This window comes from Sipha flava, unplaced genomic scaffold (genome assembly GCF_003268045.1).
Source record: "Sipha flava isolate LNK unplaced genomic scaffold, YSA_version1 89_pilon_pilon, whole genome shotgun sequence".
NCBI classification, from domain to species: domain Eukaryota; kingdom Metazoa; phylum Arthropoda; class Insecta; order Hemiptera; family Aphididae; genus Sipha; species Sipha flava.
In genome coordinates, this window is record NW_020273631.1 from 1,099,065 (window position 1) to 1,214,014 (window position 114,950).

At 29.1% G+C, this 114,950-nt stretch overlaps 3 protein-coding genes and 1 long non-coding RNA gene across 7 annotated transcripts; 2 read left to right on the plus strand and 2 right to left on the minus strand.

The window, feature by feature from the left end:
- Positions 1-28,108: 28,108 nt before the first annotated feature.
- On the plus strand, positions 28,109-32,518 carry LOC112693680. Of its 2 annotated transcripts, none has more exons than XM_025568863.1 (2): positions 28,109-28,473; positions 30,723-32,518. In XM_025568863.1, the coding sequence occupies exon 2, from the start codon at positions 30,788-30,790 to the stop codon at positions 32,237-32,239; it is 1,452 nt and encodes a 483-aa protein (XP_025424648.1). In that variant the 5' UTR covers positions 28,109-28,473; positions 30,723-30,787; the 3' UTR covers positions 32,240-32,518. The 2 variants fall into 2 exon arrangements, with proteins under 2 accessions (XP_025424648.1, XP_025424649.1); XM_025568864.1 differs by lacking the exon at positions 28,109-28,473 and adding an exon at positions 30,161-30,355.
- A 124-nt stretch (positions 32,519-32,642) lies between these two features.
- On the minus strand, positions 32,643-97,628 carry LOC112693679. Of its 2 annotated transcripts, XM_025568862.1 has the most exons (7): positions 97,541-97,628; positions 78,038-78,170; positions 68,097-68,170; positions 58,783-58,958; positions 37,721-37,847; positions 37,166-37,181; positions 32,643-35,413 (listed from the first exon to the last, which is right to left on the minus strand). In XM_025568862.1, exons 5-7 carry the CDS (start codon positions 37,830-37,832, stop codon positions 32,908-32,910), a joined length of 2,634 nt encoding a protein of 877 aa, XP_025424647.1. In that variant the 5' UTR covers positions 37,833-37,847; positions 58,783-58,958; positions 68,097-68,170; positions 78,038-78,170; positions 97,541-97,628; the 3' UTR covers positions 32,643-32,907. The 2 variants fall into 2 exon arrangements, with proteins under 2 accessions (XP_025424647.1, XP_025424646.1); XM_025568861.1 differs by lacking the exons at positions 58,783-58,958; positions 68,097-68,170; positions 78,038-78,170; positions 97,541-97,628 and adding an exon at positions 53,013-53,271.
- Positions 96,456-97,644, plus strand: LOC112693681. Its single transcript, XR_003149505.1, has 3 exons — positions 96,456-96,962; positions 97,085-97,501; positions 97,556-97,644. It is a non-coding gene; the product is annotated as an uncharacterized LOC112693681 (long non-coding RNA).
- Positions 97,645-103,063: 5,419 nt separating this feature from the next.
- LOC112693651 lies at positions 103,064-108,271 on the minus strand. 2 transcript variants are annotated; one of them, XM_025568820.1, is made up of 5 exons: positions 108,032-108,271; positions 107,745-107,957; positions 107,481-107,618; positions 104,168-104,472; positions 103,064-103,358 (listed from the first exon to the last, which is right to left on the minus strand). In XM_025568820.1, the coding sequence occupies exons 2-5, from the start codon at positions 107,949-107,951 to the stop codon at positions 103,214-103,216; spliced, it is 795 nt and encodes a 264-aa protein (XP_025424605.1). In that variant the 5' UTR covers positions 107,952-107,957; positions 108,032-108,271; the 3' UTR covers positions 103,064-103,213. The 2 variants fall into 2 exon arrangements, with proteins under 2 accessions (XP_025424605.1, XP_025424606.1); XM_025568821.1 differs by lacking the exon at positions 107,481-107,618 and having other exon boundaries at positions 108,032-108,262.
- Positions 108,272-114,950: the final 6,679 nt, after the last annotated feature.

The following is a 114,950-nucleotide window of genomic DNA, read 5'->3' on the forward strand; positions in this document are numbered from 1 at the left end:
TTCATATTTTTTTTATTCTTTGAAACATTATTAATACATTTTTTGAAATTGTTATACCTAATTTACTTATTTATAATTAATAATATTTAGTTAATTTGTAAAAGAAAAATGTATTAATATGTAACCTAAGTACCTATATGGCTTTAGAAACGGAAAAATTATAATTATTATTTATTAGGTAGGAACTACTTGTATTTAGAATACAGACCATTTCAATTAGTTGATCATTCTTTTTTTGTGTTTCTTGGTTTTTCATGTTTGAAATCATTTCAATTTTGCATTTCCAGTATTCGATTTCAAAGTATTGTTTTTTTAAAGAATTTTTGTAAGCATTTTCTTGTTCCAAATAAATTTTATTTTGTATATTTTCTAAGCTGGATCGTTGGTTAGTCATTTTGTTTATTTAAATAATTTTTCTATAAGTTTTAGGAAGTACATAAAGTATTAAAAATGAATTGTAAATACCTACAAAAAAAAATAGTTTTGATTTCTAATAAAATACATTAAATTGATATAAGTATAACCACGGTAGATAAAATAATGAGGTAACCATACGCCCTATAATTTGATCAATCATATACCTATTATGGACACGAATAAAATCAAGTTTAACTGTATACTAAATTTAATTAAACTTTTAAATTTTAATAAATGTTCGTGACTCATAATGTAATAATAATACAATATTTTCATATTTATTATTTTCATATTCATAAACTTGTTTTATGTATGCTATAAAATCGTTAAAATGTACAACCGTAACCAGTAACCATATCAAGAAGGTGAGTCCCCTCTTATTGAAAATTATAAATATGACATTGTGCATTAACGCATGAAGTGCAAATAACCGTTTCGAGTATAATCAAATGAAAAGTGTAATTTAACAGAATCGAAAAAAAATTTTAAATTTGAAGAATTTAATAAGAACGCTATTGGGAGGAAAGGACATTCGTTTTGATTCAGCAATATTCTGCCAAAAATGTTGGAGGTATAAGGCAACTACTATTAATGATAAGGACATGTAAAATACCCAGGAAGCCTATTTAAGGGGAGTTGTAAAAAGTTTAAATTTTTATATAATTTAAATTTATATATTTATTTTTACATCGTGAACAATGATATATCTTCTGTTTATGTTTTATTAAAATTCAAAAGTTTTTTTTATGACAAATCTTGAACTATAATCTAGTTAGGAACGTACCTAGAGTTTTATTTTAGGGATGGTTTTAAATTTTTAATGTTAGCTTAATGTTAATTAATTTCTTTGTGATTTAGGAAACGGTCAGTCAGATGAGTCAATATACAAGTATAATTAAAACGTTGTATAATATTATTATTATTATGAATATTTTAGATATTTTATATTCTAAAGTGGAAGTTGATAGTATGTTATTCAGATTATTTTTTTATTTATTTTATTTTATGGTTGCGTGGTATTTTAATATCACCTCCTAGCTCGTCAAGTATTGTTCGATTATCTTCAAATATAAGTTTAAATTCATCATTTAAATTTATACACATTTCATTTAAAACAAATATAATGTAACATGTAGTTAATTACACAGAGGAAGCGTGAATAAAAATATTTTTTCTAATAAGGTGAAATAAATGAAAAATTTTCGATATAGTTATATAATTCGTAAAAGCTTATGAGCTGTAGTTTATATTTCTTTATTCGCTGAATTTTCTAAGTTTTCTAATGCATTAAAAATTGCAATAAATATTTCTTCAAACCGTTTAAACACAGTTATGTTTTAAAAACCATCTAATTTCACATATAGCAATAAGTGTCACTTCAATATTGGACGAAAAAGTATTTTATGTTCGTATACATTTTTTAAAAATTCTAATTCGCTGATCTGAGCTCCGAAAAAGTGTAAATACTTCAAATACTTTCAACGCAATTTCTTACGGCAGTAATTTTACATGCATCACTAATGGTCAAATATAATGAGTGCGCAGTACAATGCACTATTAGGTTCTTAGAAACATATGACATTAACTGAACCCCAATTCAATTTTAAATGCAACTGCACCACCTTCATATACTTGTCCGACCATTTTTTCCAAACCAGTGAAACGCTTTTTTAAATTTTCTAAAATTACTGTTACCAAAACAGAGCCATTTAAATCTTAGACAATTATAAAATTTAAAAAACCATCCGGAATTATAGAAACTTTGATTTCAGGATTGATACATCGAATACTTAACGAGATTTGTTTTCATTTCGTATTATAGGTCCATTACAAAGAAAAACTCGTATAGTTTATTTTATTTATTATTTATTTAGTAATTACTTGATCACAACTTAACACTTGTTTGGTTGTATTTGACGATACTTAACGCTAAAATGTCATCAGGGGCGTATTTATACTTACTTCTAGGGGGGGGGGGGACTCATATTTTTTCTTCAATTCTGACTAAACATTTACAAGTAAAATTATTGGTAATATTTAAATCAGGCGAATCCTTAATAATTGTGGTTTTTTTTTTTTTATAACCTAATGCCGGATCCACTTGCAATCAACTTTTTTGTAGTCCTTTAACACCTGCCCGTGAGTTTTGAAAGTTACGCTTGTGTTTTATTTGATTTTACACTGAGTATGGACCCGACAAAAAGCCCAATTTATTACATTCAACATTGACCGCGATGTTACCGCTTATTATTGGTACTAATACTGATAAAAAAAAAATAATATATACATCATCATACACGTCCGTTCGCCTTCAATTATTATATTTTTCTGTAATTTTTCTTATCACTCGTTCGCAGTGGCGTAGGAAGACTCGCTAGCACTCCTAGCAAACTGTACAACAAAATACGCTTTTTAACCAATTAAAATTTAATGATACGATATATTTTTTTAACCTTTAATTTTACTAATTTTATAAGTTATTATTGCAGTGTTAATTTTAAACTTTGAAAATTTGCTTTTCTCGATTTATGATTAGCAAATTCATCGATAATTTCTTCATATAAGATTTTTTATTTAAATTCCCTTGTGCTATTTTCATAATTTAATCATTAAATTCACACGAAGTGTGTACAAATAAAAAACATCTACATATTTCAAAAAGTATAATGGAAAATTTTCGATTTGATTGTAGGATAAAAATACGAATTTTGCACAATTTTGCGCCCGTTTACAATTTGCGCCCCTGGCGTAGGTACAGTTTACCATACCCTTGTTACACCACTGCTCATTCGTATTTTATGACAACAATTTTTATAGAAAATCAAAATTTTTAACTAATTTGATTTAGTTAAAAAATGATACACATTAAAAAAGATTTGAAATTTGCTTCTCACATATAATCGATTTCTTAAATACAGATTCAGAGGGGGAATCGCCCTCTTCGCCCCCTAAAATACGCCCCTGAATGTCATTTAATAATTCATCCGTTCATCAAATAACATGGTGTTATTTTTACCATTATAAGATTTTTTTAAGTTCTAATTTACTATAAAAACGTTTCATGTTCACTGTTAAGTGTTAACGTTGTACAACGTACTGAAAATAATTTAAACACAATATAACTAACGAATTATTGTATTATTATAGTATGTCACTTCCAAATTTGTGGGTATTTCTAATATGAGCGATTAATATTGATGGAGCCCCGTACTGCAGTAATTATCAAAAAGGCTAAGTGGTCGTAAGAATATATTGAGATTACTAATATTATATAATTTGTTTGGCAATATAAGTCATTTTATAAAACGCCTAGGTATAATATTATAATGCCTGTATTATAGATACTGCTAGTAATATATAGACTTTTGTATCATATTTTTTTATTATTATTTAAAGTGTGTACAGTATCTATTGCACGTACTGAAGTAATGGACTTTATTTTTATGTTTATGGTAACTAATCAAAATTAAATTGAAAACAATTTACAATCTTTGAAGTAAATACATTCGATGCGATGGATTTTAAATATAAACGCTTGGTGTGTTATAAATTGTAGTGATATATAAATTGTTTCGTGTGTATGACGTACACAAAAGTAGGAGCCGCATATTAGGGGGCGCGGTGGAGGCAGTTATTAAGCCTGCGCGATTCGTTATTACGATGATAATATCGAAATCAATGACTACGCTAATTTTCGTTCGCATTACTCAGCGTTAAAAAGTATACTAGTTCATAGGCGTGACTAGACTTCATCCAAGCTTATGACCGTCATATTCTTCATCAATTTTTACTCAAGGACATATTTTTTTAAGTGAGGGATGTTGTCCCTCCGATGAAATATTTATATTATTTAGAAAAAAATTCTAATATGAACAATATTTTACTTTACCTAGGTACTTTTAAATTTAACTCAAGAAATATTGTTCATCTATTGCCCTTAGTTTATTTTTCTCAAGTTTATACCACTTAACTAATTTAATTTACCATTATAATAAATTGCGATCTTATTTACCAGTAGGCACCTCTTTTTTTTAAAAAGAAAACATTACTTTTCATGCTCTCAAAATCTCAAATAAAGAAACAAAGGAATAACACGAGTACTTATTACCAGAATAAGCATTCAATATTCTTTTTTATAAATCATAACATTTAATATATGTACAAACACTGACGTATTATCATATTCTCGACTTAAAATTGTTTTTAAATGGAAGTTTAAGCGAGGGTAAATGCAAACTATTGAATCTACAATAAGTCTTAGGATTTCATCAGTTAGTTAATTATTATTATTATTATTATTTTTTTTTTTTATGATATTAGAATGATTTATTAGTTGAAAATTATTTATTTATTATTTGTTTTAAGTTAAATGTATTACAATTATTTTTTATGAAAGTGTATTAAAAGTGTAATTATATTTTATTAACATTGTAACAGAATGAAAGCTGTATAATACAATATGGAATTTCTCAGGGCAAAATTATATAAATTACTATACACAGGAAACCAAAATATACCTACTAGATTAGACACTTCTTGGAAATGAGTTATTTTTGTCTGATACATATTGGTTTTGCTCTGTTCCAACATGCTTATAATATAATTCTTTATTGGCTTTGCTCCAGTTGGACTTTGAATTACTATCATTGTATTTAGTCAAATAATTAATAAATTAATAATAATTAAATAAATAATCAAATAATTACCTCGTTTTTTTCATATGTAAACGCATGGATATCAAGTAAATTGTAGTGTCGTATTTTTTGTACATATTTATTCGATGTCCCTATTTATATTTATACTAGACTAGTATACAGAACACTCACCGAATATCCAATCCTAGGCAGGGCCGTATTTAGGAATTTGACACCAGGGGGCAACAATAAAAAACGCTTCATTATACCAAATACAAATTTCTGCGGTTGAAAAAGATCTTTCTGAAGAACAATTCGTTGCTAGTGTACACAAAAACATTCTAAGTGCAATGTCATCATAAGGATAGATTGTTTGTAAATCTTTGGATCTATTGACAGTACTCGATCGTTACCGAGTATGTGTGAGTGTGTGTGAGTGTGTCGTGATGCCGTGATTAGCGATATATATTTTTTTTGAGATACACTTTTTATTTTGTAAAGAAGTTTCACTTCAAAAATATTAGTTCATTAAATATTGAAAATATAAAAAATTAGCCGCTCGAGGCAACAGCACCCTGTAGCTTCCCCCTAAATACGGCCCTGACCGTAGGTTTAATGGGGATGTTGTCAATGTCCAGTATTATAGAGTCTTCGACTTCATATATTTAAATGTATATTTTTTCTCCTGTATATTTAAATAAATTGTAATTGAATAATATAAGCATTTAAATTTTATTATCATGTTTTTTTTTTTTTTTGGGAACATACCGCGCTGGTAGCACTGTTGACGGTAAATAATCTATGTCCTGATGATTTTATTATATTATGTATAGTTATAATTATATTAATCAAATATTTTAATTTTACCGAATTACATTTCTAACAACTTTAGTTCATAATATACGTATATGTACTAAAAATTAAAAATTAGAATTCTATTTTATGTCTCTAATTCTTATAAAATACTAGAATATTGAAACAGTATTTTTGATATCTTTATATTTTATAGCATAAGTACCCATTTAAGAGTAAACGACTGAGATCGAAAAGTCCATCCAGATTAAAGCAAACCACGGCTGACAAATACGTACTTATTTACATTAACGAATACAGGTACATACTTTTTTTTTTTTTTAATAAAAACTTTTAGTTCAATAAAATCAATTAAATGTATATTTCTCAACTTCTACTTTTTAATAATTTTAATATCAAATTTTTTACTCTAGCAATAATTAAGTATTCTCAGAGATGTAAATATTATTTTGAAATAACTTATTAATTAATATTTGTGTTATTTTATTTAAATTTTTCTATCATAATAACGAAAAATTTTTATTAAAATAAGTATATAATTTTTTAGTTTTCACCAAAATCAAATCGCCTGTTAAGTCAAAAAAAAAAAAAACTCTACTAATTTTTTTCAATATTTAAAAGTTACAATTTTGAAATTTGATTGATATTTTTATACTAATAACAATATCAACCAAATTTAGGTTACTTTAACTTTTCATACATCTATTTCTTAAATAATTTATTTTTAACGTTTGCGAGTATGTGCTAAGCATGTTAGGTTAGCATTATTAAAGTGGATAGGATATGGTTGTAGATAATAGATGTGAAAAGAAAAGAAATTTCAATCGGTTCATATATTATCTTTTTTTTCAAAGTTGAAATATATCCTAAGAAAAAAAAATAGCAGTATTAAAATAAATACTAATAATATTCATTCTTTACCATAAGCTTGTTTAGCTATCAATAATCACAATGATCGTCAAGATGATTTTTAGGAAAATGATGATAGTAGCTTGTTATACGTAGTAGACGAAATAAATGACCATCACATATCTGTGTGGGATGGTAGCAAAACGAAAAGGATTAGAATAACAATAGTTAAATTATTTATTGACCTATGCATTATTATTTTATATTGCATATTATATGTCTGGACTATAAGATATAGTAGATAATGAAATATGATCACTGTAACCTGAAGAATCAATAATTTACTGATTTAAACTAGTATTCCCTGTATTAAATTAAAAAAATGAAATGTCGTCACTGAGTATTGCGTATACGTAATGTACATAAATAGTACCCACGTAATGTGTGTATACTGGACACGGTATTCCTAATTAATTTTTGAATTAAATTTATCAGCGGTTGAAAAACTCAAAGGATCACTTTCTAATCTATCATAAGCAGTACTCGACTTGGCAAAGTTATACAAGGGGATTCTGTTTATTTTAAAAAAAGAGCGTACCCAAATCTTGTTAAGCGTTATAATTATGATTTAATAATAATAGGGGCACGTTAATATTTCTGAAAATTAGTTGGAATACTCCGTCTTTCTGCGTTTCCTCTCAAGTCAAGCACTTATGATTCATGAGCCGTGGTAAACCATAAATTCATTCGAATGACTCAACGGTTATTATTCATACTGATTAATTTTACAATTTTCATGAATACATCAATTGATTCATAAGTTTAATCGTAAATATTTTGATAAACTAGGAAGTTAAAGAACACTCGGATCATACATATTATGAATTACTAATTAGACGGCTTAAGAGGACACCACACCCGCACGTGTTTTCTCCATCTGACATATATACAACATAGCGAATTTGTATACAGTAGGTAGTTCAAATGTAGTGATCTTAGCTTTAATATTAGAGTAAACTTTTTTTTAATAATAATATTACACATATGCAAAACTCGCTTAAAAATTAAAGTATCAGCAAATCAACAAACAAATCACAGATAATGTTCTTCCCTTAAAGTATTATTATAGGTTAGTTTATTCTATTGTTAAAGCTAATATTACTTAATTTGAACTACTGAACACAAATTTTTTTGTTGTACATTTATTAGACGGAGACAACACATGTTTGTGTCACGTCCTCTTAAGATTGTATCTTGCATCCACGAAGCCACTTTCTTATAAAACAATGTGATATAAAACGAAATCTATCTGTGTTGTACCTTACAATACAATAAAACCAATTTCATAAATATTTTGAATTTTGATTACTTACAAATATGCTAAATAAAATAATTGTAGATATCTATGTATCTGAACTCATCAGTGCCGACATAACATTTAACAGAGTAATGACGGCTTATTGCTTTATTGTGTTTTGTTCAGAGCCCATGGGCAATTGCCTTTCTTCATTCTTATACGTCTATTATATAACTAAGTAGGTATGTTTTTTTAAAAATTATCTTTACTTCCTCTACATACTTCGTCTAAATGTTTCGGTATAATATATTATAACCAGTGGCGTACTCACGGGGGGGGGGGTTAATGGGGTTTAAACCCCCCATTGGTCATATTTTTTTAAAAATTATTTCAATAGTTTAATAATAATTGATTATTGATTTTATTGATTATAATTTAGTGGTTTATACGTCATTAGTTACCAGTATCACGGTTATTAAGTTGGATTGGAGTACGACCATAGAACATGTTCTATGACACCACCGCGCTATCAATTTAACAATTTGGAGACAATTTGTGATAATGTGGTTTTTTATAACAGTACGAAAATTGTAATTATTATGATTATGGAGGGTGGGGGGCAGAGCACCCCCCCATTGAAAATTCCTGAGAATGCCACTGATTATAACCATAATGTAAATTAAAAAGATTTTTATTTTCTTCTCAAAAATAATATTCCTATTACCTATGCGTTAGTGATGGGTCGAATTTTTCGAATCTCGAACTGAATCGAACTGAACCCTTGATATTCAGTTCGGTTCGAAATTCGAACTCTGCATAAAAAAAAAATCGAACCGAACTACCAAGCATATTTTACTGTTTGAAAAACGAACTTGAAAATATTTGTCGAACCAGACTTACTGGCCACGATAGTTCGAAAACCAAATATTTGTACAATTCTCCAAAAGTTATTTTCGAAAAATAAAAATTGATAACGATTATTTAAAAATAATTAGACTATTAGTGAAAGAAAGTTATATATAGATATTCTGTAGCGGGCACGTTATGCATTATTTATAATATTATTGTTATTTTTCAAGTCGCCTGTTACATATCTACCCTCCGCTGATCAACACATTCATAAGTTGTTTATTGCGAATAGAGTTAGTGTATCTACATTCATAATATTGCTATTTTTGTTTTTATCATATTTATTGTAGAGGTTAAAATCTATTTTGGGTAAATCCATGGTAATATTTCGATACGCAACTGATCTGTTAATAAAAACATATTTACAACTTACGTCTTACATTATAAATTGTGCTAATCATTTTATATTTGCGAATTATAGTTATTATTACTATTTTTTATTATTAAAATGTACTGATTGTAATGTCATATTATACTCAATACTCAATTAATATTTTATAAGCTACAATACAACATGAGAGATCACAATACTGGTTTTGAAAAATAATAATAATAATAATAATAAAAATAAATTATCTAAAATTTAAATGTATTGTAAATAATACAATTACTTAGACTTAAAAGTTAAAATGTAGAATAGGTAATACGAAAACTTAAAATACAATAGTAATTAATAATTACGGTTGATTTAATATTTAGGTAAGTACAATCATTGATTAAATATATATAGATAGCCCACGCAATGTTATAAAGTCTGTGGTACAATGTACATGATAAAAAGTATTGAGTTCGAGTTTGATTTAAAATCATAATAGATTCGGTTCGGTTCGGTTCGGTAGAAAATATGAAGGTTCGGTTCAGTTCGAGTTCGAAAAAATAATTTAAAGTTCAGTTCAAGTTCGGTTCGATTCAAAAAATCAAAGTTCGACCCATTATTACTACTATGCATATATAATTCATCTTATGAATAGGGTTCGGGACTTATAGTTGCTTGTAAAATAAACGTTAAAATACTTCATTATAAGCATTTAAAAAAAAAAACTTAATTCATTAATTTATTAATACATAAATCTATAAAAACAATTTTTTTATGATATCGTTTATTTTTAACTTTTTGAAATTAAAAAAATTTATTTTTAAACTGTAAAAAACTAGTTTTTGAGAAAATTCGAACTTCTTTATTATACTTGTTATAAATTTTCTGAAAAATAATCGAATTATAAATAGTTTTTTTATAATACAATATATTACAGCTTTAATTATTTTAATCGTACAAAGACCTACCGCAAAGACCAATATGATAGGTGGATAAGCGAACGAACACAAGTTTCTGTGTTTATTAATAAGCAATATGATATAAAGGAGAAATATTATTTTAAGTGATTAATGCTCGGTTACACCAAATATTTACACGAAGATAAACTCGTTTAGCTACAGTTAAAATAAAATCTATTTCACAGACCATGTTTAAAATTATATCTGATATTAAAAATGTACTTTGTCATCAGTTAAATTAGAGACTGATTTAATGTCGAGTAAAATTTTATGTGTAGTTCAATTTTGTTATCATTGTTAAGTGGGCACGATTAAATTATTATGATGATAATATCAACTTATGTTGCTGGTACCATTTATTTAATAACTAGTATATTGGTAATAACCTAAATATAAAACAATGACTGTGCAACATTCACAAGTAAATTTAACTGACGTTAATTTATCATTTATCAAGTTTACCTAAATTTAAAAATATTTACCGATAGATAATGACAAGTTTAGTGTACCGGGTACAAGTGAATTTATATATTTATTTATATTACAAAAATTCGTTGTATATCTCACATGAAATTAAAAATGAATTAATTCAAACTTGTGCTTATGTACTTCGACAAAACATTGTTGAATAAGTGAATCGTTCATAAGTTTTTTCGGTCTCAGCTGATGAGACCACCGATATAAATGTCACCGAACAATTATCAATTGATGTTCGATATCTGTTTTACGACGTTAAGTTTCAAATACTTGAAGAATTTCTTGGTTACTCGCCTCTTTCAAAATTAGATTCTAAATCTATTTAAAAAAAATACTATTTCATAGTATTTTTAGAAAGTTATAATTTAGATCTGAATCAACTTGTGGGCCAAGAATATGATGGGTGCGCTACAATGGCTAAACATTTAAGTGGCGTTCAAAAATTAATTAATGAGGCTTATCCTATGGTACTATGCAATTGTGCCAGTCACGTATTGAATCTTATATTTAATGATTTGAATAATGTCAGTGAAGTATACCCAATATTCCTCTACTCTGTGAAACACGTTGGTCAGCGAAATATAAGAGTATTAGAATTTTAGCTGACAATTTTCTTGAGATTGTCAAAACTTTGGAAAAACTATCAAAAAGTTCAGCAAATTCAAATACCAAAATCAAACCCTATCAACTCTTTACGGCTGCTACTACACCAGATTTTATTGTTACACTGCAAGTAATAACTGTTTATTCCGCTAAATTTGAACCAGTATGTAATCAACTTAAACAGGTTAATATAAATTTAAAAACGGTGAACAATCACATAACTAAACTAGGTAGTTGATATTCTGCAGTTGCATAGAAACAATTCATCGACTGAATTTACCGTAATATTTACAAAAACTAAAGAAATCACCGAAAAATTTGATGTTGAAATACACTCCCCTCGAGTAGCTGCACGAGAGATTCAATGATCGAATCATCCATCTACAAACCATGAAGAGTTTTTCAGAATATCAAAATTTGTTCCTTATCTAGATTCAGTCAATTCTTCATTAAAAGATCGTTTTTCTAAAATTCACAATCAATCATTTTCTCTAATGGATCTTCATCCCTATGCTATGAAAAACATGAGCAAAGAACAATTTATTTGCATATCAAATGACATTGTAAAACTATATGGAAACATTTTTCCATCAACTTTTATAACTGAAGCCACAACATGGTATAAAATGTGGAAAAATGATACAAAGCCATTCGATTCTACTGAATATTAAGATTTGATCGAAATGTCAAAATATTTTTATCTAGCTGTGGCCGCCTCAATCAAGGTCGGAGCAACTCTTCCTACAACAACTTGCAGTATTGAACGTTCATTTAGTATTTTGAGACGTGTTAAGACCTGGAACAGAACCAATATGGGTAAAGACCGATTGTCCGGACTAGGTATGATGAGTCTACATAGAAAAAGATTAGAAGAGGATACCAATTTCATTGAAAATTCAATTGAAGAATTTGAAAAAATCCTAGGCGGTTACAGTTATTATTTAAAAAATAAATATTATAATTTATAATAGATAAACAATAATTATTATGTAAAATAAGTATTATAATTTTTAATAGATAATTATGTAAAATAAATATTATAATAGATAATTATCTAACCTATGCAAGATAAAATATTTTCAATAGGTACCAATAATATTTTTATTTTTTTTTTTTAAGGAGCCAGGGGGGTGCAATTGCACCTCCTTGCACCCCTTCGCGGCGCTCTTGTTTACATATAAAAGATAAATAGAATATAATTTAAAATTGGCTTCTAAATCAAAAATGAGGACTTTGTTATTATTAGATATAATATCACTGTATTCATTACAGCTATTCAAATCGCTTCATTTTTAGTAGCATTATATCTATAGATAGATATATCTATAGATATTTTAATTAGTGAACCAACTATCTTTAAAACGCTTAGTTTTTCTTATAACATAATCGATGGCTGAATAATATCAAGTTCATTCAAATTTTTAAGGCCACCATTATGTTTATTTTCATTTGTTAAATATATGTATTTGACCACCTAGTTTATTTAATTACTGTTTTATCAATGGTGTAGCACTTATATGTTACTTTGACTAGAACAAAATACTAGATTTTGTATGATCTGTCGCACAAAAAACAATTTTCTAAAAATTTTTATTATAAAATCATTTGTAATAACTTCCGAATGACCATGTAATCGTCATCGGACAGATAAAAACATTTTCGGTTAGTACACTTTTTTGGTCACCAATTTAAACTTTTAAAATATAAAAAAGTAAGTATCATATTATTTTTATAATCGTTATTAATCTAAATCATTGATTAAATGTATATTTTAATATTATATTACTAATATAATAATGTGTATTAATCAATGTCTAAATTATAATTTTTATTTTTGTTAAATTATACAAATTGAACAATAAATATTTTAAAATTATACTTGGTTATGGACAAGTGAAAAACGGACATATGGTTAATAGTAATAATTCCTACGGAAAGTATTTCTCCAAAATTTTTAAAGGTTTTTAAAGAAAAGAAAACCGTGTGACCCGAAAAAAATAGCGATAAAGACGATAATATGATATTTTGATTATTACAATGATATCGTCACGGATGGTGATAAAATTTATTATATTCTAAATTTTCAGATCGGCACCTTGGCGATGGCAGTGACGGTATTAGATGAGGTCGAAACTTGTATAAACAGTGACAAACGTGTTTCCGGTTTTTTTTTCGTTTGTCGTGTTTTATAGTTACAATAAAAAAAAATAAAAAAAAATAATTTTTAAGTCAACCGGACGGCGAACAAAGTTTTATAGCTTTGTAGATTATCTTGTTGCATCCACAGTGGGTTTTTGGACGAATGAAGAATGAAAGTACTACCATCTAAACTACTACTTGCAAATAAAATATTGTTGTACATGAATACTTTTTCGAGTAATTTGTTATGCGAACAGTGTGGAAGGGTATTTATTTCCATCGACAGCCAGAGGCGCTGTATACAATAATGATAATAATGTGTTTATGGCGGTCTTGGAAACATTAGTAAATTAGATAGACGGGAGCGAAAGTGACATTTTAATAGGGGAAATGACGTTTCGGTTGAAAGATTATTAATGTTTCTAAATTAGCCGCGAGTATACAGGCCTCGAGAGACCGAAAACGTAATTTTATTATTCCAACTGAATTATTGCAGTTATATTAAATTACTACATTATAAATGCGTTAGTAATGCCAAAATGGTTTTAATTATATCAGTGAATATTTGTTTGATCTCTAATTATCTTCAACAGTATAATATAATATGTGGTTGCGGCTCAACATTTTTCGGTTTCCTCGATGCAACACAAAAATGCGAGATTACAATAAAATTACAATATGTCGTTTAGAAATGTCACTAAATGTTTTATTATTTTTTTTATTAAAAAAAAAAAAAAACGGTTTTTAAAATTAATTTACTTAGTATTATATACTACCTTGGTTATCCTACGTTGGTACTTTGTTTAATATTTACAATTGCATTGTTAATGTACGGATTAAATGTATGTATATAAATTACGATAAAATGTAATTACAACTTTTCAAAACAGAATAAACTCTATAAGTATCTAAAACATGGGCTCAGTAGTTTCTGGCAAAATAAAAAAGGTTCGATTTTCATGTTTACCTAGTTTATTTCTATCACATCTCTAAATTATAGTATGAGAATCATTTAAAGTTACCCAGGGAACACCATGAGCAGGTAGGCTCTCATTAACCCCCAAAATATTGTTTGACTTAATTTTCGGATTAAAGTTTAAAAATTTGAATTTGAATTAAATTGATTATAACTAAATTAATATATTATATATAATTAAATATTTCGAACAGTTCTATAAATTATTTATTACTTAAATAATTTTTGCATAAAAAAGTCATTCTTTAAATAGTTTTATTTTTGTATTCATCTATTGTATTTGTTGTATTAATTAATTTAAATGAAATCGGACCATATTATTGGAGAAACATACTAGTTTTGGAGATATAATCGTCAACTAAGGGTCAGCATATTATAAATATGCTGACCCTTCTGGTATTATACTTATAGACATAAAATCTTGAATAAAAGATTTTGAAACTTCTTGAAGATCTGAAAATGTTAATCCAAATGTAAACCTCGATAGTATTTCACATAAACTAGGAGTTCTCAAATTTCATCTTAATCATATAGGTAGAAACAGATTTGGCGAAAACGAAAATCGAACTCTTTTTATTTTGGTGGAAACAAAAATCAATTTTTTTTGGCGGAAACGATGACCGTCCGAAAACACAAGATTTAAAAGGAACTATTATAAAATCATTGAAATTATAATATTATATTTTATATATGGCACTTAATTATTAAGCTAATCTTTTACATATTAAATGTAATATTAATTTTTTTTGTAAGATATTATAAAATTTAATTTGTTATGAACTAAAATTTAATTTCTAAAAAAACATCGATTTAGATTTCAGACAAAATGTGAAAGTTGTACCAATAAATTTTAATTAATTAAATGTATCAATATTTAAAACATGTAAAACAATACACGTCGAGGTGTTATTAAATGTTAAAAGTAAGTAGAAAGTAAGAAAAATTATCTATATTTTAATACCTAGTACGTTTAAAAGCAAATATTCTTCTCGCATGGACAATGACATTGTTTTGGATATAAATGTGTTGAAAATTGATTATACCTTTAACTAAATATATTTATTTTATTTTTTTTTGAAAGCGACTAACATTATATCTAAAAATGATTCAATCAGTTATTTTCATAGGGTTTTGAATACTTGTTTGAACAAATGAGTCGTGTTAAAGAGACTGAGTTATAATAATTGAATGATTATAAATACTTATTTTAATAAAATGAGTAAGTTAAATGTTGATTTTGTGCATATTTCTTGTATTCGTTAAAAATATTACACACAAAATATTGAAAACCTTTGTTATCAATTCCAAATGAATATTTTTCAAAAACAAAACATACGCAATTGTAAAACTTAGGATTTTTAGTATAAATCTGTTTTTATCAATTGTATAAATTCAAATATATTTACACATAAGTATTATATTATATTATTAGTACGATATAAATTTAAACAATATTTAACAAAAAATATGTTCAAAGTTAACAATTGAAAAAATAGTGCACCAGATCTGTTAGTATTTCATATTTTTATTATTCTAGAATCTATTATAATGAAATGTGAAGAAAATAAGACGTTAATTAAAACATTGATAATACTTTTAAATTTTAATAATTAACAAAACTTATTAAAATTTAAACAAAACTATAATTTGCGTTTTTAATATTTGTTAGTAAACATTGTTTAATACATTCATTAATTTGTTTGCATAATAACGTATTTGTAGTTATTTTCATCCTCACGCGTAAAATGTAAAGAATCGAATACAGTACACAGGTGTATCGGTTTGTGTACGGATATACGAGTAGTATGTGGGCAGGAAATGTATTGAAAGGAATGGCGACACATTACATAAACGTAACTAACGGAAGTGTATACGAAGAATAATAACACGAGGTAGGCATTATAGGTACTCTCCCTTTCTGCATGGAATCATGACGTACGGCGGGTCGGTATTATCACTTTGATATTAGTTAGCATGATTCGGACAAATTTGAATGCCAAGAAGAAACGGAGCAATGTATCCTAAATCAATATGTGCGTTGTTGATCCGTTCGTGTGGATGATAAAAACAACTGCGATTTATGAGCACACAGTGGTTTGCTACGGATGTGTAATCTTATTAATACGCCATGGTTAGCAGGTTTATAAGTCATCAGTATGATCTTATAATATGTGGCGTGAGTTCGTTTAGTTAAAATAAATTCGTGGTACGTTGCACACAACGCAAATATGGAATCGACGAACTATTATAATTGGTGATCCGAACAATTTTTTTGTTCGTTTTTCCTTACTTTCCTATGTCGAAATAGAGTGCATAAAAAAATGTAAAAAAATACAATTCCTTGTGTACATATACGTACCTATGGACAGGTGCTATATGATAGTTTTTTGTCTGACGTACAAGTTATTCTACGTTGAGCAGTGGCGTATACACGGGGGATGAGGGAGTCAGATCCTCAACCAAGCCTTTTTTTAAATGTTATAAAATAATGTTCTTAGAATGAGAGCGTTAGAAACGTAAAAAAAAAAAAATAATGTTTGCAACATATAACTCGTATAAAATACAAAAATTATGTATACGCCACTAACGTTGAGTACACGTTAGTTAAACAGTTAGGTAATTATGATTTGTATGTTTTTGAAAAATATCGGTGGTAAGTACGATTATAAAATAATTTTACTAAAATTATAAATCGTCAGCTTTTTTTTAAAAAATTAATATATAATAATATACATGTAGTATAGTAATAAAATAAAATATATATTTAAAAATTAATTTGAAACTAACTCAGAAGATTACTATTAAATATGAAATAAATCAACATTTATTGATATATTGATATACGTTAAAAACGTATGTGTAATTATTTGGTAAAATCCATAAGGGTACCTATAAGTATATTGAGGTAACAAAGATATAATTATATTAACTATGAAAAATCACTTAAATAAAAATAAATACTTGTAAAATATATAATTTTTGAACGAAAGTACTAAACTGTTTTATCCAGAACTCATATGTGCCTGTTTTATAAAAAAAAATATTATCAAAATAACGTTTAAATAAAAATCAAAATGTTTATAAAATGTAGTATAAATATCAATCGATAAATGCGGTATGGATACAGAAATTTGAAAAAAAAATAGAAGAGTATAAATACAATATAAAAATTATTTAACGAATTTGCGAAAGTAAAATTACTTTTAAAAATGTTTAGATATAAATCTTTTGGACAGTTGGTTATGGTTTGTTAATTATACCAAATTATAATAATTTTTTTTTTTTTAAAAGTGAAACACAGTATAGTGATTAATCAAAATAAACAGACGAAATGTACAGCGAATCGTAACTATGTCTTAGAAACTATTAAATGTACATCAATAACTTATTTTTATGAAAATAAAAGGTATAAAAAACAAATCAATAGTAATTTATGGTTAATGTGACTCCGCAGGGAAATTCGTGGACTTGCTACGGCTGAAAAACGAAGATGATTTTTTCGAATAGAAAATCGTTGTTGCAGTGCTGATATTTTATGATGGCCGGTTAGGCCTGGTAATATTCAGCCGCAATCGCTTTCAAATTGATTTATCTTCCAATGATTATTACTTGAGTTTTCGTCTACTACACCACGAATTCACAGAACCCGGCTGAAAACTCACTGACCTACTATTTATTACTACATGTATTTTATAACTAAAAGGAAAATGCGGTTTCGAGATAGTTTATAACGAATGATTTAACTCGTAGAGGACATATTTCAAAAATACGAGAACAACCATAAATAATAATCGCTGCTTAATGTTGACGGAAATTAAATAAAAGTATAAAGATATACTACATGTATAATAATATATGTATATCACGTAATATTACGTAGTAATTGATTACAAGTTATGTTCAAAAATGTTATTTCTGATTGATTAAAAAAATTATTCCCTTTGTATGCGCGGCGTAATACAAATTATAACCGAAACCACTCGAATCCACCAAATGATGCGACTAACAAATGGGAACCTCTACGGCTTTTAATACATTTTATATATGTGTAGTATTATTGGTATGTCGATTATAATGTAGTAATATCTACATATTTCAATACTGTACCTGGGGCAGTAGACTGTAATGTATCTAAAATAAAATAAAATTAACTGTATTACATCAATTATAATTTTAAATTTTTAAATTTTATTACGAATTATTTGATTTAAATTAGATTTCTCGACCGTATTTTTTATAGTTATATCATACGACAGAATAAATAAGCAGTCAATAAGCAGTAAAATATATGATTATGGTAATCAAACGTAGTTATTTTGTAAACATAGTATATTTTTGTCGAGAACAAATTCTATTGTATTAAAGATCATCCAAGACTTGAGCAATCAGAATGATACACGGCAACAGAGGGCTTTCATTTCCAAATATGTTATTGCTATTATTAAGAAGAAAGTGTGATTCGCACCACAGTGTTTCAAAATAATATTATTTAACTGCAATTATAATACAAAAATGACAATGAAATGACAATGAGGATTCCTAATATAAACGTGTATATATTCGTACATTTGCTTTCGTTGTAAACCAAACACGATTGGAGAAATATTTAAAATAGAGTATTATGTGAAAAAAGGTACTTTGGACGTGGGAAAATAGGAATTCAAAATACATAAAGTTTGCGGATTACAAAAACTGACTAAATGAAAACGTTCGAGATGAACACTTGCAGATATCGGATGGAAAACAAGAAAAAAATTATAATGATACTTTAGTTCTTAGTAACATAATTATAATATATGAATTGTGTGTATAAAACAATTATAATAGCATTACGTTTTACGTGAACCTGACCGCTGTCGATATCGAGAGTATTTATACACGAATAGAAAATGTGCGTGGACGTGAGAATAATAACTAAAAAACGTGCGCACAAATACACAACCGCGTGGAGTTCACACATGCGTACTCGAGATAAATGCAGAACCTAGAAATTATCTAGTGGGTATATAATATTATACAGAGCGATAGGAGGCATGGTGTTAAAGTCGTGTGAATAAATATGGGCCATCATCATCACCCGAATGAAGAAAAGTCTCATGAGATGATGCGTTGTTGACTACTACGAAGAGAAACGCGTAAAGTTCATTGTGCTGTGATGATAATAATTTGGAAACACATATTTTGTTTATCTCACGGGATACACGAGAGATGATGACTCGGGCGCAATAATAATAATAATAATAATAGTTGTCGTGAAAATAAAAAGGGAAAACGACGTAAGCATCTACTTTTACGATGAATGCATTCGATGTATATAGCTCAGCGGTTCTCAACATTTTTTTAATTCAAGTCTTCCTAAAAAAAAATATTACCTCTCTAACGAACTAACTTTATAAATCATCAAACAAGGGTTACAATTTTATACTATGTCGACTATTTATTGTTTAAATGTTCAAATATTTTTAATCTTATGTTTATATGTTCTAAAAATTAATGTATATAATAAATAGTAAGCACCCGGTGTACTCGCACTATGCTTATCATAAGCGTGCACATGAGGTGCTGAGTGTGCTCAAGCATCAACCAAAATGTTGATAATGGGGCCCTATAATTTAAGCCTTAGAGCAAGGGCCCGTATTTTAACTGATGTTGCTCAAATTAAATATAATTTATACAAAATATTTGATTAAAAATATAACTAAATTTTCTAAATTTTCGTGCAAAAATTTATTATGATAATATAATAGATACAACTGATTACAAGTATAAAAATAATAAACGATCAAAGCTGTCCGAAAAAAATATACGAAATTCAAGGAAAACATATTTGTTATGACTAATATACCACAATATTAAATAAAAATATTAAAGTTATTTTTATTTAACTATTTACACGTTATATTTAATAAACATTAGTACACGTTTTGTCAAGACAGGGCTCAAAAGTATTGTAGACACCCCTGAATTACAAGGTTGCGCACGCCTATGATGCTTTTATGTTTATTGGTTGGCGAAATGGTTCATGTGTCTGCGCGGTATGTGCTTTGGTTAGCAGGTCCAATGCTCTAGCTAGCGAACGACTCCCTTGACTTGGCAGTCCGGATAAACGGACTCCGGTGAAAATAGAAACCAGGTGTGTATATTTCTACTTATTTTATTTCCTTGAATACACTTAATAAACCGTGTTCTGTGGGTTTCAACCAACCGTTTTGTTAATTAAATATTATGATTTTTTCAAACTGAAAAACAGTGTTCCCACACAACACGTGTAATTTTTTTTTTGTGCCATCTCTGTTAAATCCCTTATAGTTTAGGAACCATTGTCGTATAGCTATTATATAGCTGGTTGTGACCGTTTTAAGTTCACCATCGTTGTTCGCACACCACGCGATCGCATTTATAATAATATTATTATTGTATTATTATGCAGGCGCATGCTTCACCTGACAACAACGCTTATACGATTTTATTATTTATTTTATTATTTATTATTTAAAAGTTGCAAGAACTTTTACACATATTAAGTACGGCAACATTAAAATAATTAATCTTTTAATATAAATAAGTACCTACATATTATGTAAGCTACAAAAAAAATTAAAAAAATTAATAAATGTGACCATTAAAGTGTAATATATAAAAAAGAAAAAAAATAATATTCTTACAACATGTAGCATAAAAGTTTTTAAAGGTTTATTAAAACTATCTATATTTTTTACAGAACAGCCCATATTAATTAAAATATTTGATGGTGAATTAAAGATATTAACATTTATTTTAGTATATGTTTTATGTAAAAATAGATTCACAATTCGACTGTTCATTGAATTTCTTTTAAAACTTACGTTTTACATTATTTCAAAAAAATCAATTTTAAATTTTTATTGATAAATTAGTGTCTTATACATACATTTTGATTTAAGTTGTATAAATTATACTATGATGTATAACTTAACCGCTGTTGAATTAAGTGTTGAGGTTGGATATCCAGATAGTGTTGATCAAGAAAACAGAAGTCGTCGTTTCGATGAAAATCAATTGCTGATTGTTGAATTATATTTATTTATATATATAATTAATTATTATAATTTATACTACAGTGTAGAATTGTAATTCGCTATAAATATCATAGTTGGTCCTTACACGTGTAAGTAAATCATCCGATTAAAAAATAACACAAAATATTGAGTAAAATCTTAAATATTAAAATATTTTCTAAATTTGAAAAATAATAATAATAATAATCTAAATATCAAAATGATTGTTATATTTTACAGAGAAAAAATATTATCGAGTGTAATATAATAAATTATTACCTTGTAACTTTTACCGTCAACTTACAAAATATCAAATCATTTGGTTGCAACTTTATACTCGTGTTAGTACATATACATTTGCAACAATTCATCAGTATAATATTATAATTTCAACATATAATAATTTTTTTTTCTTATATTTGGTTTTAATTTTATCATTTCAACATTATACATAAATAATAATATAACAGTATATTTAATTAAGATTTGTTTAGTTTGTATTTCAATAATTTTTTAAAATATATTGTATAAGAGAACATTCAGAAAAACGAAAATTTTGTTGTCAATAATAAAGATATTATTGAAGCATTTTTTTTTTTTTTATAGAAATTGTTAAGTTAAATTTTAGTATGAGATGCTACAGCCAACATTGGACAAGCGTAAGTTAAAAAGTAATTTGATAATACAGCGAGTGTTACTAAAATTTTTTAGATAACTTGATCGGAAGTTTTACTGAGTGGTGCATACTAGTTTACTAAATATTTAGTGTGTATTTCGAGGTTAGTTTTTTGTCAAAGAACTAGTCCTTTTTGGATTAGATATTTGAATCGATTGCATTTTACATTTTCTCAAATTTTGTTTTTTAACTTAGTATCTTTTAACATTTGGTTTTTTTTTTTTTAAATAATTTTTGATTTTCAAAATCTGTTTACTTTAAGTTATTTCACTCCCAAAATTAAATGCTCGTGGTAAGTTTATCAGATTATTTCATTGTGTTCCTTCAGATTTCGATTACGCTCATCAGACACATCAGTGGGGTGGCAATAAAGTTTTTATTATGCTTAGGCGTTATGGTTCCAACTTTATACCATTTATTTTACTGATATACCAATTACTTATATTTTTAGGTAATATTTATTGTTTTAAAATCTACTAAAATAAGCATAATTATATTCTTGGCGTCCCAAACTGTAAAAATACAATCGACAAGCTTTTGGCTGCGTTTTATGTACGAATGACGAAGCGCTTATTAATATAATAATAATAATAATAATAATAAAAACAACAATAACAATAATACACGTGGTTTTTTTTTTTTTTTATAAATCTCCAACAACGCCAAACACCGTTATAAAATAGATATAATTTACGAGCGCGACCATCTGATGCATGCCTCCGTAATAGCGCAATAATTGACACGTGCGAAAAATGTTATATTATAATAAATATACATATAAACAAGTGTAAGTATATATGTATTTATAAATACCGTTTGACTTTCGCCGTCCATCAAGTTTTTTTTGTTTTGATTATTATTTTTATTTTATTTTTTTTAATCTTTTTGTTCAATGTTACAGCTCATACATTATAATTATTATCATTATTGAAAAAAAAAACATTAGTAAAAAAAGAATCACTCTCTCTTTCTAATTGTAGGACGTAATGATCAAGTTAGTGCGACCACGCGGCGGTGGCGACAGCGGTGTGCAGTTAGCAGTGGTGGCGCGTTCGTAGAGAAACGGTTGTCGACGAAAAAAAAGGTTATCGAATCGATCATCACCACAACGCTTTATGTGAATCAGAGAAATTGCTGTTTTTATTTCATTATACGTATATATATTTATATATGTGCGTATATACATATATTTTTTTTCATTATCGTCATTGTTGTTGCTAGTCGTCGTCAAAGTGCACAAAGGGCTCCTGCCGCCGTATATTTGTTTCCCATTACTTATTGTCATCGTAATTGGATGATTTCTATAATATTATCGTTTTGTAAGCGAACACTATTATTATTGTAACAATTACTATTAATATTATTAGTATTATTATTGTTATTGTAATTAATATTATTATCATCATCATTATACGCGCAGTATTGTATACTTGCCTTCGCGATTCAAAATGCATGTTACATATTTTGCGCCTACGTGACGCATTAGATTTTCGACTAAACCCGTGTGATTTGAATAATTGCGATCATATGACCTTTTTTTTTATTTTTTAGACAAGTAAATATTGAATTTAAAATTATTTTGTGTATTGATTAAAAATCATTCTAATTATAATAGATGGTCGATGATATGAATCATAATAATAATAATAATTTTTATTGAAAATCTTTTAAAAATATTGATTCTTTTAAAATTTGATCATTCCGTAATATTGGCTACTGATTATTTGATTGTACAATTATTTCTGATTTATATTTTATAAATGTTTGTACAAAATTATATGATGTAATTATTATTTATTTTCATACAAATTCGACTAAGTGTGATATTGAGCAACAATACGTTGCAAAATATTTTTATTTAAGTACACAAAAATTAAACTTGTTTTTGGATGTTACAACCGGGAACAAAAAAAATTAATCAATTTTATAAATTATATCATTTAATTATGTAATCCTCTTATTGTTTAAATAAAATTGGTAACAAATTTATTAAAACTATTGAAATTTATAAAACCAAAAATTATATGAAACTTTAAAATTTGAGTTTTGAGTTTTAATATATTTATTAATTTTTCTAAGATATCATACATTCATGAATTAATTAATTATATTCTTTTACATTAATTCTATCTGTGTAAAAATATTTTAAACACATAAGAATATGAAAAAATAATGTATTTTAATATGATTTTTCATAATTTTATCGTTAATCTTTTAACTGTAGACATGCATAATATTAAAGGTATATTATTAATTAATTATTATATCTTTATTGTAACGGTTTAAATTTAAAAGTGGTGATCGGTTTTAAGATCAAGTTTGTGGCTAAGTTCAAATACAATATATTATTTATATTAGTTGTAAGTACTAAAAGAAATCTATATTCTTTCTGGAATTAAAAAAAAACAATAGTGAAAATCGATTGATCATGCATTTTACAATGTTGATAATTTTTATTTTATTTTATTTTATTTGTTATTTTAAACTAGAGTGTAAAGTTTTATATACCAATATGGTTAACTGAAGAGTCCGTCAATTTTAATGGATAATACGTGCCGTAACATAGTTATCATTTTGATATTGAAATATTCTAGTGTCCGGTTAATAATTTTAGGTTATAAATAATAACAGAAGATGTATACATTAAATTATGATCAATTGAGTACGGATGTGAATTATAAATATAAACTTTACCTATATTTGTATTGTAGTTATTGTAATTGGTTTATTAAAATGTATACATTTACACAAAATTTCCTTTGATGTTTTGATACAGAAAATAATATAATAATACAAAATTATGAATTTTGTCACATTATAATAAATAATATATTTTGAAATAATCCTTGTTTATTTATTGTCACTATATACATGTTTTTTATCATTTCAATTTTTGTATATAAAAGGTCACGTTCTGATTATTACAAGTGTACAACAATACTACAACCGCAAATAGTAATTATGCACGGATAATTTTTATGAAGGGAATACTCACATTCCTTCATTTTATTTTTTAGTATTCAAATGAAAACAGCTTAATTGAGCAAAAAAAATTCACTATGCAGGAGAATGAATAATTTTGTCACAATATAATGCAATATCGCAATATCTGATGATAAGATGAAAATTATAAAAACCTTTTGAATGTGTCATAATTAAAGATAAAATTAAAAAAGCTAATAGAATTTGGTAATACTGATAGCATTTATGGATTATATATAGTTGTACATGCTTTATACATACTTTATGTAATGAAAGTGCTATGTATAATATGTAAGCCTAGTGCGGTGTACGACACACATATGTATCTATATTATTTATTATCCAAATGTTATTAAGCATATACGTTACCTTCATTATTTTTTTTTTTTTTTGTGCGTAACGTATCAATCGTATAGAAAAACTTTATTAAATATCTTGCTTTTTTTGTTTGCTTGTTAAAATAAGGAGAGCTCATATATCATATTTATAAATTATAGTATAAAAATTATTAAGTTAAGATTTATTTTCATAAATTCACAGTAAGTACATATAATAACATTTAAAAAACCATAACATAAATCACGGAAATTAGAAAAGTATTCTTCATACAATGCTGTTTGATAGTTGGTAATTTACTTTGCGTTGGAGATTTTAGTGAGTTGCGTTTCAAAGTTTTAGGTGGCAGATTGAGAGAGAAGAGGAATTTTATGGGCGGATTTAGGTAGTCTTTGAACTGAGAACAAAAGTAAAAGTAGTATAATCTGGCCAGATGATATACTGATGGAATTATAAGGTCTTTATAGTCATTGTAGAAGTTGTGTTGTTGGTATAGGCTAGATAGCCTAAATAATTTGACGAACCCAGATTAATTCGAAAGTCTTGGTAGTGCTTAAAATTACGGTCCGGTGTTTTCCAAAATCTAACTGTCTGTGTTTAAAATATTTTTGAAAATGAATACGTGTTATGTTTGAAATGAATGAATTTTGATTGGATAAATTTATGAATATCTGATTATATTGAAAATATCTAAATTACAGTTTTTTGTATTTAAACAACAGTCATGTTTAAATTAAAATAGTAAAATTAATATTAATTATTAATTTCAGTAAGAACGACGTTTTAAAAATAATATATCAAGTAATTATCTGAAAAACTTTACTATCGTTTTTAAATAATAGATAACATTTACTTAATGTTCAACAGGATAAAAAGTAATAACCATTATAAATGTAATAATTAACTGTATAAATTAAACATTATGACTATGTTGAATTATTGTATATTTTATCAACATCGATAACATCTAATATAAAATAATTTTCGTTCTAAGATTACGAAAAAAAATACAATCGTTTAGAAATTTCTTTTGATACATTGTTATCTTTGATAATAATAAGATTGGTAGAACCATTTTATGTATTGTTGTTGTGCAGTAACAACAGCTAATTATTGACAGAATTGTTCAGGAAATTATTTAATTTATATTTAATTAATTTAATTTAGTAGAAAACATTGTCATTGTTATTGAATTTTAATCACGTCGAAGCTCATCCGAGTCGTATTAAACAAGTAGGAATAGAATACGGTAAAGAACCACGCGGTAATCTTTACGATTATGAAAGGTTTTACTGTAGCGAATATAATACCTATATTTCCGATTAATACATTTTATCGGATGACAGAAATACTCTAGGGATCTGATGATGACTATGGTCGGTTGGGAAAGAGTTCGTATGCGAAAAAGTTGTTACTTTCGATTTGGTAGAACTAAACAGCAATCTCCATTCGTAGCGGATAAATGATTATTAAATTACTACGCATACACTTTCATCGTTTAAAGCCTATTTTAAAAAGTTCGGCCGGATTATCGCCGATTTCAATCGCAGCAACGTTGTAGCAGTAGTAGTAATTAGTTATCCGATGTTACTGCGATTATCTCCAGATTGTGAACGGCGTGATTAACCGGTCCGTTTTTCACCGATCATTGTGTACCATTAACGATGGCTGGACGGTGACGGCGATGATGTATATAGGTACGCACAGGAAATCACGTATAATAACATGACGTCTAGCAATTTCTAATCGTGTTACGGTAACACGCGAAATCCGACGAAATTACACATGGGCTCTCCTGGTGCTACAGCAGTTAGATAATAATGTATTACTAGCGTAAAGCAAACGTAAATAATAATGCGCCAACAGATGTTTTTGTATCGTACAATAAATATGTAAGTACGATAATAGCATGGAAGACGTGTCTGTGTAAATTTATATTGTGAGGGACTTGATGGATAACTAAAACGATGGTTATCGTTTTGGCGATCGCGCTGAAATTGAAAATCAGCAGACGGTCGAAAAAAAAAAAAAGAGTAAAAAACCAAGTGAAAAGCGTATCGGTGAGGGAGAGGAGAATCGAAAAAGTGCGAGTGTCGGACACGGAAGACTAGACACTACGGGACGCGCAGGACGATGGGTAAAAGACGAAGCGATAAAGACGTCGTGCGGTGACGGTAGAAAGCGGCTCGGCCGGAGACCACAGAGTCGCGACGGAGACGGAAATCAAGCGCGTGACAAAGACACAGAGAAAGAGAGAGAGAGAGAGAGAGAGAGAGAGAGCGGCGTCGTAGGCGAAGAACACAAGATCAAAAATATGTGCACAAACATTCATGTATACATAGATATTAAATATACGTGCACGGATCGCGTACAATCGTCATCATCGACGGCACAGACAATCCGAACACGAGTGAAAACTGTCAACAAAATAAGAAAAAAAATAAAAAATTATAATAATAATCGTAATAATAATTACCAGTCGGTTTGGTAGGAGGAAAAGGAGAGAACGGAAAATTAGAATAAAATAATAAGAACCGACGCAAAGAGGTGGCGGACGAAACTTTCCTGCGGTTCTGGTCCGGTGCGGCCGCCGTCATGCTGCAGCCACCGACGTGCGCCGGGGTGGGGGAGATCACCGCCGTCGAGGGGGCCGCTATTCTCGTTCGACTCTGGCCGGGCGGTTCTCTCCCGCGAGTCGCGATCCCGACACCCGTTCAGTGACGAATAAAACGTCGGACGTGCGTTATTGAACGGCTACTAAGTGATCCGCCGCCGTGGCACTACGCACGCGCGCACAACCACGTCTTGTCACGCACGTCGTCGTATCCATCCAAGTACGCGTGCACACACACGTCGCCGACCGCTGCACTGCTCTCACTTGGGTCTCGTGCAGGTCTCGTCGTCGTCGTTGTCACCGTCGGGGCCCGAAGCGCCGAAACGGACTTGCGTGTGCCTTCCGTGTGTCCCATCGGTTGTCCCACGCGTCACTCCGAGATCCCGGCCACTATTGTGCTGCAGCAGTAGCCGAGAGTAGGTTGTTCGGCCGCAAAAAGGTAAACCAACATCACTCCTATTGGATACCGTAATAACCGTGTAGGTTACCTTACGTTCGAACGCGTGTTTTTGTGATGATATTAACTGAGGGGGGGGGTAGGTTTTTGTTTTCTCGTTCAATATCTTTTGAACGATCTAATAAGTAACGTCTTTTACTTGATGTATTGTTTGAACGCCTGGAATAAATTCAAATATTCGAATCTGAGATTGTAGATAACTATACAATTGATTATGACGATGAACGTACAGTTCTTTTGTTGTACTTGTGTAAATATCTACTTCAAAGAAAATTTCTAAATTTTTCTTTCGTGTCCTTCAGTAAACATATCATTATTGTTAATTTTTTTTTTTTTTAATGTTAATATCGGCAAACTTACTATTTGTATAATTCAAACGCATCGAGTACATACAAATATATGATGTACATAAAATATCTAGAAAAACTATAGACAACTTGATAAGAGAAGTTGTCTAGCTACAGAAACCTTCAGATCTAATAATTTGGTTGTTTTTTTTTAAATTAATATTGTTACAAGGTTTCGACACAGACGTCTTTCAAAACGACAAGGGTGATTATCGGATATAGCTTATATATTAACAAAAACCTATTAATAAACCTTAAAAACATGTACAAAGATAAATATATCTAAATGTAGTATATAGGGTAACCAAGATTTGAGGAAATTATGTTGTAATTATACGCTCCAAGTTCTAATAAATGCTCATGACGTTTTGGCGTTTATAATATAAATGAAAACTATGATTTTTGTTTTCTTAATTGTAATAATATAATGTCATGGGTTAATTGCGCGATTTTAAGATACTATTAATGAAGTTCAGGTTTATCCATGATATTGACTATTGCTATTTATTTCGATACGCATTTTTCACTTATGCAACAAACTAATGGAGTAGTTTTCAATATGTTTGTATCATTAAAACCAAAATAATTAAAGACTGATGTATTATACATGTAAAAACTAGCTAAATTTATCAGCACTTCGTCATAGAATTAAATAGGAATAAATATAATAATAATAACACACCGTATTGATTATATGAAAACATTTTGTTCTAATAATTTTAAATTTATAGTTCTATATTACTGAATGTTTTTATTCATTTTATCCTACATTTTTTTGCTTAAATTAAAATGAATTAGACTTAAACACTTAACGGCACGGTGTGTATACTATGAAATGTAAAATATCCGTTGCATAGACATTATTTTGAGTTAGGTGTTCAAATAAACATATAGAAAAATTTCAGTTGGATTTTTGTTTTTATATGCGTATAATAGTATGACCGTCAACTTCTTGTAGGGTTGGACGTTCATTTGTGAAATCCCGAAACCTATTGTCATGAAGATTCTCTGTAGATACATGACAGTTAATACTCGCGTTTGATTTTCACCTGTATTGTCCGGCGTCAAATCTAAAATCGGAAATGTATGTGCACGAAACAAATTAAATCAAACACACAAACGAACCCCTCTAATTGGCGTAACCTGGAAATTTCCAAAGTCAACGAGATCGAGAATTCTTTTTCTTTTTTTTTTTCTTGAGAATAAATACGTTACAGTTACAGAAATAGAAAGTACTTTCACCGTTTCCGCGCTTCAATAACCGCGTGAACCCACCAACGAATTTTCATTGCACTGTATCCTTTCTCGAGCTGTCTGAATGTTGTCTCGCGCAGTGACACGTGGTTCGTGAACAGTACCGGAGTTTTATTGGTGTTGTTTTCTGGAAAAAGTTTCTAGCACATTTCATATTGTTTTAAACACTAACATAATACGTAACGAAGTTACGATTCATTCTAAGCTCAAATTATCTACAACAAGTACATTTTTGGTTAGTTATTTTAGACAAACATAATAAGGTAATCAAACATTTTAAATGAAACTGTAAAAATATTCATTAAATATTATAAGACTAAAATAACTTTATAAAATTAAAGTTATTAAACGGTATGCATATAGTCATTTTAACGTATCGTAAATATTTTGAATGAATATATTAAAATTGTACCCGTTAATTTTTTTTTTTTTTAATTTGAATGTTTTTACATATACTACATTTATAATTTTATGTTTAATATTATTTTCAATATTAACAAAAAAAGGGACTGTGAACTGTTAAAAACATTGAAATATTATACTCTGTATTATTATATTTATAGGCACTTTAAAAACTGATAAATTAATTTATATTTATTTAAATGTTAATATATTTGTTTATTTTTGCAGATTATACAAGGACTGCTTTCAAAGGATGTCAACAATTTTTCATCACACTCTGGCGTAATAAAACAATGTTTAAAATGTTCATCTGGGCTGCCACCGTTTTACAGGTGATATTAGTGTCAGCTAATACAGAACCACGAGCTTACCATTCAGCACCAAACACACAAACTAATTACATAATCACATCGAAGCCATTCACCGTCAGAGATGATGCGAACGCGGGAACAATAAAATGGAGACGGGACACTATAACCGGAGCATCATTGATTGGAGCATCGGATCCGGCCAAAATGAAGTATTCTATTGAGTGTACAGATAACAATGAGTGCGCAGGTATCGAATTAGGAGGATCTGACGCTACCTTTAAACCGTACACCCAGGATGAATTGAATAGAATACTTAAGCGTTATGGTGAAGCGGACAGCGAGTCCGAATCGTCAGACAAAATATTATCTTATGACGATAGTGGTAATCAAGATAAATCTAAGGCATCGTGGAACTTGGTAGATCCACAACAACAGAGTCCAAAAAATCCATACGACGATCGACGAGGGTGGGTCACGTTAGAACCAATGGCATGGTCGTCATCACACATTCAGAAATGGGAACCTAACAATCGCCCAACGTGGCCACCTCCACCCCAAGATCACGCTCAACCTGGGTACTCTCCTTGGGCTAGTAATAGGCCTATACAACGTCCCAGTAATAACTATAATCAACCACAGCAGCAGCCATCTGATTGGACCACTGAGCGCCCTTGGATTCGACCTACTTACGATTATTCGCCAAAACCACAGCACACTTCTAACTATCAAAAACCATCAGCCCCTCACAACTCGCAAAGTTATTACGGATGGAACAACGCAGATCAGGATATAATTACAGACGGAAAACCTGGACAATTTCCTGCCGATACGTATCATAAACCGTGGAATGGTGACTATGGACAAACGTCCTATAGTGGTGGACCTAGGCCCACCGAAACCGAAGGAGATGGTCAATGGGTACTTTTGTCTAGCACTAAAGGTTATTCAATCCCACATAGGCCGAATCGTAGCCTACAGGCGAGATCCATATCCATCGACACAGTCAACAGACCAGTAGAAACCTTAAGCAGAACTGATACAATGACAGATGGGTCAACAGATTCGGTAAGCAGGCCAATGTCATCTAAGAGAACTGTGCGATTAATGGTATTGCCACCAGAAAAAGGTTCACAGAACACAACAACATCGCATAACGGTATGATCGAAGTGGACGTGTCGAGAAAGTCTGTGGATCAAGAGCAAAGAGAGTTTGCAGCTAGAGCACTCAAGGATAGCGAAAACAACGTTCAAGCATTTTCCGATAGGTCAGCGAAAGCCAACGAAGATCGCAGAGCAGTATTGGCCGCAGTGGGTGCAGGCATGTTACCAGCAGCTACTATGGCAATGTTCCTACCTATGATGGTGGGCAGAAAACGCAGGGACCTTATGAATAGACCCGAAGTAGTTTTGCATCATCACGTATATCCTAGATAAATCTTAACATTAAATAACCTGTATTGCTTTTCTTCAATGTCACGTTTATGCGTTCCGCTCAATGTTTTATTTGATGTTGTTGCCAATATCCTAAGTACTTTCTGAGCACTGTTATGTACCTACACAATAATTAATTATTTATTTATTTTATGAAATAATTTTATTCCAGTCGTATTTAATTTATTTATTAAGTACTTGTATACTGATCGTTGTAATTTAATAAGTAGTATCACATTTATTGTTAGAATTAAGTGAATATTTTGGGTAAAAGTGAAATAAAATTAACACAACATTTATTTATTCGATAAATAAAACACTGTATATTGTTACGTATAAAAAATAAAAAAATAAAATTAATATATACATAATCGAATACATAGATACACTTTCCATTATTAGCTACGTATCGCATACTTAAGCTTACAATATATAATTAAATATTTAATACAAAAAAACATGTTATTTTTCTCTCAAAAACATATTACAAATCAATTTAATTTACAATATGCTTGTAGATCCCAAAACTTGAGCCTAAAAATAAATTCATAAAAAAATTGTATGGAACATTTTTAGGTTAAGTTTTTAGTCTTTAAATTATTGTAAGAGAAATTCCCCAATTCATTGTACATACCCATCACTTCACCAAACTTATTTTAACTCTAAAGTGTCTAATTTGAATAAAGCCTATATCTTATTGATCTCCGTTGCCGTGTCTCATCGGCTACAGTGGAGTCTGGATTTGTATTTTGTTCCTCCTTGTTTTCAAACTGTTGCCTGTCATTGGATTTTTGTAAATTTCTAACCATGTGTGTCATTCTTCTCTGTATGGCGTTCATATATTGAGTGAAGCTTGCCGCTGTGTTTCTTAAAATCTCTATTCCCATTTTTAATTTGGCCTCAGCAACTCTTTTTATGAAGTCTACCAGTGAGAAATGGTTATTGTTAGCTGCAGGAAATTCTGACGAAGTGGGTATTTTGTTCGATGCTGTCGTTGCATCTGTTGTTGTAGTTGATCCAGTGTTATCATCTGTTTGATTTTCAACCGTTTTAGTGGAGTTATCTTCAATAGGTTTAATTGTGGTCTCTTCTGGTAATTGAGCGTCGATTTCATTATTTTCATCCACTTGACGCCTTATTCTTAAGCTTCGAGGCCCGTGTTCCATTTTCATGGTTTGATGAACGTTTACAGATATCTGTTCAGAATTTAAACTTGAATCGTAAAACTTGGGTACGCCTTGCAACGCAGAAAATGTAGGATCAGACGATGCAGCCGTTGAAGTTTCTTTTTCGTCAGTTCGGTGGTTATCGAAATTATAGTTAACAGCTACAGCTTCTTCTTTCGGTACATCTTGAACATATCCAGGGTACTTGGGTACTTCAAAAGAAGATTGATCTTCTTGATAAGTTCCTTTAACCTGTGAAGTACTTTGATACTTTGGCTGATCGTAAGCGTTAGATGAATCAAATTTGAGTTGTTCGTAGTGTTGATTCTGGTAACTCTGATCTTGGCTATCTTGAGTTGGTTCAAATGCTGGTTCTTGAGACGTATCTAAAGAAGGATACGATACTTTTTCTTGAGGGGCACTTATATCGATTGTCGAATACTTTGATGTATCCGGAGCGGAATATTTGCTGGTGTCCGGACCGGAATATTTAGTACTTTCCACTACAGCGTATTTGGTTCCATCGAGAGTTGAATATTTAGTAGTGTCCGGTGCTGTATATTTAGTTGCATCATGAGCAGAGTATTTAGTAGTATCATGGGCATTATATTTAGGCACATCGTGAACAGCAGGATAATCAGTTGGTTGATATGATGGTTTGTATTTGGGAACTACGTCGGGACGTTCTCTGCCATATGGATTATGACCGTAAGACATTCCGGACAAAACTTGGCCAAATACTTGTTCTTCTGGTTGAGAATTATCAGTCTCAGGTGGCACGTATCCGGGCCCATGTCCATGACTATGGCCGTGCATGTGAGGATCATTACGCCTTAATGGTACCAATGGTATAGCAGCTCCACCTAACGGTGAGTATAATAGTAAGCCTGCTAAACCAGCTGTCAACATCAAACCTACTAAACCTACTCCAACGTTTGGCATAACTTCACGAGCTAGATAATTATAAATGCGAGTTGACAATGGTCGACCTGGTGTTACTTTAGTGCTTTGTTCGTCGATTTTGCTTTGTGCAACATCATTTGAAGTTTTAATTACAGGTCTGCGTTTATTCTTGTTCTTCTTCTTCTTCTTTTTCTTCAACGAAGTATTATTAACAGTAGAGCTATTTGACTCTGTGGTATTTCGTGTGATTTCAGTAGAATTTTGAATCATAACTGTAGTCGAAGAAGTTGAGGTGGAAACCGTAGGTGCAACAGTAGAAGAAACTTGCATTGTGTTATTTAAAGGCTTAGAAATAACTACGGCGGTAGAAGTAATTTTAGTCGTCATTGGTTTTTCTGGTTTTTTAGTATTATTTGCGGACGGCCTTTGTCTAGGTGGTACATGGGGGAATGTGACAACAGGAGTGCCAAATCTCGTATTGTTATCAAGTGGAGGTAGTTCAGGAAGAGCTGTGGTCGGTTCTTCAATTTTATCTTTTAATGTAGTTGTAGTAGGTATTTTCCCAACAATGATTGGTGTCTTATTTTTAAACTTGGAGTCTTGCAATTTTATCGAGGACTCCGTAACTGGAGAATGTGTGGTGCTCATTCTTTCAGTAGTTGGTTTTCTTTTCCTCATAGGAGTAGTAGTTTCGAACGACTGCACAAACGAAGAGGCAGTAGTATCGGCTGGTTTAGGTACTTTCTTAATTGTAGCCATATTCAATGGAGCCGGAGAAGATTCACCACCCAACAAAATCCAAGTAGATAAGTCTCCTGTTGGTCTTGTTGAGCCATCAGACGATATCTTATAACTATACGGGCCAACGGCGTGTACATCATCATCGGTGAGCACTGGTACTGCTTCTCCTTTTAAAGGCGATTCGTTCTTCGAGACCGTTCTGATTTCCGTTGACACGATGACATTGCTAGACGTAGACGTTTGCAAAAGTTGATCGCTAACAGACTTCATGGAATCACCCATTAACGGTGCTTTAGTAGTATGGGCACGGGCATCACCTGTATTGGCGGACGTTTCCGCGAACACAACGATTGGCGTATCATCTTTCCTATAAAAATAAATCAACGTAAATCAGTGTATTCTAAATAAATATGATCGATAATATTTTGGGTTTTAATGAAAATAGTCAAGTTGCGATGTGATAATGTTTTATTTTGTGTAGTGTCCACGTATAACAATTATACGTATAAATTATGACTATCTTATATCGTAATATTTAATTCTACTAATTTGTACAATAATATCGCAATAACGACGTCACAGCCTGAAATATAAAACTAACATTAAACAATAGGCAAATCAAAATATTAATTATAGTTAATATAAGAATTAATGTGAATTCAGTTATTAAGACGCACACCCGTGATCACCAAACCCAATATAGTAGAAAATGAAAGTAATTATAGTACATAGTACAACGTTGTTTCAAACATTTTACTCAGAAATACTTTAATAGTCTTATTAGTAATAATATGGCTGATGGTAATAACTGTTTGTATTTTCTACACGTTGGTCGAAATGGTTTATGTTAAAAGAATGTGTAAGTTGACGACCGAACCACAGCCTGGGCAATATCCAAGGAAATAAGAAAGATATAACACCTAGACCGCTAGTCAAAATTATAGACATTGGTGGAAATAACATTGACCAAAAAGTTATCATCAAAGGCCCGATAAAATTAATAGAACTCAATAAGGAAGTTATGCTATCCAAAAACGATATTGAATCGGAACTATCTGGTGATGATGAAGTTGTTATTAACTCAGAACAAACTTTTGAAGCACCACCACCGGCACGGCATTGGGCTATGTCTGCAGGCGTTAAAGTTCCGCCAGCATCACCCCCAGTTATCGAAGCGGCTACACCTCCAGCGATCCCAGCTATGCCGGCTCCTGCTCCTACTACTGATGTGATTCCAGCTGCAGCTGCAGCTGCAGTCGCAGCTGCACCTCCACCCGCTCCTGTACCAGCCGCTCCTGCACCACCCCCTCCCGCACCCACCGGATCCTGTTCTACAATGGGGTCACTTTGTGGAGGCTCTACCACCGTGTCGATGTCTTCTAATATAACTATGGTCGGTGGGGGGTTGCCGTCTGGCGAAGGGGTTTGGGTGACGGATATTGGTGTGACAAACGTTGGACCTTGATATTCTATGGGTGTGACAAAAGTTGGTGCCTGCAATTGAACGGGTGTAACAAATGTTGGTGATTGGTTATTGACTAGAGCGGGAATATTATATTCGGGTTGATAATGATTGGATGAGAAAGGTGGACGAGTAGTAGATGGCTTTTTATTACTATCGGGGAAGATCAAAGGTGTTTCCTGCCAATTTTTGTACGGATCAGAGGTGGACGTTGGATATATTGAGCCAGAAATAGAACTAGATGAGGCCAAATCGTACTTTGCTGGTTTGGTTTTTGGAATTTTCATAAAAATCGGCACTGGCATGTATTGAGTGTCGGATTCTTGTTCATATGATGAGTGTTGTACACCATTGTTATGCAAAAGTACTACTGAGTCGAACGAATCGGCATGGACTGGATTTTGTAGGCTATTAATCGAATAGTTAATAAAATCTTCTACTATCCGACTGTCGGGCGAACTCATTAAATTTCGTTTTTTTCTTTTTTTGGAATTCAAAAGGAATTGGAAAAAAGGTCTAAGCGATGGATCGGGTTCGGCGTAACGGGTGTCTTCTTTTTTGTTTATGACACTCGATGCGTATTGATTTTTAGACGTGCTCAAGTAGCTTTTCGTAGATTCCAAAGATCTCGGTGTGGCCGTAGCAAAAGCTGTATACCTGTTAACATGATCATCTGTAACAAAAAATAAAACATTATTAGAATTAAATATTTATAATAATTTGTCACTTAATATAGCTTATTGTGGATTAGTTGCGAGCAGTTTTTATGCTTTTGTCATCTGAATATTATAGATAGAAATGAAAAAGTTCTTTGCCTCTCGAAAATTTGTAATAATCATTGATCAATAAATTCAATTTTAAACCATAGTGTTGTTTTGAAATAATAGTATATACGAATTTTATGTTACTGAATATGTCGGCGCTATGGATAGGCAAATACTTAGTCATCCACTTGTGTACGCCCATTTTCAGGCGTTGTTTTACAACATTAGAAAATAATTTAATATAATTTTGATTACCACTCAAAATGTTTAATTGTATTTTTCCAATAAACGATTGAAAAAACGTTGAACTTAGCACGTATAAATTGTACATTTTATTTTGTATATTGAGACTGGTTTTTTTTTTTTTTTTAAACTTTTCGGTCGTAAAACTCCACACGCGTTTGTTATTCAAAGATTTTTTTTAATTTTTTTTTTTTCTGACAATTACCTTTCAATTGGCTGCTAGCTGTATTTTGCTCTTGAGGTCGCCCGAAAACACTTACTACGTCACACACAAGTATGATAAGTAACAAAACCAACCGACGGTTGATTCTTCTCATTGTAATACCACCGATCTGAAAAAAAATAATAGCGTCAATGCATTGTTGGTAAAATTGAGTTGTACTATTTTATTACAATTTTTTATTAAATTTTTTTCTCCTAAATATTTGGATATTTTATTTACTAGGTTGAAATATACATAATAATATTATAATTTAAAATTGACTCGTATAAATATTGTTATTATTAGCGTATTAATATTGATATAATTTGTATAATAAATAAATAGCTGAGAAATAATTAAAAAATAAATAAATACTAAGAGTTCCTTTCGATGCGAATATTTCATTTGAATAAGAAATTGAAACTATATATCCTGATCATTATAAATTAATCGATGTGTTAAAGGCTTTAAAAAAAAAAAAAAAAACGTAATGCAATAAAATCCAAACAATCATATTATGTCTTGATCAAATCAGGTATACAATTCTCGACAATTTTTATGTTTTAAACATACACTGAAAACTAATTACTCTATAATTATTTTATATAAATATAATAAGCTATTTTTCAAGAAGTAAATTATAGAATTTAATCAAAAAATTAGAATTAACTATTTACAAATTCCTAAATTGTATTAGAACATCTTGTCTTATATAGCTAACATCAGTTTCATTCAAGTGATTGATAATCTTGTTACAAAATGCATTCGTCAACATTAATACATTTTTAAAAATTTTCATTTCAAATGTTCAAACAACGTATATATTTAAATTAATAGATGCCACTCAAGCATGAAAAAAACTTGTAAGATTTAATAGAAAAAACCGATTAATTAATACAATAAGCACAACAGATAAATACAAAAATAAAACTATTTTAAGAATGGCATTTTTAAAAAAGGTATGTAAAAATTATTTAAAATATTAAATAATTTATAGAAATATCAGAAATATTTGATTGTATATAAAATATATTAATTTAATTCAAATTCAATTTTTTAAACTTTAATTCAAAAATTAAGTTAAATAAACTTATTAAAGTTATTAAGTTAGTTAAGTTTTAATAAAGTTATTAAGTTAGTTCTCAAGCTATAATTTAGACAGGTGGTGGAAACGAAAATCGAATGTTTTTCATTTTGGCGAAAACAATACTCGGCGGAAAAAAATTCAAGTTTTTTTGCGGAAACGACTGATGCCCACACGTGTTAGATCAATTAAAAAAAAAAAAAAAAATAGATTTTATTTGAATGGTTTTTAATTTAAAAATTTATAAATAATAATATAAGATTATCACGTTTGTTATTAATAGCACCGTTTAATAATATTCCAGCATAGTTAGACATACTAATTTCATTTAACTTTACAATACTTTAATATGTTTACCGTAAAATCAGGTTATTGGGACGGATGAAATATCAAATTACTAATTTTTCACGGACATTATAGTATGTTATCTATTAAATATTTTGGTCTGAATTGTGTTTTGATTAATTTTATCAAATTTTTATTTGTCTAATTATAATTCTAATAATGAAATTCTTATATTTCTTATAATTCTTTATTTTTAACTAAACATTTTAAATTATTTTAAAAAGTGTTTCATAATAATTTTATGTTATTAACCGTATAGTATTTTTTATCAAGAAATATTTTATTATTCTACTTCATTGCGTTGGATTAATTGTAATTTAATAATACACTAAATAATTTCGACGATCGTATTAAACTATATATACTGGATAGTACGGATATAGGTAACAGGTTTTTGTTTTTAACCATATTTATTTTTTGTATTTTAAAAACCACTGCATCCACTGATTGAATCATTGTTTAAATATTTTTTTTTTTTTTGAGAAGTACACAATTTATGGAAGAAGTAAAGTATGATTAATGATTTTCATTCAAGATCGAATAATAATATATTTCTAGAAAATCAAATCCAGTAATTTTTGGTGAACTATATAAAATGTTATGTAATTAACATAAAAATTGGACTACAGTTATAAAGTAGAAAATTAAACCTTCATTTACCTATGCAATTAAGAATATAAATCTGAACAATATTTTTTTTCTTCGCACGTCTTGTGTGTACACCTATCAGAGACTTTAATGGTCGTGCGAATAACTAGAAAAAAATACCGTTATTCGTTATTTAATCAAAAACAGTTTAACAGTTAAATTTGTGTTATTATACCGTAGTCATTTAAATCTATCCATAACTAAAATGAAATTATTATATGAATAGTGATTTGTTAATAAGATTATTATTAGGTTTTTCATTAATCAACACAATATTTTATTAACTTTTCACAACGATACACGAGTTAATACCATCATAGCATGCCAGTTCGATAGATATTATTAATTATTATTATCTATTATCGCTAAAAATATTACGACGAGGCGATTAAATTTTTTATTAGTATCAAGTATCTAAATCATTGTAATTTTACAATGTCATATGTTTGACGGAAACCGAGTACATTATTATGATTCATTTGTCTGAGCAGGGTGATTGGCATGCCACGCATATTACGTTTGAGACGTTAAACTATTATTATTATTTTTTTTTCAAAAATAAATTTTCGTTAACAATGTATAGGTGGTGTACGAGTACAACTAGAGGACGTGTGAGTCGAGGAATATTGACAAATTGGTCAATTTGTTTGTTATAACGCTAAGTACCGTGTCGCGTGATTTACGCGAGTAAATTGTACAAGTCGTGCAACAAAGTATTCGACGTGCGGCCGGCACGATAATAGCACAGCAGCCGATATCGTGATTGAGCTCATTAGTTGTTAACGAGTGGGTTTCTGGGAGAGGCCGTTACGAAGGTACGGGCATGTGTGTTATAATATATAGTAGTTTACGCAGCCGCGCGTCTCATCTGCGGTGTAACGTTTTCGCGCGGTTCGGAAAAATGAACAGTTACCTACAGGCTACGGTGAGCTACCGTTCGATCTACGACCGAAATATTAATAACAATAATAATAAAGATGATCTATAAATAATGTAAATAATAACGTTGTTGGCACGGAGCTGCGACGAACAGAGAACGAACCGTTATGTATCACAGCGTTTGCCCGTACTTATATACTGCAACGACGCGATCGACTCCCCGGGGTAGTTATGTAACATACTTTACACCTACGGCCGATATGGTATGAATTGGTCTTGGACCACGTTCAATAGGCAAGATCAATGGCGTAATAATATAAAAGTTACGTTCCGTTACTCATCGTTTCAAGACCCGGCAAGCAATACATCAGCGATTAATCTTTGGCTCGTCAAATCAACCCACAGACGTCATTGAAATATATTATAATATTAAATGTGTGCAAATAAATATTGAAGTTGTACCGTTTCAGGTCGAAATATTTCTGGATACTATAGTTCTTTGGATAAATTTGTGTGTATCTAGACATAATATTGGGCATAGAATTATTTCAATTATTCTAGTTTAATGAAAATAGCTTTTTAATTTTTCTTAATAGATCAATATATTCAGAGTCGGATTTAGGGTTATGGGAGCCTCAGGGCCCACATAAGATTGAAATATAAGAATTTTTACTTGATCTACATGCTTTCAACAGGCACGTAAACAGAAAATATTCACTAGGTGGGCCAATGTTACCTCCTTCCCGACTTTTTTATATTATAAAAAGGTAGTTATCAGCGTATCATTATTACAAATATATAAGTATATAACCTAATAATACCATATTTTATCATTTTGCTTTTCTCTTTGTAATTTCCGTTTTCTTTTGGCACATCCACTGAGAGGTGTCATTTTAAAATTAATTTAAATATTAAATATATAAAATAAAATGTATAAATACTATAAATTGTACAAATATTAATGTAGATGACGTTAGCATAAGTGCGGCGTGCGCTGAATGTGAATGTAAGTGTCCAACCGGTGACCATAATATAATTCTATATTTCTATATGAATCAACATAATGACAATACCCTCGCTCAAAGTATTTTAATAATAGACATACAAGTATACAGTAGTCACTGTCTAGATAAGATAAGAACAACGTGACATTGTAGTATAGCACCGGTATTTAGCTATAAAGAGCAATTATTTCTTAATCGATCGTTTAAGTTTAGTTACAAGTACATTATTTATATTAGGTTATAATTAAAACCCAATGTATTTGGTTTTATTTGCGTCATATTTAGGCAATATTAAAAATTTGGTAAAAATTAAAAGCCATCATATAATAATGGGCCCTCTGAATACTTTAGGTGTGCCGGCCTAAGGTCGGACACATAAGGGTAGGCCAGATACACCCTGACCCTCCCTTAGCTAAGTACCTAGCTTTCAAACTTAAACTTTAAAATTATATTACTGATGGGTTATTTCCTCATCATGATATTAATTTCAAATCACATCAATTTTTCTTATGGGACATAATTAATAAAGATTTACAAAACGTTATTACAATCAATACGTAAATATAAGTAACTTTTAAAGTCATCTCTTTTTATTAATATAACACGCACAAAATAATCCTATTTTTATAATTAAAATAACTATTATGGTTAACGACCCATCACTCGACACTGAAGTTGAGTAATTATGTTTGTAATTAAGTAGTAATGGTAGAAAATTGCCAATCCCAATCTAGTAATTCGTTTAATCTTACACTAATAGCACCACTTGCCAAACTTAAAGAAAAAATTTAAAAAAAATAGAAAAACTAACTAAAAGAAAAAATATAAAATATTTTTTGCAAATTACTAGAAAAATTAAAAAAAAAAAAGGAAATTATTTTGTTTGGGCTTCTTATTAAATGAATATTGTGAGGGCTCCGGGGCTTATGCCCCGTGGGCCCCCCCTAAATCCGGCCCTGAATACATTTATAAGTGATTCTTGTACTTATCAATCAAATACGTCTTATATCATCATTTTAACTTATTAATTATAATATGCTTCTGATGAAATATTTTTTATAGTTAGATAGTTTTGAATATCGAACTCGGTAAACTGGTTTTTGTCGGGATTAGTGGCATTTGGAGAGTTGTAGATAATTATAATACGTATTTTTGTAACTAGTACAATTATTTTTAAGGTATTTTTATCAAATTATTTTTGGAATGAGGACCTAAAAATATATAACTTTTTTTATTGTTATTTTTCCAGGACAGGTGTGTCTGATCTAGAATATTTATTATGGTATGATATTTATTTTGGGATTAGTAGAGGGGAAGAAACATTTGTAAAGATAATTATAAACTAGCCATCAATTTCACTTCACGTCCTAACTGCTTACAGTATGTCTAATCGTTGTTATAGCTTTTATAGTATAGCTTAGGGAAGGGCATAATGATTTATGAGTATAACATTTTTATGTATAGTGAACTATAGTAAATAAAAATATACTATAGTTAATTAATTATATGAATATGTGTGTGTAAGACGTGAATTTAGGAAAGGATTAGTATATTTTAAAAACTCCTTATAACATGTCGGTAATATGCCCTCGGATAGTTCTGTCAAATTATTATGCGTATAAATACCAAACCTAACAGTAAATATAAATGCGTCGAGAATTAAGTACTAGTAAAAAGAGCTATTTTTGAGTTAATATACTACACAAATGCTGTTTCACAACGCATAAATAAATCTTGAGTTGTCGACAATTCAAAATCACTCTGTGCATATATTTTTCATCACAATATAAGAGTATTTTAATCGTATAGTACCTAGTACATATATAATATACAAGTGCTGTCAGTTTTATATTGATATAAGCATAAGTACATAAAGTACTAATACTTATATCAATATAAAAATTAGCTATATATTATTTGAAAAACGGCACAATAGTGTGCAAAAATCGATTTAAAATATGATGGTTTTAACATTGTTACCAACAGGTATTATTTTTCTTAACACTATATTGTATATAACTGGTTTAAAATAAAAGCACAACTCGATGTAATCTTTACGTAGGTACCTGTGTCTCATTTCACACGATATTTTATACTTCGAATTCGTCTACTGAATATTTTAAAGAACCGTTAGGAATTTTCAACCTTTTGTCATTGGAAAATATTAAAAAATAGTTTCTCGCGTTTTTTATATGTATTCGGTAAATACTAAATTCACGTGATCGTTAATTTAATATAAATAACATGTTGTGTACTACGCGTTAACACTTCAAGTACAACATTCTAATATCCGTCTACACGGGCAACGTGATTAATTTACTATTTTTACATCATGTTGAATTGTACTTTTTACGTTCTAGTGACATTTTTTTATCAAACCATTTTTTTAGGCGCAGGTATACTACAAGACAAAGAACAAAATCAATGGTTTACAAACATGCATATTATAATAATAAACTCTAATAGAATAATTGTATAGTGGTGTTACACGTTAATACATGAATATATGATATGTACTAATGCAAGTATCATAACTATGATGATAAGGCATACGTATACTATTAATTTCGATAAGATCTGCGAAAACATTATGAATCATATTTTTTTCTGTTCTTCCAAATCATAAATCAGAAAAAAAACAGTTTTAACTGTATTGTAACGGTAAAAAAAGTTTGGTTGGTGTGTTCACGGAATAATGTATGGTTGGGCGCTTACGGAGAAAGCTGAAATAAATGAACAAAAATACCTTAAAATATGTCATATTATTACATTGCTAACGGAAGGAAGAAAAACGTAGTAATTCAGTATTTTGAGTATATGATTATATTATACATTTATCTAAAATATGATTATAAGATCTATTATTTAATTTGGCTGTCTAGAAAAAAAAATCGATTTTTTTTATCGAACTGAACAATAAATGTGATAGAAATTGTAAGTGTTGCACGTATTGTACGACAATTAATATGCTGGATGTTCGTAAATTTCAGATGGTGTGATACACAGTTCAAGCTCAATATTTCATTGTCAATTTGAAGCCGATCAAAATATATCACATTATATGTATTAATTATTTATAGACTGTATACGGTACAGTCAGTAAGTACGGTTTCGTTAATGACTTTTGTACATCGAGTTTTATACGGTGTACAAAAATTGAGTATGGTTTAAATACTTGTTTATTTACGACTGTTTAGTTGGTTCTTAGAATGTTTTACTTACGAACTCCGTACGGTGTATTATTGACACGAACGATTTATATGACGTGCATTTTACGAATTATTATATGTAATATTTATAACAATAAAATAATATAAGCTTATCACGATGGTTTGTACTACGGAAAATAGTTATTTTTTGTAAGTGTTCAAAGATGATATTGGCCGATTAAAACGAATTTCAAATCAAGATATCCTGCTGGTTAAGTATATCGATTGTATTCGAATCCTTTAAAAAAGTCATTAAAAATTGAAAAGGCCCGTTATCGATGTCAAGTCGGCGATACTGCGACGTGTGAAAACATGAATTATATTTTTACTTTTCTTCGAAATAATCAGTAAAATATAAAGTATATTTACTTTACTATAACGGTAAAAATAAGTTTTGCCGGTATGTGTTCACAATATGTAAACGGATAGGCTTGCGAAAAAACCTGGATTAAATCAACAAAGGTACCTTAAAATATATCATATTGTTTACATCGAGTAGAATACAAAACGTAGTATTTTGGTATCATAAGTATAATATCATGTTACATTTTTCTAAAATATGAACATTTGACCTGTAATTTAAAATTTGCGGCATAAAAAAAAAGATTTATTTATTTAAACTGAAAAATTTAATTGTTTTATAATACGCAAAGCACGTGTAACGTATAGGTAGCAATTGTAGGCGTTGCACGTATGATGCGACTAATATGCCGAGCGTTCATAAAAATCGGCCTAATAAATAAAATGACCTAATATAACATTTTAGTACATTGTTTGAAACTAATTGAAATAAAACACAGAATACACTCATACGACTCAGTCAATATGATTTCATCATTGGCTTTTGTACCGTAAGCTTATGTTGTGTACAACAATTTAGTTTGCCTTTAAATATTTTTACGAGTATTTGGTCGGTTCATAAAATACTTTATACAAACTGCGTACACGTTGTACGGTATATTGATATGAACTATGTGTATGTCTATTTTATGCTATTGTTATATATATATATGTAAATGTTTTGTTAGCCGTTTAAAATGAATTTCACTAAGACAAATACAATACAACAAATACAACAAATATCCTATTGGTTTTGTAAATCGAACAAAACCAAATTCTGGTAAAGGAGCCGAAAAATAATACATTGTAACGGCGCGTTATCTATCTCAGGTCGGCGATGCTGGGACACACAAGTCTTAAACCGGACAGCGCACTAAAGATATAACATTATCTTTGCGTGCGTTAAAGTCTCTCTCTCTCTCCTTCCTGGGTTTCTCCCTCTGCTCACGCGCGTTGGAGTAGATAAATATTACAAAAAATTTTTTTTTAAAAAAACACGTAATAATATATATGGACCGTCATAAACAAAAATGAAAAACATGCACACATAAAAAATCGTTTTCGTCGTTTTTTTTTTTCAAGCGTCGTCGGTGCAAGTGGTTTGTAGGCGCGCGCGTGCGTAATAGGAATGCGTTTACCGTTATAACGTGCTTGGCGGGGCAGACCACGATGACTTTATGTATATATATATATATATGTATTAATATATGAGTGTGCGTGCGTCTGTATACGTATACAAAAATAATATATACGTATGGTATATTAGTCAAATAAATACACACACACACTTGCCCATATAAAATTGTAACAGGTAAAACGACAAGGAAGAACGCGTTCTTCAACATATGATCGTGTATATAAGTGTACGATATTTACGTTCACATGATTTTATATATATGTATATTAATGAAATTTACGAGTATATAACAGCTTACACAATGTTAAATTTAGAAAGAACTTCACGGCAGATATTCCTGATGCAATTAGCTATCGGCCAGCTTCCGATTAAGCATGGCACGAAACGTGCACGCAATCATCGGATTACTTCCAGGAAGTAAGTAGTATTACAATATAGAAATCCGTAAATTTAAATTATTATATTATATTCGTAAGCTCTTAAAATGTTACACGCGTGCTACACTCTAAACGTGTAACGTTTCGGCGGTAGTCGCGTGGACCGTAATCATTTTTTCTACACGTTCCAACACACTTTGAATGTCAAATATTGCTTTACTATGAGTAGCAACTCAGGTATCTTTACTCTTCTGTTTCAGCATGAAAACTATTTCACGGAAACTCTATTGGTCGCGGAAACGAATATTTTGGTTTTGTTCAGATTTCGTGTCGGTAAACCATTCGCGGGTGTACGTGAATACAAAATATGTCTATACCATGCATACATATAATAAAGTTCATGACATGCGTACACATTATACTATAATAAAAGCGAAAACGTATCGGATTATATTACTAATAGTTTTTACTCAAGAGTTGGGACAGAATAATGCAAACTCATATTTTAACTATTCCAAAAGTGGACTGTTGAAAGTGTAGGTACGTAAAAATAGTACATATCATGCGTGATCTCTATAATAACTGAAACCTACTATTTTGTTAACTTCGTTTTTAGTTATCTAGAACGTTTATTTATTATTCTAGGTTTATAATCATAAATTATACTTGACAAAATTTGCGTATATATAATATACATATTCATGATTTAATCGAAAAATAAGTGAAAAATCTTATATTATACTGATAAATTATCAAATCAGTGTCAACAATATATGATGCATTATACTAAGTCATCTTAACTGTGTTTATCGTTTAAAAAAATTCAAACATATAAGAAATAGAAAAACACTTTTTTATAAGGTATTAATTCAGTTTTTAGTCTAAAGTAGAGTATTAATAATTGAATTACATTGTTATTTTAAACAAATTGTATAAATATGAGTTAATCAAGATGGCTCTTTTTTTCCATTGTTGTTAAAGAGTTTATGCATGAATAATTTTTCATCAAATTATTGTGTATAAATCAATTCATGCTGTATCATTAAAAAAAACTTAGTTCGAGTTTAAGTAGATGTATTTAATTTATTGAATTAAACAAAAAAAAAAACTTGAGAAATTGTTAAAAATAAATATAGTTATTTTATGGAAGTGTTTTCATCCTAACGTATTAATATTATTATATAGGTATTATGATTTTTTATTTTCAATACAATGAAACAATCTATTTTTTTAAGGTTTAAACTAAATAATTTTGATTAACTTTTTAATGTTTTTTTTCTTTACAATATGATTTGTATAAAAATAATATGTTATCATTTCTAAAGATTATAAAGTATGTATAAACAGTTTTAACCTTTTTTTATTTTTATAAAACATTACAATTTTAAATAAATAAAGAAATAGTTTATACATAGAAATATGTAAATAAAAGTTTAGCTTGGAGTATTATTATATTTGTGAAGTACAAACGGTTTCAAATTAAAAATTAATCGTCAGGTGTGTAAAAAGTCTATAAAATCATGACTTATTTATTTATTTTTTATGTTTAAACTATTTGTTTATTCATTTATATATTAATTTACAAGCATTACTCTTTTAATAATTTTTAATTTTAATTTAATTTTTATTATTTTATTGTTAAAATATTGTTCAACACAAATATAAATTTTTTTTACTGTTGATAGCTTGTTTTCATGTTATGAATTATTTTTAAAAAACTATATCATACTGTAAAATATCTATCAATAAAAAATAACACAAATAAAAACATTAAGAAAAAAAATTGATATTGTTTAAAAATTAATTTATAAAATGCATTTAAATTGTGTTCGCTTCATTTCAATGTCAAGCTTAAAAATATAAAATATACAAACAAAATATTATATAAATATTGTTTTCTTTACGCATATGTTCATATTTAATTATTTAATTAACTACTAGTATGGAATATACCATAGTTTGAAATTTTTATTAAAATAATTTGAAATTGCGGAAGTAAATCATGGGAACTAATAAGCACATTTGTATGAGTATCTCATAAAAAGAGAGCACTAGTGAATTTGTAGAAAATGTAATATTTACATATTATGATTAAAGTAGGGTTATTAAATAATATATTGTATAAAGTACTTTTGATAATCATCACTTTTATCTGTCCGACATATTTTTATGTTAAAACAGTTCTTGTACAATTCAACTATTTACGGGATATGAAATGCAATGATTTTTGCATTAATCGAAGCAAATAGTATAATATTTAGGTTCAACAATAAACATTATCCGGAATATCATTACGTATAAGTGGTATACCATCATTGACCGAAAGGAAATTCGTGATAGGACAGTTTTCTACGCGTATCCAACGGCACGTAGCGATGAGAATCATCAGCTAGGTAAAGAAGAAAAAAAATTGTAGTTATGGTCAAATTTAGAAAGTGAACCTAGATACTATTTATACCGTCAATCGATTAATCGAATTGAATATAACCAGTTGAATTAACATGGACTTGATACGACTAGTTAATGTGCATCCTTGCACCATGAGTAATCTGTAATGAGTAGGTAGTCCAGATCGAAAACGGGGCCAGCTTATGAGCAGAACGAGTTTAAAAAAAAATATACCGCACTGTTGTTTTTTTTCCTACCATATAACATCGTACGTGTTAAGCAAAATCACACGATCATATTTTCTACGTCAAATATACACGGACGTCCGTTTTCTGCGCAGAAAAATTAGAATAACCCTGTCACGTTTCATTGATCGAACACAAGGCATAAGAATACGCGAGTACTGAGGAGAAAAAATTCATTAATCATACATCCGGGCCATTTTACGGGCTTTTGGCTGAAACGACGGTGTTGGGGAGGAAATATACATGTGGCCACTATCGACGACGGTCCCGTGAACGGGTTTATTCGGTGCACCGCTACAATTGTATGCGATTTACTTTCGATGGTGCGCCGTAGTACCTGTATGTGCAACGCGATTCATTCGTTCGTCGGTATACAGAGTACGAGTCGCAATGGTTCAAAGGTAAGGATTAAAAAAAAATGATTGTTATGTATCGAAAAAATTAGCTATACATGAACACTTTTACGATCTGATAGCGCAATATTTTGTTTCTTTCAATAATAATAAAACAATTTATTATTCGTTCAATAGTAGGGATCTACAAATTCCTCGCCCTTGGTCACGCCACTGTAGGTTGATCGTAAAATAATATTTTGATTTGTTCGGTGGCAGCACGACGTTTATGTACAGGCATTATAATAGTATATTGAAAGATGGTAATGTACGTCCCGCCATTATAATCAATTTTCATTATTTTAGTTAATAGATTTTTTTTCCTTCTTGTTTATGTGTAACATATTTTCCATTAAAGAGATGCGCTTTTGTACTGGACGCGTTCGCGGGAACCAATCTCATTCCGAAACGCGGTTAGTTTACAGGAAGGTCATTTAGCCCGGGGAAGCAAGATACAATGATTTTATCAATTATTTATCCAACCAATAATAATATAATATAAACAATGATTATTCTACGTCCAAATAACAGACATATGTAAACATATATTTATTTTAAACTGTTTAAATCCAATCGATATAGGTATAAACACACGAAAAAAACAATCGTTTTACTTGTATACACACACATTCACACACACACACACACACACACTAAGTCCACGCATGTGCATGCGAGCGTATGAATGCACCGTAATGGGTTTATATGTCTATACCGGAACGACCCGTGTTGGATGGGTAAATAGACGAGCAAATATTATTTTACAGTTATTATTATATAAGCTATCAAGGCGCGTCAATTTTGTCAGTTGTAAAATCACACACATAGTGTGAGGTCGTATACCTACGTATAAGTCAACGTACTCGACGAGTTCATAAAAACATTAACACAAATATTTGTTTACAACCAATCACACACTCCTACGTAACTCCCTAAATCTGTACATATATTATGTGTACCTGATTAAGTTTTTAATCAGTCTACAGCCATAATTATGCTGAATAAAAGTCACCACTCATTCAAAAAGTAACGTTATTTTCTTTGTTCACCATTGACCACACATGTAATTATATTTAAAATCATGGATCTAGACATATGTTCTTTCGAACTTATGTCTAGATTCATTCTATAACGTTTATCTAAGAATTTCGAAACATGATTTGTTTTTTAATACATTATACTATCAAAATCCAAAGCCTTTAAAACTTATATCACTAAAAACCCAAGCTCGGTACCACTGTCAGTGGCATTGGTAAGGGGAATTCGAGGGTTCAAACCCCCTTTCGCATAACCAAAATCTCAGCTAGTAAATAAATTGGTAATAATAAAAATAATATTACCTTAATTTATGAATCTGACTTAAACAGTCTGTTTAATGCAACCAATTTAAAAGATTTTCCTAGGTCAAAAAGGTTAGAGTGGGCTGATCATGTACAGTGAAACACGATTGCGTCCGTAATACCTTTTTACATAAAAAAAAAACTCAACACGATTGCGCCCAGCTAATTAGCTCGATAGCACTCTGTGAAATATAAGGTCTTTCTAACAATTTTAAAATATACTATTAAAAATACAGTCGAAGTGTAAAACTCAAAGTTAAAGTTAGGTTAGATTATCATTTTAACAATTTTCCATCGAGTATTTACATTAACAAAAATGTGACAAAAGTTCTTAGCGTGCTTAATGAACACAACCACAACATAATTTCAGAAAACATAGTTAGTAGACAAATAATAAATTCCAAAATAAAAATAAAATGTGAAAACGACTTATTTACGAGACCGAATAAAATAATTAAACAAGAACTACGTAGCACAGAAAATTGTCAGTTATAAGCCTGTAAAAGGGAAGGAAAATTGTTAAAATGATAATCTAACCTAATTTAAACTTTGAGTTTTACTCTCCGACTATATTTTTTAATAGTATATTTGAAAATTGTTAGAATGGCAAGACCTTATGATACATTTCACGAAGCACTATTGAGCTACTTTGCTGGGCGTAATCGTATTGCGTTTTTTGCAGGTAAAAAAGTAAAACCGGGTGCTATCGAGTTAATTAGCTGGGCGCAATCGTGTTCTGTTTTTTTCATATAAAAAGGTAAGACGGGTGAAATCGTGTTACAGCCATTATGTATGGCATGCTGAGGGTGGACTGATAAGACAAGTACTCATTAACAAACCAAATAAAAAACAACATGTGGAAAGGCCAAAACAACGGTGGTTGGGCGGAGTAAAGGACGATTTGAAGACATTAATTAATCGAGCAAGTATTGAGGATGCAAAGGATCGAGAAGTTTGAAGAGCATTGGTAGAAGCTGCAAAACGCCTAAATGACGTGTGAAAAAAAAATATAACAATCCACACTAATAAATATTTTTATACCTACATCCTTGATCACTGCCCCTTCGAGTTATTAGACTAGTACCTTACAATCTACGGGTTTTATTTTTTGATAAATTTCCAGAGCCATACCGAGCCATTTTTTATCCTGAAGCAAATCTGAATCAATGCGCCCCCTAGTTTGTAGGGTTGTCACACTCACAGCTTTTAATATGTATAGTACGATTCGGAAAAATCTGAAATTGTCATTAGGTTTCTAGCAAAACAAGAAATAACATTTTTTTAAATAAGTTAATTGTTTAATATTTTTACGCCCCCCAGCTTCAGGTGCCCAAGGCAATTGCCTCGATCGCCTCACCTTAGTTACTGCTCTGTAAATTCCAAATACTTCGAAACAGAATTGGTGTATAAGAGTGGTGTCCATCTACAACAAGCAATAGCTGACGATGAAATAAACTGATTGATAAAACCAAAGTCCTATTTAAATCTCATTTTGGACAAAACTCAGTCTATCTGTAGTATTCGACTACTGCGTTTAAAAACATGAGGAAATACACAGTATTACACAGTTGAATGAAAAAACGTTCACAATAATCCAGCGGTCCTCTAACTATTTTCTTTGCGAGCTCCCTAAGCTAAAAATTATTTATTAATTTTATTCATAATTATTCTTAACCCGTGCCTTGCATTCGATTCAGTACTAATGATCAATGCTAAAACAGCCAAACGATAGTTTAGACACATCCGAACGATTCTATTCGTATGATAAAATGGACCAAAAATTAAACGCATTCTGCTTTTGATCCCTGCGCGTCCACCGTTAAACGATGGCAGCCCTAACCGTTTCGGGGACCGCAGCGACAACAAAAACGCAGTTTTTCTGCAGATTTCCAGGTCGGATTACTCACCTGTATCTTTTGGATGGCGAACGTGTTGCGAGAAGAACACCGAATGCGATAACCGAGGGAGAGCACGCGAAGGACGAAAAGGACTACGGCGACGACGGTACACGGGTATGACGACGAGTGGACACGTTATTGAAGCGCGTACGGGCGGGCGGACGGACGGAACTATCGAAACTGACGTGTTGACGCGGAGACTGTGGAGAGTATAATAATAATAATATTACACAGACATCAAGTCGGCGGTGGCAAACGTTACACTGCTGGACGGTGCATCGAACTCTCCTCCTCTGCCCCGAGACCGCGCTGAAGTCGCCGCCGCCGACAGTTAGGTATAGGTGACTTCTTCCATTTCCATTTCCGAAAAGGTGACCTCCATATCGGGTTATTATTATTATTGTTGTAAACATAGTATAATCGTAGAAGTTAGCGCGACGGTATGTTTGCGGTTCCCTTGTACGGAGATCGAGGTGCACCCGTGTGCGAATGACCGCTTACGTAAAAAAAAAAAACAAGTAACGAAACGGTTTAAAAATCCTAACACGATAACGATGATTTGGCGAGCACATGCGTGGGACGCGAAGAGTTTGACTGAGTTGTGCGGCTATTTCGTCGTCTCATAACTATATAATACCAACGTTGCCTTTAAAAATATGTAATACGTGCACCTACGTCGTTCCTTCTGTCAACCATTTATTGGATACGTATTATAATATTTTTTGAAGTTCATAGTTTCATAACTTGAATGAAAATAAACGATACAACGTTTTTGTTTAAAATTCCAAATGGAATTGTGATCCGTTTTGCAAAACTGTTGGATTTTTCTTTCCGATCTCATTGTCCTTCGTCTCTTATATCTAGGTCGTCTAATACATTTTGCATAAATAAACAAACGTCTAATCGTGTACTAGATGCTCATATCAACGTAAAATTATGTCCATTGCTAACGATTTACCGATCAACGTTTTTAATGCTATAATATTAAATCGTTGAATAATTATGTAAAAAAAAATTTTTAGATGGCCCTGCGTTATTATTTCTAATTTATTTGATTTTTTTACATGCTTTTTCTATTCTACTTCACTAATATACTCGATGTTCAGTTATTCCACAGTCTTGTTTGTATGCAAATAATCAATAGTTTTATATAATTGGGTCTTGACAAGTAAATAAATAAATACATACCTATTTTGTCTAACGTTTAATGACACGTTTTATCAAATACACAATATAATAACAACCATTTACATACTCAATACACACACACGGTTATATCTTCTATACAGTTTAATGATTTTCGGATTGCTCAGTTTTTTCTTAGAAATGTATATTACGAGTATATTTTTTCAGCTGACATTCTCATGCGCAAATGTATATATGCGCTAATGCACACTCGAATCGATATCGCGCGCTATAATTATTATTTTTTTAAGTACAGAAACCCAGGAAGAATAGTCTAGAGAATACACGTATAATACCGATGGTCAAATAGCCCATAATATTTTCCACACTTTTCCAAACATGTTGAATTATATAATTATTGTTGCTTGAACTAGATAAAAATTACAATGACTCCAAACAAAAATCGGGCTATTTTTAATTTTTAATTGAAATGTGAACTTTCAAGTGCCCGTGAAACTGAAAAATCTATTAAACGTCACGTACTACACTATTGCACAAAAGTTAAAACTGCAATCATTGATATGTATCATATATGTATTACTTAGTACATAAATTTTACATTGGAAAATACATATAACTCATATGCATCACTTTCAAACAATCGTAATTAATATTATATATTTTAAAATTATTGATTCTTTTTTTCTTATGACAATTTATTTATTTATACCTATAGCAAATTTGTTGGTGGCATAAGTTCAGAAATAATCTATAAAACAGTAAAATAGCAAAAACTGACTTAGTTGCATTGGACTTGATAAATATTTTGATTGTATACAGGGTTTCTAATTAATAATATATAGAAATATTTTATCTTAAAATCTTTTAAAAAACTAATACTACGACATTATTAATAGCGTATTTTAATTATAAACTGTAAAAAAATGTTTTATCCATTTTTTTTTTCAACATTAAAGATAATTGGATATCGAATTATTTCTGTTAATTAATATTTTTCAAACAATGTATTTGTTTATACATTATTTTTAGGTTGGATTAACCATCACAATATACATATAGTTTTAAGTTCAAAAAACTCTATAGCATACGTTTTATCAATCGATTGATCTACTAACGAACCTACTAATGAACCATACGGGTATCTAACGATATTATATTGTACACCGTATAATTTTTATATATTTTTTAAAATCATTTCGATTTTATTTCGTGCTTTTTTTTTCTTGTGCCCAACAAATTCCGTTAAGATTATGACTATTATTTGATTTAATCATTATTACCCGATTTTGGCGTAACAAGTTTTGTGATACAGGATTTCTTAATTTGATATTTTGATATTTTGTGGAAATTATAAATTCAAGTAGATATGTACCTACAGATATTTATTCTTATTCTGTATTTATTTTTTCGTGATTGAAAAATAAACTACAAAATTCAATAATATATTTTATCTTTTTGAAAAATTCATAATCAGTATAAGTAACATATGTATTATAAAAACCTTTAATTTATGTACGAAAATAATTCAATATTTTTTGAACAAATAAAATATATAACCAATTGATTTTAGTTTAAATAAGGTTTAGTGACTTTAACGCTGGCTACAATATACCTATAAAACAATGAGTTCTATGTTTATCTAGACTATATTATTATTTACACAAACTAAACGGTTTTTAAATAAATAAAATATAAATTTCGTAGTTAACACGCAGTATTATTTAATTAACATTAGTTTCGGAATTAATTTTTTTTTTATGTCAATATATTTACAACTGTAATAAACAGTATCTCAGATTAGTTAAACTTAAAATTAATTGAATGTAATTAGTTATGGTAACCATCAAGTACAGTTGTTAGTTGATTTTTATTTATTTATAAAAACATTGAGTATAATATATACTTTCATAATAAAATACATATAACATACGAGTACTAATATAAATTATTTAAAAGTAAAATCTTTTCCTAAAATATATTTTTTCATGCGTCAATTTAAAAATATAAAAGACACTAACCATATAATGCTCTATATTTTTATAAAATTATTGTTGGGAAGTTATTGATGAATATCCGTCAATAATACTATTTCTTTACGGTTCGATAACATTATTGGCGTGCTCATCCATGAAGAATGCATTTATATTGAGTAGCATATTGAAAAGCATTCAATGAATAAAACATGAATACTATCGTTTCAAGTAACGAATTTCAAATACTAAAATACTTGGTTTTTTATTATATTTAAATAATGAATATAGTACATATATCAGGCCAACATAAATAATTCTTACTTTTTGATTATAAAAATAATAAATAATTCTGAGCACTGTGTATAAAACCGAATTTGGCCGTTTGGGTAAATATTTATTTTTTTCGTACACATTCCATACCATACAATTAGATTATTAAATTATTATGTATTTAAATGCATTCATGTACATAAATCATATTTATATTATAATTGAAATGATAAATTTCAATCATCAGTATTATTGAAGTACACATTCACGAGTAGTGTATAATTGTTTGTATCGAATGAACATAGACATAAGCAAGTCTAGTAATTTAAGCGTGGTCAGGTCGTAAGGGTATTGACATTAGCCGTATGAATGTTTATGGTGGACGATACGAGACTGCACAAACAACATTTATTTTCTCATATCGCATTCTATGCTGTTCGCTACAGTAGTCTAGGTGGTGACATATACAAATGATGAGCCCAGTCAATAAAAGTGTATGTTATTCATTGAGTTCATAGCTAATCAATAGTCATTATATTTATTCAAATTAAATTACAAATAAATAATTAAATTTTAGTTTTATATTTGGAAGATTTTTCAGGCTCAAGATTTGTTAATGCGATTATTTATTTTTTGAAATGTTAAGTACTATTATAATATTAAAATGTTAATATACCTAAAGAAAACCAAAATTATTTTTCCGTTCAAATAAAATATAAAACAGCACGATCATTTTATCATATAATATATTAAATCATATATTTATTCATATATTAAAATCAACAAAGAATTTTTGAACCCATACAAATTATAATAGACGAATTCTATTTCATCAAACTAATTAGGGCACGTTTGTTATTTGTTTAATATATTAATATAGTCACCATTACTCTTATAAATATACTATAAATTTTAGTTTTCTATAAAGTTTTTACCTCTCAGAATAGTATTTTTTAATTTAGATATACAATTGAATCTTTTTTATACATCGTGCACAATAGGGTACTAGTATTTGAAGAGAATTATAAACATAAAATATAAGTACCGATCATGCGTAGTAGATATAATAGTAATAATTGTTTATGTTTTTATATTATATACAATATGCAGTTCCATCCTAACTGACAATAATCCTCTAGAGCAACTATATTTGATGCCCCATCACTCCCCTAATTTTTTTGTTGTAAAATTGACTTCACATTTTAGCGTATAATTTATCTTATTTCTTAAAAATTTTTTAATATTATTATAAATGTAGTTATATTTATTTTATTTTGATGTTATAATAATATCTCTAGATAATTTTGTAATAATACTCATTATTAATGAATATAATTATTAAGGGCTCAGATTGTATAGCATTTTTTAATTGGTATAGGATACAGATAAAAATAGCAAAGTGAGATATCAATTTGTTTCATGCACCAGGGACTCTAAAAAAATGAATTTTTATTTTGATATTTTTTGCATATTTAGAGTACCGTCAACACGGATGAAATGAAACTTGAATAGTGACTTGGAACACTATATCTTTTCTTTATTGAATTTGATAGAACTTTGAGAGTTTTGATTATACATCGTTTATCTTTTCATGATATTTTATGTTGTAACATTTCCAATTACCCTATACTAGATTTTTTTTCAGATTTAAAAAATCAATATTGAAGGTGTAGGAGCCTGGGAAAGTTCAAAATCATGTTCATTTCACCCTTGTTAACGATATTTTAGAATTTTAGTATCATTTACAAAGTGTTGATGATATTATTCGCCAATTCACAATATTATATAAAGCTTTATTTAGAATTTACCATAAATATTGTTTATATTGACTGAAAATAGTATTAATTTATTTTTTATTATTTTATTTTTTTTATATTTATTTTATTTAAATTTGTTTTATTTTTATTTATGTTTTTGTGGCATATTTTAAGGTTTTTTTGGTTATATTATAATGCGTATTTCAGTACTTATCAATTAGATGAAATTTGAATTCTGATAATTATGATTCACACATAATTTTAGATCATCAATTATCATTTTTAATTCATCAATAATATTCTATCCTACGATAATATTTATTCATGTAGTAATGTAACACATTATTTACATTATTTACATAATTTCATATTTAATGATATTTGTCGTACAATTTTATTTGCACTCAGATATTTCAGATATTTCAAAAAAAAAAATTTATGTTTACCTATCTAAAATAAAAAACCTAGTTTTTCTTATTATTATTATTAATTTTTATGAAACCCCCCTAAATTCATAATACTTTGTACGCCCCAGATCACTTACCCCATTTACCCTTCGGGACGTCTATGACAATATGCGAATCGCAGGAAATCGTATTCTTTAGCGTGATACAGAGTATATAAATAAATTACCTGATATGAATTATCATATTTGCTCAAAATATCACATCAGTTTTTCTAGGCTAGTGTATTTGATTTGTATTGGTTATTCTCATCCAAAATGTGCGGGGTTTAAATGATTCTTGGAAAACTATTCTCATCAGTCGTCCAATATTGTTGGTGATAGTTTAGCAATATTAACTTTGAATCTGAAAAAAAAATAATTGAAATTTATAATACTAGCCACAAATTATACGTATTTTAAAACAATCAAATATATATGAACATTATAAACATGCATTCAGTAACGCAGAAAAAATGTACACAATAAACGTTATTCTAATAATTATTAGTTCCCAGCTTGATGGGTCAAGGTAGTTACGACTTCATCTTATACGTTTAACTTGCGTTCAATAGTAAGTTATACGAATCGAGAGCTATTTTTATTCTTAACAAATTTGAAATATTATCGTTTCGCGTATAATACAAATTAATAATAATAATATTAAAAAAAGTTACTAGATATCTATTGGCTATTTATAATTATAACCTAATTAAATTTCTATTGTTAATTATTTATCTAGGTAGGATTTCTGCTGGGAAAATAGCCGTGTCCTAGATTCACGCGAGACATTGTTTCTGCGAGTAGGTACATACGTAGAACAGCAGCGAGGGGAGATTGAATTAATTTTGTTCCCGTTATAACCCAGTGATGACAATGAAAACCTAACGCTCGATTTTCATTTGTAACGTGAAATAACAAATGACACACCCACATACTCACATACAAACACACACAGGATGTATATTTTATCCTTTTTTATTTACTTCTTAGTTTTTAATAGGAAATAAAGATGTTGCAGAAATAAAATTACCTACATCGTAATAGCAAGAAAGGACTTGGACGGCACGTGTATTATTCATCGTAAACAGCCAATAATGCGACTCTTGCAATAAAAACTAAATGTACTGCTCGAAACCAGAACCTAGTATAACCACAGAATATTTGAAAACATATTTTCATAGTCTGTGGTATAACCGTTGATTATAATTAGTATTATTTATAATCAACGGTATAACGCAGAGTCGGGGAACTGTGGGTCAAGCCATTTCAAGAGGCCATTTATTAGGGATGAAACTGAATTAGAAATGAATACCTTGTAAAAAAAAAAAAAAACACAATATTCTCATAAAAGTGTATAAGTATATTTATATTACATTTTAGAATTAGTGATACCACTGATAATGACTTATTTAATAAATATAATCTAATTTTATCAGCGCAACAAACGTACGGAATAAAATATGATTTACTTAACTTTCTACTAAAATTTAAAAAAAAAACTAAATAAAATTTAAAATATAAATTATGAATTGAAAAATTTTAAATTTTGAATATACATGGCATTCATTTTTCAAGTAACTCCGATGGGCCAACTATCCAAGAGTCCAAATCAATGTCTAAAAAGAGAAAAAAATTTCCAAGAGGCCAATTTGGTCAACAAATATTAACTGTGGGTCAGCTGACCTCCTGAACCCCATCCCCCTAGATCCGTCCCTAGTATAACGTAAATTCTAGACCATACAATCGATTATTCAATAATAATATATCAATAATATTATCTAACCCAGCATAGATTCCTTCGCAATTTATAAGAAATCGTGATTATCTGGTTTAGTGATTTTGAATTGAACACATGTCGTATGATGCGTCCAGGAGACTATAATAATAGCGCGAATGTTCGATATGATATCGACTTTCTACAAGTGCGCGTGTATTTATTTCGTTATATATATATATATAAAAAAAAAAAATAAAAAAAATCAGCTTGTTCAATTATTATTATTATTTGCATGCAACCGTTTCTTCTTCCGTAGCTGCATTATATCCGTGCGGTAGAATTACGCGTACGTCTAATTAGGACGGTCGGCGCCGTTACCTACACTATGGTTTGATTTGATTGGAAAAATAATATTTCCAGTTCACTGAATGCGATGCGCACATCCATAAAATAATGTACACGTAAATACACCTCCAAGTCATCAGATCGTATATATTTTGGTATGTTTGGCGTTTCCCGTAAACGCTTGCGGTTACGTTGCAATTAAAACCGCAATCGATTCCCGGTGTCCGTAGAACAACAATGTTTATCGCGATGTAATCCGAACACCGGTCGTCACGCGTGCACACGGATCACGCGGACGAGTCGAGTCACTGTCCCCGGGCCCATGGCCCATTACCTACCGGGATTCGTCATTACCAAAGAACGGATCTATACGTAAAAATGTGAATGATTAACATATGATTAACAGGTAAACATTTTTCGGAATAAGTTGGTATTCGAAATCTGCTAAAACTTAGAAGATTTTTTAAAACATTTTCTTATTAATCTGACACACTAAAGCAACGTTTAGCATATTTTTAACATGTTTTTATCATACATTTCTTATATTAAATTACATATTTAGTGCGTATTTAAAATTCAATAGTACTAATTTGTGTTTTTATCGTTCAGTAGGTACATTATGCGGTACAAACACGTATCCGATAAAGAATACAATTTTTTTTAATTTCACATTTTTTTTTCCATTTGGGTTATTTTTTTGTAGACTGACACTTAGTGAAATTTCAATTAGTTGTATTCAATTTTAAGTGCTGTTTATTAGCATATTTAAGTGTTTTTAGAATCATGTTTCGAAGGGTTTTTCTGCACACAATTCCGTTAAGCGATTATGTTTTACACTCATGTCCCGTTTATACAATGAAAACACGCCATTAGTGCATGTGTGACTGTAAACACAAACGAGCAATGGGCAAAACGGGGTTTGGTGTTGCAGCGAAGCATGGAAAACTATATCTATAATTTCTTCGCCGAGTCACAAAAAAGTTTAAAAAAATATAGTTCGACGACAAATTATAGTTTCCGCATGGCTATAATATGTTTGTTGTGAAATTAACCGTTCAAGTGTTTGTTATTTGGTTCTTGGACAACATCACAATGATGTTCTCGCCTCCCAGCCGTGAAGTTAATGAATATTTACATTTTTCCGATAGTATTAATGATTTGCGAACCAGTAATTATATAATATTAAGCTTACTAATTGTTTTATTTAAGCTATAGAATATTTACAATCTGTATTTTTCTCTTACATACAGTAAGTAAATTCGATAAAATATAAATACAAAAAAAAAATCTTGGAAATTCACGAGAAGAAAGTCTCGCCAGTGCTGGAAACCCTTTGATGTTGATGAAAGTTTTTAAGAGAAGTGTTCAGGTAAGGATTCGCTGAATAATATATAGACTAATTGAGTGGTCGTTTAATTTTTGTTAATTATATTTAGCTGTGACTGAAACTATTTCGTTGTTTAAGTTGCTGTGGAGTGCGTGAGATGTGTGATATACTATGGCGTTGAGGCTATTTTCCGAAAGGAAATTGATTGAAGTGCCAAAACGGGTTGTACGTGAGAAGACTTAGCTGTATATAATCCCATAATAAAACTGATTACGAATTGTACATACAATTATGTAAAAAAAAAAAAGAGTCTAACCTGTTAATATAAAATAGTCGTAAGACGTACGACAAGATTTCGTACGGCTTCATAATATTATTATCAAAGACGTCCTGTCGTTCAATGCGAACCTGATTTGAATGGTAATATTGAATAATATAAAATTAGTCATAAACAAAGCAATCTATCCAGTACTATCCAACCTTATTTGTTGTATAAACATTATCAATTGCAAACATGATATGTAATATTTGTCATATTTTGGTGATTATAATTCGCAACTAACAAATCTACTGTTGAGATTTTCGCTGCTGCTTCATATCATCAAACAAACATTGATGTATTTTTCATGGATTTTTTTTCAAACCAACATATATAATCAATAATTCTCCGTTATGACACTGTTGCCAAAATGTCTCGCTTAATGGGTCTAAGTCGCGTACCTATTTACGCGTGCGTTCACTATAACAGCAGTAGTACGCTATTATCCACTTATAAGGTTCTATTGTGAACCGTATGTATTACTTTTCAATCTTTTGGTAAAACAATAATCACATTTTCTATGCATATTTTATAGACCAAACATTATTATAGACAGCGCACTGTCAAGCATGTGAACGCAATATTTGGAATAAACGTTTCACACAGATTCGAACAATACGATTATTTGTCGGTCGTCCGTCCTTCTATATATAATAATAAAAGTATATCATAACATTAGACCTATATTAATAGCAGTCACTTCCCAACATGGTAATTTCATTTCTATGGTGCTCGCGAATTCAAAACAATTTGCAGTTTTTCTCATAATGATTTTGATATACATCGTATCCAACAGTCGCCCAATGAAAAAATATAGAGAAACCTTGATACCTCGAACGAATTTTTTTAGTCCCTACGTTTCAAAACAGACGTTTTGGGATGTAAATTGTATCGATAATTCGAATTTCCTCAACACGAATCCCTCGATAACTCGAAGTTATTTGTATCAACTTAACTCATAATGTTTAAATGCATTGATGAATATTACCGGAATAATATCATTAGTTGTCCATTAGTTATGTCATTATATTATTATATATAAATTAGTAATATCATTAGTTATTTGAAGTAGTAAGAAGAGCATAGAATTTTGATGATGATGTGTAATCGTCTTAAACTACTCATGTTCAGGCATTAGATAGTCTGATAGTCTACAAGTATTACGCAAATAACCAGAAATTCCAGATTTGATGTTTTCAGTGCTTAACGTCATATAAAAACATCTCAATTAAAATACATATCAAAGTTTAAAAAAAAAGAAAATATTCTAAAAATAGCACAATTTTAATTGTAATTCCTCAATTACAACTAAAGAATATATTTTTCAAAATTATAATTTACAACTTTATGTATTTATAATTATATTTAAAATAACAAAAGTGAATAAACAAAGTCAAAAATCAAATCCTTGCGTGTTGTATAATACATGTAATAAAATAACTGATCAGTGTAACTTTTTATGTGAACGATTATTTTGACCAAACAGTTCCTCTGCAACTTTTCGGATAATTTATATTTAATAGTCAAATATGACGCATTTCAAGTGATGCGAGAAGTAGGGGGACCGAGTCTTTTTGCGTTCTCTTACTCAAGCCCTGTATGCTTTACTATCGAAGATTTCACGAATTCAGCGTAACATATACACGGTTAAATTATGTGTACTTGTACCGTATTATTATATAAATACATAAAATCATCAGACAACTGTATAGAGTGAGTAACCCGGAAATTTTATTTTGAGGTCAAAGTGGTATTCATTATGTATCGGGTGTTCCCAACTTGACTGTGACCTCAAAATAACTTCTGCCTGCCGCCAACATTCTTCGTTATTATTATTATTATTATTACTATTATTACTATTATTAATATTAATACAAGTGAAACCCTCTTGTGCAGAGTGCATTTCGAATATTTATATTGGAATTCGTGTGCTCGTCGAGATTTGATTGAAAACATCATTATAATTATTACTGACCACACACCAAATAAAATCGTACTCCTTAGACACATTCAAATACAGTTAATTTAAACGCACGAGACTGCTTATAATTTATTAGGTACCGAAAAATTGTTGATTATTTAATTACTATCCATTTGGACATTTCTGTGCTAAAATATTGATTTATTGTATATTACTGTGTTTAATTTCTTTTTTCTTCTATTTATTATTATGTATTTTAAGAACAGAATAAAACATAAAACGTATTTAGATACTTGGTATTGAAACAAATGGTAATCTAGTACTAATAACTTATTTCAGTGTTCAAAAAAACATATTTATATGAATGACATAGACATTTTGTAATTAATTACATAATCTTTTTAATTTAATGATTCAGATACGACTCGAGTATTCAATGATATTATAGTGTAGATGTTCAACAATGCGATACGTTATAGTTAACTATTTTATACTGGTTATAGTGTGTGGCTAATGCCGTGTTGGATTATTAATTGATTAAGGTGCACATATTTTCAATCATCCCCGATGAAGCTGTCATTAATTATTAATTTTATCATGTCGTAAAATAGTTCCCAGAAGAATCAATTTAACTATTGTAACACTCGTCTACTCAATTATTTCAAGACGCATTGGAACAGAGTTATTAATTTATTCTTATTACTAGTTGAATTTCCCAGCATCGTCCAGGAAATATTTAACTATTTTGATTAGAGGAATTATTTCGATGTATAAAAAAAAATGTTAGGTTGAATAGAGCGCATACTTGTCGCATACTTAAATTATATTTATTTTTATTTACTTATACTATATTAATAATCGATAATTATTAAATTCAATTTATCAAACAACATAAAATGTTTCCGAAAAGTGAGTAAAACTCTACATTCAGCCCAAAATTTCTTTAAACCTCATAGAGGTAATAACCAAAAAATTCTTTCTTATTGCACCTATAGACGCTGATCAGTGAATGAGTAATATTTGAATTATATATAAGTTTAGATCAAATTTTATTAAAATAATAATGCAAGGGAGGTTTCCACGGGTACATTTAGTTATATCCCGTTTTTAAATCTCACTGTTACAATACCTACTGTAATCGAATCACTAATCCAAAAGTATAAACTTATACAAATTATACGCAGTTGAAAAATAATATTCTCACATCTGCAGTGAAGAACATACTTAATAGATCATTAATGCAGTTGTTTTTATGCTATTTATGTTGACGCATGTAATATGCAAATGCACACATCTATGTTATCTGCAGTGCGGTACCTGTACACCATATATTATAGCAAGTGCACGTGTATAATTAAATAAAATGTCCACCTAGATACAGAAATGGCCTATATAAAGTTCTAAATAAAATAAAACGTATGCACTTCTATGCACTTCTTCATATGCATGGGCTTATACTTTTAATATTGTCACAATGAGATTCCATAGAATTAAAAATGTGTATATATATATATATAAGTACTGTATAAATGTGTGTTATAGTGTATGCACAATAGGTACAGTAAAATACAGTTAGAATCACGTTTACACACACACACACACACACGCACACACACACACACACACACACACACACACACACACACACACACACACACACACACACACACACACATACATACATACATACATACAAATACGCACATACAAGTTTGCAATGCACTAGGAAGAAAAAAACTTATATTTATATAGGGATTGGTGCGATGCGTATCCTCTTGGTTTCGTATAATCTTGCGATTGGTTTCAAATTACAGCACATTGCGCGCAGTCACGAGTTGTGATACCCTGTTATTATCCCTTAAGAATTCGTCAGCCGGAAAATGACATTCAAATATAACATTATACACTATAGTTACTTATAATCCAAATTTTAGACAAAACCGTTATAATGCCTAAACACGATGTGACGATAAGTCTATGTGAAATTCTATATTTTCGTATACAATTTCTTGTACATTTCTCTCCGTCTAAGTACGTTGTTTTGTTCGTGAATCGTATTCTTCCTAGTATTCTTTCTACAATTTCTATTACATTATTTTGTATTAAATGTTTACGCATCTTATTACAAACATTACATGTTTTACATGCGATCGAATATGAGCTCAGTAGTAAACGACTATCCCTCTACACTTTGATTTTAATAACAGGTTGATAAATTCACAATTTTGCACAGTATAACGCGTATTATATAATATGACCGACACAATTTCCATAACTTTATGTTCGGTTAGACATAATTTATGTGATGAGTCTTTTCAATTTTAAACGTTACAAGGAAAACTTCACGGGTGTCCTTTATTTCACATCATAAAGAAAGTGTTCTTCATTTCCTATTGTTACACATTTTTTTCTTTTATCGTTTATTAATTATAAATTATAAATTTATCTGGTATAAAAAATATATTTTAATTTAATTAATTTTAATTTTGGTTTATGGTTACTCATAAAAGATGAAAAAAAAACATATTCCAACAAATACAATTAATAATTTGTGTTCGTTGATCGGCCTACCCTATTATAGGGCTATAATTTTGTTAGTAATTTCAGCTCTCTATAACTATTATGAAGGCTGATTACATTTTAATTTTAATTTCACAAAAAAAAATTTAATTATTATTATTTATAAATTATGGATTATATATAGAAAGACATTTGTTCCATTTGACTACTTGAGTGATAATAATTTGTATCTAATATATGTAATTAGTTAGAAATATGAAAGTATATTACATAGTCTTAAGGAGGAATATATAAAAACGAGGATACAATTATTAATTTTAATACTCATATAAATTTTCTAGGAAGGATAAACAACGATGTACACTATTGTGTCCATACAATTTATATATTACCAAATCATCGAAAAAAACAATTCACACTGTCATGAATTAAGATCAATTAAGTATTTTAAATAATATAACATTTTTTCCTGTCACATACTAGTGCAAATCAGAAAATATTTTAGGAAAAAGATTTACTTTAAAGATTACAAAATTAATGTTTATTTTTTATTATGCACCTCTATGGGAAAAAATTAGAGATATACTAGGACAGTCATTTCCAAAGTGTGTTCCACGGAACCTAAGGGTTCTGCAAGATTTGTTTAATTTTAATAAAAAATAATCAGGAACATTTGTTCAGAGTATTGGTTTTTTCAATAAATAATTGAATATTTTGTAAAAAATATTACATTATTTGAAGTTTCTTTCCTAGATCATTTATTTTCTATGTTTTAATTAATTTTTTATTAGGAAGACTAATTCATTGATATATAAAATAATTTTACTAAGTTTTAATACTTTAGTTGTTAATTTGATTGTGAACAATTTTTTATATGATATTTCCTAATTTATTTGGATACTAACAGTATATCTAATTATTAACAAGTGTAATAGATGTACTTATATCTCAAAAATTATTTTCCAAAAAAATGTAATGAAAAAATAAATTGAATAGTATACGAGTATACATTTAAAAAACTATAAGGCGAATACTATTTAACTGTCAAAAAAAAGCATGATGATTATTAAAATTAAGTGAAACTACTAAATATAACCACAAATTGCAATACATATATTATATTAAATTTAAAGAATTAAAAAATTGCAATCTAGCGTTATTTCGCATTAATATTATTTTATTCAAATATAAATGAACACATAGTTAATATTAATAGCTAAAGAATTTCTTTTGATCAAGATAATAACGAACTTTACATGATTTTTATCAAAATAAAAGTGACCTTTTACCGCAGCGCACGTATAAAAAATATAATTAAAACAAGTAAAACATTGTTATAGACATAATACTTACATGCACAGACTTGTGACTCATATCTCAGGTATCTGCAATTGTGTTCGGTGACCGTCAAAAATTACAGGACGAGACTGAAATGGATAAAATCAAATTTTATTATTCTATAATACCGATAGCATTCAAAGTGAAAAACATTATATTATCATAATAATTAATAATGCATTGTGTAAGAAAGAAACCGTTGATAATAAATCGCAACGATTGCCAAAATGTATTATTCAATAAAAAACAAAGCAAACACCAGTTTTTTCTGACGACTATTATTTATTTTGAGCATTATTATCAAAACATAAATGTTATTTAGTTTTCTAAAAATCTTATATATCCTTTGATACAAACCTAATCAAATTATTTTTTAAAAATAATTTTGCGGACATTTTTCATTCGAAGAGTCAACATCGAGTTAATTTTTTTCATAACTTTGACAATTTTAACCTTACCGCGGTCATCATTGTATGACATTACGGTCTAGGCGAATAGGTTAGGCTTATGTGTTACTTAATAATTTCGTTTTATTTTTGTATTTGTGGAAGTTCGTTTTTAATATGATAGAAATACCTACTATAATTTAAATAAATAAACAGTACACTACAAACGTATATTAATTAACTAACGTAATTCACACGAATGAGCCATTCCGAGTATCCGAAAATAACGGGAGTTTAATTAAATTAATATTATTAATACGTTCATAATGAATTCGCTTCGGGAATACAAATAATTACTGTTAAGCATAGATTACTGTTAGTATGGCATATTTCATCACTATTTGTCATGATACTGTACCATTGATTTTCAATCGCCCACTCTAACACGGACTACATGCGATGCGTTTTTTACACATTTCGTTGAGTAATATTATTGTTATTCAGATGTTTACAGGGACGAACCAGTTATTTAAAAAATATTGGTTTCGATTCCAATTTTATTTCCAAAACATCTACAATTAGTTCTCATTACAAATACCGGTTCTAATTTTTAATGAACAGAAAAGAGTCTTTCAGCTGTTCTTTAAATATTACCACTAGTCTTTAATATTTAAGTATTCTATCCCACGCAATAATATTAAATAAAACTCAAACTAATTCCAGTATACATTTATTTTTCGCGAGTTTATATTATATTTTAACAATCTTAATTTAATTAAATAAATCTATTTTAAAATGTTTATACATTTCTCTGACATATTTTGCTTTTACTAAAATTTGTATTATTTTGTATCAAAAATAATAATAGCACCCCATGTTTTCAGATTCTTAATAAAGCGAAAAATTAATTTGTGAGTGATGACCAGGGCTCGAGAGTTAAAGCATTTGCTTATTATTATAGATTGACTTAAAATATAGCGGAGTACTATAGAAATGTATGTCAAGTTATAACACGTACAATTATGAAATTTGAAAGTGCCATTTTTTGCTTTATTCAGCAATTTTATTTTTTATTTTTTTTATTTTTTAGTTAGAACAGTATAGTTTTTTTTTTTTTGAATAAATATTTTTAATAAATTTTAAATTTTTAAAATGTTTATTTTAGTGCTTATATTGATGTTTTTAAGCAATTATTTTTATGGTTTTAAATGTTATAAGTCCCGAGCCTTGAAGATGACCAATTAAGTGTTTTTTTTGTAGGTTTCGTGTGTTTAAAAAAATACCCTAGCTGCAAATGACATACTAAATATAAAATGAGAATTTTACGATTATATTGTGTAATGATACGCATTATTCGATTGTAAAACACTACACAAATTGTTTATAAAAATGTGTACCATATGATCTTAAACGATTAAAAAAAATAATAAATTACGGCTTTTTCGTTATCCGCATGGGTAACACAAATCAAACAATAAAGGCCTAACCCTACAATACTCCATTGACATCATAAGTAGGTCACATTTTTAAACGAGTCAAAGGTACATCCGGCCATATCCTTGTATAACAGGAACACAATACCCTTTTCAGAGGCTCTTGATCTTAGGTCGTCAGATTAGTGAAGGAGTCTCCTGTGACAAGCAATCACCGTATACGAATATTTAAATTTTATAATTAATTTGTTTAGTTTCAGTTTTCTGTGCGAGTGTTGAAAAGTGTCCAACTGTCGTACATCAAATCTTGTGTTTGTCTCATTTCACCTTATTTTACTCCTACGATAATTGTAAGTGCACAGCTCGTCAACATTCGAATAACTGTTATAATACAGGTAAGTGCTATTTTATTTAGCTTGCTAAATTATTCAGTTGCGCTGATCGGCTCTCGAACGTTTGTAACCCCGAGAGCACTCCCTTAAACAAGATGGAAGGTAATCAACCCATAATGCATTATACGTAAATATACACCACCCCCTCACTATTATTATTATTTTCCATAAATTATTTTTACTTTTATGCTTTTATGTTATTACAGTTAAAATGAACAATTATATAAGACAAATTGAAATGAGTATTATTAAAATAAAATATACTAACAGTGACATTTTAGTTTGATGTTAAAACTATATTGTTAAAAATATAGTAAATTACTATAACAGTCAAATTAATAATTTTCTATTTCGTACAAACAATAAATATATGTATTTGTATTTATAATTTGCGACTCTTTTTATAAGTCAACAATTCTTTCGAAACAAAAATTTGAAAATGTAACATAATTTCTGCTAAATTTACAATTGATAACCAAATTATTATTAATATTATAAAATGTACAATTCGCACTTATGATACCACCTATCGTGAAAAAATATATTATTCTTATCATATTCCATTTTATAAATAAAAATAAGAATAATAATAGAATAAATTTATAAATAAATAAATTAATGAGCTTATTATTTTATAACCGTAAAATAGTTTCCTTAAGATTTTAAATAGCACTGATAATTATTAACTCCAGATATCGTCCGGTAAGAACTTCTTAAAAAAATAATATGCAAGAATATAATATAAAAAAAAAGTGTTTAAAACATTCAATATCTGCAATTTATACAATATTAAATAAAAATTGTTTTCATTTACAAATGTATCAATCTTGTTTATTTCATAGAAAATCCATTAAATACCTTCACTAAGTATAAATATATATTTGCATAAATATCTAGGTCATTTGAGCAATCATAAGATATAAATACTATTTATCATTAAACAAAATTCTTAGAACGTATTAGTATCATGTATTTCTTAATATAACATACAAAAATATTATACTAATTTGACGTAAAACTTTTTTTTTAATTACAACAAAATTTCTAACTGGTTATTAATTCTTATAGACGTGATCCCCACTGTATTTTATTACTTGAGTAAAATGATAAAATATGGCAAAACTAGATTTATCAATTTAATGAAAGAAAAATGCTAACAACATAACAGTTTAGGTATCTGCGTAATTTTCTTTCTAAGATATTGCTATTACATTCACCTGTTCAAAATAATAATTCAAAATTGATAAATAATTATTAAATATTAAAGAAAATCAATAAATAAGAATATTAATTAATATTATGATTGAAATTCGATAGGAAAAATAATTTAAACTTGGTTAATTTATAATTTATCACCCAAATAATTTTTGTCATTTCATTTCTCGTTACATTTATGATGTCCACAACAGTTTTTGTTTAATGTAGCGTAATATATACTAACACTAATTAAATATATTTATATGTTATAATAAAAACTCATTCCAAATAAACCTAAACCATGGAAACATTATATTTTCAATATTGTTATCTTTTAAAAATATAAACATTAAGAATGATATTTTAAGTATATTAAGTACAATGTCTATTATTATACATTATAATAAAATAGCCATGTAAATCATTTTTACATAAGCTTATCATTTTTTGGACATATGATTTAATTTCACATCTGATTTATCATAATACCAATAATACAAACACTGAATGTGTTATTATTATGTATTGTTATTTATTATATAGTTAATTACCAGTTTTGAAACAGTTTTTACTCACCCCAAAATACCCAAAATACAATTTGATTTAAAATAAGGTCTAACATGTTATTTTTATTTATTTAAAAACTATTTTAATTATTGATGATTTTATATTCTTTTAAATTATATTATTAATATAAAGAAATCTTCCATCGGAGTTTTTTCAGTGATAGTACAAAATTATACTTATAATAAAACAATGATTTTTGTTTTAGAAACTAAACATTTTAATGAAAAGTATTTTCTTTATTTAAATTTAAATTAATTGTTCTTAGTTATACAATAAATATATAATTATTATTTTTATATATAAAATATGACTAAAAGCAAAGTCTCTTTGTTTAAAATTTCATTTTTTACGTTGTTTAATTTAATATTTTTAAAATTTTGTAAAACTTATTAAAAATAATCTTATATTATAATAATAATTCATAAAACGTTTTATTGATTAATCTGTTATTATATCCACAATGAATTCGTAAAGAATATATTTGAAAAATAAAAAAGTATAATATAGTTTATTTTTTAAATTCAATAAGATATTCATAATATCTAATTAATTAATTAGATTAATTAATTTATTAATTTTTTTTTACCCAAATGCTATTACTGTGGAGTAATATTTATAGAATTGTCAATACATTATAATAATTATAATGTATTGACAACTCTAACATCACATCGCATATAATTATTATATGCGATGTGATGTTTCGATGACAGAATTGAACGTAGTACCACTTTATTAAGATATATTAAGATAAATCAAGTCAGTCAGTTGAATAATCAATAACATTTAAAAAGAACAATTATTTTAAACAAATGACAAATTTTAGTATAAAAATATTATATGTGTTTTATAAAACTAATGTACATAGAAGATATTTGATATTCAAGCGATGTTGATGAAAAAAATAAATAACACATAAAAGTTTCATCACTTAAGGAAATGCAAACAGGTAAATACACTAGCATGAAAGTAAAGTAAATTGCCTATATAATAACCGTCATAAGCAAATAACAAAATAATTATTTTTCAAAATAATATTAATAAACTAGATGAATTACACGGCTTCACCAGAGAAATATTTTATTACTTTACATTAGAAATTCACACAAATCCCTAACCTAAGAATTTAGGGTGAAAAAAGCGCAAAATGTTTTAATATTTGAATGTTTAAATTTTTATTATTTATACTGTACATTAATTTACATATATATTAATCAACACATTAAACAAAATTAAATATATCCTGGATAATTAAAAAGTGAAAAAATTTATACATCCAGTCTAAAATTATTTCGATCCAGAATAATACGATTTTCGGAAGATTCCTTTCTTATTATACATCTAGAGTATTTGAAGAACCACTGTTGCCAATTTCAAGTTCGTGTATTTAATAGTTTTTAAAAAATTGAAATCAGTGAGTAAATAATATTTGGCTTTTATATATAAAAATATATAAATAGATATTAATAATAATATGTCTTATCATTTCTAATAAGACTAAAATTACTAGTAATTTTGTAGAAATTGTTTCACAATTTTAGGCAACGAAGTTAGGCAATACATTATTTACATAGACAAATATTTTGCTTTATTAGATATTACAAACAGAATGTTGTTCAACCAAAATATTATTAACTAGTCTTAATAATTTAACATTGTTACCCTTTTAAACAATTATATTAGTATGAATACGTACAAGTTTTTTCCGCTAATTACATATTATTGGTCGTATTTTACATGATATTCGGCAGACATTTTACACGGTTTACTTGTATTTAGAATTATATTAATTGATAATAATTTTGTTGACACCTATAATTAAAAACGTTAATAGTTGTTCAACACTTTATTTCCAATACGGACTGTACACCGATAGCTTATGTTCATTCTAGCATAATTACTGACTGTAATAATATTTTGCTGCCATCATTAACTAAAATTGTAACGCATCGGGCTACAAATCGACTATCTATAACCACCTTCGAAAAAACAAGATAGTGATTCACGTATTCGTGTACCCTGTTCTTCTCCGTATGGCGTGCATGATATTTTAGATAATTATATATTCAATTATACGAAGTTGAGATATAGAAGGACCAAAAAATCAGAAGATCTACGGTAGGCAACTAAACATTCGCCGCACGTACGACATGCATGTCTATCCGTATGTTTAGTTGCATACCATAAAATATTTTCAGGGGTGGCCTCACCCACTGGCCTATTGTTCTGTAGGGCAGTAGACCCTTGTATTAAGTGGCCTTTCATCAATAAGTGTCAAGAGGCCACGATTAAAGGATTACACTTCTAAAATTTTAATTATTCTCGAATATGGATTAGGATTATATATAAATAAATTAAAACAGACCAATTATAATAAACATAAACCAATGATGATTTGAATTTAAATTTTGAAAATTATACTTATATTATATCATACATACCATTATATGAATACTGATATAAGTGTTTATAAGTAGATTCACATTTGATAATATATATAATATGACAATAAACGTATCATAAAGTGAGTCTTCTGCAATTTCAATACAGTAGACTTTTACTGGCCTAGGTTAGTAAATATAGAGTTTATTACATTTATGTACATAGAGTACATTTATCCAATTCACCTATAAAATTCATTCGGTTATAAGACTCACTTTATGCAGGTCCCAACTTGAGTCTTATAAGCGCTACTTTTAGGTGCTACGTTTAATATTTATAGGATAACAACTAAATTGTTAATACATTTTAATAGATATTCGATGAAATAAAAAAATTAAAGTATCATAAAATATTTTTGCGATTTTCCTGTTTTTTTCTTAATACATTGAATGTTTTAAAAATATTGTATTTAATTTTTAAGTATTAAGTAATAAAATTAAACATCGTTTTGTCAAGATATAATATTCAATACATTTTTTTTCGTTAATTATTATTAAATATGTACGAAATACTTTAATATAAATAATCAAGACTTTTTGTGTAACCAATAATATTTATTATTAATAATTAATAATTTAATATTATTAATAATTGGTTAATTTATTAACCAATTTATCGTAATATTTGAAAAAACCAATATTCAGTGAAAATTTCAAATCCCAAAAATAATAATTTTTTAAGTTTCGATTAAAAAAACAATCGTTATTTATCGAAGTTGTAGTTTTTTTCGTATTTTTATAAGTTTTCGTTAGTTTTCGCATTCATTAAAGCAATTATTGGGAAATTCTTAAGACTTAGATTTCATTCAAAGTACCAACTAAACAATATTATCTATCTGAAATATCTTATGATCGTGACAATAGGAGAGACCTTTCATACAAAAGAAATAAAAACTCACCATAACCATTACATTCCTTGTTTCACTCAAAATCTAAAAACCTACAGATCAATATTTCGGCCTAAACCAAGATAGCAAGAGTTCAACTTTTGAACGCGCATTAAGTATTTTAAAATTTTCATATGGTATATTATACACGATATCAAATAGTATTATATTATCTGTGTGCACGATTTGGATCACAAGGATTGCTCGGATCATCATCAAATAAAAAGTAGAATACAGGAAATAGGTTCCAGTTGATAGTTCAAAACGAACATGTTTCGAGTTTATCTACAGTTTTTCGAATAATTGAAAATAACGGAGATAAATTGAAAAAAATCTTCAACTGAGGTCCGTACCCTCGTTGCTAATATTAGCTTATTCTTTTTTTGTTTGAACAATAAATCAAAAAAAAAAAAAAATCACATGCCGTTGGCGGTAAAACGGGCGAACCTAAAATTATAACAATTTGTTGTCGTTCAACGTCAACGCGAAGCGTTCGCCCACACGTTCGCAAACGGGGTTAAGTGGTGCAGGTTCGTCGTAGTGTTTGTATACTTTTTATGTAAAGACATGTCCAAGTATTTGAGTTCACGTCGCAGCCGACGTGTGGCGGTCACGTTCTATTCGTCTAGAGTCATTGCAGTCGGTACTTTGGTGTATAAAAATTTTCCGTTTATATATAATAATAATAATAAATTAGAAGCGTGTTTAATGTGCTGGGGATTGGATCAAACAAACGCTGGACGCGGACAATGGAAGCCGGGAATACGCCTTCACCGCCGCCCGATATATTAAAATGGAAGATGATGGGCCGCGCTGAAGATATTTTCACTTTAATTGCAACGCGCCGGCGGTACGGGTATACACTCGAATTATTTTACTATAGAGATAGAAACGGAAAGGCAATCTGAATCCGTGCCCACGTTATAACAATAGTCCGGTAACAAGTCGGTTATTACGGGTCTAATTATTTGCAAAAATCGACCGTGTTAATAAACTCTGTGTTCCCCGTCATCCCTCCCCCGCCACTCCACCACGGACATAGCCGTGCCAGTGGGATTTTCGTGTTCCTAAAATAATATTTAATATTGTAACGATGTGCATCGTTCGACTATAGATCATGTCATAAATTAATTATAATGATGTACACTATTCGATTATATAATATAATATGTTACAAACTAATAAATAACGAATCTTTCGATACGCGCACAGACAACACAATTTAAACAGTAAAGGCCTAACCCAACAATACACTAAGTAGATCGAGCCCTTAAGTACCGGTCCAGGTCCATCCCGTTATACTTATCTTTATAACATACCTAGGCAAACAACACCCTCAAATGCTTCTTGTCCATAAATGGTTAGTGCGTGCGTGTCGAGCAAGCTCTTGGTTATAGGTTCCACCAACCTCCGGGACATTCCGAAGAGCTTCTTGTGACGAATTACTATGAAGTGTGATTATTTTGCCTTACGATTTAAGCTTTCTGTGAGATAGTTGATGAGTGTTCAATATCAGTCCTATAAATACTATATCAATTAATTTTAACCTCACTCTACTCCTATAACAATCATAAGTAATCGGATCTTCGAAACATCGGCTTATCTATTGCGAAACAAGTAAGTGCTATTTTATTTAGCTTTCAAGACTATCCAGTTGCATTGATCAGCTCTCGAACCATTGTAACCCCGAAAACCCTCCCTTAAATAAGAAGAAAGGTAATCAATCCAAACTCACTATCTATATCTACCGCTATCCATAATCAATCCATATCTCCCCCTAATCGTTCCCACTAATACTTCCTCTTCACTCTCTCTTTCATTTCATTTTCATTTTTGGGTTATTACAATAAAACATTATTGAATATACTTCTCGTCCGATCCGCGATTAAGAATAACTTTTTATTTCCGTCATGGTCCAATCCACGTCGGATCGAGTAACACGTTAAAATATAACGTCTACGTGCGTAAAACTAACTCAGTGTGATAATATAACACAACAATTATATTTTTTTTCAATTTGTAATTTAATTGCATTTATTTGAAGAACGTTATGGTGCAACGTTAATTGTAAAAATTCACCATAGTAACAATGTTTATACAAAAATTAAAACTGATCGTTGTAAAGAGAGGAAAAAAATGAAAATTATATTCTAAATAGCTATTTCATAGAGTATCTAGTTATTCTATAAAATTGTGGCTTAATTCCCGTCAAAGGATAGAAAATATTTTAATTTATAATGTTTTATAATATTTTATTTATTTAATGCCTATTTAATTATAGTTGTATTAATTATTTGTACATACAAGGCTATTGCAGCGTTCCGAGTTGCACATTTCCTCTTTTTTTCTGCAAACACACCGCTTAGTATTATATTTTTTGATACAAGTAAAAAAACGATATTATATTTATTTTGTACAATTTGACACGTTAACGAAGTAAGCCCTATGAATCTATAAAATAACTAGTTAAAGTATAAACTAAATAAATTACCTACAAGTTTTAGTTATTTCATATATTAATTAATACAACACTTTAACTTTAAAATACATATTACGTATAATTAGATGTATAATTTATATTTACATTTGAACAAAATACGTAAGACGAAAATTGCTGTTATTTATTATTTGTAGTAATACAATGTATACTTACATCATTAATATGATTCCGATAATCGAAGAATATGGTTCAGGCAAATATTGTATACATTTTGTAGTTTGATTTTATAACATTTAAATACTGAATGAATTGGAATCTTCAAGCTGAACGTATTGGAATATTCAAGCTGAAAATAATGTTAAATTGAATATTTAATCATTTTATTTTAACATTAATCTGCTGTAATGGTGGTTATGTTTGCAGACTTGAACAACTTTTGTAGTTTTATCTTCAAGATCAATATACAAAAATTAGTTTTCGTATAGACGGTAATGCAAATTAAGTAACATGGAAAAATTTTCCAAGAAATAATTTTTCAAAACAATGGGCAAATAGTTTATTCGATACGAAACACAATTCAAATCAGTAAGCTCTGAGATTATTAATAATTATTTAGTACGTATCAATATAATCGTGTTATCTATTAGTATTGTTGTAGAAAGCAATATAAAGGAATTCATTGTGTTCTCCAGCCACCTTAAAAAAGGAACATTTAAAATGCGTATAATATACACATTTTGAATGTTCCTTTTTACCCATACTATCGGTACCCATTCTCTCACATATTCAACAATCAAAGGCAAAATCGAGAAATTCATTGAGTATTCGGTACATCTTTATAAAAAAATAATTAGAAATTGTTCAATAGTGTAGTTAGTGAAAAGTGATCGGTGCATTCAAACATAATGGCCGATAAATAATATTCAATACATGTATAGTCTACAAGAGTGAACGATAGATTATAGACTATAAATTACAGTCTGACACTGTACGGGCCTTGGTAATAATGATCTGTTCAACAATATTTTCATCAGCATTTAGATAATAATTAACGGACAATGAAGTATTTTAGTACATTTAACATAAAATATCAGTATTTATCTCCATGAAAGTTATTATTATTATAGTTGTGGTTTTTAATAATTAATGATAAAAATACAGATTTATTGGAGCAATTTTAGAAAATTGTAATTTTGCTATCCTCATTAAATATTTTATTTATCTAATTTGACTAAACAGTAACTATTCTTTTGAAGGTTTCGGTCTATGCACTTAATCGAACATTGTCGTAATGTTGAACAAATATCATACTTAAATTGAAACATACATTTTCGAGTACAACGGATATAAATGTCATTAAACAAATGTTTTTTTTTAAGATAGTTAGTAATTAGTACATCATGATGTTTTAATGGCCATGGTGACCAACAAACGACTGGTTGGTCACAGTAATAAAGTGTGTCTTACATACTCAATGTTCTTGATTTTAAATTTAATGTATGTATAATAATATTATATTATACGTTACATTATATTGAAGCTTAAGACGGATCCTGAATAATACGGTGACAACCCTAGAACCGCAGAAAGTAGATTTAATTTAATCGGAAATCTTAAGCTCAGATAATACAATATCTCATATAGAACAGTCTAAAAAAACTAATGAAGGTTATTTAAAGAAAAAATAAAAAATAAGAGTGTTTTAATTTATACTTCTACTCGTAAAATATTATAGAGCACACTTGAAACTAATATCCAGTAAAGTAAAGCATAAAAAAATGCTTTACTATTCAGTTCACGTTACCGAGATTATTTAAAAATTCGAATTTCAAGTATTAACTATCAATAAAATAAATTGACAATGAAAATGTGTATTTTTTTAATTTTTTTTTTTTTTTGTATGCAGACATCCATTTAGATGAATTTTTAGTCCAATCTAAATATCTAAAGAAAAGTAAATAATTATCCTAGATAAGTCCCAAAACGCTGTTTATGTTCAGCCAGCGACTGCGTCGCGATGACCGGATTCGGCACACAAGCCCCTCTCCACAAGGGCGCGTGCGCGACAATGATAATAGGATACGGCCGAATCGGTACCGGACGGGCAGCTGACTGACCCGTTCGGTACTCTGTGCTTATGAAGTGCGGGCGCATAACGATGTAACACGTGGTAATTACGAAAATGTAACGATTCGCGCGGCCAGCGCGTAATGATCACGTAAATAGTCGGAACGGTCGAAATATACTAATCACCGGAAGAGGTGGGGAGGAAAGTTAATGTAATGTCACTAAAACAATATTGTTACGCGTCGTGGTCTGTGCGACTGGAAAAACCGTAACGCGTGGGCGTCGTGCACGCGCTCGAAGGCCAGCCCGAAGAACCCCCGGGGCTGAACAGAGTTCGGACGTAAGTAGTTCAACGCGCGAACGACTTAGCGGTAATTGCGTCTAACCCAAATAACACCGGAACCTTAAGGCAAAACTCGTGGAAAAAAAAATAAAATAAAAAAACTAATCGTAAAGTATAGTAGGTACAATTAACTCGCACGACCTTCTAGGTTTTCCCTCTCATCAATCCGGCGCATCCGTTGTGTATTATAAAGAAATGTTTTTAAACATCGAATCACGATTCGCGTTAGTTACTAAGTGCCTCCCGCCGATTCTCGGTAATTCGAAATCTAGGATACCTATCAGGTAGGCTAAAAATTCGAGAGATTTTCAATTTAACGAGGGTACCGGTTATCGAGGGAAGAAGAAATAATTCGAATTAAAAATAGAATTCGACTTTTCACTACATACATGTTAATTATTTAATTTACACTGTATTAAATATTTATTTTAATTACATATTAAGTTTAACCAAAAATGTCAATAAAAAAAAAAAAAATTGAACTATATTTTAATATACGAGTAGGTATATATTTTCAGTGGCATACGAATAAGTGAGGTTTTGAGACACTTCTCCCAGGGACTACGAAAAAAAATTCAGTTTTGAATTTATCAGAATAAAAAATATATGTAAAAATCATGAATATTTTAAGGTGAATATAAAATTTAGTATTTATCAACTATGATAGAATCATATAAACATTCTTTTTTGTCAGAGAAAGTAAAAATGGACGTTTAATATTGACATATAAACTATGTTTTTCATTTAATCTCCCCCCTCCCCCTTCAAATAAAAAAATTAAATTTACGCCACTGTATATATAATGAAATTATATCCATTAAATAAAGTTATTATACACACATGTACTCGTATATTTAATAAACAAATATTAATTATACATTTAAGGACAGAAAACTACGGTAATATACCAATACTATTACCGTCAATATTTTTCGATGTTAAAATTACATATTCTTATTGAATACGAGTATTTAAATTTAACTACAATTATAATTACATTAAATTGAGATTATATAGATACAATTAATACATTTTGATTACAGATGTTTTGACGTAAAATGTTTTAACTGTAGAGTTTCATCCGTCACCTGATACTTAATTATTTTCGATTAATAAAGTTTTTCGAATTTTCGAGGTACGAATTATTTAAAGTGTACTGTAGTTTACTATTTTACTCTCACTACGAACAATTATTGCTGCATGATTCAAAAACCTCCACAACACGCAGGAGTTCTCGATTATTTTAACTATTACTGTTTCATATTGCACCAGCTGCGTGTGTCTATATATAATTGTATACAGTTTATCATATATTCAACGAAAATGACCATTGTTTGAAAAAAAAAATATCGTTTATAGAAATTCCGTATGAAAATTTACACAAATAATAATAATTGTAGTATAATTACGTAAAACATTTTCCGCGTGGACGGCCTAGAGAGAGATGGTTGGATAAAGTGGAAGAAGACCTAAATAAAATTAGAGTAGGAGAGTAGAGAACACTGGTTCATAAAAGGGAGGAATGGAAGCAGACCGTGATGGTGGCGAAAACTCATCAAGAGTAATAAATGTGAAGAAGAAGATATATTATACATAATAATTATTATTATGTGGTACAGTAATAAATAATATTGATAATATTTTGGCACTTACATAGTGATTAGTAGGGTTCGGAACTTATAGCACTTAAAATCATTAAAATAAGAGCTTAAAAACATCATTATAAGCACTAAAATAAGCATTTAAAAAATTTAAAATTAAGCAAAAATATTAAAAAAAAAATGAAAAAAACTATAAAATTCTAACTAAAAAATCAAACAAAATAAAAATAAATCTTAGCATTCAAGACTTTAAGGATTATATGGATTTTCTAAGTGATTTTTCTGAAAAATAAAATGTAAACTGTTCTCTCTGTTATTGATCATTCTGACATTTGACACTCCGTTCTATTTTCAGCGTTGGAATATCTTTGTTTTCCTTACAATGATGCCTTGGACGACAACGAACTACGTGACACCGTAGATAAGAATTAATTTTAATTTTGATTCTACCAAAAACGACTTTGCAAGAGAAAACTATAAAAACGTAAAAAAAAACTGGTCAAATAAGCAAAAATAATAAGAAAAGCTGGAAATAAGCATTTTTTTTAAAAATTGCTGACAAAAGCAAAAAAAAAAGCACTTTCAAATTTCATAATTGTACGTGTTATAACTTGACATATACTTACAACTATAGCACTCTGCTACATTTCGGTGAAACCCAAAAGCACAAATCGTCAATTTTTTTTTTTTGATAGACCAAAAGCGCAAATTCATTTTGCGTTTTTGTACCTTAGTAGTAGGATAAAAGCGCAAAAAGAAATATTGCACCCGTTACACTATAAGTTTCATTTTGAGATTATTAATAATTACTACACATCGTAAAGAAACATTTTGTCATGTAGATAAAGAAACAAAAATTGTAATTTTTACAACCAAGAGTAATTTTATATACAGTTCATGTTCTACATAAATAAATGTACGTTCAAGTGGTGTATTGTATATTGCCATTCAAAACAACTGATATTTGTGCCAAAATGTGGCATTTAATAAAAACATTATGTACCAATACATAATTAATATATTTAATTATATATATATATAATAATTATTATATAAGTATATCTCAAAATATACTTATGAATTTTGAATTATCTGCTCATAATGATCATAAATGCTTATAATAATGTGTATTTTTCCATATGCATAAATTAAATTTCACCGGTTTCACCTAGCACAAGCTTGGTATAGACAAATTGAAAAATTGGGACTTAAAATTGAATATGACAAAATTAATCAGAAATTTCAAATTGGTTAAAGCATTTTTTCGGATTAGCTTTTTTACCTTTCACTGAAATATCTGATACGTTTTATGAACTATTTTCAATTGCTCCTGACAATGATAAGGTATCAGCATTTTCTGATTCTATCTTAGCAAATTTTATTGAAAATGACAACAGATATCCACCGCACCTCTGGGCTGAGACACCTTCAAATGAGCCAAGGACTACTAATGGTCCAGAATTATACCACCGTCATTTGAAAGATCAATTTTATAACCCATATCTATCTATTTATAATTTTATGGAAGTGTTTAAAAAACCGAAGTTATAAAGGCCAAAGTTCACTTAAAAATGCAATCAAATGGGTGAAAAACTATAAAACGCAGCTCTAAAGTAAACTCCAATATAAATGCAATGAACATTCCCACTAAACATTTAATGTTTTCAATATCTCAGCGATATCGATTTTAAGTTATAAATGAAACATCAAATGTGATGTTGAAAAATCGTCATATTGATGTTATATTGTGACTATTCCTACCGTGTCAATTTGAAACGTCTCTGCAATTTGTGTTACAAAATAATTAAAAATAACGATATTTATTTATAACACCCATGAGTTAGTTGCAACTATACCATAGCCACCAGGCGTCGGCATGCCGACTGCAGTGTCTATAATAGTGAAAAAGGAGATTAGATTCTACGAATTTGCTATCCAAATATCATTAGATGAGGTTATTAATAACCTGGTCTCACATTTGTTTGAGTTATTGTTTTATCGAATTGCGATTTGTCGTCATAACCATTCTGTTTATTTGTTCGAAGTGTGTTAAGTTTTTTTCGATTAAATTCTTTATTTACAATTATATATTTATATTATTTTATATATAAAATATCTTTTAAAGCTGAAAATCAGTATCTGAAGGTAAGTGACTACTGATTTTGTAAATAATAATCTTCATTACAGAAATAATATAAAATATTATCTAAATAATACTATTATTTAAAAACTCCTATGCCATCACTTGGAGAACCAGTCCCTAATTCTTCAAAATCTAACACTTTTGTATCTAATGAGAACTTAAATAAGGTAGTATATTTGTTATTTAAATTAATCTTAAGCTAACAAATATTTAAGGTATATTAATTTAATCTTACAATCAATATATAATAAATAAATAAATAAATAAATAAATTACTGTACTTATTATAAAATATACATGTATACTGAAAAAAAGATTTGCAGATTAGACTATTTGAAAAATGTTGGCTTCAAATTTCAAATTTAATATTAATACTTATTTAAGGTAATCATTATAATATTATACCTACTACTGTTATATCATTTAAATTTCAATTTTTTTAATTAATTTTATAATTACTAAAAGCTTAATAATTATATTATTTTAATAAAATACACTTCCTTTTTGTAAAATTAATTTGCGCTTATGGGTTATTTATTTTTGCACTTTTGGGTTGTGTTTAGGTCATATTTTGCGCTTATGGGCTATAGCCCTACATTTTAAGTCAATCCATAAAAATAAGCAAATGCTTTAACTCCCGAACCCTGGTGATTAGTATACACATACGTACGTCATACATTTTTATTTTTATTAATTTTTGGCCAAGGAACTATTAATATGAATATTGTCAATTATTCAACAAATAAAAATTTCATTCTGTGTGCTGAAAATCTGAAATCCACAGTGAATAATATCGAAAACAACTAATTGTTTCCGAAATTTTATTTTTTTGTAATTTGAAAACTCACAAATACATATCTATTAAATTATTTATTTATTCATTCATTGATTAACGTATTCTCTCACAGCCTCCACGTGCAACTTAATGTAGTGAAAATAAATATCAAAATAACATACGATGATTGTACAATTTTTTCAACCTAAAATTTGTTTGTACATCATAACAGTATTTGCTCCAATCTAAAATAGTAAAATATCTCTCGGACGATTACGATTAATTCAGCTGGTATTGTTATTAATATAATCATGAGATATTAATATAAGATTTAACGAATATATGAGAGGTAGTATTGTAGTGTCTATAGTGGAAAAAATGGTATAAAATAGACTGATATGGTTTCGATACGTGACGAGACAAGAGGAAGCAAATTCAGTAAGAGTTGTTATAAAAATGAACGTTGAAGGGAAAAGAGAAAGAGGAAGACCAAAAAAGAAATGTTTGGATACGACTGAAAATGATATGATGGTCGTTGGATGTGCGTAGGGGGATGTAGAAAATCGAGGTTTAGGATTTGGGTAGCCGATCCCAAATAGAAAGGCGAAGGAGAAGGAGAATAAGAAGAAGATAATTAAGATAAAATCAATTCGTTGAACGGATACGTGTTTTTACAATGAAAATCTCGCGGTTCCGTAGTAAACGATTTCGCGTTATCCAGAGTTTCGTCGATTGGATGTTGGAAACGGTCGTCGTACGAGTACAGTTTTCGGATTCGGGTCGACTTGCACCACGCCAACGGCGACGGTGACGAGACGTTCAAATGTGTACGAACACTAGTCCTGGATTTCCCCTCCGGTCAGTAAGTTTCACCGAATGTAGACCGCAGTGTCTCGCGATTATAATTAACGCTCATCGCGTGCGTTATACTACGCGCGAACGTAATCTGATGTGACCACGCCACCCCTCCGCGCCACGGCTACCACTTGCCCAGCAATCGTATCGATCAGTCGAACGGTCATCGGACCGACCAGTGTACACCGCATACGTAGGTACAACAACAGCAATAACAACGCGATACTATAATGTAACAGCGTAGGCGAACATCAAACTGTACTACAAATGTGTATTATTACAATGCTACAATATCACATTATGATATGCCCTCGGTCCGGTCGGCTCGCATTCAACCGTTCAAAGTCGAACCGCGCGCGACACTTCAAATAATAATTACTTATAATCATTATTGTGCCGCACTCCGATTTTTCTTTCTGCCGTCGATACCGCCTTTCCGCACACGAATTGTTCGTTCAGAATTATGTCGTCCAACGCCGTCGGAAAGTGTTTCTCATTAACGAATACGCTGAACAAAAATAATAGTTCTATACGCATACGCGTGCATGCGAGTACTAAATAAATGTTTATTATCACATAGTATTATGCGCATATGTGCCGCGCACATCGTCATCACATCTCGGGTACATCAAATTACGTTTTGAACATCAACTGTGTTCAACTCTCCCACGGCACTGATTTTGCGAAACATTATTTTCGTAGAAAAATCCCCCCCCCCCCTCCCATTAGTATTATACGTGTAAACGTGTGCTTCTATATACCCTTCTCTGACAATATTATGACGTTTAAATTGAGCTCTCCGGTGATTATTATACCAATAATAATATTACAAAATATTTTTCGAATAACATTTAAATATTTAAAATTTCTTTGCGACTAATTGTACAAAACAATCATAGAAAGATGTGATAATTTATGTTAAAATTTAATAAAAATAAAATAGTTTTTTTTTAACTTTATACCTAATGATAAAACGAACGAACTTTAAATGTAATGTAGCGTCATCCCTCTAATACTCGAGATATGGAATGAAAGAAATTTTTCGAAAATCCCATTTTTAAGTGTAGAAATAGTTTTGGGCTAGATTTACATATTTTTCACTTTTTGGTTACCAAGGAAATGAGTTCACTTTGTTTAATATGTTGATTTTAACGATTAACCTATTTAAAAATAAAGTAAATAAATATAAAAAACAAAAACAAATATTATTATAATATTTAATAATCCGGTGCTTTTTTCAATCAACAATTTTAAGATTTAGGATTATTAATTTCAACTCTAATCTAAAATTTTAATTCAGTTAAAGGTTTCATGAAATGTACCTTTATGTATCTTTATTTTATTTTGAAGTTTAAATAAGATTCGATTAATCACTTAATTATTCAATAAAATTAAATCACTATTAATACATTTTAAAATGTCATAGTACAATAACTTTAAATAACTATATGTATGCGTATCCATGTGAACATTTTATATTTACATGTCATTAAAATAAATATTTGTACATTAAATAAATCATGTAAAAATAATTTCAAAGAATAAAATCTATTTGAAAAAAAAATGTATTGTTAAATAAGTACCTTATCTCAGACAGCTATATAATGGACTTAAAACCATTATATACTTATACGTGAAAGTGATTTTATGAAGTATCTAAAGAGGCGACTTTCGATCTTATAATATACAATACGTTTTTCTCTTCCCTAAAATAAATATAATTAAAACATAATTGACTATATTGATATATAATAATGGAGTGTCTTCAAGACACCTCCTACACACGACTTGAAAACATCAATTTATGCATAATTATCAATTTGATAGGCTAATAATTGCTCTTACAGTTCATGCACAGTCAATAATTGTTTAAGCTACTATAATTTTTTTATTTTTTTTTTTTTACTTTTTTTTATAAATTAATATGTTTATCGAATTTATTATATAGTGATTATGAATAGGAAAGATATTTGACATTAAAATTGTAATGACTCTTAAAAGTAAAATTGGCATGTATAGGTTAGGTTAATACTTATATAGTAATAATAAAATCTTATATAGTTTCTATAGCTGTACTATTTTTATAATTTTATAAATACTTTTTTTGTTTTTATTGAATTATGCTGCGGTATCTGTATGTTTGTTAGTGGAAAATAATAATTTCAAATTAAATAAAAATATTCTATAAAGACCTCAAACTACCCACAGTCACTGAACTTGTCATAACTTACAATATAAGATTCCACGTTAAATTATCTATCCGTACAAACCCTCTTATCAAAAATATATTCTCGTTTTCCCTCACCGATAATGTACAACGTCGTCTAAAATGAAACTATTCCAGAAATCTACTCCAGTTTAGAATTAAGTATCAATAATAAATAAATAATAATAATAAAAGAGACATAAACAAGTTAACAATAACATTACATTTTTAAAAAAAAGTTGCTGTTAATTAACAGTTTCCTCCTCAAGCTATTCATGTTATTTTTATACTATAAAATATTCAAATATATTTACAATTTTTACTTATTGCTTTGAATAACAGATTATAGATTTATTTTAATAATGTTAAAAAAATTAAAATAAGATAAATAAATAGATTCGTGTAAAAAGATTTAATTAAAAAATTAGATATTCAATTAGTTTCTGGTGCCAGACAGTTTTTCCGAACGTGATATAATTCCACGTGATTCAACTAAGGGTACGTATAAGTTGTTACACTTGTCAAAGTAATACAAAATTAATATTACAAAAAAAATATCTAATCGTTTTTGATTTCTAGTCGATGTATTAGTTTATAGCTTTTTTTTTTATAGTTTGATAGTGTAATCTATAAAATGTATTATTTACTATATACCCTATTTTATATTATTTAAATATACTTATACCAAACCAATTACGGTTAAGACAGCATTATACATATACAATATTTTTATATTGTAAAATTTATAAAATTGTTTGAACTTGTAATAGCATGGATATATTGACACATTTAAATATATTAATTAAAGAATAATAATAATAGTAATAAAGTCGACAATTATTGTGCGTTTAAAAAATCGAATACTAAAGACGTTTAGCCGATTTATATATATATATATATATATAGAAACGAAAGAAATTTATTCCATCAAGCAAAAATATCGGCGAGAAGAAAAATCTTTGTACACGCACGTAACGATGAATATTATATCGATCAATAATAATAATACGTAGACGATCTAGCAGTCAAACTAGCTATATACATAGCTATATACATCTAGACCAGAGGACCTATCAATGATATGAAAATACACTATACATACACTGTATCGATACTCAGTGGTATGATGACGTGACAAATTTATTGTTCGCGCAAAGTGGCTTTAGAAGGCAAATGCCCGTTTACGAAAAACGGTGTGCTTAAATTAAAAGTAATTTTTCGAATTCAACTATACTTTTTACGGTTGTCCTGTAACAATACATGTAGCACTGTGTGTTTAAACGAGATAAGACGCTTAAACGAATAAAAAATTAAATAATGCATCCAGAATAAAGCTTTGATTTATTGTACGTAATACCGACAACTGTATTATAAACAGACAACTTGTGATCAATATTAAGCATAATCGATTAATTTATAACTAAATTACGTAATCGACTACGATTAATTTATTAAATTACATTAGTTATAAATTGTTCAATAATTGTTTAAAGTAATCAATAACCATGATTACATTTTTGTAATCGTTATTCATTAACACCAAAATATCGCATAATTACAATTTTGTACAAGGTAATATACTATATATTATTAAATTTAGGTATTCACATAAAGTTAACTATTTATACATTTTGGAGCCATTTGTTATCGGCCGTTAAGCTGCGTTCATATTTGTATATTCTTAATACCATTGATTATATAGGTAATAGAAAAATTAAATATATATAATATGTATATATAATATATATACATATAAATCTTATGATTTTTATATTATTTATTATTAAACTTATATTGTCATTATTAAATTATTATTACTGAGAGAACTATCTAAATTAATTGAATTTATTAAAAAAAAAAGTTATTAAAATTATTATATTTACATTTAATTTATTATTAAAAATAATATGTTTTTGTATTGTTAATCCTTTATTTTTCCGTAATAAATAACAATTACATGTATTATTGTTTAATTTACTCCTTATCTGTAATTCTTTTTTTTTTATATATATATATAACGGTTATAATATAACCAATAAATATAGTATATATAAAGCACACTACAATGGTCAATAAACTATATATTTTTAAAAATGTTATCTCAAAATATAGTTATTATTCAACTAAACCAGTTATTGAAATATCATTAATCATTAAAATCGTCATAATTAAAAGTTAACATAATTTGTTATCGTAATCAACACTATGATTACATTATTACTTTATTCATTTAAAATATTTTGATATTATGATTATTGATCACATTAGTTTATCTAGTGATTAATAACTACAAATTGTAATCATAATCATTAATCAGATTACGATTTTTCCAACATTGCAGTGCACTACCTGTGATCTCGGACACAGGTAACAGTTAAGTTTATCCAGCAAGAAATCAGACTTGTTGACAACTCTCGGTTATAAAGGAATGTTACGGCGATGGGTCCCGATTCCCACTATATTGCGAATCGAAATAATATACTTGCATCACGACGAATTACGTATTTTTGTAAAATAAATAGATATAAAATTATTTTATCAATAATTACTCAAATGTGTCAAAAAATCGTTTTTATCATACAATAATTTTGATAAAACACTCTTTTTTTTTTTTGTGACAAACGTTAAAGTAATATTAACTAATTAACATTGTACATATATCAATTACTACAAATTTCACTTAGACGATTGATATTAATAAAAAAACGGGAAAATATGATATCACTTGTTTCATTGTTTATTGGTATCATGAGAATAATTTATTATTTATATCAATATATAAACTCAGCTAATTTAATAAAAAGAACATCGATAAAGATATTGATTTGTAATCATGAACTGTCATCATAGAGATATAAACATTTGTTATTTTTTTATAAGTTTATGTCTGTCTACCAATGATATGAAAAATGATAACTTGTCAAAAAAATATTTATTGGTTGCATTTATTTATTGTATTATTAATAAATATCAGTTAAACGTGAAAATGAAATCCATTAAAAAAAGGCGATGGGAGAGGGAATCTACCCCAATATACCCCCGTGAGAGCGCTCGTCGTGAACGTATTTGGTTTAAATAATTCGAAGCAAAATTAATATAATTTATTATATTTAAAGATATCACAAAAGTATAAGTTATTAACTTAATTTTTTGGTTTTTAAATTTTTTTATATTCAATCTTTTACATTATGGAAAAATAATAATGGTTAATCAAAATAAATAGATGAATGTAAATAATAATAAAAAAATAAAATGACAGATTAGACAAAGTGTAGAACCTTTCTAGTGGAGGTATTACGACATTATAAAATAAATTAGTTAAGTTAATTTGTATTTTAATATTTTAAATCTTTTGATTGGACCGCCTGGAAGAATGACAGATGATAATTCGGATATTAAAATTATTTTATTTTAAACTAAGAAATGCAATGGATTAAACAGATTAAAATTTTTTTTTTTTTTTAAGAAAAATTATACCGTTTAATTAATTTAGTACTAGTACGTACTACACTTATAGTATTTTTGACGAATAAGAACCTAATCACTTAAATAGCAATCTTTTAAAAACACTTAGGACATTAACACAAAATTCGTTAATAAAATAACAAGACAAATGTTGATAATACTTATGTCAATCAACATCTATTTACCCTTGTTTATCATTTAAATTTTAGACTGAACCCCAACTTTTAATTGCGTTCGGTTAATTATCGGTTAATTTATCACAATATAAAGTCAAATTTTAACCATATAATCAGTGTTTATTTCAGACCTATTCCGGAGGGGGAGGAGGTATCGTACATTCCCAAGGGAGTATGCCTTAGAAGTAAATAATTAAGGGAAAATAAAAGTATCGTTTTAAGTTCAATTTTTTGGTTAGATATTATTAGAGATTATTAGATAAACGAATGCATAAATTCTAAAAAACCTAACTTTGGTTAATTGTATGAAAAAAAAAATAGAACAGACATTTACCATACATACGTTAACATTTAAGTTGACAGACGACAGCACATTTTAAAAATTACCCACATGCTATAAGATATCTAAAATCAATTATGTTGACATACAATTTGATACACATTAATTGACTATTGATATACGAAAAGGTATGTCGTATACGCCGAACAAAATCGTACTTATAGACACAAAAAATATAATTTTTTTAAAAGTAACAATTAAAATAACGCATATGTTTCTGTAGTCGTCGTGTCTACTGTCTACTGACTATCACGGAAGAACTACTTTATTAGTACGTCCTATCTCTTATATACATTTAAATACCTATAATAATAATAATAATATAATAATAATTTGCTTACATGGTAATAGAAGAAATTAAAAAAATGTTTATGCTAGCTTATTTTCTAGTATGACATTAATATAACCTGAATTTGAATTGCCTGATACTACTGATGATACCCCAAAAAAATATTATACTAAATATTTATTTTATTTTTTTTATCAACCGTGACGCACAAAATAACTCACGATTATACAATAACTCGTTTCACATATTATCGCATCACAATTATTTGTAGTTTACGTAATAATGTCATATATTTTGTCGGGAGGGTATTACCCCCCCTCCAGTAACCTCCTTGAAATAAACACTGCATGTAATGTATAGTATCTATATGTATTTTGATGTTTAAAATCGAAAAAATAAATGAATAATTAATATGGGTATTTTCTCCTACTATAAATTTAAAACTATGACAAAACCGCGAATCGAAATCGAATCGTACATAAAGTATTAACAATTCAGTAATCAAATAAATATTTAGAAAGCGCATTAGAATTACAAAACACACAAATCATCGTAAAACGTATGAAATTACAAACAAATTATCACACTCAGTAAATAATCAACTATGGACACATAGATTTCACACAGATTTCAGAACATAATTTATATATATATATATACTATTGTCACACTTTAAGGAATATTATTTGCGGGCGATTAAACTAAAAAGTGTAATGAATGGATTTTATTATACTTAAAATGACCCTATTATTGTTGCGACTACAATTAACGCACAGCAAGTCCAGATGAACGAAAATAATTAGAAGACTCAGATTATTATTAGTATTATGTTATCATAAATATATATATAGTGCAAATAAAAGTAGGGTAATGTGTATTTTTTCTGTTTTTTATTTTTTTATTCTAGTCTTACTCGAAAAATAAATGATACTGCATGTACTCAAGTGTACATGTAAAGTATATGAGAACTTACCAAAAACGATATTTCTCACGTTGTTAATGAAGTTCGAATTTTTTTTTCTTTTTGAACTTTGCTAAAATACGTATCTATTAATTCACAGTTAAATAACAATATATAATAACAATATAATAATAATAATATATATACTCATTTTTTTGTCATGTACACATACTCGTAGACGCAATCCATGCGTGTAGTACCTATATATTTTTCTGTATCGAAACCATAAAAAACATATGTGAAATTACATATATATATACCACCCGAATACGTATATCGTGATAATTTCCATATTTCCACTGGAAGACATGATGACAAGTATCATTTGTGTACCGCGTCCGAACTCCGTTTGATTTATTATAAATCCGCGGCCAACCGTGCAACTCAGGCGCATCTATTATCACGATCCGTACCATACATATGTATATGTGTGTACATGTATGTGAATGAGTGTTTGTGTGTTTGTACGCGCGCGCGCGCGTTCCTTGTGTTGAACAACATAATGAGCAAAAGTGAGTAGTGATAAATATGAAATATCGAAAGAAAACGTGTGGAAACAGAAGAAAAAAAACTGAGAAGACGAAAAAAGCATTTCTTTTTTTTTTTTTACACTTTTCGCCATGGCGTACGTCAACATATAACGGACATTCGAGTTGAAGACGTGATGTTCGAAATACGGATTTTTCTCGGTTATTTTGCCGCGCATCCGGTCGTTAAAGTCTCCTCGACACGCACCACGTTCGTATCCGCTATATACAAATATATGTATACATATTCTTGATCTGTACGCACGTCGTTCATTTATTTATACTAATTTACACATTTACCACCGGTGCGATATAATTGTATGCATTCGTAAACACATAATATCGGTCGGTACATTTATCATTTATAAACGAATCGATTTCAAACGATTTACTCGCGCTTCGCATATTATATATTTCGTACACGTTAATTAATGTATACATTTATTAGGTGAACAATTTCAAGTTTTTTAAAGCTATACCCAATAAAAATGTATTTATCAACGAACTACAATTTTTATATTCTTACTTTTTAGTACTACACTGTTCTTTCGGTGCTCACAAAAATTATTTTCGTGTAGGCGTATTATTACGGAGTTATGTTTAAAGTTGGAATTTAAATTATTATGTTATGTTTAAAGACGTTTGAAATGTATTATAATCTATAAATAACATTTTTTTCTAATTTATTTCTTTATATAAATAAACATAAATCAAAATAATTAGTAAACATTCGATTCCCAGTAATTTTTAAAGTATCAGTTTTTTTTTATTAAGTTTCTATTTCATTAATCAATTTTTAAAAAAAATTCACCGAAATCTATTTGTTTATTATATAATCAATTTTTAGAATAGAGAACGCGTTTTAAGTTATTTTTTCTGTGATTAATTATTTTCATCTTAATTTTAATTTTCAATTCGAATAACTTCTACTGTAGTATAATATAATATAATATCATATATTATCATTATCAATGAAGCTGAATCAATAATATCTACGATACATAAAATGTATAAGTTTTCAAAAAATTAATAAAGCTGATTTTATCACATTCACGTTGTTTCTGATTAGATATCTGATTATTTTACATGAGAAAATATGAAAGGTTTTTAATTCCAATTGCTATTAAGTATTATCTACAGTTATTCGTTATACAGAAATACTAGATTCATCTAACATAAATACATTTTTGCGTTTGAATTTTCAAGAAGATTTCATCAAACGAAATATTTTTATTTATGGGAATTTCACTATAAACAACCAAAATATCTGTATGAAACTTTGATAGCATTATTAAATGTATAAACATATATTTACATAATAGAGCTTTGAATTTTATTGATTTTTTTAAATGTTTAAAAGAAAATATACAATATATAAAATTCTTTAACATTCACAACTTGAAATATTTTGCCCATAACTTGAAACGAAAGTTTTCGAAAACTGCCTTATATCATGTAAAATTAGTGATAAGGGTTTAAAAAAAAAAGTTCGTCATTATAATAATACGTTATACTTATACGCAGTAGCTAATTAACTATTATAGCATGGTATACATTTTTTATTCTTTTATGCTATATCGAAAGTTTGATTTGGTCTGTGAAAAAATCTCGCTATTTGTATTTCCATATATATTTTATTCAACACTAATTTTCTCTTACACTTGAATTATGGTTTATCTAAATGAGATTTTGAGAAGATGAATACTCTCTTTCGATATTAAAATGGTACGATATTAACTACATAGTCACGTACGATATATAATATAAAACTGTAGAAAATATTTCAGACGAGAATAAAAAATTGAAAACTATAATCAATATCAATATAATTCTACTTTACAACAATATGAACGTATAATACTTATTTTCAATTATTTCCTTGATCAGAATTCCAAGTTCAAACATTATTGTGATTTTTTCCTATAATCGTTTCTGTATGCAATTGTCGCGTTGTGTTATACCAAACAGTACTCCAGAACTCTGCTCTCGCGGACGTTATTACAAATAGTAAATAAATAAATAATACATTGATGTATACTTTATCAAAATATTACACAGCAAAAAAAACTTCCATTTATCTATTGAACAATTGCATCGTAATCCGACGAGCATGTAAAGTACAATACTTGTGACATAAGTACGTAAGTGCTTTACATTGTAGAGCTATTATAGTGCGTAGCATGTGAACATGTATTTTAGCGCATTTCAAAACGCGCGCGTAAGAGTCATATTAGTATCAACTCTCCGAATACATTGAATTCATAAAATAAATATTGGTTTTGACCGTCGTGTCATATACAATCAGATAAATCCTATTAACTATCGAAGAACACGTTGACTGATTGTAAATCATGTTTAACGGACGTATCCGCGTCAACGAACGCAGTTATCGACACGATCAAATTAATACTACACTATAAATATATAAATAAATGTCACACCATGCACGAGACAAGGACCCACGAGTAATGAAACGGTCACGAACGCTAAAAATCGACCGATAATAGTAAATTCTTATTAGAAATGGTACACAATAGACAACGGCGTTGTCGTCGTCGCGCGGGCGAGTATAGAAAACGGTTGGAATTCGTTTTCGGTTAATCGACAAAGTAAATAATGATAAAAGTGTGCAGTACGTGTTTGGTGAAATAGTGAAATCTTCCCAGAGAGAAGGAGCATTGGTGCTTGTACGCCATGTGTTTGTGCGATTCACAAACGGACGAGATTAACGTTGCGAGTTCCCGGTCGGTACATGTTTACTCTGCGATATGTTTACACGCGTTGTAAAAAACACTGTTTATACACACCAGATCAGTGCGAAAGTTTCGCACATGTTCCAATACTATTTGATTAGACCGTAATACACTGTGCGAACATATTGTAACATTTGCCCGTGTTGCCATACGTTTTCTAGGTTGTGCAGACTGCAATGATGCAAAGGCAATTACGTTTCTCCGCTGTATATTGTTCTCGGCCACATCCGTTTCCGGTCGGACAGCTTATCCGTAAGCAAAATCTACAATTTTTCAATTTCACACGAATTCGCAACAATTGCGGTTCGCCAGTTTCTATGCGTGTGTATTTTTTTTTTTTTTTTTAATTATAATATTTATAGTAAACCGACTACTCAGTTCAGTTAAGTGTTATTTAAATTAAAAAAGTGTATATTTATGCGATTTCAAGATTTTTTGTTTTTATTGTTCCGACAGTTCCGAACCCGAATTAATATTTAAACGTAAACTATAAGTAAACATTATACGATTATATTATGTCGAAATCTTTAGATACGTTTTGTAACAAATGTGATACACTACGTTCGTATACACCTATAATTGTGACGATTTATCGATACCAACAAATTGACCAACAACTATACTCAATGTTAACAAGGTGATATTAATATATTTTTATTAACAAGCTTGCTTAGTAAATACAATATAGAGAAATTCAAACAATATTAAGTTTTTAATCTAAATTTGAAGTATAAATTTGTATTTTTTAATTATACTTAGAATCGAAGCATACTGAATTCGAACTTTCTATGAGATATTGGAAGAGTATTTGAAGTTTTCCAAACGTTTTAAATATAAACACGGGTGTAACTAATTTACTACAATGTTGATCAACGAGGTAACATGATTAGACTAGTCATCGCATTCACACACAAATACTCCTGGACAAACATCTGAATCATCAGTTTACCAAAAACCAATTTCACTCGAATTTATGCATTGTGGACACAGAAGTAAATTAAAATTAGGCAAAAGTGGATTGCAGATAAAATGAAAATTTCCAGGAATTAATTAATATTTCGTGCAGTCATCGAATGTACACGCGGTTCACGTGTGTACAACGGTGTTTGTTTATTTTTTTTTATGTAAAAAAATAAAATAACGTTATAATAGCGCTAGAAGAAAAAACATTTGAAGGTAAAACAAAAACGACGCGTAATATTATTATACTCTTACCGAGTGCTGTTGCAGTTTGTGAGGAAGTACACAAACACGTCAATTCGCATCGGGGCGGTTTTGAGCGACCGGCCGAAAAGGGATGCACCAGGAGGGTCCTGTTCGGGAGTCTGCGCGTCCGTCCGGATGGCGTATCGTTCGTTGATGGTCCGGTGTGGCGCCGAAAAGGGTACTCGTCGAACAGGCGGTACCGTAATGCGCTAAAAACAGTCACCGGACCGCGGTCGTCCGTGTTCGCGGTGCCGAACGTCGTTCGACGGGATACAACGGGGCCGACGGGCTCGCAGGACGTGCGCGCGTCAAGGTAACGAAATGAGCAGTAGGTCCGACGATTATAATCGACACTCGATCGGCCGTAAGTTTGCGCGTTACGCGGACGGTCACTGCGAACGTTAACGGCGACACTTGTGCCGCGAGAGCACTCCAGGACAAGCGGTACGAGGTTGGAAAGAAAAAAAAATTGAAAAACCAACACGACGCGTGTTTGCGGCGTGTTAGGTCTCGAACGGTAATGGATCGAAGCGGCGAACACGTCGGAGACACGATTCCGACGGTACAACAACAGTGGGCCGCGCGTCGCTACAGCAGCACGAGAATGGGTAGATCGCCGCCGCCGCCGTCCGGAGACTCCTCTCACCGCGATAACGCACCGTAACCACGCACAATGCTACGGCGGCACGAAGAAAACGTTTTCATTCTCCTTTAATGTTTAAATCGACTTCTATTAAAATATCGATCAGAAGTTACGCCGTGGACGCGCGCTTCTTTATACTTGGCACCAGCGATCATGTATTGGTTTTTCTTACATTTTTTTTTTTCTTTTTTTTCCGTTACGGGCTTTGGTCCACGGCATCAATGAGACACCGAACATTACTGCCGTCAGGTGTTTATAATTGTTTACGAATGTTTTTCCGCGAGAGTTACAAATCTTCGCAATATTAGTACTTGTTAAATTATTGTAAGTGTTTATATATCGTCGAAAGTTGAGGGATGACCGATCGCTGGGATAGGTCTGGGTTAAAAGATTCGGACAGATTAAATGGCACGCGCAATCAACTCCTTTACTTTACGAAAATGTTCCATTCAACCAGAATGTGTTTCATTGTGTTTGACAGGTTCTGGTACAAACAGGGAGATATTTCATCTTCGTGAGGTGCAGATGATGCGCGTGGGTGTGTGTGTCCTATCTTAGATACTTAATAGAGTTTTTCCGTTTTCTTGACCCCTTGGCCACATACCTTTGTGTGTAGTTTTTTTTTATCTAGTTTAATTTGGTTGACAATTCCCTTGGCCGATCGTTTTTTTAAACTGCTGGCATGACAAGGAAGGGATTTTATAAACGTTATTACTTAACGAATTGAATTGTAAAATTTTTAGTAACATTTAACTTAGAGAGCTTAACGGTTTTCCATTACGGTTAAATTATTTTAATTTATAATCACGTTTGTTCTAAACTTAAGTTTCATAAACCAGAGACAAAAATATTTTTATTTTTATTGTACATATTATTGTTTTTAATAAAATAAATTATATAACTGTAGAGTTGTACGCTCTATTCCTGGACTTCAATATAGATAAAACAATTACGTACATAAATATAGTTTTACATAAAATGTAATCAGTTGGAAAAAAAGTTACTCGTTTTAAACCAATTTGAGTTGTTTTTTTTCTATTTAACTTTCGACTTTAAAAGATAAATAACTTTTAACTTTAAACGTCACTTGAATGTCTCCATATTAACACGATTTACACGTGCTAAGGAAATTAGCTTACTTGGCCAGCCTTGTTGATTTATATTATTTTCGCTTGTACCGTGTGCTGAAAGTTTCTAGAGTTTTAATGACGAAGATAACGGCATCGCGTGTTTTGAATGTACGCATATTATTTAAACAGCGATTCGGCAGTCGGGAGTCACGGCGGAAAACGTGCGCGCAGAAATGCCGATTAATCTACACGGTTCCGACCTGTATTGTATACGTTAAAACAGCTGTTTACGTCTTGCAAACGGCAAAGTTTTGTATCGCAATTGTTGTGCACGCTCATGACAAACAACATTACGTGCCAATATTAAAATAATAATAAGCGCGTGCGCTCGGAGAAAACGTTGTTTTTAGATAAAAATCTTATCGAGAAAAAATCTACCAGGTCGGTAATATTATGTATTTACGTATATATGTATATACGTATACGGTTTGTGTCGTTATTACATAAAGTTTAATCCGTTGGTACATTAAACTATAATATGAACATGTGGCGATACCCGTTTGTGTACATTTAACCTTTTTTGCGACTCGTTTGCGTACACATGTACAACTCAACAATAGTTAGTTGTTGTTTTTAAAACAACATAGTTTAGAACTATAGCAAAAGATTTTACATTGTACATTTTTTATTAGTACATCTAAACAACATATCACCTGATTTTAAGACACAGAACTCGCTATACTTATAGTTTTCCTCTGTGCCTTTCAAAAACACTTGATATTTGAATATTAATATTACTACTTCTTCTTCTTTGTGGTTTTCGGCTTTCAAGACCATACCGTCCAGCAATTTTACCTCCAACTTTCTCTTTCTAACGATAATTCCTTTCAATCCTCTCCTGGCTTTAATTTTCCACGCCTTCTTTTATTCTGTTTTCCCATCTTAATATAGGGCATCCCAGCGGTCTTTTTCCTTGTTAAACCTTTTCTATCACTGTTCTCAGCAGCGATCCTTTTTTACGCCAAGCGTGTCCTGCCCAGATTAGTCGTCTCTTAGTGATGTCCTCCACAATACTCGGGTTTCGATTCTTTTAGTTCCCTATTTTTTTCGATTCTCCATTCCCCAGTATTGACATCTTTACATAAACCATACATTTTCCTAAATACTTTTCTTTCAAAAACAACTAATGAATTTTCGTCCGTCTTCCGTAACGTACATGTTTCCGACTCATAAGTTACTACTGGTTTTATTAATGTCCGGTATATCTGAATCTTTAAATTTGTTGAAAGTTTTCTGGATCGCAGTAACTTTGTCAGCCCAAAGTAACACTTGTTACCGGTTTGAATTCTCGCCTTCACTTCACTATTTATTTCGTTCTGTTGTGTTAACATGGCACCTAGATATTTGAACTGTTGTATTCTTTTAAACGTATGACCTTGAACTTCCAACCCACTATTTTGATTATTTAAAGGTACTTTTCTTTGGACCACCATATACTCCGTTTTTTCTGTGTTTATCTCTAGCCCAATACGTTCTGCATTTTCTATCAGTTTTTTTGATTGTCTTTTGAGTTGTAATAGTATTAATAATACAGTAAATAAAATTACTTAAGTACCAGTAACTCGTATCTCGATAACATCACATGTTCAACTAAACAATATTCATATAGTAGTGGTATGATAACTCAAAACGTAGTTATGTTTTTCATTGTACGCAAACGAATTGTCAGTTTTCAGGTAAAAAATTGTGTACTGTGCGCAAACAAGTATCACCGTGAACATGTACTCAACGCAGACGTAAATATTTTACATATTAACGTAAACAATAGAAAACAGATGTCGATACGTCATTCTGTACAGATGTAAAACTCGAAATCGATATTACGAAAAAAAAAAGAAAATAATATTACAATGCATAACTGCATCAAAAGGTCCCGAATAAATGAAACTGGTCTTTTCGATTTTCTTGCGGAAAATGTTTACAATCGAAAACTTCTTTGGCGTCAGTCCATTATCTAAATAATATAATTCATACTTATTGTATCTCCGATTTTGAATTACAAGTCTGATCCACATGCTGACATGATGACCACCTACTTATGTTACAAAATATTTTCAATGATCAAATTGCACCGCGTCAAAGACAATAATACTACAGTATATTTTATTTAATCGTTTATCAGAAAATTAATATTAATGAGAACAAATCGAAATATACCGTACAAATAATAATATAATTAGATTTTTATACCTGATTTAATAACTGATTTATTAGTAGCTGATAATATTATAACTGAACAAAGGTCATCAATGGTTTATAAAAATTAAAATTATAACTGTTATCTATTATTGACGACTGATATTTTTTATTGAATTTATTTTGGAAATTGATTGTAGTTATATTGTTCTCTTGAATAGAAAATAATTTTATAGTCAATTAAATAGTTCTCTGACGAATTAAAATGAAGATATAATATTATAATAGTACCTGAAATAAATGAAGAAGTACAATCTTTACAATTTAAATGTAATTAAAATTTTTGTAGTATTTGAGCAATAGGAATAGGAAAAATAAATCGAAATTTATTATGGTATGGAATAACTACATCTAAAATTTCTTAACTTAAGTAAACAGACTAGAATATAATCATCGACAATCATTAACACATATTTTAGTTTACAATACAAATTACGTAAAAATGTCTATTTTAATCTTACAACTTTAAGCATTTATATAGTGAGATCATCAAAAAGAATGATGTAGTAGTTCGTAGCCCATAGGTGGGTTATTACTTCATATATAGGATTACATTTGACTTCTAAGATTAAACCATTGTAAAATCCCAATGATTCTTTAAATACCTCATAATATATTTTGAAATTTGGACTTGCACTTTGTATTATACTTGCTTATTATTTAGCTACACTTTAAAATATTAAAGTCTTATAATCGACGATAAATTTTATACAATATTTTCAAACAAAATTAATTTTTTATATGATTTTTGTTGCTACCTATGTTTTATTTGTTTTATTTTATTATTTAACCGTATCTTCTCAGTACTGATTTTTATCAAATACCTATTCGTAAAAAAAAATCATTTAAAAAAGTGACACCTTTCTTATGGTATTCATTTGAATGAAGTTTCATAATTTATTATAATTTATTTGAATAATTTATTAAAAATAAAATGTTACATAACTACGAAGGTAGATAGTAAAATAAAATAATGTAATTATGTTTCACAGATTCACAATCCAAATTTTTTAATCATGTCAAAATTAAACATCAACAAAATATATGTATAATTTATTTATATAATAATAAAAAAAACACAATAGTATTTATTTAAAAAAATACTTGATACGCGAAAAATAAAATACACATTGTAAAATCGTTAAAGTATATGATTAAAATATAATGGCTTACGATAAAATATAACAATTTAATAAGGGCTACAAATATTATGGCGTAGTTACCAATCAGAGAAGGTTACAAGATGCGTTTGTCACCTTTAGCTCCCGGATGGATGAGTGTTCGGGATTTTAACTATCAATAATCATGTCTTCAGCATCAAATTTTAGGTGTGGACTCGTAAACAAAAATGTCATCGATTAACTAAAACACACCTACCATTATACCCAATGATCCAAACTGCCGTCATCGGAGATAATTGAGAATAATGAATAGCTATTAATTACAAGCGTACCTATTTTCTGTAATTATTGTATGTTCATAATAATATAGCAAATTGAACGACATTATTGAATGTTAATACATATTATAATATTTATATTTACGAAGAGTAAAAATAAAATATTAAGGTAAGCATTATAATTTGTATTGCTAAACTATGTATTCACGTTTACATTGGTATACAATACAATAATCAGGGATTATTACAGATGGTTGGTCAGACTTCAATATTCAACGAATAGTTTATATTAATACTTTGCTTAGCGGTAAGTTTTAAATCAAATTGAAACTGTCCTCAGTGTTGGTCGGCTCTGAACATTTGTACTTTGCTTGACAATCACCGTTTGCTCGTCCATCTTCAATGGCTTCTTGTAATTCGATCAACATTTTCTCGTATTTCGAGTCTAACGGGATCACACTGAAAATATTAAATTCTATTGTAAAAATACACTCAGGTAACGCGTCGTACTACTATGTATACTTGTCAATTTTTTGTTGTTTTTTTCGTATACTCATGCGTAATAATAATAATAATTTACTGGTAAATTTGCCAATAATTTTTCTACCGAAAAAATTAGCATGCGACACCTTAAATTAAACATTCTTAACTAGGTTATTAATAACATGGTTGTAGAAATAATATATAATATTTATTTACAACCATGATATTTATAATATTTATATATTTTTGATTTTATTGACATTGCAGTCTATGAACTATAACCATGCCTATGACAGTACTACGACTGTAGATACTAGTCACTATTATACTATATCAACTGTGGATAGTATCTATGAAACTATGTTTACTATAAAATATATTAAGTCGTATTAAATTAAGAATACCACGAATATCCTATTATCCAGTAAATAAGAAATATAAGCGTTGCAATAGCTAAGTTCATAAAAAAAAAGAAGTGAAAAATTTCTAGGGGTGTCCCTATAGTGACTTTACAAAAATTATCAAAATTTACTAAATGTACAGAATTTATGGTATATTTTCCTAAATTATTCTCGGTAAATTACCCAAAAAAAAAAAAAAAAATTAAAAACATTTAACATCTCTAAATAATAATAATAATAACATTACTTTTAAATTGGCACGCTTCGATGCAATCGTGAACAAGTCATATAGTTTGCGATTTCATAGAAACAATGATGCACGTTGCGTGTTCGATCGCGCACATTAGTATACAATTATTAATACAATTATAACGGCTGCATTACCCGTCCAACAACTTCGCCGTCTTCCAGACCATTTCGGCGCTTCTTAGGTAGCTCTCTGACCGGGCCGGTTGTTCGCAAGCTACGCGGTTCAAACAGTCATAGTGGCCTGACTCGTCCGCCACCATGTACCCGAGGAACAGCAGCATGTCCGTCTCGGTGAACAGGCTCTGCGACAGCGGTGCTCCTTCAGCCAACCCTTCCTTCCTGCCCTTTCCGCCGCCGACGCCTTGCATGTACGACGCACCCCATATCAGTCCTTTAAGTACCAGCATCAGTACGATGTTCGATAGGTTCAAACTGAGCAACTAGACAACAAAATACGACGACAGCTGTCATTAAACCGTTTATTCGGTGTACCGACGGATGTTGATAGTGCAATCGGTGAGGAGGGCGGATAAAAGTAAACGAACAGATTGAATAATAGACGTAGGCATAGAAGTCAAGTGTAAGAGGTCCAAGAATCGATTATCGTACTTGTAGATTTTGACATAAGTAAAAAACGTAAAAAACGTGAAAAAAAAATGAGTAAGACTAAAGTTTGCGCGTGTGTAGACGTTGAAAACACTGTCAGTGAACTTATCGTTATACGTATGGCATTATTTGTTACATGAACGAAAAACTTAACAGATTCATAAGTACCAAGGGAGTGGCCGAGATAATATTGGGAGGTAAGAATTATACATTTGAGACTTAATTAAAATTAGAACTTTATAATTGGTATAGAATTACAAACAGATCACACAGAATCATTGGACCTCTAAAACCACTCTCTCGGCACGCCCTTGATATCTATAAATCCACATTTCATGTAAAGTTGAAAATTGATTGAAGCAGATCCTTCCATCCAGAGAGATAGTTGCAAAATATGAACAATTTGTCTTGGTCCTGGATAAAACAAGCACACGTATTTACGAGTATGAGTTAATTATTCGCAAATAATATGTATAAACGTTATGTGGTAAGTAATATGAAATATTTTTAGTAATATAAATAACCAATAGAAATTTAAGGAGATTTATCGTCGTCTTCAGTCAACTACTAATTTTTTAACCCAATATGTATGCTTGCACATTTTTAAAAAAATATTGCTTTAAAGAGGACAGTGTAAAACGTGAATTTGATATTTCTGCGTTACGCACATTACCTGCATAAACATAAAACTTTATTTCATAATTATAAGAATGAATTGTGGCATAGCCATACAATACAATATTTTAATACGCCCTAAACGTTCCGCGTGAAGTGTTCGAAATTGTTGGGTTGGTGAGTAGGAAATTATACGCCCCATCGCAGCTGGTCTACACGGTTTTCGTTTGATACGGACTAAGACAATTTTCAGAGTGGAAACATTGTGAATAGGTTAATAATGGAAATAATGCATATATACATATATGTATATAGCTAACCAAAAGACGAAAAACATTTTATGATTGCTTCCATCAATGTTAAATGTAGAATTAAATTTGAAACATCTTCATGTTCACTAATCAAATAACGATTTACGTTTAAAATCAATTTGCATTTAAGTTAAATTAAATAACTTAAGGTTTAATTTTATCAGCATTCGATAAAACTCAATAATATTAGTTTGCTTTAATAAATTGTTCTTACATTCATAAAAATAATCAACAGTCTAATGATTTATAACACAATGTTTTCAGTTGATTAAAGCCCATGGATAGTCGATACACTAATATTTTATTCGTGTTATTATAAGTCTTAATCTAGTTATAATCGGAGTGATAAAAATAATTTAGTATAGAAATTAGCTACTTGAAAATTAGTTTTTGGTACAATACTTTTTATTAGTATTTAAGAATCTTTATTTTTATTTTAAGTATCTAATAACTGAAAATAAAAAAATTATACATTAAATATTTAATAACTCAAGTGTATCATATTTTATTTTAAGAAGTTATGCTTTTTCATAGTAGCTATGCAAGTTTTTCAGTATAATAGATCACTTGAAAAAAACAAACTGTAAATTTTTTAAAAAATAATTATAAAAACAGAACTAATTATTAATAACGACTACAAAACAAGATGACAATTGTAAGTATCTGACTTTTTTGAAAATTTATTTTCGCTTTTCACATTTTATTTTTCTACAGATAAGATAAATGTGTCTTTTTCGATTATATATGCTTACGTTACGTGATTTTCAGCCTGTTCACAATTTATGTCACAAATCTTGCGTAGAGATTAATTGCTCAATTATTATATTAGTTTACAAATTTAATAGGAAACCACTACATACGTTTATTTGACAGCCAGTAAAATCAAAATATAAGTTTAAAATAAACATCTAACTTAATACTTAATATATGGTTTAGAATCCAACACAGTAATAGAAAATAAAGAGTCATATTCATATTATTTGAATACATATTATTGTAATTATTATTATTTGAATTACATCCCTTAATAATAAACACATGTTGGGTAATAGCCGTAAATATAGTGCCTATGAATCAAATAATATTTATTATTATTGTATAAATGAGTGATTGGTGATTATATTTACGTGATGCGTGTTCGATGATGGTTTATAATTGTAATTAAATGTATATTTTATCGTTAGATGTAAATTAAACTGAAGCAAATCGTTAACCGTCGTCCAGTTTAATATAGTACAGGTTTTTTTTTTAATATTGTTAATGTTGCAATAAACTCGTCCACATATTTTTAGCAAGCCCGGATTATGTTAAGTAAGATATCCGAAAGTATAAACCTATTTCTTTTCATGGAATATTTTTTGTCAAAAAAAAAAATTCGTTGCTTTTTATCAGCGACTAATTTTAAAAGTATTGTACTTTTGTATCTTGGTGTCTTCATGATATTTTAATTATATTATTGATTGTTACAAAATTATCTTCAGAATACCCATAACCATCAAATAAGTTTTTTGAAAAAAGTCAAGTTTCTTTTGTTCTAAAAGGCTTTGATAAATTATTAATTCGAGCTTGCCTGTTAGTAGTTAAAAAATTTAAGTTCATACTTTGAAAAAATCACGTGTTGTTTAGCAATAAATATTATCAACAATCTTGAATAAGTCATTGTATGAAATCAAATATTGTAAGTTAACAAAAAAGTTGATAATATTATATTGTTATCATGCGTAGAAAACGATTGAAATTATCAAAAAAGTATAAGAAGAGTTAAGAAAAATAAAAATAATTAAATTGCTGTTTATTAAATTGAAAGTTGAAGTGAAAGTAAAACCGAAATTTTAGTCAGAAATAAGGTTCTCGAAAAGACTGTGGAGATGGGACTGGATGTGGGGTATCTGTATAAATTATAATGAAATACTAGCCAAAATGTCGGGCAGATCGCATAATCCAAGGCCCATCTTGAAAAATTCACAGGGGCCGGACAGGGTGGTCAAAGAAGACATTTTGCAGAAACCCTGGTTGAACCTCTTTTTTACACCCGGATTTATACAGTGCTGGTTCTAAATAATATACAACAATACGTTGCACACGCGTTATTCTTCAATTTACATAGTCCCTTTTATATATTATATATAATTTTACGTATACGCCTACGACAGATTAAGTTAAACCCTATTATTCTGTACTTGACTACTTGACGCTCCGGTCCGGCCGATCATCGACTTGGCGAAACCCGCGAATATCGACTCCATGTCCAATTCCCTCTGTTCCGCCGGTTTTTGGTCGGCCCCTTCATCCTCCACGTGATCATGACTGTCGATCGCATGTCCCGAAATGGATCGAGTCACCACTAACAGCATACACATGGATACGATCCCTATGGGGGACTGCATTTTATCCTGAACACCATTCATGAACGTGAGAACAATTGCGCTTAACGAAACATGTTGTATACAAAAGTACCGGTACTTACCGCAATACTGATTATATGTAGTCGTGATATGATGGTGTGTTCGTGTTGAGTATCGTACAAATATCGTGTTGACGGGATATCAGCTTCTTTGTCGTCTTCGTGGCACGTGAATGACGATCCCGGTCGGTCGGAGGGCCGATTTTGTAATGCCACCGGCCAGAGAAGTAAAAGCGTCGGATATTGTTCGTGCTTCGACAGCGTGTCTCAATTAAAGTTTCGAAAACACGTAACTCGTAAGATTTTCGTTTGTTTTCGCCGTCCGAGCACCGTATGTGTAACGGAAACACAATTTAGACAATGGATCGAAACGCATAACTATAATGGATCTGAATAATGTTCATGTTTTCCGCTTATGATCATGCATGCTTACCGAATCACTCCCTCGTGATGGTGTGCGATCCAAGATTTCTAACTACAAGAATAATTAAGTTCATGTCACAATAGAAGTCTTATACTTATAACATCGTTATACAACACATGTAACATATTGTCTCGAACGGAGAAAAATTGACGTACGTTACCCCAGCCCCCCAATTTTTAATTTTGCAATTTTTTTTTTTGCGGCAATAATTAGTGCTCAATTCCTGCCAATTCCTGCCATATTTTCAGAATTCCTGCTGTACCAATTTTTCCAGAAAGTCGAATTTTCTACGGGTGAGACTGGGTTAACGTTACCTCAGCTCCACCAACACTTTAAATTTAACTTATTTATATTCTATTACTTATTATATTTATTTTGGTTCATTACAATTTATAATCAATAATAATGACTCTTTATAAATAAAAACAACTGTACGAAAAACAGTTTTTATTAATACTATATGTATTTAACACGTTGGTATAGTCCGCCCAGAACCTACATTGCCACGTTAAAAATACGTACGGTCGACTATGGGTCATATACTCATATTATATTAAGCAACAATGGTTATTAATATTATTTTTATCGGATATTGCTGTCGCGAAATTTCGGGAAAAATAAATACCTACACTGTCACACTATATTACTAAATCGACTATATATAAATAATCCTAGGCTGTTGTTATAAAAATCTGTTTTTATTTACATTTAGTGGACATTCATTGACATTTTTTCAAAGTAGACTAATTAATAAAAGCTAAAAAATTGTCTAAAAATTCAAATGGATGTAGGTATATATGTCTATATATTTAATATTTAGATTAGGTATTTTGGAAGGGATAATATAACTTCTTCACCTATTATAGGGGTCGCAAATTTTTGGTGCCAATAGCCGTAAAAAAGATAAATCTGCCTCCGGTGGTAATTTATTATTCAGTTTTATAATATACAGTTTTAAACCGATTTCTATTAAAATCAAAATTGAATAGATAATTTGCCTATATTTCTCGCAATACTAAATACAAGTATAATACTTAAACCCCCTCTGATGTAATAGAATTATTATTGCTGTTTTATTTAATAACATTAAACTACATTCTGCGGCTATATTTAGCTTGTATTTGGTCTCATTATACCAATCGCATACTGCATTTGTTTAAACTATTTCAATAATAACAAAATCCACTATGATAAAAATTTATTAATAGTCCATAATAATATCATTGTTTATCTATTTTAAATTATTTTGTTCAAAGAAAATCATGAAAATTTATATTCATTATAAATACAGTTGATCATTAAACAACTTATATGAAAAGAGTATGCAGAAATTGGAAGCAGTACGACGATTTAAAAAAAAAATCCAGTCCAAGTAAAAGAACAAACGACAGTACCTGTTGAATTTCTATTTTATTAGATTTAAAAAATATTTCAATTAAACTTTTTAAATAAAATTTAAAAATTTTATTGTAGATTTTATTAGAGCTGAACACAAATACAAATACTATTAAAAATTTCCGTTGTGTATCCTATAATAATTACTATGGTGCAACTCTTTACAGGAACAATATAAAACAACATTAACGTAAAATTATACATTTTGACAAAATATGTGAATATAAGATACACTTAACTGTATTAATATTATAATATTACAGATGAATCAATATATCAATATTTAACAATAGTATAAAAAATTGTGTTCTCTTGAGCAATTGTGTACGTACATAGATCTCGTACATAGATTCGTCATCCATAAAAAACATACCCACCCATAGAAAATTTAACTTTCTAGAAAAACTGGTACAGCAGGAATTCTGAAAATATGGCAGGAATGGGCAGGAATTGAGCACTAATTATTGGTGCAAAAAAAATTGTAAAAAGTTAAATTTAAAGTGTGGGTGGAGCTGGGGTAACATTACCCCAGCCCCACCCGTAGAAAATTCGACTTTCTGGAAAAACTGGTACAGCAGGAATTCTGAAAATATGGCAGGAATTGGCAGGAATTGAACACTAATTAATGGTGCAAAAAAAAAATTGGAAAATTAATAATTAGGGGAGCTGGGCTAACGTTCGTGAAAAATTGTTTTACAAATAAAGTATGCATTGATTTTTATATTACTTAGATTTTGTCTTAAAAACATTCCATAGACTTCATCTACAAAAAGATGTTATTATTTTATTATTAATGCATGCAACAAGGAATTAATAGAATTATGTTGACTGATAAATATTGAAAAAACTACTACATAATATAAAGCTCAAACTGAGTACCAAATACCAATAACAGAGCTTCACGTAGAATTTTTATAAAGAAATAGCTCATACCTAAATAATGTCAGAAACGACAACGTTGATATTGATTATAGTTGAAAACCCGAGACGAGGAAAACAATCTCCGTTACAGAAATTCTCTAGAATGTATTCCCATAGTTAAACGGGATCATCAGTATCAGTGACGGATTAGGGGGGCAGGTTGAAAGGCTTATATATGGCGGCTTTTTTGTTATAGAATTAAGTGTTATTATTGACTTATTAGGTATATTTATTTTAATGTATTCTTTTTATATTTGTCATATAAATACGAATAAAAATAATTTTAAAAATTTATAATAATATATTTATATATACATTGTATGATGCGTTCCCTATAGGCTATAGTAAGAATATTACAATTATTATTACAATTTGAAAATATTTCATTTGTAATAAAATAATTACAGCTAGTTACTAGTTATTATTAATAACTTATTAGTACCTATGTACTTATTGGAAACATCCGACTATCCAAGTAAAAGTATTTTCTGGCCATTTACATTTCCGTTATGTGACTGTATAAACATTGTTTATTTGTACTGGTAATAATGGTATCTGAAGTAAAATAATAGACATGAAATATTTTATTTTTAGAAGTTTTCTATTTTAAAGATTTAATATTTTTTTTTTTTTGATAAAAAAAAACCGAATAAAATTTGAAGAGAAGGGTTTAGACCAAATATTGTTGGTTCCTTAGTAGAGTGATATAGGGGGAGGGGCCAGAGCGATTAAGCCCAGGGGCACCAAAACGCTAAATCCGCCACTGATCAGTATACAGTACGTTCGTATTTATTACTACTTTAATCCGTTTAATTTAAGGAATAATTATGTTTGTTTTTTTTAGAAAATATCTATGTGTAACATTTTAATTCGTCGTTAACTATCCAATTATAAAATTTATATAGAATTATAAATTTTATAAAATTTCTTTTATAATAATTTTAAATTATTTATTATTATTATTATTATTATTATTTATTTTATTTTTATTTTTCATTGGATTAATTATTAATCCAATTCTTCAATTCTGAAGTAAAAAATAACATATAGATTTATAAATTGACTTATATGTATTTAAATTGCCTATTACACAATATACAGGTCAATCCATTTTATAACAATTATTTTTATATTATTATTGTTTTTATATAGAATTTTATTATTTCACATACACGCACAATTTTTCTAAAAATGATGTTAAGAATTTAAAAAATATTAGAGTATTTTATGATTTCTAAACTGATAATATGATTTACAAAAAGATTACTGTAATATAAATAACAGAAATTGATTACTTCCAAAGCATTGGATGTGTGATAATAAAAATAAAATAAGTATGAAAATATAAATGAATAAAATAATTGTAAGTTGTACGTATACGAGTTCAACATAAATTTAATTAAAAAAAAAAAAAAAAAACTATATATATAATGAATAAAAAATTATATTATTAACAGCGATAGTTGTAAATAACAAATAAATGTAATAAAAAAAACAGAAAAACATAGTTATTGTGTTTTTGCGACGGTTCATTGAAACATTGAAATAAATAGGTTAATAATGAGTTGACAAAATAACAAATACAAAAATAAATTTCCATAATAATTAATTTGCACTGATATGTATAGTGTATACTTACTATGTGTTTGGAAAATCAATTTCAAAGCAGTACCAAAGTAATGCACATTATCTTCGATCCGGTTGTTTGTTTATATTTGAACGATAAAATCATTTGTGAACATATAATTAGTTAATCAGTTTCTATTCAAATGTTTAATGTATAAATAATAATCAAAATATACACTTTTATGTGATACCTTTATAAGGTAGTGTACAAATGTTTGAACTTATTTCAATAAATACAAAGGTGTATGAGTACTAACTTCCCTGGATTTTACATAAAGGCGTAAATAGTATATGTGATTTGGGGGGAAGAGACTAAAACTTTCAAGTTTACAATGTGCTACGTAGTTTTCATTTGTTTTTTGTGGAAGGCTATAAATAGGGCTAAGCACTTCATAATTGCACTTATGACTTTATACTTTTATGTGAACATTATTTTTATCAGTCGGTGCAGTGAAGATGACTGATAGTTGATTGTACTTAATCGTGTTAATAAAAATTTTAGTTATAACAAAATAAAAAGTTTTTTTTTTTTTTTAATATTCTATTAAAACAACGATCAGAGGTCTTTGTCGATATAGTTTTCAATCGGAATAGCAGAGTGAAGTATCATTTGTACTCCTTTCTCTAAGTAGAGTATTATCACATGTGCGAACTTCACTCTCATTTGGTACAGTAGAAATCAATATAAGCCAGTGCAACCAAAACAATGGCAGGAGAAACAGAGATACTACAAAATTAATTCTCTAAAATGTTATTTTTGTACCAAGCCGAGTTTGAACTGATGACTACACGTGTTGTAACGAACTTTGTGATCACTGCACCTCACTGCTATTTGAAACAAAACGTGAGAAAATATTTTAAAATAAAATGGTAATTATAGAAAAAATATAAATTTGTTTTCGGAAAAAATATGTTTTTACAATTAGATTTATTTAAGTTCAGTTTTTTTTACATTAATTATGCAGTGCTATACACTAATTCAAATGCTATCATTATATTTTACTAAGTTTGTTGATTTGTGTTTTAAACACACAACGCAATTGAATTTATTGAATTTATTTAAACTTGAATAACTTAATTTACAAAATTTTTTTAGAAGAAAAAAAAAACAAATTGATCGAAACAATCTTTTTCGTCAACATTTTATGAATATCCAAAAAAAAACCCACATTGTGTTGTAAAACCAATACTTTCCTCGTTTCGCTTAAAATCTTAAAAGTATCTACAAGAAAAATTTTAAATATTGTTAAATTTTCCTTCACAATCGTGTGCATTTATTGGAATAAAAAAGTAATGGGTTATTTATATCTTATATATTAAAAAAACTTAACTAAAAATTTGAAAATTTAATCAATTAAATTTTTTGAAAAGTCATAAAATTTCAAGTTCAGTTAATCTGTTACAGTTTTTACACATTTTAAAGACTATAAATTGTTAGAATAATAACATTGTAGAATTTTGAGTTCAAAATATCACCGAAACCTTACATGGACTATCCAATTGGATCATCGGTATAGCATGGGGCTCACGATGGACACATGAAGACCGTGGACTCGTTGATCATGAGTTATTGAAATAACTCACTAACATATACAGTGTATATTATACGTATATTGCACTTTCGTTGCAAATTGTTGGTGCGCGTTTGGTATTAATATGATAAAATAGGGGGTGGACGGTCGACTTCACATACATGAAATTGGGCACTTCTAAATATTGTATTACGCGGTAAACTGAAGTAACAATTTTGTATTGAACAAGATTTTACAATACTATGCTTCACAAAAAACTTGTACTAGAGTAACGTACTTCTAAATAGTTATTGTAAGGTATCTATATATGACCCAAAAAAGGTACCTTAACAGTTATGAGTAAACTACTATTATATTTATAAACACTAGAATGAATATTAAAAATTAACATGGAAGCTGTATAGAAGATTATTATCAGTATAAAAAAATTATTTTAATCACTTTTGTTTACAAATTAAATTACAATAATTTTAATATTATGTTATGTTGGTAATAAAAATGTGCATATCTAGAATATATATAACTAGAGTAAATAAGATCACAGGTATAATGAAAATAAATAAAGTAATAAATTAATAACTATTTTATCGTATGCATTAAATTCTGTATCTTTCTATACTGTAATGAATGATATATAATTATAAAAAAAAAAAATTCTTCATTGAACACAATAATTGCAAGTACATATTTTAAATATTTTGCCGAAATAAAATATTATGGAAAGAGCACTACCGTAACCAATAGTCAATAATGGATTTCAGTTAAAGCCATTTTCAAATTCATCGTGTTTCATAGTGTACAATATGGGGCGAAAATACTGAGCGAAGGACTAAAATTACGGGGCAAAAATACTATTATACTACAAATTTTGTATAATAGGCAACTATTAAACACTCATACATTATTTATGTATTTTAGTTGTGATAAATTTTTGATGTTTTAAAGAATTATAAATACTAAACTGTCGAGAAATTAATTTGTAACACAATATTAATGCATGTTTAAGTCTTTTAATATATTTATAAAAGTACATGAAAAAAATCATCAGCATACGCATTAAATGGTTTGAAAATAGCATTAATTG

Excerpts from the sequence above, each read along its gene's own strand:
- LOC112693680 (XM_025568863.1), top strand. The coding sequence starts at position 30,788 with ATGTTTAAAATGTTCATCTGGGCTGCCACCGTTTTACAGGTGATATTA.
- LOC112693679 (XM_025568862.1), bottom strand. The coding sequence starts at position 37,832 with ATGAGAAGAATCAACCGTCGGTTGGTTTTGTTACTTATCATACTTGTG.
- LOC112693651 (XM_025568820.1), bottom strand. The coding sequence starts at position 107,951 with ATGCAGTCCCCCATAGGGATCGTATCCATGTGTATGCTGTTAGTGGTG. Across the intron at positions 107,619-107,744 it reads CCGGAGCGTCAAGTAGTCAA|AACCAGCACTGTATAAATCC; the intron begins GTACAGAATAAT and ends TATATTATTTAG. Across the intron at positions 104,473-107,480 it reads GCGATCTGCCCGACATTTTG|TTGCTCAGTTTGAACCTATC; the intron begins GCTAGTATTTCA and ends TTTGTTGTCTAG.